Source organism: Pempheris klunzingeri, chromosome 1 (genome assembly GCF_042242105.1).
Source record: "Pempheris klunzingeri isolate RE-2024b chromosome 1, fPemKlu1.hap1, whole genome shotgun sequence".
Taxonomy (NCBI): Eukaryota; Metazoa; Chordata; class Actinopteri; order Acropomatiformes; family Pempheridae; genus Pempheris; species Pempheris klunzingeri.
In genome coordinates this window covers 34,255,910-34,372,845 of record NC_092012.1, presented here as the reverse complement: position 1 = coordinate 34,372,845, position 116,936 = coordinate 34,255,910, and the positions used below count along the sequence as shown (strand labels likewise).

At 46.2% G+C, this 116,936-nt stretch overlaps 7 protein-coding genes across 8 annotated transcripts; 2 read left to right on the top strand and 5 right to left on the bottom strand.

Moving 5' to 3' along the window:
• Positions 1–2,217: 2,217 nt before the first annotated feature.
• LOC139201710 (leucine-rich repeat-containing protein 49-like) lies at positions 2,218–31,683 on the bottom strand. Its single transcript, XM_070831108.1, has 13 exons — positions 31,573–31,683; positions 30,844–30,910; positions 26,121–26,264; positions 20,819–20,880; positions 18,415–18,562; positions 16,211–16,294; positions 14,764–14,939; positions 13,798–13,893; positions 7,453–7,687; positions 6,445–6,630; positions 6,066–6,175; positions 3,729–3,882; positions 2,218–3,056 (listed from the first exon to the last, which is right to left on the bottom strand). The coding sequence occupies exons 1-13, from the start codon at positions 31,626–31,628 to the stop codon at positions 2,841–2,843; spliced, it is 1,734 nt and encodes a 577-aa protein (XP_070687209.1). The 5' UTR covers positions 31,629–31,683; the 3' UTR covers positions 2,218–2,840.
• An 8,535-nt stretch (positions 31,684–40,218) lies between these two features.
• larp6a (La ribonucleoprotein 6, translational regulator a) lies at positions 40,219–45,627 on the top strand. The gene is made up of 3 exons (XM_070836240.1): positions 40,219–40,995; positions 42,737–42,935; positions 43,686–45,627. Exons 1-3 carry the CDS (start codon positions 40,223–40,225, stop codon positions 44,778–44,780), a joined length of 2,067 nt encoding a protein of 688 aa, XP_070692341.1. The 5' UTR covers positions 40,219–40,222; the 3' UTR covers positions 44,781–45,627.
• A 3,525-nt stretch (positions 45,628–49,152) lies between these two features.
• On the bottom strand, positions 49,153–52,966 carry tm2d3 (TM2 domain containing 3). The gene is made up of 6 exons (XM_070829082.1): positions 52,861–52,966; positions 52,208–52,309; positions 51,530–51,690; positions 51,134–51,308; positions 50,559–50,634; positions 49,153–50,421 (listed from the first exon to the last, which is right to left on the bottom strand). The coding sequence occupies exons 1-6, from the start codon at positions 52,964–52,966 to the stop codon at positions 50,256–50,258; spliced, it is 786 nt and encodes a 261-aa protein (XP_070685183.1). The 3' UTR covers positions 49,153–50,255.
• An 892-nt stretch (positions 52,967–53,858) lies between these two features.
• On the bottom strand, positions 53,859–64,968 carry tars3 (threonyl-tRNA synthetase 3). Of its 2 annotated transcripts, none has more exons than XM_070830628.1 (19): positions 64,639–64,968; positions 64,170–64,259; positions 63,794–63,981; positions 63,489–63,612; positions 63,157–63,281; positions 62,207–62,324; positions 61,957–62,021; positions 61,797–61,875; positions 61,489–61,635; positions 59,521–59,619; positions 57,947–58,113; positions 57,660–57,822; positions 57,411–57,548; positions 56,814–56,891; positions 56,620–56,720; positions 56,063–56,167; positions 55,683–55,755; positions 55,482–55,596; positions 53,859–54,771 (listed from the first exon to the last, which is right to left on the bottom strand). In XM_070830628.1, exons 1-19 carry the CDS (start codon positions 64,963–64,965, stop codon positions 54,623–54,625), a joined length of 2,451 nt encoding a protein of 816 aa, XP_070686729.1. In that variant the 5' UTR covers positions 64,966–64,968; the 3' UTR covers positions 53,859–54,622. The 2 variants fall into 2 exon arrangements, with proteins under 2 accessions (XP_070686729.1, XP_070686721.1); XM_070830620.1 differs by having other exon boundaries at positions 64,651–64,965.
• A 417-nt stretch (positions 64,969–65,385) lies between these two features.
• On the top strand, positions 65,386–78,967 carry ulk3 (unc-51 like kinase 3). Its single transcript, XM_070828442.1, has 17 exons — positions 65,386–65,521; positions 66,129–66,272; positions 66,448–66,588; positions 66,682–66,802; positions 67,039–67,134; positions 67,885–68,028; positions 68,696–68,778; positions 70,415–70,570; positions 70,814–70,919; positions 71,057–71,097; positions 71,286–71,388; positions 71,824–71,888; positions 72,222–72,300; positions 73,850–73,890; positions 76,166–76,213; positions 76,465–76,528; positions 77,847–78,967. The coding sequence occupies exons 2-17, from the start codon at positions 66,168–66,170 to the stop codon at positions 77,861–77,863; spliced, it is 1,410 nt and encodes a 469-aa protein (XP_070684543.1). The 5' UTR covers positions 65,386–65,521; positions 66,129–66,167; the 3' UTR covers positions 77,864–78,967.
• A 5,081-nt stretch (positions 78,968–84,048) lies between these two features.
• On the bottom strand, positions 84,049–84,885 carry LOC139205507 (growth arrest-specific protein 1). Its single transcript, XM_070835752.1, has one exon. The coding sequence runs from the start codon at positions 84,804–84,806 to the stop codon at positions 84,054–84,056; it is 753 nt and encodes a 250-aa protein (XP_070691853.1). The 5' UTR covers positions 84,807–84,885; the 3' UTR covers positions 84,049–84,053.
• A 5,349-nt stretch (positions 84,886–90,234) lies between these two features.
• On the bottom strand, positions 90,235–93,695 carry cplx3b (complexin 3b). Its single transcript, XM_070835035.1, has 3 exons — positions 93,456–93,695; positions 90,686–90,773; positions 90,235–90,510 (listed from the first exon to the last, which is right to left on the bottom strand). Exons 1-3 carry the CDS (start codon positions 93,611–93,613, stop codon positions 90,286–90,288), a joined length of 471 nt encoding a protein of 156 aa, XP_070691136.1. The 5' UTR covers positions 93,614–93,695; the 3' UTR covers positions 90,235–90,285.
• Between the last annotated feature and the right edge of the window lie 23,241 nt (positions 93,696–116,936).

The following is a 116,936-nucleotide window of genomic DNA, read 5'->3' as shown; positions in this document are numbered from 1 at the left end:
ATGGTGGACCTGCAGCCACTGCGTAACACTATCATGTCAATATGGACTAAAATCTCTGAGGAATGTTTCCAGCACCTCGCTGACTCTAAGCCATGAAGATTTAAGGCAGCTCTGAAGGCAGAAGGGAGTCCAGCCTGGCACTGGCAAGGTGTACCTAATAAAGTGACCAGTATGTGTATTCACACACTGATGAACTACCTTTCTCTCCAAAATGCACACAGAATTAAACATTTAAATAGATCAGTTTGTCCGGTCAGTTACTATAAATGGTTAATATTACGTAACAGGATTAAAACTTCACAGGACACTTAAATATGCCAACGTCCAAACTAAAATGGCTTGATTTTAGAAAGCAGTGAAGACTGGAGGAGCTACTTAAAGCTGGCAATAGCTCAGAAAACAAAAACCTAGAACTAGTAGAAAACAGTAAACAGGGGCTGACACATTGGCTTGTATAAATAGTATCGTACTTTATGTTCATAAACTAATTGTCAACAGTATACTGAGGATTTTACTCTTCTAGCAGGGTGAGGCTGTGGATTCCTTCAGATCAGAAGTGTTTTCTCCCCCAAGCGTGGACATCAGGTCATCATCTTATCTGATTTTGAGGTTTCTTGTATGAAAAGCTGAAGTTTGGCTTGAAGGCAGCACAAGGGGGAAGCTCACAGACCGTAAATATACATCGTTCCTCATGCACTGACAGTCACCCGGGCCTGCAGCTCTGGCTTCACTCTCTGCCAAATATGGGGAAAAAATGTAAACATGAAACACGAATGCCAATAAGAAGAAATGTAAAGCACAAATGTTATTTATAGCAGATTGATTGTGGGTTATTACTCACCCAGACATATGGACTTCATGTAAATGGGCTCAGCCTTTTTTAACTGTGGGGCCTCAGGAATTCCTGCACTGTCTGGACTTCTAAAGGTTTTCCTGACGATTGGATGCTGTTCCTACTCTCCGTCTCTGCATGTGCATGCTGTCACCAGTCACAGAGTTCCTTCAGTCCGCTGGGACTAGACTTCTCTCACAGCATTGACAGTCAGAGTCCCATAAAATGACAAAATGTGTCAGCACACAGCAATGTTGTTTATCAGAGCTGCTCAAAATAAACTCGCTGTAGCTTTTTGATGTTTGCACCGAGAGGTTTCTCCTCAAAGCAGAAAATCATGTTTGTGTGAGATCTTCAGGGGACAGGTACCCCATAAAGCCACACAGGAAGCTGTCATACTTCATGTACATTTGTAGGTACATATTCAAGGTAGGCATTTGTCTGTGGCTGCTAATTCAAATGAACCATTATTGTGATATTTAGGGAGACAAAAAAAACCTAAGCTGGTGGGAGTTAAATAAATATGAGGGAAATCTAGGCCACAAAATCTTGAGAAGATTAAACAATTAAGTTCTAATGTTAACAACTCACACCCCAAGTATATGTGTTTACTGTGTGTGTGTGTGTGTGTGTTTTAGTACTGAGCTAAAGATGCTCTTTTACACAACTGTTTAAAAATCTGGTTTGGATTCAGTGATGATGAACATTCACAGAAAACAACAACCCGGCACTGAGAGGACGCTCATTTAACACACACTGTGATGCTCTTCTTCAAGTCAAATAGTCAACAGCGAGGCGGTGATCTCCAGTGGAGCACATGACACCGGACAGCAGTGCCTGTCATATCCTTGGTGTGTGTGTGTGTGTGGAGGTGTCACTCCATCCATCTGCAGTTCCTCCTCCAGGTCACTGCTTTTTTCCGCTTCCACGCCTGATTAAATAAGGGTTCAGAATGATTCGGTCTGAGTGAGGGGAGCAGGAACAGGTGGTGAGAAACGGGTGAAGCCTCAGCGCCTTCAGGGACATTCCAGTGTGAGCTCACACTACCCACAGGACCCTTCGTGGCTTCTGGACCTCCAAACACACACACACACACAAGCATGCACACACACACACAGCGTCTGCCTCATGGGGGGCCAGTGTGCTATGAGGTGTTGATAATTCAAGTGTAAACTGCCTGAGAGAGCAGCCAGAAGAGTGGAACTTGAGCACTAACATACTTTAGAGGTGCTCCCTGAGGCAGATTTGTGATATTGGACTACATAAATAAAACTGTCATGACTTGACTTGACATGAATTCTTCATTCTTCCGTAGACAGTTTTCTAGGAAAAAACAATCATGCCAACCATGTACCCACAGTGAGTGTTAATACAGAATCGTTTAATACTAAGTACAATACAGAAAATCAGTGGTAAACAAAGAAAAGTTATTGTCCGTGTTTGTGCCCGTCTTTTCAGGTCAGGCAGGAGAAGGTGAGAGATCGATGCATGAAACAAGATTTAAGACACAGAAAAATCATTCTCGTCTCGACAAAAGAGACACCGGTCATTTTCAGCTGATGACAGTCACGGTGAAGACGGGTCATTCAGAAGGCGTTTAAAGTGCAGACGATGCTCTGTAGGGACCACAGCGCACCGCGAGTCAGTGAGTGAGTCTCTTTAACTTTCTTCATGTATGTTACAGGTCCAAACAGTGAGTTTTCAGTGAAAATCTACATTCAATCAAGATGCATTTGTCGTGATAGTTTCTTCATATATCTTTAAAACAGCCTACATCCGTTTAAAGAGAGAGCTTCCCACACAGCAGGGAGACACACCCTGCAGTCCCCAAAGACTTGAATAACTGAGAGTCAGTGATAAGCTACTAGGTGATGATGTGTTATAGATGGAGTCTGAGATGAGGCCCTGGAGGTGCCCAGCAAAGCTATGTCCACGTGTGTGTGTGTGTGTGTGTGTGTGTGTGTGTGTGTGTGTGTGTGTGGGCTGAGGAGTGAACCTTTGGTCCCCGTCACTTGGTCTCAGAGAGCTTTGCAAGGCTGGCTTGGCGAAAGGCTGCTCGGTCCCTCATCTCCAGCACACAGTCCCTCACCATCTCTGCGAACATGGAGGGCCAGAGCTTGTGGAGAGCCTCACCCTTCAGATTGGTGTCTGACGCCCTTTGGACCAACTCCTGGAGGTACTGCTCTATCATGGCAGCGCGCTCCGATGACTCCACAGTGCCCTCCTGTGAGGAAACCAAGGCTGAATCAGTTGTGTTGATTCAGCTGTTATAAGTACATAACACACAGCCACGCAGACATCACTTGTTCATAGCATAAATTCACTGTTGTTATTTTTTGTCGTGGAATAGTATAAAAAGCTGAAATAGTACTGGCCTAATGCATTCATCGAATTAAAAGTTGTACTTGGATGTGTCCAGCTCTCCACCAAAAACACATTGAGGCCGTAGTAGCTCAGCTATGCTGTGATACTATACTGTGTTCAATTCTTGGTATTGTAAGTTAATGGAATTTTTTTTTATTAACATAAAACTAGAATTACTAATCACAGTTGACATCCGTGTGCGTCCAGACAGACACGAGATTAAAGTCACTCACTATCCAACCAAGTGTGAAATATGGTCACCACCTCCTCTTCTGTTTCGGTGTTCAATAACGGCTGGAAACGTTTTTTAGCTGTTAAACGTGTTTTGTGAGGTCACAGTGATCTTTAACCTTTGACCACTAAAATCTAATCAGCTCGTCTGTGAGGCCACGTGGATGTTTGTGCCAAAACAGAAGAAATTCCATGGCGGTGCTCCTGAGATATTATGTTCATGAGAATGAGACCAACCAGAGAATGTAATGCTTTCAGCCACAGCTGTCGCCTGCGTGGGTGCATGAAAACCAGCACTGACCTCAGGGCTCTCTGCACTGCAGTCTCTGCTCGGGTAGTTGAACAGCGCTCTGCTCAGGCCTTCTCCCAGGAGCTTCCCGTTGTCTCGCAGCTCCTCTGGACTCAGCCCCGCCCGCCGGCCACGTCCCTCCAACAGGAACTGCAGCTGGCGCTTCCTTCAGAGGGAAGACAGACAGAGCGGGTTAGACACAGAGCGAAGACACCAGTGGCAGAAAGCTGTCCTCTGATTCCCATCCAACAACAGCCAGTGTATCGAGGAATACATATGAATGCATACTGGCGCTTTAAGTTCACTCTTATCTCTCAGCAGCAGGATGTGGACACGTATAAGAGCGGCAAAGGACTTAAAAAGTGATAAAGTAAACAACATCAAACGTTGCTGTCTGTCAGTATGAAATCTGATGTGATACACCACTGCACCGACATGTTCTACCGGCCGGTGCCAGGATGCTGAAATCGTCTTTTCAGAGGAGGCTGGAGGCAAATATTCCATACAAGAGAAGATAGTCTGCAAAGTGTGTGAGCGTGCATTCATGTGTGTGTCTGTGTGCCAGTCACACATCAGGCTGTGTGTGTGTGTGTGTGTGTGTGTGTGTGTGTGTGTGTGTGTGTGTGTGTGTTACTCAGGAACAAAATAAGTGTTGTGTACAAGTTCTATTTGTTAACATTTGTGCAATTGAGTGTAAACATCCCGGCAGTCTGATCAGATTGTAAGAGTCCAACTCAAATGGTTCATGTGCAAACGATAGCTAAGAATTCACTTTTCCATTTTGTGTTTGAGCCAAAAGTTAACACGATACTTTGGCTGCTGAATGAGATCCAATGAAATCTATTTATAGGTCTTGTGCAATACGGTTGTGTTTTGTAAGATACAAGGTTTTCATGCAACTATAGCATTAAAGGGATAGTTTGAGTTTTTCTGAAGTAGTGCTGTGTGAGGTGGAGCCTCCTAAAAATGCTCTCTTCAAACCCACCAGGCTCCATTGACAAAAACAGTCATTTTACCTAAAAGAACACAGGAGTTGCTGGTCTACCGCTGCCTCAGTCATTGTGTGACTTTGGTGTTTTAAATGGTTCGTTTGGTTAGTTCATAGTTCATAAAATTACTGTTTTGAAGAGAGCATGAAGCAATACAGTGATTCAGTCCCCCGTCAGAAAGGCTGTCTGACAGCGATGTGAGAGGTGAAAACACTCTAAATACATCGTAAACTTAAACTGATTTTCTTTTTCTGGTGTCTAAAATCCGTTTTAATGTACATCGCTTAGCGTCTGTGTCGGGACTCCTGCCGGCTTCTCCAAACTGGAGGCGTGCCAACCTCCATCTACTGTAGGAAATACACTGATTATAGAGAGGGACCTCAGGCAACCACACTTAAAAACATCTGAACTATCCTTTTAAGCATTATAGTGGGTGAGTTCGCTTCCACGGTAAACAGTAACAGCGTCCTCATCAGCTCAGCTGTGATGTCGCTAGCTCAGTGGTGCTAGGTGAGCGAGCAGTATCAAACTGGAAAATTTGCTGGAATATTATTGTTGTTGTTTACATCCAGCGGTGTGAGCAGCACAAGCCTCTCATCCCTGAGTAGATGTGTGGTGATGAAATATGAAACTGCTAATTTCCCTAATTATGTCCATCAAAATGGAAGTTATTTAGAGAACTACAGCGGGGTCAGAAAGTCTGAGAACACACTGAAAATCAGTTCAGTACTAGGAATAGTGCAGAATCTTCATTTTAAATGTTATAACGCTAGTGTTTTAAAAGTGTCCTCAAACTCTCTGATTATTTCCTGGTTTATGTGAAGATATTGGAGATCTTCAGACTTCTGGACCCCACTGGATGTGTGCTACAGATCTGGCGACTTTCCAGCCTTTAGAGAAACGGTAACACTGTGTGCAGCCTCACAATTTAGCCCTTAATGAAGCCACAAAGAGATATTCTTGTGCGTGACAAATTCAGCAGATTTTTGCTTCGCGAGGACATTTTTCTTTTACCAAGAGTGATAGTCCTAAAGAGCTTTTGGCTGAAGAGAGAGAGAGGAATGTTTGTGTCCAAGTGCCAAGTACCCACCCTTACCCTGAGACACATTCTCCTGGCTCCTCGGTGCCAGGCTCTGTCTCGCTGTCTCACACAAATGTGAACACGCACACACACAAACGTATACACGCTTCACACAGGCAAGCACATACATGTACTGCAGCCTACACACTCACAAGCTGTAACTCACATTCTTGGCATGTTAAAAAGAACAACATACACCGTCTTGGACACAGCGCACACCTCTTATTAAAATGTAGTTAATGTCATGTTGTGGTTAAGTGTCTGGCATCAAGTTCTCACCTGGACTCCTCTAGCAGCAGGAGGAGCCGGCAACGTGGAGTTTCGGTGGCTGCTATGTGACCCAGTGTTCCAAACACACGCTCTGCGGCGATCACATCATTCATGGTCACCTGAGGTGGACACACAAGCGAGAACTGACACACGACGCAGCCGACCAATCATCAATCAGTCATCAATCACCTTCTGCTGCATGTGTATCTCTACACCAACCACAGAGGTAAAGCTTCGCCATGGGTTGTGCAACTCTGTACTGTGTTTTATCTGAGTACATTTACCAGGTGCTGGTTGGGGTGAGACATCAAATAACAGCTGGCACAACATAAACAAGACATATGTTTATGTCTTACGAAGGCACCACCCTCATACAGCTGGTCCTCACCTCCTGGCCATTGATCCGCTGCAGGTTGAAGTGGTGGAGGCGGTAGATGACGAAGGAGCGCCACAGAGCCAGACTGACCACCGGGTTTCCCTGTGGGTGGACGGTCAGCTGGTCCAGACGCCTCACCTGAGCCAGGGCCGCCAGCTGGGGCAGACGGCTGATGTTGGTTTCCAAGAAGATCAGGTGCTGCAGACAAAGCAACAAGCTGGTTTCAGAAATGGTGGAACTCTATAGCTGCTGTACATTTGCTCGTGACAGGGGTGGAGTTTTATTTCTGCTTTCAAGACACTGTAAAGTGATTTGGATGAAAATATCTCATATTAAAATGTATATTTAATGTAAAGAATATTATTTGACTGTGTGACAGTTGGCTACTGTCCAAGAAATGAACATTGACAGGCTGACCAGAAAAACTTAACTTACTAAACCAATGTTTTCTCTTTATTTTTCTGTTTGGAGGCAAGAAGAGTTCCCTGCCAACATACACACCCTTCTCTCTCTCTCTCCGTCCCCAGGGAGACCTAAGGCTGAAGTTGTTTGTATGAGGTACTGTAGGCACTAGATTTAGTCCCCATCATGACCATTGGCCACTGCATGAACTCTTTTGTTTCCCTTAGAAATCGGTGCTGTCTTCACCACAGCACTCTGACAGTTTAGTTATGATGACAAATTAGGTTGGGAGTAGCTGTGCCACAAATATTTCTACTGAGGAGAAATGGATGTTTTAGTGCGGGAGGCTCAGAATTACCACGACTGGAGATCCAGCACCTCCAGCATTGTGCAGAGGTCATGTGATGTGTGACTAGTTTGGAAAAGAAACTGTACATCGTAGTAGTCTAGTCCCAAAAAGGTTGCCTTTGAAATGGTTAAATGGATCAAACAGTAATGACGAACAAAGGCTGTTTGGCTATGACCGGGAAAAATGTGAACTCTATTTCTTTTTCTTCTTGAGGAATTAATGTGAACGTTACCCCATGGCTCATTGTGGTATGTGGATAGTGGCCTCACCGATAGATTGGGGAACTTGACCCTTATTCGCGGCAGTGTTGGTACAATGGCGTCAAAGTTGATGTAGCGGAAGGTTATTACAGTGACAGCACCAGCAGTTTGAACTCCCCAGCCCCTCTCCAGGGCCTCCAGGGCTCCGAGTCCGAACAAACGCAGGGTGTCTCCATCCAGCTCCGCCAGGTGACTGTCAGAGAGGGACAAGCTCTGAACGCTGCCGCTCCCTGCCTCCACCAGCCTGCGTAGCATCCACACACACACACACACACACACACACAGACAAAAACACTCTTTGTTAATCAGTCCAGAAATGCTGAATGCACAGAATGTGTTGCCATGTGAAACCTGAAGAATATCTATGAGCCAAACGTGCTTGCAGTGATTACATTTGTTTGAAAAATCAGGCGTTGCTCCGACAGAAGGAAAGAGCAGCGTCGCTACAGAACACTCAGTGGTCTAGTCAATGTCCTATTTGTCTTTCCTAATTGCTCTCCATTCTCCTATACGACAGCTGAAGTGCCCTCCCCTGATAAGAGAGTCGTGAGAGTGGAGAATCTGGGCGAGTCTCAAGGAGACATAATCTCCCTGCCTGAACCCATGTGCTCAGCCCTCTGGGTCTGCTGACACTCAGGGGACTTTTCAGCATAGCAGGGCATCAGATGGCCACTGGCTGCACGCTACTCAGCACTGATCATTTTGGGTTCAGCCCGCCAACAAACTAATCACCCCTATTCATATTTCACACCCTCTCAATCTCGTCGCAAACAGAAAGCCATGGTGATTAGAAGACTAATCCTTTGATTACTGAACTCTAATCCAAGATTCTTGTCGAGACTGATTTTTAAAGAGTGCGTGTTTGAGAAGTGAAGTTAGACTCAGGGGCGGAAAAAGAAAAGGAGATGGAAAAAGGGCAGCGGACATAGTGGAGACAGAGAGGTGCATGCATAGGGAAACAAAATGAAGCTGTACTGTAACTGAAGCTTCTCTGAAAAGGCCTCCTTTGTTGTGGGCACAGTGAGACTGATCCCCCAGAGGCGGCTCCTCTCCAACCAGAGAGACAGTTTCCTCTCCTAACTGAGCAGCAAAGAGAATTTGGAGAATTAAACTGGATTATCAAAGGCCATCTGCAGAATGACAGGTATTCTGCAGTTGATTGGCCAAACACATGAGGAGGGCCGTTTAAAGGAAAAACCCACTGATGGAGACACAGATCTGCTTCTGCACAAACTGATGTTGACAGAGTTTGACTGTAAGTTTTCTCTCATTAATGTATTTTTTGTCCTAGATCCAGATGCAGTAGTAACTTGTCCTAGAGTATTTCTAACAGTTAACCCAATCATATTGAAATCAGTTAGTTGGCGGTGATATACTGTCAATCAGAACTGCAACAATTATTTATACTTTACTTTTATATAGATATTTGATCTTCTATCACATAAGACAAAGAAAGTCATCACGAGTGAGAGACAAGGGAGGAGAAAAGTGAAGACAGTGATGGTTGTCAGAGGAGGAACGAGACTCCACACTGACATCAGGTTCTTGGTGAGTGATACTTTGGCCTCGAGTCACTTTAACTGATTTATTCTTGTGTAAAAGACGGGTGAACGGTCAGGTGCCTCAGGAGACGGCAAAGTGCAGGACCAGTTTAGACCACAGCTGTTGGGCCTGTGGGAAATGTTCTGTGTGTGTGTGTGTGTGTGTGCGTGTCTATGTAAGTACACTGTGTGACGTAAGTCGTCTTTGAGGCTGTAGTTCAGTCAGTTTTAATACATTCAGTTAGTCTTAAATGCCCTTTGGGAGAGCTACGGCCTCACACAAAGGCCACAGAACACAACACGTGGATTAACGCTGTAATAATGGGTAATACAGCATAAACCATCATCAAATCTGATAAACCAGTGACTGGTGAATATCACACTGTATTTCTATCCAGACACATCACGTTTACATGATTCCTCAATGCACCCTGTCTGAAAGCCATTCTTGATGTCATGGGGGTGAGCCATATTATTTCTTATTATCATTATTAATTCATTTATTTTAAGAGATATGGTGTGGCAGTCACACTCCGACCACCAACTCCGACTGCAAAATCCCCTGAAAGAATAGAAAGCTTTTCCCCCATTGAAACTATTGCCAGAACTCCCAGAGCTGACGTGGGCAATCTGACAGATGTGAAAAGGCCTTAAAATAAATGGATCCTTGCGATGAGTGCCACTAAGATGACTGTATTCTTCCAGATAATGAAGTGGGTAGTCAAACAGAAGGAGCTGTGACTAAGTAGGTTTAATATTTATAAGTAGTTAAGAAATGTTAAAGTTGCAAAGTCTCAGAGTCAAAAGTCAAAGACGACAGACACCAACATTCATGCTGCTTCGGGACTGTTTTTGAACCAAAAGCCAGACAGAGGTGTTGACACCACTGACAGGGTGTGGACATTGGGTTGCTTCTCCACTAAAGACTAATTCTATTAAAGTGGAAGGACGGTGACCCAGGCTGCTTCTCTGGGGATTCAGATGGACTTACTGAACAAGGAACAGCAGCCTGCCTGTTAAAGGACTGTGATAAGGGGCCTGGAGGACCACATGTTACATGTTTGATCATGTAGTAAATAGTAACTTATTACATTTAAGGCTTGTTAATGTAATGCAACCCTTCTCCCCTTTCTTTTCTCGCTCTGCGTGGCCTGTAGGAACACTTATTCTCTGATGACTTTTTATGTCTCAGGAAGTTGCTTCCTCTTGAGAAGGCTTGTATAAAGATGCATACAGAGAGGAAAAACTGTCAATAGAAACTCTTAGAAACAAAAAATAAAGTCCAAATACGTCCTGTTGCGAGCACAGAAACATGGGACTTGGCCAGCAAAAGACGGGGCGGCTCCAGACACTGAAAGGCAGTTTAATCGTGGGGATACGCCACGCCTCCGAGATGTAGGATCGCCAAAGGCAGTAAATCAGGAGGAGTGGGAGATGGAGCGTAACATGTAGATAAGTCACATAAAGAATGAGAACAACTTCTGTGCACCTGGAAGTGAGCCACTAACACACACACTGCACTGCGCCACGTTTTGTTCCCCCATAACCACAGCTGAAAGGCTGCCAGGTGGCCCCGAATCCCCTTCTGACATGAACCCAGCGACTAACACCGGGGAGAAGAAGAAGAAGAAGAAGAGAACAAGGCGAGGAAGACTGAATAAAGAATCTGTCTCAGTTACATAGATCCTGCTCTGGTCTATTAGACTCTGGATCTAATTCAATTAGGCCCATCTCACTTAATCCTGCAGGAGTTTTAAAAGGAACATCAGTCATCTCTCAGCAATTTAATCCCCCCAAAGACATGTTTGTAAGATACACATGTCTCCAATTCACTACAGACTGGGTGGTGGTGACGCTGCGTATGAAACATCACTCTCTGAGCTGTCATTTCAAAAGAGCATTATCACCATTAAAAAGTGAAAACGAGTGGTTAAAGTGTCTCTGCGGTGCAGCTGGGAGGCTCACTGGGTGCTGCGGACCGTTGTGTTTCTACACACTTTCCATGTGGTGCTTCGGGATTTCAGGTTTCATTTCGTTAGTTTCTTTCTCACCATTGTGAAGATGACACATTGATCTATGTGCCTCAAAGACCACCTGTTCAGGAGCTCAGCACGACTCTTAATGAAACGAATGTATGAATATCACAAAGGCCTTTCCATCCAAAGGAACACTCCCTCCTCTCAAAGCGCTCACACTGGAACAAGCAGTGACAGTAACAGGGACACCATCGTGTTTAATGTGCTTTCAACATCCACTTCAACCTCGTTCTGATTTCTTACCAAACTTTAGCTGCTAATGACAACCAGAGACACGCCATCTTCATCATCATCTTCATCGTATCAATCTCACTTAAGTGTATTCTGAAGCAGTCTTTTTTTACCTGCTTTGTGATACATAACATTGATTAGTGGAAAATGTGTTTCTCTCTCAGTCTCTGAACAGTGGGGGCATCTTTGGCAACAATGCAAACAATTGCAGAGACAAACATGTTGTATTGAAGATAACATAGATCCCCACAGCAGATCCCTTCATAAGAAAAAGGTTCATTTGTGTCAAATAAAATCAGTTTTCCTTCTCAAATCGATCTTCATTTGAATGATCCCATAACGATTCATAAAATCTTGAGATCAATCTTTTAATATACATTTAATAAATAAAGCTTTAACCCTGTTGGTCTCACTTTACAATCCCTCAATAGATCAATCAGTCAATTAAATCAGGTGACCGACAGGCTGACAATATGACAAACTTAGACTATGATAATAATCAATAAGATATATAGAAGAGAGGATTTTACAACATAAACACAATAAAATAGTGAATAAAATAACCAATATATCGAATAAGAATGTTCATAAGCAGTTTTCTTGCAGTTTATACCAAAATCTACCAAAAAAAACTGAACTGAACACATTTTTTCTCCAATAGTCAGAAACATTGTTCTAATTAAAGATGTGTTCAAGTTGTCTCTCACACACATGCACACACACGCTGCCCAGACTGCCCCCTGAGCAGATCCAGATGTGTGGATGTGCCAGGTCCAGACCCTGACCTAAATGAGAAACCAAGAACCTGTCCTGGAGTAGCAGGATTATGGATGAGCTCTAATAAACCATGCAGCGTCTCGTCAGGGTGCAAGAGAATAAACCTCCTCCTGCTGTTTGGATTTCCTGGGAATTCACACCCCCGAGGACCCGATAGTCCGTGACGTCATGCACCAGTGAGGCAAGAGTGTTGATTCACAGGCCTCAAAAACAGTTCATCCATCATCTGCCGCTTCACGCTCTACACTGTGGAGGACGCTTTAATTTTTTTCAGCATCTAGTACTTCAGCAGCTATCCGAGGTCATCTGGGCTCCACTGTGCAGGCATTATAACTCTTCAATAAACCCACACACCAAACGACGTTTAAACTTCCCGCCTACTAAAGATGCACACAGGTACTTTGAGGATTCTCCCCTTTCACCCTCGAGCCACATATGTTGTTTCTCTGTCATGTTACTGGTGGTTTCAGGGTTGGTAAAGTTGTTGTTTTGTCATTCAGTGCAAGCAAAACGTCCACCTCAGAAGAGAGTGGCAGACTGAATGGAGTGAGTCCTGTTCGTCACCACAACCTGTTAAACCACATGACTGCAGCTATAATGGATCCTGTAAAGGAGAGCCATGGCTTTTGAGGGATTGCGCTTCGGGGCCATTTTCATATCCTGCAGCAGGAAGGAAAACGTTGCTTTGAAACATGTAATAATAGCCCTTGACACAGCCCCCACTTTTATCTCAGCCTCCCCCTCATAACTCATCCAGACCTGCACCTCAATCTGTGTAGGAGAGCATATGAGAGCAGCACGGTCTGTTGATTTAGAGCACGTCCAGCATCATGTCATAAACAGTGGAAGAAGAAAACTGTCCTCAGACATCTTAGACATGCAGGCACTGATTTTACCAGAGAGCTCACAGATCCCCCCTCCCACCCCCTCAGAGTAAGTAAAGGGGTCACTAAAGAATATTTCAGGAAGGGGTTGATGCACCAGCTGCTGCAGGGACCAAATCAGGACGGTCTCTCTGCACGTGTGTGTGTATGTGAGAGTGTCTGTCTGTCTGTCTGTCTGTCTGTACACCCTTTTTTAGTGTTACTTCATGTAAAATCGCCTTAGGGGAAATTCCATTCTTCTGATACAACAGAGGAGTTACAATGGTGGATATCTCAATCTGTTATCTGTTAAATGCTACGAGGGAAGAAGTTTATGCAATCTGTCTGAACTGGTCCTTTACTTAATCATCACTTTGGGTCTCACAAAGTTACTGATCAGTGTCAATGATGTCACTAATCTATTGACCAGGGGACCAATAATAAAATGTCCAGGTAATGTGACATGGTGATTCTGAATCAATAGATTATTTCAACACTTGGACAAACAGGATAAACGTCTTTATACAGGCTTTTAGGTCTTTAGAGTCACTGCCTCACATTACATGGAAGCTGTTGAAATAAAAGATGCATTTTCAATAAAAGTGTTTACAAATAATTAGTACAAAAATCCTATCTGCCCTGGGTAGTAATCATTTCTGGTATTGATCTGGAGTCACTGGGTTGCATTACATGGAAGCTGTTGAAAAATTATATCTTTTTAAATGATTATGTAAAACAAATTAATGACACAACAGCGATCAAGATAAGTGTTACAAGAAATCAATAATATATTTTTTTACTTTACAACAGGACGAATATACTGTGTGGCAGACTATTTTTAACACACACACACACACACACACACACACACACACACACACACACACACACACACGTTTGTCTTACTTTGGATCTCGTGGGCTGTTTGGACGGCTGTTGGTGCGGAGTCTGTTCTCCGTTCCCCCTGACGGTCGCTCTGGTCCTGAACCCGGGCTTACCCGTCTGATGACAGACAAAAAACACACAGAAGGTGGAGTTACTGCCTGAACGTCAACCAGTCAAGTTGGATTAGAGTCACCAACTCAGTATCCTAAAATGACCTTTGACCTTTTGGATGTAAAATGTCATAATCTTATCCTATTAGACTTAGATTTGTTTGACATGTTGACATAATTAGCGTCTGAGTTCTTGAGTTATGGCTAAAAAGGTCACAGTGACATTTGAACACCAAAAGCCTTCCTGAGATATCTCATTCAGTAGAATGGGACAGATGGACGTATGGATAACCATAATACCTCCATCCACATCTGCGGAGGGATAATAAAACTCATCATCAGAGCAAACACTTCTAGCAGAACCCTCCCAGATGAAGGAGTCAGGTTCAGATTAGAGAGGTTTACAGTCCAAATCAAGTTTGACTTCAGATGAATCACAAACATAAGAAGGAATTTCACAGACTCTCTGCTTACTAATTACAAACACACAGAACAGGATTAGAGACAACTGCATCATTCAAGAACAGCAATTATTAAGTTTATCATGCAAAAAAAATGAGATAACAACTGTGAGCACCTGGTGTTCCTTCTTTCTTTTTGCCTGTGTGAACCACAACATTTGAATTTAGGTTAATAATAGGTTAGGTCTAATGTTCCTGTGTACAATGTGGACACTAAACACACCTAGTGCAGTTTTTCAGATATTTGGGATCATTAAAAAGCCAGTAGGATTTATCATCTGGGGGCCATGAATGACTGTTGCACTACTGGAACCACAAGTCACACAAAGCACAAGTATCTCACCAGCCAGTGACTCTCTTAGCTCTACAGATGAGCCCTAAAAGGTGACCTCGTGTTCTGCCGACGTGGGCCGTACCTGGGTTCATCTGGAGAAGGCTCCTGAGCCAGGCCATTGGTCTGGGCGGGGCTGTGGGCGGGGCTGTTCTCTGGACTAACGTCTTCTTTAGCACCGTTGGTTGGTGGCAGCTCCAGGCAGGCCCTGACGCCCTCCCACTGCTGCGCTGCATTACGGATAGCCAGACGCCGCTTCTCCTTCGTTACCACACACACAAACAGAGGACAGAGACGGTTTCAAGTGACAGCTCTCTGGAGCAGCACACAGGGGGCGTACATCGAGCTAATGGAAGCGCTCTGTCTAACTTGATATAATCAGAGGCAAACTTAGATCTGAAACTGTAACCGTGCGTGTCGGTCCAGTTAATTTGTGTGTGTTGGTCCAGTTAATTTGCTTCTGTCACTGCAGCATTCTGATTTAAGTGCATCCGGCACTTCTCTGCAAGAGAGGAGATTTCTGCTCCTGTGCTGTGTCTCACTTGTTCTTCCCTGGCCAAGCTGGAGTTTCGATATGCTCAGTTATGGAATGTGCCACTCCCCGATGCAGGGGTGAGTCAGTATCAATTCACCGTGAATCCTTCACCCTCACGAACTCCTGGCTGCTGCATTCAATATAACATTTTCTCAACGCCGGGGATTAGCAGGAGTTAGGTTACTGAGAGACAATGTGTTCTGCACAGAGACCATCTCTCAGCAAGAGTCACCACTGCAGCGCAGACACAGCAGGAGCACATCGATATACACTTTCTCTCTCTCTCACACACACACACACACACACACACACTGAAAAACAGATTCCCCTGTAAGACCATTTCAAGGAATAAAGTCTGATTCACATGCAGTACCAAAGGGCACTTGCTGTGGTGTAGTACTGGTGTGGATACATTTGAAAAGTCCATGTAAGCATCCAAAAAGAGTTTTTATTGGTCTACTAAGCTATAAATAAACACTCACATGACGCATACGTTAGATGAGACGTAAAGGGAAGGAGAAAAGGTGGAGAAACCTTGCAGCATATCCTGAGCATGACCTAAATATATTGGAGCTTTTAATCGTCAAATATGTTTTGATGGGTAAGCTGATTAAAATGGAAAGAGGCCAAAGAGGGTGGTTATTGTCCAAATACACTTTAACCTGGATCCTGTAATTATAACGACCTGATGTGGGTTAATACTGTGTATAAGGTGGAACATTCAGCTGATGGATGATATACTGTTTATCACATCATATCAGGAATATAGACTGTGGTGGATTTAGAGCACTACAGTATGCAGCACTGTGAGCCCTTGTAGCTGATGATCTTCTACCTAACAAGAAAAACTGACCATACAACACCCAGCGTGTGAACCAGAGTGCTCAGAGGACACTTGTTAGTCTAGACGCAGGCCGTCATTATGTACTGCCTGTATGATTAAGCACTAAATCCAGGCAGACAAAGACAACAGGAGCAAATCAAATCAAAGTTGTACCTTATGAATGGTCTGCTTGTGACTCTCCCTCTTCTTCTCCTCCTCTTTTCGAGCCTGTACACCAGCCATGCGCCGATCCTCGTCCTGAAAAAGATAGCTTGTGCAATCAGAGTGCCGCTCCATTCATGAGTTCTGAATTATTCAAGAGAGAGGGGAAACACAAAAGACACCGGCAGAAAGACAGCTCTCTACGCCGGGACTGGACCACTGTGGAGGATGGCGGGGACTCTCACACCAGCCGGCTGCATCACCGGATTATCTGTCTGATTTTCAGTCTCGGATCAACTGAGCCCAGCTGTTGGGGAAAGCCAAAACTCCCAGAATGCAATGCTGCCAACACACTGTGCATGTGCCAGCCGGGAGCTGGGGGATATTCAGTTGTGTGTGACGCTGCCTCACTCTGATCAATAGAGGCAGAAAGCTAGCGTCACTGGTGTGAAGGCACAGACGTCAGTGGACACAGATCAGGACTCCCGGCCTATACGTCGCTGCTTTAAATTAATTCTGAGACCAACAGCGTCTTATGGGAAAAATGGCCAAAAGTGCATTAGCTATTCTGTGATATTCAATATCGTTATTGATTGTTTTTAGCTATATCAATGTCTTTATTTGGGCAGCAGCCACATCGTCTATCAGGTTGATTATTCAGTCAACTGCAATGTTTCCAGTTTAATCACATTTTAAAACATTTAGTTTAGTTATTTCCTGCAAATGTTCCCACACACACATAATAGCTGTCTGTATTTATAGGTAAATATTACAATCAGAACGGGATCAAACGTTTAATTAGTCAATAAAATATAATGACTCGTGGCCAAATGATAATATCTTTAGTCAGAGACAGCTCCAGCCTTCTGTCTGTTATTTAGTTTTTTTAAATAATCCCAACAGTTCTGGCACATTTATCCCCACAGGAAACAGAGAAGCAGCATTTATTAATTTAGCCCCAAGCAGAACAGTAGTACTGTATCTCCTCATTTGCAGTATAATGTAATAATCTGTCAGCAGTCAGGCATAGATTTCATCTCAGATAATCTGACTCCTACTGACAGCACAGTGCACTGGGGGCACGTTTATTTCCAAATCAGTCAGAGGAAAATCTAGATGTTCAGCGGCTACTACGAAGTTTGCCTCCAGCAGTATCATGACACTGTTTGAAAAGAAAGAAACTCCAGTGTCTAAGCTGATGTTGTTGTCAAATCAAAACTTTCCCAATAGTAAACTTTCTGGAGGTAAAGCCGAGTGCCTGTTTCTGATTGACAGCTGCAGACAGTAGTTAGTGGGAGGGGTTTAATGGGCCCTGGGGATCACGAAACCTGACAAACCTGTTAAGGACCACATCAACCTTAAAATTCAAGTGAAAACATGAAAATTGTTGAAAATGGAGGGTTTTTTTCAGCCTATCAGCAGTATGTTCTGAGGGCAAGGTGTGTGGTACTCACAGATTCCTTTAAAGTACATGCTCAGACCTGGGTGCTCCCTGCTTCACAGCCTCTAAAAGCAGGCTGATGTTTGACTGCAGCACATTGCTGGCATGCTATACAAACACAGTGACTTCATGGCCTATAATCATGAGAGTAATCATTGCTTTGTTAGACTGGATATACATTATGAGTATTATAAATGCTTAGCTTATAGTCCTGGCTCAGTCACTGATGCACATTGCCTCTGATACGTAGCTGAGAACATGATGAATGCTACACCAAAGTCAGAGAACAAAGCCTAATGGGCAAGGCATCGTCAGGACATACAGGAGCTTGGAGATGGCCCATTGACAGTGAATGGGAGGCCACCCATGTGGGTGCATCGTAAGTTTGTTTTCAACAGTGAAGTCATCAAGTTTATCATTAATCAAGTTCATGTCAAGTCAAGCTCAAGAATTAACATGTACAGTACCACCAAGAACATACGCTCAGCTAGATAAAGGTTTGGGCCACTAGCTCAACATGGATGTCTGATGGAAACATGACATCCTGCACAATTGTGAGCTGTCACGTGGCTTTACGTTTGTCAAAACCATCCTCTGTGCTGTTTAATATGTTTGATAATCGAAATATGGTATGATAAAAGCTGCCCCATGATGTTCTGAATGCGTCAGAATAAAGATTATCTGAATACAGTACGTTTCAAAAAGCTAATGACCACAGCTATGACTTCCACTCATAAACACACAGAGTGATCGGAGTTAAAGAGCTGGGCCTTACTGTGATGCGCTTCATGTCCAGCTGTCTCAGATGAAGCACACAGCGCAGGACGGCCTGCTTGTACCATGTCTCCAGGGCTACAGGATTCCCATCCAGCGTGAGCTCAGAAAGGGAGCGCGACTCTCCGAGGCAGGCTAGCTGATCGAAACTAGACACAAAGAAAGGACAACAGGGTTAAATGTACACAAACACTTGCTTTACAGTGATACAGAGGCATGATGGCCTAACTAAGTATTGGAAAACCTGAGTCATCCAGCGGGTAAGTCAAACAAGACAACTTCCCCCATCTGTGCTGTGAGTCTTTTTAATCTAGGCTTGTATTGACAGGATGGAGCCAAGCTAAAAAAAGAAAAAGACATGAAAAACGGGTAATTTAGCAGGCGCACTGGCAGCCTGACATTACTCAGGGGGCAATGAAGAGAGAGAAACCCGCTACACTGTTAATATCACCCTGTGGCGAAGGGAGACATGAGAAAGCCCAGTCATGCTATGTAAGGCAGTGGAGGTTCTATCATTGCTCAATCGTGATAATAACCTTGATGATTAATATGCCTGGAAATATTCATGAACCTACTACACCGCACTGTGCCTGATCCTGGCCAGAGGTGTCTTTGGATGCAAAACAGGGTCAAATAATTAACCTCTGATGAACTACTAAAGTAGAGTTGGTGCTCTGACCAAACGTCACCATTCATGTGGTCAGAGTATTACTTTCTCTCATGTCTGAGTGAAAGTGGGCACAGCTAGACCTCCTCTGCACTGGAACATAGAGTGGAGATACTATAGGTCTGACACTATCATCAGCCTAACACATGCAGTAACCAGTAACCAAGGGCATTTTATTGGTTATTAATTACCAATACTTTGCTTGATGTCATATAATTACCTATAATAGACACAGTTATATTCTAGAAATGATGAAGAGGACGTTTTTCACAGTGATTGTTGAGAGTTGAGAGTTCCCACTGCTGCTTGACTGCCACTCGTGCATCTTCTGTAATTGTTGCAATCATAATTACAATGACCAATGCCGGCCTCTTGGGTACTGTTACTATGATTAAACCGCTCAGTCACAGCAATGAAGCATCTACATGCACCTGTGCCTGGATGCTGTCAAAGGTTCAGTGAGAAGTGGGTACCAGATGTATTTGTGCGCTGTGCGTGCAGGGTGGGGTGTGGCTGAAAACTGTGTAGTTTCCAAATTGATCAAGCGCTACAATCCTTGCACCTTTTTCTTCTTTCTTTCTTCTTTACTCACTTCTCGTTATCAGGTCGGCTTTGCTCTGGTTTGATAAGGCGTCTAAGTTGAAGCTAAAGTAGCTAAAGTCAAAAAATGCAATATTATGATAAGAGAAATACTAATTGCAAAGACTAGTGTGGGATTTTTTTTTGCTCCAACATCCTCCACTGGGCAAACTCACTGCACCACATAGACGAGTGTGTGCTGTCTCTCTACCTAGCAACAGAGCACAACAGTTCTCCTATCAGCCCCAACAGTTTCAAAAGGTGCACACACCCAGCTCCTACACTGCCATGGTGACCATCCACTCAAAAGAGTAGTTTCAATTAAAAGGCTTTTACCAAAAGGTCATAATAGTAATAATAAGAATATCAAGAAGGATACATGTTATGGGAATTAGTTGAATAGCCACGCTGTGCTTAGAGTACAGTGTCAGTTCATGACACAATAGCAGTTTAACCTGATTATTTGCTGCCTATTTCTTCGTCACGATTCTGTCTGTGACAGCCTGTCAGTCTGATACAGACTCACACAGACACTAGAGCAGCGTGGCTGGCTTTAGACGTCAGGCCACATCCATCACAGCACAAGGTGACCACTGTGTAGTAAAGGAGGCCAACTGAACACTGTCCCACCCTGAACCCCACATACAGGCACCTCCTCCAGGCAAACAAAAAGAAGCATCCACAGTGAGGGGGCTGTGCTGCTTTTGATAAGTTAACTCTATGACAGGCTACAGATATTGGAAAAAAGTGTGTAAAGCAGGTTGACATTTGCACTAAGCAACGAAACACACCTCTCAGTCATTGTGCACACCTTTACCTAGCAATGCTGGATTCACTCAACCTTCAAATCTGTCATGAATTTTCCCCAGAGGTGAGTGAAATTCACTTCTGAATAACCTTAAAGTATTAGCTTAAATAACAGCATGCTAATTACTAACAAGAACAAATCCAGGTTGCTGTGTTCTAGGTTACGAAAACTGCCCACCACAGCAGACCTGTATTTGTGTGTGTGTGTGTGTGTGTGTGTGCATTCAGCCTGCAGCGTGTTGGCCAGGCCCTGCCAAGAGCCAAGGGAGTGGACGTGGAGCTGTCCAGCCGCTGTCCCTGTCCCTGTCCCTGCCCTGCGGGGAGGAGGGAGTTAAGCGGTACAAGCTCTTACCTGGTGATGTTGTTGCAGCTGAGAAAGAGGCGCTGCAAGCAGGGCAGGCGGTCCACCTCAGTCTAGAAAGAGAAAGAGAAAGAGAGAGAGGGAAGAGAGAGAGATGGAGGGATGTGAAGAGGAGAAGGTGCTCAGGAAGAGGCCACTGCATCGTCACTGCCGTCAGAGCTCTGTATCCCTCTCCATTCCCTCAGTCACCTTGCAGCTCTCGGCTCCAGCATACAGCATCCTCATCCACCCTGCGCATGCACACACACACACATACGCACACACATATACAGCACGCTGCCTTGTCTGCACATGGAGAGGAGGGGGAGGAGAGAGAGAGAGAGGGAGAGGGAGAGCATGAGGAGGAAAGGGGGAGGGGAGAGAGCGGAGTGTGTGCTGCGCTAATGCAGAGATCCCCTGCTGCAGGAAGCTAACTTGAAATGCTCACTGGAACACGTATACATCCTGTCACACACAGTCTGAGCAGCTGGCTGCTGTACCTCGTCACACAAGAACAATAGCTGCGGTAGATTCTGCGGAAACTGACCAAGATGGGGGTTGATTCTTCATCAGGCAGGAATCAGCATCAAAATCAATGCAGAATTTAGTGAGGGGGTGGGGTGAGGAGAAGCAGCTGGCCAGCTGGCAAGCAGAGGAGGACACACAGGGACGTAGGCAAAGTCACAACCACCGCGATTTAAGCTAATTAGATGGCAGTGTGGGAGGAAATCACAGTCAGTAGTGTCAGTGTCTGTGCTGTGTGTGTGAGAGGATGGCTGGCGCTGCACATGCTGGAAGCTGAGAGGACACTCCCAGCAGCAGTCTGACGAGCTGCGTCAGCATCCGCCCATATTGCAGCCACCGCCTCGCAGCCTCCTCCAGAACTGTTGCCAGTCTCTGCTCCAATGAGGGACCAGCCAAGCAGCGAGGCTGTGCTATCTCGCCTGCAGAGATCAGCACAGCAATGCAGCACACAGTCTCATCATTTAGAAAATTCCTGCAACTCCCATCTACACAGCCTTATAAATATAGCACACAGTTACTCGTCCTTGTTTCATTCTCACTACAGCACAGGACGCCACATCAGGAGCACTGCTAGAGAGAGCCTGCAGTGTCTGAGTGGCTGTTGTGTTGAATTGTTTGATGCTTTATCTATGGAGTCAATAGAATGAAATGATTTCAACCTGCAAATCTTCAGTGGATATTTAGCAGGCAGAACTCAGTAGCTTGGTATTATTACATCTGAGCCATTTGATGTAAGTATCTGTTCATATCAGGCGACACAGGTGTGTAATATAACTGAACCGGCCAATCACACGTCGCATTAAAACTTCAAAAAGGTATCAAGTTCCGACATCCAGCCCAAATCAAAACTCACACAAATAACCACCAGCAAAGCAAACATTGACTACACATGCCTCCACTTTCTCATGGTGAGAGTCATTTAAAGTAGTAGGCAACTGGTGTCCTATGAGCAAAGAAGCCACACAGCACCAAAAAGAGGCTAAGAAAAGGTGCTACCTGTGCGCTTAATAACTGATAAGGCTGGGGGGGGGGTTACTTTGCAATATTACAATGTGTTTTAATACAGGCATTAGTTGTTTTCCCAGCATAAAGCCACACCAGGTACATGAGTGACTGATTCTCAAGCATTTTCAAGGTGCATCTTCAAGCTTTTCCAGCATTTTAGGCCTAATCGAATTAATAAGGCTCTCTCCGACTTATTTTACTTCAAATCATCTAAAAAGCGAATGAGCCCTGGTTAAAGGCTCCCTGGTGGTAAAACAAAAACGCTTCTGATCTGCGGAGCCGCTAATTATGAGTTTTATGAGGACGTTATGAGGATGTATTCTGAATAAATACATTATTTGCATGAAGACAAGGAATGCTGGGATTTCTGTGATATTGGCTGTGTACTGCTCTACAGTGCTCCTCATGAATACAGGGGCGTGCTCTGTTCTTTACTGCTTTTAAAAAGCTGCAAGTCATGCTATCCAGTGCTAGCTCAGTCTGACCCTCCACCACACTCCCTGAGTCTCTGCCTGTGCCCGTCCCTCTGTGGATGCTGGCGAAGCGTCAGCCACTGCACGCCGTCTGAGACTAAATATAGCAGCCCTCTCTCAGACAGGATGATGTCATCACTGAGCTGATGTGGCGCATAACAATCGTCCACCAATGTGGTCTCTTTCAAGAAACCCGATTGACTAGAACCAATAGGGTGACAGGGTCTGATGTGAAGTTGGGTACAGCTGTGTTGCTGTCTGTGTGTGTGTGTGTGTGCACCAAAATGCCTGCGGGCGTGTATTTATGTGCCTGTGTGCCCGTGCCTTCACCTCATCGCGGCTCCACCCTCTCCTCACTGACAGTTTGCATGTCTTCAGTTTTCACACTCGTGCCGAGCTCTGGCAGAGGCGTTACTCCACAAACACAGAGCGACCTCTCATCACCGCTGTCTCTGCTGCACGCAAAAACACTCCACAGAGGAGCGTGAAAGCTGCTCAGACAAACACACAGGTGCACGTGGGTGCTGAGGGGGTTTCAAGCATTGTGAGCTGCTGGGTTTCGTGGCTGCTCTTTGAATAGCACGGACTTGAGGTGTGAGCTCTGCTGACACACAGCTGGCCTCAGGTATTGTGTGCTAGAGGACCAGACGATGTGAATTATACACCTGAACAGCACACCTACACACACTAAGGCTTTTTGCATTGTTACCTCAAAGAGGTGCAGTGAAAAAAGTTAGCTTGCTTTGCTTTACATTCTGAGGAGTTCAATTATTCACTGCACAGCCCTCTGAGGCAGCATGCCAATTTATTAGATCCTCTAAGTTGCAGATGTATAAAAGGTAAAATAGACTTATGTAATGTAATGAGCAGAGGGAAAATTGTGGATTGAAGAGATGTGATGAAGTTATGACCCCCCCACACACACACACACTCACACACACTGACTAAGGATGACTAATCTACGACAGAAACCAAACAGTATTGGAGATTTTTTACGTTTTCATCTGAAGTCATGCTTGACTCACTACTGGCCCCACAAGAAGACAAGAGCATTGGAAAAAACAACTCCTGCTAATCCATAAAGCCATTCTGCCTCTGGCTGATGCCTTTCTGCTGTCTGTTTTATCAGCGCTCATGACTACCCAGCTCTTCCAAACAAATCGCTGTTCCTTCTGCCAAAAATTTAAAATGCATCACTTACTGACAGTCGCAGGATCTCTCAGTGGAAAGACCCACCTGAGAGCAAGTGTCAACAGCAGAGGTTTTCTGAAATGGCTGCATGTTGAATCTGAGTTACCAGTTATTGAGGTTAAAGCTTTAGAGGGAAACAAAGTCTCACTTGTCATGGATTTATGCAGTTATTTTGTGGTTACAACTGTGAATAAAAAGGTGGATAACAACCGTTAGAGGGTATGAAAAACAACCACAGTAGAACTTACTGGAAGAGAACAGGTCAGGTCAAATACCCATGTGTTTAGATGCAGGGAAGGACAACCTAAATACTAATACAGTCTAGATGTGTCGAAGTGTAAGCCTACATTACATATCTATTTAAAGATAATACAGATAACAGATAAGGAAATATTAAACTAACTTATTATGAGTCTCTCGCAGCATTATTCCAGTCCAGAATTCCACTTTTCACCTGCCTTGAATGAAAGAGGAACCTGGACACCTGGAGGATGGTGATTTACTTGTTTCAAGCACTTGGCAGCAGCCGCTGCTAATGACAGAGGCTGGAGAATCTGCTGAGGGGAAGCATTTTTCCTCTCCGGTGTTATCAAATAAAAAATATTACATCCGATAATTAGGACTGGAAGTGGTTCTTGATCAGAACTTGCAGGCACAGGACTGCGAGAGTGACAGGAAACGGCTCAACACGACACAATGCAGGGTTCCGTATTTTCTACCCCAGAAAGCAGGAAAGGGTTTGGGGGATTTGCATAGAAATGAAGGGGCCTGTTTTGGCATGCACTGTTCTGTTTATCAGATTAAAACTATAGAAACCAAGGGGAGTGAATTTCCGTGTTTAGAATATCCAGTTTCTCTTTCATTGCGCCAGAAAGTCAGTGGGAGGTTGTGGGCAATGCGCTGCGTCTCCCTAGGTAACACCATTGAGATTCATTTCACCACAGACTTTCTTACAAAGATCCTATTGATGTAATTTCTGTTTGTTATTTTGTGACAGTAAAAACTGCTCCACGTGATCCCATAACAGAGGAAACAGTAACCATCCACAGGACCAGGTCCAAAGGAATGACATGAAGATGATAGATAAAGCACACCACAAGCACTTATACCCTGCGAGGAACATTTTTCTGAGGAACAGTTGACACGGTGCATGACTTTGTTTATTTGCTCACCAAAAGGCAGAAAAAATACTGTGAATGTATCGCCGGCAGCTGCCGGAGCTTCACCAGCTCACCTGAGCCGAGAGCCCTCCTTATAAACCACAAGGCAGCTGAAGCGTTAACAATCCGGGACCAGACCAGAACACTGAGCCACGACATGTGTGATGCATCGGTACAAAGTGATCAGATCAGACAGCTGCCTCCAAATAAATAATCAAATCCTGTCCGGCAGCAGCCAAAACCAAAGTCTGAAGTCCTCATCTGCTGTGTCCTGCACAGAGGTGTGAAGTAACAACAGTGCTAATACGTCCATTTAAGTAGCGTTTTCAGGTACCTGTACTTCACATGAGTGTATATTTTAGTGCTTTTTACTTTTTTCGCACACATTTGAACACAAACATCTGTGCTTTCGACTCCTCACATTTTCAAAACAGGCTTGTTGCTTTGTTTTTCATGCATTTGAGGGGAGTTATCAATCATTTATCGATTATTTTTTTATTTTGCATCGTTGCACACCTGCCCAAAATCAAAACTGATTTCCACCTGCATGTATTGGACAGTAACACACAGAAAAGATGGCCTCTTAGTGTGTCTGTCAGTGCAAATCACACACAGCAGACAAGACAAGGAGAGGGAGCCTCGGCCGCCAAGAGCACAGCATCTGCTGGATGTGACGTCCGTTCAGGGAGAACAAGCAGCGACATGGAAGAAAGTGAAGCAGCCAACATGGCCGACGGAGCAGATTCAGAGCAGCAAGAGATTCCCCATCTATGGCCTCATTTAAGGGAAGTGTAGTTTTTACGTGTATACTGTTACTTTACTTTGTGTTCTGTGTTCTACCCCACAGAGGGAGAGGGCAGACACTCGGTTGAAAATGGATATATATAAGAAGGAGTAGAAAAGTGAGCATGCAGTGAATAAAGAGAGAGAGAGAGAGAGAGAGAGAGAGAGGCCCCTCACCACAACAGAGATGCGGTTGTGTTGTAGGTTGAGTTCAGTCAAACAGGCCAGGCCCTGCAGCTTTTCCACTGTGGAGATGCTGTTTCCTGCCAGGTTCAACACTCGCAGCTCGCTCAGGTGAGACGTGTTTTCTATCCTGCAGATCTGGATGAACGACACAGTGAGACAAAGATTATTAAGACAATTATGTAAAACAGCAATTTAGATCATTCTACTGCAGAAAAGAAGGGGGGCAGGGTCAGCAGAGCTTAACACACAGGAACTGTATACATTCAGTGCTCACTCTCACATTCACATCATGAATTCACAGATCATCACAGGGTTTTAGTCTGCACACAGCTGAATGAGTTTGGGAAGCAAGAAAGCCAAAAGGCAGCGTGCTCCATTTTCTTCACAACGCCGGAGGCTTCTGCTAAATGGTACCAAACAGAAATGACATTTCCACTCTTCTCCTGCACCTCAGAGTGAACCGTTTCACAGCAACAATCTGTATCACTTGTGAACATCTGGAATGACTGATCCGCAGTCAGTCAAATCCAGCCATGACTCCTGTTTGACCCCCAAATCACAGCAACAAACAAGTAGTTGAGATGAAAAGATACCCAGTGCTCTCCTCTCGCCTCTCTGGGAGAGAATAGTTAGGGGCCCCTGTCATAATGACACTTAAAAGACACCCCCTGAGGTGCACACTGTACATGAGAGGATAAGGCCTGAAGGGTTCAAAGATTCTGTCAAGTATCTCATGATACTGTTGTTTTTGTAATAAAAGTTTGTAGGTGATGAATCATTTAATAATCAGATATTAAATGAAAAAGGTAACATCTTTAATTATGGTCTACAGTTCAGCTGCCAGCTAAAGACATAAAACCTTTGTCAGGTCTATTAGGTGTTACATTCATAATGAGTTGGCTTAAATAAAACTGTAAATTCCTTCATTTTTTGTCTTATTACAGAAAATACTTCAAATAAATAATCTTACTTCATATTCATGGTTTAAACAATCAGATAAAAACAATGAGTATTACAAAGATGATGATTTCTTTAAAACTGATTTAGTGTCTCAAACTTACAAAACTTAGAAGTAACAAATGTTTAGGGAAAACTAACCTCATGATGGGGTTGGTTTTCTTTGATGGTTAATAATTTGCTGTTAAAATAAGTAATAAGAATTAAAGAGAACCCCATTTTAACCAGAGACCTTCAGCTTCCCTCTGCTGTAGGAGCCACTGTTGTGAGATGTGTTGTTGACGAGGGATCCACATGAGAGTAAAAAGTGTGACAACAAACCCCGGACTCCCATCCCCAAGCATCACTGCACTTCAAATGTTAAATAGGTCAACTGGAAAAGAAATGCAGCCAAGAATTAAATAATGAAAAGCAGTTAAATTGGAACCATAAATAAAGGAGCAAGAGGGATTTTGAGCTCGTGTCTGAAAATAGACACTGTTGTCAAAGTAAGACCTGCAAAAGTTTCTACAGATCCAGTCCAACAGATCTCACAGGTTCTTATGTGTACAAATGATCACGGTTTTAAAATCAGTACACCAAAATGAGGGTTAATATGAACTTTCCTTATCAGTTAGAATCAGTAATCAGAGGGCAGACGGCAGGTTTCTCTACAGGTTTTTCCAGGTGTGCTCACGGTGTGTGTGCATATCCAGGTGGCAGCATTGTTGAAAGAAACGACAATAACCCGAGTGCATCAAGTTTAAACCCAAACACAAGCAGCCTGGTCTAATGGACACGACAGAGTGAGATCATCACGCTGCGTTCAAAGGCCTTCGTAGTAGTTGTCTTGTGGTGTCACAGCTGACGTGGATCAAACACTAACAGCACAATGACACCAGAGAGGAGCTGTGCTTGTGACAGGTGTCCCGTTCAAACATAAAGACGGAAAATGCATGAATGTAAAGCAGTGAGAGGATGGAAAACAGCTGCATGTTTCCTGGATAAATTCAAGTGAGGTTAGAGAGTTATCCAAACAGCAGACAGTCTGAGAACAGTTAACATTATCTCAGGCCCAGACTCAGGCATCCCTGACCTGAACAAGACAGGCGTCTGTATCAGACCTGTCAACACACACACACACACACACACAGTATCTGCACTCACACTGCAGCAGAGTTTAGCCTCAATATTTGAGCATCTTGTGTTACCAACCATGAATTAGGTGCTTTCCACTGGTGTAGATCAGGCATCCAGCATGCTAAAGGAATAGTCAGTATCATCTGTGAACGGGGGCAGCAGGACAATAGTTTAAGTGAGTGCTATATTTACAATATCTTCACCGCTTTACATTGCTATTGCATTGTCCCTTCTCCCTCTTCATGCTCTTCAAGCTACCACACTCCATTGATTGTCAATGAGTCGGAAAGCTTTGAAGAGAGCAAAGAGAAAGCTAGTGAGGCTTCAGTTCCATGTCATAAAGAGTACACTACACTGTCTAAAATACGTTATCCTGCTGCCCCCATTCACTGCGGTACATCACTGTCTGTGTCGGGACTCCTGCATGCTAATGTGGATAGCACACTGACTAAGGAGAAGGACCTCAGATAACCACACTTCAAATAATCTGAACTTCCAACATGGTAAACATGATGTGAGTGTAGAAGGTTTCTGTGGTGTCGACAGTATTTGTTAAACATTCGTAGAAAACCCTTTAAAATGTGAATAAGATGCTTCAGAGGCAGGACGGAGGCCTGTTGTTGTCTGGAGAGTTAACAGGGAGAAGGAGAGAGAGTAAAATCAGCTTTTGGCATGTTTCCTGTAAACTATACAGTAATCACCTCTTTAACATTTCATATAATAGCCTTGGGTTGTCAGAGAGGACACAAACACAGATAACTTTGTGTTAAAGTGGCATTAATGAGGATCCTCGTGGGGAGTTTCTGTCCTAGCCTCACTCTCAGTCAGAGTACGATGCTCACCACACATGACAGGTTTAGTCAAACTTTATCAAAATCATCATCTTGATGTGTAGGAGGAGTGTATTTCTCTCTAGGACATTATCTTAACCAGCCTCTCTGCTGCGCTTTTTCTTTCATTTACAGACCCTGTAGGGCATTCTCCATTGTCCTCTGACAATGCTCCAGTCAAATAGCTTGAGAGGAAAACATCACAGCCTGATTAAGGATTGCTTGTCAAACAATGTCAGGTCACATTGTAACCCAACACTTGGTCACTGAGAGCAATGTGGGTTGGATGCAGACTCCCAAAGAGAATATCTCCTTCAGAATATTTCCAGCACACTGGAAAGGAAACAGTATCCTGTTAGAGAAAGACGTGGGTAAAAAGATAGGTTGGAGTGATGTGAGACTCCCTGCTAGAGGATGGGAGGAAGGAAGGATGACAGTGATGCACTGCCTGTGGTTAAAGCACGCACACAAGAGGAGAGAGGACAAGCAGCTGGTGTTTTACAGCCAGACGTTACTAAACCAAACCTGACCGTGTAGAATAACCATCGCTTCAATTAATTCATCCAACAATTCCCTCACTGACTTTTCTCACTTCATCATCTCATATCATCATTGTGCAGCAATCCACTTTACATTTGGGTGGTTTGGAAAACGTTGAATAAAAGGTGACTCAGCAGTTATTTGGGTACACAGAACAGGAGGTTTTCAAGTCAGCGAGTGAAAAACAACCTTCGCCAGAATAATAGATTCATCATCTGCTCCTCAGTAGATGCCTGCCAACAAGGGCAGGACAAAAGACTTCATTTATTAAAGGGTAACTCCGGTATCTTTAAGCCTGGATCCATTTTGTTACATTTTGGTGCGTAAGTGGCTGCAACATAATTCTTTGACAAAACTCAAATCATCAAAGTAGGGCCACTAAAAGCGCTTGTTATAGCCACTGACTGTTATTCTGTTGAATTTCATTGAATAGTAATTGGGACGCCTGCTCGTGCAGAGAGGGAGCCAACATCAGAGAGGAAGCGAGTCCTACCAGGGCTCTGGAGCAGCTCTCTGAGGAGGCGAGTAGGCGGCATGTTGGCAAGACACTAATTCGACCAAGGGAAGCCTCTCTGTTCTACCGTCCTTTCCCAGGAGCTGCTAAAATCCTCGTCTGACATCAGCGTTACTTACATCATTTGATTTCTCAGGCTTTTAATATCAATGAGCGGCGCTCTATCGTGGAGGCTGAACAACAGCCCACATTAACAGATTCAGACTGAAATTAATTGGAGAGGGGAATAATGTGCTACAGATCATAACATTTCCCAGTGCCTGTTGAATAAATTATGCTCAGGTCCTGAGGAAGTGGATGTGGGAGGAGACCCTGGACAAGAGCTTGCGGGTTCTGATGGTTTTCAATCCTTTGTTGTCTAACAGTGCTGGGACCTAAAAACGGAGGTAACACCCACATAAGAGAGGGAGAGACAGAGGGAGAGAGAGCGAGACATGACTGATTTGTTCCTAATACTGTTTAGGACAAAACAGAGCAGCGCTGTTTGAAGGACGTCAGACGCTAACAGGTTTTAGAGGTCAGTGGGCTGAGGTGGAGAGTTTACAATGAGCACATGAATCTCCATGCTTGGCCTCCCGCTGCCACGTCTGTTCGACTCTAGCATTCACTGAGCTGCACCTTATAAAGCAGACCACTAGTTAGCCACAGTGTGGAGGAGGATCCACTTCTGCCAAACTTTTTTAGCTCTCAACTAAATGAGCAAGACTGAACACACACACACGCTGTAGGTGGGAGGGCGGTGAAGGAACGGTACCTGATTGTCATGCAAATCCAGGATATTCAGTTTGGACAGGCGCTCCAGGCAGCTTATCTTAAGGATTCTGAGAAGGAGCATAAAAATACATCATTGTCACAATGTATGTCAACAATAAATAACAAAATCGTGGCAATTCTAAATGTACCAGGTGTAGCTAACTACAAGTATTTCAGAAACTCAATGGGAGTATTAAGTATCTAAGAAAAAAAGTGGGACAGTGTGTTTGTAGGGTGGGGGCACCAAGTGGAGGGCAGCTGACAAGCGTATAAGGGGGTTACATTGCCTGAGGAAACCAAACATACAGAAGTGTACAGTCACTTATTGTTCAGGGCTGTCCGTATGGATTTAGATCAAATTACATGTGAGGATGAAAGGCTGGAGTCTGGTGAAAAATACCAACGGACACCTGAATGCGTGCTAGTCTGGATGGAGGTCGAGAAAGACAAATGTCGTGCTTTGCAGAAAGCGCAACAAATGCCAGAGTTTGTCTGTAAGATCCTGACGTCATTTACTGTGATTTGTGACCGTTTCAAACAAAAATGACCTTGAACCTCAAATTGAGTGGTTTTACAATAAAACACAACATGTTTTCCTGAACACACATAATCAGGATGTGGCGGACCACCTTGGAGTTTTTATGAAATGCTGTATTTCCCATTAAACCAGAGATCTCTGGATGTCACATTACTCTGTTGCTTCAACACCACAAATATGAAGACGGCTAACCTGTTTTTCCCCAGCATGAGGATCCTGAGGGAGCTCAGAGCTTCGATGCCAGTCATCTCAGAGATGTGATTGTCATACAAGTTCAGGAAAACAAGCCGTTGCAGATGTGAGAGATGCTGGATCGCTGTGATGAGGTTGTGCTGGAGGTTGAGAAGCTGTAGGTCTTCCATAAAGCCCAGCTGGGGGCATTCCTCCAGACAGTGCCTGGAAAATAAAAGAGCTTTTAGCACCATTTAGGCTTCATGTGGACAAATACAGATCAGAACTTCATCTTCATCTTCGAGCCGTGTAATCTAGTGATTAACATTAGTGATGTGGGGTTTCAGTTTGCTTATTCAGTGACTTTACTGACTTCTACTCTGTCACCACTGAAGTGGGTCTTTGTCAGCACACACACACACACACACACACACACACACACACACACACACACATATATCCTTGTGGACATGGGATGGGAACTTTTATTGAAGTTTGCTGCCCCCTGGTGGCAGCCTGGGGCACTTACCATTTTTGGCAAAAGTATTAAACACTGTGCAGACTGAGTTCATAAAACCAACAGAACTAGATGGCAAAAGAATAGGGATGATACTTGACATGTCAGACATATGTCCAGCTCACACATGTTAGTCTGTGAGCTCCGGTCTCTTTTTGATTTTCTACCTGTCCAAGTCGATGCGCTGAAAACTGGATGCAAAACCATCACAAGGCAGTCGAGTGAAGGGAAAACCAGGGCCTGTGCTGTGCTTATATCCTCCAGATCCACCTGACATAGACATTATAAGACACACAAACTATCGTTTAATAGTGTATTGCATAAGAATCTGGTCTGTGTATTTGTATAGTTTCCATGTGCTCTGCTGAGTGATGCTGTCGTATTTACCCGCTGGCTTGGGAAGGTTTAAGGCCCCTGCACTGTGGGCTGGTCTCCTCGATCTGTCTCTGGCTTCTTCTGCAGCATGTGAAACTGTACCCAAACCCCTCTGAGCACCTCTCTGAGCCAGCATTACTACATTATGTGCGGAGGAATCTGTAGAGTCAGCGGTAAATGATGGCACCGGAGGTGTCTGGGCATGTCCTCTCAGGCTGCATGCATGTAACCGGTTTTCTGAAGAGGGTATGGTATAGTGACACAGAGGGTGCAAACAAGATTATTTACACAACGCATGGCTGTAGAATACAATGCTGAGTCCCACAGAGGCCTCTGGGGCTGCTGGGTGAGGGGGAGAGCGGACTGGGTCAAGCTTACCTGGGTTAGAAAGATTAAATGCTCCGCCGGTATTCATCTTTTTTTCTTGTACATGATCTTGAGAGTCAGTCTGTAAAACAGCAGACATGTTAGAGCACCCACTCAGCACAGGCTGGTTTTTCCACTGGCTGCTGTTTGACACGGATGATCAATGATGGTGGATCGTGTTACATTCATTTCCATCTGCAGCTCAACTGTCACTGTTTAGGTTGGCCTTAGCTACCACTTGGTGGATGTTTGGACCATTTCTCCATGACTTTAGCTCAGCACTCATACTTGTTGAGTAGTTTTCTCTCTCAGCCACAGCATGGTGTCACAGCAGACTCAGCACTGGGGGGTCTGGGTATTTGTCCTTGAGTGTGTGCCCATTACTCACCTTCCTCTGGGCCACTGGTGATCTCACTGTTGTCAGGTGCAACTTGCAGCTGTTGACCTGCAAAAATAAGTTACCAGCTGTGTTGCATTGAATGAGGCACACACCCTTTGCTAGCATGGCGCTAGCTAGGCTATAAGTTCAGCTAAGCTGCAGGGCCTGAGGCTCAAACTCTTAAAGTTATAGCATCAGACTGTGAGTGTGTTTATTACCATGGGGGTGAGAATCGCCCATCTGCTGCTGACGCTGCTGTTGTGCTTGTGAGGTCTCATGGTTTTGCCCTCAGTCCGCTCCGGCTCCATGAAGCTAACCCACTAATGTTAGCAGCAGGTAAACAGTTAAAGCCGCGCCGGCTCCTCAGCAGCGGCCCTGAGGGTTCAACAGACGCTCAGGTGTTCGCACAGCTCCCACCTGCTCCCAGAGAAACACACCTTCATCCTGAACTGCGGGCGACACAAACTTCTACGGAGACGGGCGCTGTTGCCGTGGCAACGGTGGCGTTGCTTGGTTACGTTCACTTCCGGTGTCACTGGAAAAGCGCTCCGTAGGGAAACTAGTCCCAAACATGTGCTCCCACAAATGTTTCCTCCGCTACTGCTAATAAACTAGGGAAAGTATACCCGGTAAGGGGTTAGAAACTTTCTCAAAGAATTGGCTTAATGTCTCAATTTAGTGTTAAAGTCTCTAAATAATGACTTATATTGAATTTGTGTCTTAAAATGAGAAACTTTCTTAAAATAATGTCACTTAAAGTGTCAAAATAATGTCTTAGTGTCTCAAAATAATGACTTACTGTTTCAAAATAATGTCTTAGTGTCTCAAAATAATGTCTTAGTGTCTCAAAATAATGTCTTAGTATCTCAAAGTGACTTAATATCACAAGTCATTATTTTGAGATAAGTTATTGTTTTCAGATGGTTTCTCTTTATAATGATCAATCAATCAATCAGTTATCAGTTATCAGTTAATATTGTGGCTTTGCCTTGGAAAAGCGACCTGTGTCACAAGCTAGGTTAAAGGCCTGATTTATTTCAGTTTATGTGGCGTTCACATCCACATAAATCCCCTAAATGCGACACATGCAGTCTGCTGTGTGGACAGTGTCCATACATGATGTACAGGGGTCAGTGGGGGCCCCTGTCGGGTTAAACTGGCCGTGTTTATCAAGCCTTGTTGTCATTTTATCACATCACACAGAAGGTCATTCTCAGTTAAACAGGCCAATATGAACCAATCACACCGGCCTCCCAGAATACACCTACATGTCCTGCAGAGTAAATGTAGCAGAAGAACAAACGGTGGCCTCAGTAAACACCAGCAGACTCTGCCATGCTCACTCACATGCACCTTCTACATGTGGGTGCCGACTGCTTTATCCAGCGGCACAGAAGAACTACAGTAGTAGTTATATCACAGGTAGAAGAAGAGGTATGAAATGGTGTTTTATGCAGCTGTTCACTCAAACAGCATCCTCAGGAAGCCTGGACGAGTCAGTGTGGTAACAAAAAACCCGTCTTAGTATGTCCCAACAGTCACATGACACTGATGTAAGCTGTACGATGGACAAAACACCTCATTTACAGAGAAGAAAATTACACATGATTGTACTGTTGCACTTTTCTTCCATTATAATTGTAAACATAATTCACAAAGACAGAAATTACTTGTTCTTGTACCTGAGAACATTTCATTTTGACTTTGTTCTCTGCTCCCACTGTGCACTCCAGATAAAACGGACGCAGAGATTGCTATGATAATGACCACAACAACACTGAAAACAGACCTGGGAATAGTTTGTCATTAGAGGAAAAGGCATAGGTGCGATGAATGGCGTTAATGGCTCTTCAGACAGCCGTGGCAGTGAGTCAGGTGCATTTCTCAGATGTCTTGAATGATTCACACACTGCTTCGTTAGCTTCCTCTTCAATAGATCCGAACACCTTGTTTTGAGTGGAGGCTCATTCAAAGATCTCTTTCACAGATGTTAGGCTGCAGAGCAACAAATAAAGTGTGATTGCTTGACTGATCTTGCTCTTTCTTTGCTCTAGTTACAATAAAACCCTGGTGACGACCTGGTTAAGCTCACCACAGTTGCACCAGTGAACACCAAGCGTGATGAAATAGATTGCACTGTGTATTTTCAGCCTTTTTACTCTGGCAGTAATAAGCGGTTGCTCAGAAAACACAAGTCCAGATTCATCAAAGGGACAACCCACACACTGCCTGTCACAGTCTATTCAGGAAGCACAGGCTGACTCGGGCCGACTATGGGAGGTGATCATCACCACGGTGTGTGACAGGCCACACCGAGGACGAAAATACAAATGTATATCCAAGTTGTGTGTTTAAAGATCTTATGTAGCTTTGGCTTCGCTACGTAAGTAGATCAATCATACACGATTCCCAGGAGGACACAGAGCCAATAGAAGGTGTTGTTCCTGCATTTGGCACCATTTTTCTGTGTCTCCTGTGTCTGTGGTGTGTATTCTCTCATCATTTTAGCTTAGTTATAATCTCTGACTATAGAAAGACCCCTTGAAAGTGTGAGATTCAGCACATGATAACAGACTTTAAGGTAGACCCAGAGGTATGTGTCAGCACTGACGAAGATATTTGTTCTTAAAACTGGACAATTCAGACTGATGTACGGCACGACAAAAGGGAAATATACTGCACGCTGTTGCTCCTTAGAAAGATATCGACACTGGCTTCGTTATTGTAAGAAATGCAGAAATAAACATGGCGTAGGCCTGTTTGGAGCAGCAGTGCTGTGCTGTTGGCAGCAGCTGAGCGTGACCCCGGCGTCGGGGGTCAGAGGACATGTAGGTGTGGAAACAGGGACGCTATTTGTAAACATATTCTCACGCTAAAAATATGACAAGTTATGAAAAATATATGAATATGAAAAACGACTGTAGTAGGTGATGTATGTGGATGTGTTGCTTTCCACCATCTGGCACTGTGTGTGTGTGTGTGTGTGTGTGTGTGTGTGTGTGTGTTTGAGAGAGAGCGCGCCTGTCAGTCAGTCCATTTATGAAGCCTTTTTATGCTGAAAAGATTTGTTCTCAGTCGGAGGGAAAAACAGTTTCCTTGACAGCTCTGAGCGAATGATTTCAAGCTTCAGCTTATTGTTTCTGCTACATCCAGTGTGTGAGAGTGACTTTAACCAGGAGACACCAGGGTGAGTTAAGTCCCTACATTCACTACGTTCTCACCTGGAGAATAACAGGTTCAGCTTGTAGTTTTATTGTTCACTTGGCCCACCTTACATATCTATTTTTTATTCTGATAAGATACCCCTTTAGTTAACCCTTGTATGGTGTTCAGGTCTGTGGGACTTGTTTTCTTTTTTTTTTTTATCAAGAGCAAAATGATACGATTATTTATTTTTTCAGACTCAGTGGCCTTGGCTCATATTGATGAGTCTGAGTTTGAAAAAATGATTAATCATATAATCATATAACATAAAAACAGATGAAACTGGGTCCACAAACCTGAACACCACACAAGGGTTAAAATGGATCACATCTATGGTAATCATAAACTCACATGCCTAACCAGCGCTCTGTTTGCTGTGAGGGGGGTTGCAAACCATCCCCCATTTTTTCTTTTGCAGTATTCCTCAAACATGGATGTAAGAAACAGACAGGAAGGGAATACAGGCTGGTTGCTACGGTCCTGCCCATCTGCCACACGGTATCAATAATACGAAGAGCGGAGGGCTCCTGGAAAAAGAACAACTGACAACTGCTTCCACATTGCAGGGCTCGTAGAAGAATGTTTTATGAAACTGAACAAAAAGGACGTTTAGTGAAGCTTCAGAAGACCGACGGTGCAACAGAGAGAGTCTTACCGTCTCTTCTACTGAGCTACTCTCAGAGCAGTTTTTAGCAAAGACCAAGACACCTGAATGACACCAGACAGTGAACAGACAGACAGACAGACAGTACAGTCTGATTCAAGCCAGTGGCTCCAGGTTGTCCCTCTGGTTGAGTGGTACAGAGGCAGTGGCCTGTCAATCAGGGTAAAGTTACTTATCAGCGCAGAGCTTAATGTCACACAGGAAGAGGAAAGACAACATGAGGATAAAACAAACCTGTTCGATGTGAAGAATAATCTCCTGCAGGCTCATGTCAGAAACCCCCCCGTCGTTAAGTACTGCACGTCCTGCAAACAACAACAATTAGTGCGACTACATAAGTGGTTTTAAGAGTGGGACGTCAATAATTATGCTGTTCATCCATCGTGCAAATGTTGCAGTGAGGATCTACAGCTATGATGGCAGCTCTGCGAGGCTGAACTCAGGCCCAGAGATGCTTGGAGTTAAGTGCAAACATGCTGATGGTAAGCAAGTGTCATCTTTAGCATGCTAATTAGCACAAAGTGCAGCTGAGGCTGATGGGAATGTCGTTCATTTTATCATATATCATGTATCATATATTTCTATCTAACTTGACTGTGTTTGTCTTGTGTGTTTGTCCACTGCACAGCCACACACTAGGCCACATCTGAGTTATCACAGTCTCGTAAATTAACAGAAGTCTAGCTGCGTTTCTCATTTCACTGAGATTTAAGGGTCCACAGCAGCAGCCCAAGGCCTTCTGGCACCATTTGGAGGTGAAAAAAAAAACCTCAGAAAAGAATATAAGGCACAAGAGAGGCAGAGAGAGGAGTGGAGAGACGTTTCCTCTGGAGGGTTGGTGGCACAATAGGAGCCAGAAGTGGGAAAATGACAATTATGAAAGGTGCAAATTAAAACAGCCTGAACACCCAGAAGTCACTCCAGCGCCACAGCTCTGTCATACATCCTCCTTCTTTAGGGTCGTCTTTAGTTACTGTGTCAGTGAGGTGGTGATTCACCTCTATGGTCATTTTGGAGGCTTGTGCTTTATACTGAAAGGAGGCTGTCATACAAACCTTCAGTAAAGGTGAGACACTACTGGTGAACGGGGCAAATCATCTGATATCACCATCAAACCACCGCAGCTGATTACTTACATTAAGATTATCGTGTTTTCTCCAATGTTTAGATATGTAAATGGGGCATTATCTAATTAAACATCCACTGTTTGCACACATTAGACAGAAATCTGAACACTGGATGAAGCCAGCTTCAACATATTAGAGCCAAAGGTTTTTTCAGAGGAAATTATAGATATAATTTTTAATAATAAGTAAGAAAATACTGGCCAACAGCCATGAAAAACTATTTTCACTGTGTTTTTTTTGGAATAAAATGTTCTACAAACATCTCAGTAAAACCCCTCAGATTATAGAGAGAAAGAAAACTGGAGAGTCTGAGTGAGAAAAAAACTCATTTCAGGAACAGCCTGTAATAATGTGAATTCATAAAGAAATCTACACGCACAAACAGGCAAAGTGCAGTAAAATCAGCACCCAAATGTGGATTTTGGACATTTTCTTCCCACTCATATGAAAAAAAGAGATGTTTCGGAAGCAAAATTGCCCAAAATCTCATAATGGAGCCGTGCTAGAAAACAGTGTTTCTGCCTGAATGTCTCAGATTATTGGCAGCCAATCTCCTCCTTACCCCCACTCCTCCCTCTCTCTCTCTCTCTCTCTCTCTCCCACCCATCGGCCCCCTCCCCCTCCGTGTTGCATTGTACACAAACTGGAGCAGCGTATGGCATGTGGTGCAGAGAATGAGTCAGACTGCCCACCGGCTGTGAGCACGGCCTGCCAGTGGGGAGAAGTAAAGGGATTTCATGCAGGGCAGGCAGCAGCCAGCAGCACTGGTGTGGGTGATTTAAGGGGACATCAGGGTGGAGGCCAGCAATAGGCCACAGAAATGATCTGGAGGTGTAGCCTACACAGACATATTCAGATGACTGTAGCCTTAACGCTTATGGAGTGCACTATGACATCAGCTTTAACTCTAACCAAGTGTTGCCATGATTGCCAGAACCAAAGAGGATCAGAGGAGAGATTTCCCTAATTTCCCCTAATGGCAGACCGAACACCACCCGCCCACGGGTGGTGCAGGAAAGTGGTGCCATATAACGATGCTCCCCAGATGGACCTGTAATGTTTCCACTTTTCCAGCTGCATTGAGGAATTAAATGCACAAAAGTACATGTGGATTGATTAAAAACATGAATCATGACGGCCCACAAAGAGGCACAAGAGGTGCTCCTGATCTGGACGTATGCATCTGAAATAAAATGATGAATGATGAGCACGTGGCTTCAGATGAGTGACACCTGTGGCTTTGGCGGTGAACGCCTACTTCTGGAGGCCTCAGTGGATCCAAAAAAAGACCTGGACTTTTATTTTGGTGAGGTTCCACAGCTGCCATTAGGGACACTGAGGTCATGTCCTCAGAACACAGCTGAGCAAAAAAAGTGACACTTAGTGAGTTTCAATGGGTGATTTTGACATTCTTTTGTTTTATATAAGTTATTATTTATCTGTATCTCAGTCAAATAGATTAAAAGCTCCACGGGGGGAGAGGAGGACTCTGGAGCAGCATGCTGGGAGATTAACCTGACAGACAGAAAGATAGAATAGTTTAAATGATATATTCTTTGAACTATAGAAGAATTTATAATGTGGAAGATACAACATGTTGAAGAAATCTTTTCTTTTGGGGGGGGGTTCATGGCCTCAGTACCTTTTGAGCTCCTGGCTTTGGCCCTGCAGACTCACCACAGTCTGACCCACATTAAATGAGAGCATGGGTCTTATTTCTAACTAATAGACCTTATTAAGGGGGTCCTGCAACCTGTGATTTGACTTGCATGAGTATCTGCTGGTGATCTGAGCTCCTCTTCCTTCAGGCACACTCTCTGCTCGGATCTCGCGTGCAACCAGACGCTGACAGCATATTATCCAATTAGCGGCCTTAGAGAAGGGGTCGTCCTTGGCACGGCAATTTCCTAATTAAGGAGGAACACGTGAATTAGCTCCCCTACTTAGAGCCGTGAACGGGGCCTTCCTGCCTCCACAGAAAAGGAAAAAAAATAGACAGAAGTGACTGTGTGTAAAGACCCGTGTGTGGACAGAGAGACATGCACGCCTTGGTGAACGCCTTCCTGCGCTGCCTCTCCTTCCTCCTGCCTCCCTCTTGGCTTTGTGTCAGCTTGTGCTTGTGGGTTGGGAGTGAGTGCGAGGAGACGCTGGCGCGGCCCAATCCCAGAGCTCGTTTCAAAAGCAGAAAGCCTCTTACATATGAGGAAGTAGCAGCAGCAGCGGCGGCGGCAGCAGCAGCAGCAGAAGCCCACGGAGGCTCCAGCCCGTCGGTCTCTCCAGGTCCAGGCTGCGTCTCGCCGGCTGCTACAAGCCCCGCTGCTCCTCAGGGCCCTCCGTCGGGTCGGATCTGGATCGGGGGTCTCTGGCGAGCCGTGGAGCGCGTCTTCGGAGCCCCCTGGATCCTTCTCCGCCATCGCTGGTGCCCGAAGAAGCGTCGAGCAGCTTTACGCGCCCCGTATCCTGTCTGTGCCTTCGACTCGAGCGAGATTAAGAGCTTCCAGGGAGGCGCTGCTGCCGCTGCTGCCTCAACAACCGCGAGAGGGAAGGGAGCGGGCGGGGGCACCTTCACTCATCCCAGCAACATGAGCGGGTCCGTGGGGATCCCCGAGCCGAGCCCGGCGGAGTGCGTCCCGCAGGGCATCGATGAGGTAATCACCGTGGACCAGCACTCGCAGGAGATGGGGACGGTGACGATCACGGTGGCCATCCAGGCGGCGGAGGACGAGGAGCCCGAGGAGGTGTCAGCCAACAATATTGACTTCCTCGGGGGCAGCTGTAGTGAGGACGAGATCGGAAGACATGACAAATCAAGGTTTGACCCGCTGGCTGCTTTAATTGTCTTGGTAGCGCTGCTCGTGGTGACAACATGGGCAGTGAACTACACACTGAGGCCAGTCGGTGCATCAGCTGGTGAACTGACTGTTTTACTGGCCTTTTACAGTAAAGTGCAGGACAGACTGGGTGCACTGGGGTCTGAGGGTGAATGACTGGTTTTCCTCTTTATGTCAAGGTTATGAATCTGTTTGGTGTGTGTGTGTGTGGAGTGTGTGTGTGTGTGTGTGTGTGTGTGTGTGTGTGTGTGTGTGTGTGTGTGTGTGTGGCAGCACAGGAGCCGCGTGGGTACAGTCGTGGTGTTTTTGCTCCACTGGAAGAATGCGTGCAGAGAGTGTGTTCAAATGGAGCCGTAATCCCAGCTGGCAGGTGTAGCCTGTCACAGCGCCTACAGGAGACGGCAAATAACTGCACAGTGTGCGAGGGGGGCAATGGGGGCTCACAGCTGGGAGCAGAACTCCTCACAGGCGCACTGGAGGCTTATTTCTCATTCTTATTTTTATCCCCTGGGAAGTGTTGAACCACCTGTAGCAGCAGACACCTGAGACAGATAAAGGATGGCACCTTCACTTTAATCTAATTCCCCTGCGTCATCGCCTGCTATTTTTATCCTCTGGCCTATAAGTTCCCTCCTTGGACTGCGTGTGCAAAGAGTGAGTCAGTGGCAGAAAGGCCAAAGGGGAGAATAAATGGCTTTGTCTGTACCAAGTGTGTCAGTTTGCCTCTGGGTCACACCTTAATGGCTCTCTGGCAGGGAGAGCTCTGTGACACCTGTGCAGGCTGGAGCTCCGTGGCACGTTTTCCACGCAGGATGTATTTAAAGATCCCTAAACATCTGCTGGGAAGCGTGCGTGGAAGTGATGGAGGGAGGCGGCCGCCTGTGCATGTGGCTGTTTCACCTTTTCTCCTCTTGTTTTCTACATTCTTGCAGCATTCCTTCAGAGACCTGCAGTGCACTGCACCTCACAGCAACCCAAAGTGAACTTCATCAGAGAAACGCCTCTGCTGTGGTTACTGAAGTCTTATGTCTAAATCATGCTGACGGTGCTCTCTGCTAAAAGCTGAAATCGAGGCCGCCTTTATCTGAAGTCGTGGGGAAGCAGTGGGCTCCTGCCAGCTGTGCGGTCAGCGGGCTGGAAAGCTGTTGACTGTGTGTGTGTGAGGGAAGGGAGGAGGCTGGAGGAGGTGATGAGTCATCCACAAAATTTCATTCAGACCCTCACTCCAATCTGCAGGACTACCTGCCCGTGCTGCTGCTGCTGCTGCTGCTGCACAGCTCCGGCCAGGTGTCTGACTGAGATCAAAAGGTGCCTGAAGGCCTCAGCTATGCAGCGTTAGCACCAGTTTCAGTGTGAAGCGGATTGGTGAGCCACCATATTCTGTGTGGGAGGGAGAGCCTGTGACTCTGCACCCTTCAGATGGAGAGGTCTTGGCAGTTTCAGGATTGGTGGGACGCTGTGATGTCGAGGTCTGGCACCGAGGCCTGGTGCCTCTGGCTGGAGACGCAGCTTGTCAACTGAAGATTGCAGAGGGAAATGGCAGCACGGGGGTTGTCTTCCTGCCAACGACTTGTGAGCCTCTGGCTTATTGTATTAATGAAAGTGAAATGTGTAACAGTTGTAACGTTGGCTGTTCAGGATGTGAGGCATTCTGCTGTTTGAGTGGTGCACCACAGAGGAGGCTCTGCTGACCGTGATGCATGCTTGTCTTCCCACACACAGCGGCGCCGGGACCAGCGGAGGGGAGCTGGAGGAGGAGAGCTGGCAGCCCCCGGATCCAGATCTCATCCAGAAGCTGGTCACTCAGATCGAGTACTACCTGTCCGACGAGAACCTGGAGCACGATGCCTTCCTGCTCAAGCATGTCAGACGCAACAAACTCGGGTTTGTCAGCGTCAAGCTGCTCACGTCGTTCAAGAAGGTACTAACCACTGCTGCAAAGCACCTGGGCCGTAACAGGCCTTCTCTGTTCTGTTCTTAGTAGCTGATGGCTCATCGTGTGCTTGTGTAGATATTCCTGAGTCAGCTGAATGTAACGTTCAGCCATCTACATGCATGATACCTGAGCACTGACACAACCGGACAAATGAAGCTGAAGCAAAAAGCAGGTTTGAGATGATGAGTCTGGTTAAAGCCTCGGGCTGCTCTCAGTTTGTTTTTATGACTTGAGGCTGAGAAATGAAGAATTGAGTAGCAGTGAGTGAATGTTTCTAGTGCCAGCATGACGAGCTGTTACAGAAGCATCATATTCTCACTCTGATTCACAGCAACTGGTGATACTTGAGGCCCATGCATGCAGATTTATTGTGGGGGGGGGGGGGGGGGGGGGGGGGGGTGGGGGGGTGGGTATGTTTATGCCACAAATGATCTGAGCCCCCCCACACACACACACTCATTTTTAGTATAAACAAGGATTCAAACATGAGCTTGATGAGACTGAGGTGATGCATTTTAGACATGAGCACACTGGATTGTGATGAACTGAGTGATGAGCTCTGCTGCCATCAGAGCAGATACTGATACTGACCCCCCCCCCCCCCCCCCCCCCCGACAGGCTGAGGGCCCGTGCCATAATTCACACAGAGAAGCTGTTGCAGGGATCCTGTTAGTGAGGGCCTCTTTACGCACTTGGCAGCTCACCCATGTAACACAAGCATTGTCTCTGTTGCAGGTGAAACACTTGACTCGAGACTGGAGGACGACCGCTTATGCTCTCAGGCAATCAGACATCCTTGAGCTGAACGACGAGGGGCGCAAGGTGCGGCGTAAATCCGCAGTGCCGGTCTTTGCCAGCGAGTCGCTGCCCAGCCGCATGCTGCTCTTAAGTGATTTGCAGAGCTGGCCAGAGCTGGCCGCGCTCGCCAAGGATAATGGAGGCATCGAGGGGGGCGCCACTCAGCAGGAGCAGCTGATGAAGCTGCTGCTGAAGGCGTTCGGCACATACGGCGCCATCGCCTCTGTCCGCGTCCTGAAGCCCGGGAAGGACCTGCCGGCGGACCTGAAGAGGCTGAGCGGCCGCTACACCCAGCTCGGCACCGAGGAATGCGCCATCGTGGAGTTCGAGGAGGTGGAGGCCGCAGTCAAAGCCAACGAGGCGGTGGGGAGCGAGGACGGAGGGCCCGGCTCTCTGGGGCTGAAGGTGGTCCTGATTGGCACCAAGCCGCCCAAGAAGAAGGTGCCCAAGGAACGGCCGCGTGAGGAGGGGGGCATGCGCAAAAGTCGCTCGCTCAACAGCAGAGTGCGAGAGCTTCAGTACCACGGGGACGACTCGGCCTGCAGCTCCTCGGAGACCGAGAGCACCCCCACGTCCCCCAGGCTGGCCAGAAAGTCCCAGTCCTGCAATAAGCTCAGCCCCACCACCGCGGGCATCAACTTCCAGAACAATCACCTGAGTCCTGGGATGTCCCCGCGCAACAGCCCCTGGTCGAGCCCGCGCGCCAGCCCCTGTCCTCAGCGCAAATCTCCTCACTCCCACAAGTCCCCCCTGGCAGAGGGCAGGCTGAGCCCGGAGCCCGGCCGCCGCTGGGCAGACTACTCCTCGGACAGCAGCCTCACCCCGTCGGGCAGCCCGTGGGTTCAGCGGCGCAAGCAGGTGGCGTCTCAGGAGAGCAGCCCGGTGGGCAGCCCCATGATGGGCAGAAAGATCCAGAACGCAGACGGCCTGCCGCCGGGGGTCATGCGGCTGCCGAGGGGCCCCGACGGGACCCGCGGATTTCACTGTGTCGCCGTCGGAGAGCGGGGGAAGACGGCTGCCACTCAGACGTGAGATGTGGAGCCTCCCGGTGCGCCCCCCCCCCCCCCCTCCCTCTCCCTCCTTACTCCCTCCTCCTCCCCCCAGAAATAAAACGACAGATTGGAAATTTGAGCTGTCCTTGGCCGTCCCGCTCAGCCCCCCCACCCCCACATTGGAGACTGTGTAGATATATTTTTGTTGAGTGCATCAGTTTTCAGTCTTTGTTATATTTTTATACGACGTTTTTTGCGTTACCATGGTAACATTAGTGATGTACTAATGGAGATTTGAGTGAACGTAAACTTGATGACTGGACCGTGTCACCTCCACTCCTCGGGGCGGGTCGGAGAGGGAGCTCCACTTTTTTTGGTTTTAAGTTGAAAAAGTGTCCTCTGTCTCGTGCGTAAAAGCTCACAACGCGTCTGTGGATGGTGTGTAAATGTGCACGTGGCATGGGCACATGGGCCTGATGGAGATGTCACCATATGCCTTTTCTGTATCAGTCTACTGTGAGATCCGTTTTTACATGCTACCTAACCACTGCCATGAAGGTTGGACAGCTACACGTAGACAGGAGGTTTCTTCTTAGTTTTTATTTTGCCTTTTTTAATTTCAGTATGCTTTGGCACTTAGTTGGGAGGGGTGTTTCTAGCCCTGTACATGTTAATTTCTCCAGCAGGTTGCTGCTTTATTTATTTTTTAGCTTTATTTCCATTTTATTTCTTTCTCGCATATCTGTTTCCATCAGTCGAAGCTCACAGTGAGGTTTGAGGGATCAGGTCAGGCAGAATAAATGCTCTCATGTTCTTGCCTTTTACATCTGAGCTGGGGTATTTGTACAGTGCGATTCCTATTGTACAAATAAATCACTAAAATTGCATTTGGCCTGACTCTCTTTTGTTTGTGGCACACGCTGAGGTGGTCATGATGCTCTGAAGCAGCCCCCACCCAGTCTTATTTATTATTTCAATATGCAAGTGAGATTTAAGTGAGATTGTTGCTGTGCCAAGACTGGAGACGCTCTCCAGACTTGGAAAGCAGAGTTGGCTCGCTGGTGTGTGTGGTTTTTTTTAAATTTTATTTTAGATGGACTGCACAGATGGGAAGATAAGAGTTGATGGATTATATCAGCCCTCCGTGAGGAACAGAACACTGACAAAACGCTGTTTATTTAAATTTCCTCTTATCGCAACAATAAATGGTGCTCGTTACCCTCTGACTTCATGTTTTAGTCCTGCAGTGTTGATCATACACAAGTGTGTGTGTGAGAGAGGGATTTGGCTTTTCTGACAAACACCAAAGGGAAAACTAATGTCCACCCAGATTGGACTGAGTTACATAACACACAACACAAGTGGTTGCACAAGTTTTTCTCTCCTCCAGTCGTCGTGCAGCAGAGGCACATTTCTGGCTGCTTTACAGCTCCGAGTCCCATTTGCACATCAGGACGTTCATCCATCGTCCAAGCGAACAGGCAGTGTTCACCACAGAGTCCTGACTGGGCTGAGGTTTGGGTCGTGACCCGGACAGTGAACTCAGTATATTCCTGCCCTGCCTCGGCTTCGTGTTTGGGGTCGTTGTTTTCCCGGAGAAATAAACCATCTGCCTCGGCTCTCCTTGGGACTGCAGCCAACTTCCCTCACATTTCGTCTGCATTTTCCTCACATGTAAGTTAAGATCTCCTGACATCTGAGGGCCACGCTGCCACCACCGGGCTGCACGCTGGGGACGCTGTGTTTCTGCCCATGTTCAGTTGGCTTCTCAGTTCCACTCAGATGATCCAAAGATTCAACTAATTATGTGCCTATAAAACATTATTGGCAGCTGATTCTGTCGTAGCCAGTGGTGGAAGAAGCACTCTGGGTTTTTTTTTCCTAAACTAATAGTAGAAACTGTAGAAATACACTGTTACAAGTAAAGATGCTGCACTCAAGGTGTTACTGGAGTAAAGGTACAGAAGTACTAGCATCAAAATTGAAGTAATAAAGTACAAGAACTCATGATGCAAACAATACAATCTAAATGGGAAAAGTACTCATGCAGAATGTATATTTCCTTATATTTGATTATTGATGCATTCATGTGTTCATTGCTTTCATGCTGCAGATGGTAAAGGTGGAGCTCATTTTAATTTGATATATATTAATGATTGATAAAATACTGTAATGCATTTGATTATATTTTGTATCGTCTGTAAAATAACTAAATCTGGTTAAATGTAGTGGAGTATTAAAGTACAAGTTCCCCAAATTTGTACTGTACTTGAGTAAATGTACTTAGTTACTTTCCACCACTGGTTACAGCAAAGGCCGTGAGCTCTTATACGATCAGTCGCTCTGTGTTTTCTATTTGTTCTTGGGTCACGCTGGAAAAGCTTTGTTTCCACGCTGTAATTAAAACGTCCCCTCTGCCACATTACTCCATTGTGAAAAAAGCCCAGGGGGTGTGAGCACTTTTTATAGGCGCTGTGATTTCAGCCGCGTCCTCAGGTGGCTTCAGCTGCTCCTTAGCAACAGTCCAAGTGAGAGAGAGGAGCTCGGTGGGATGCTGACAGACTAGTTAGACATACGAATGCTTACAGCCGTCTGCTTCTCCTCTTTGTCGCTCACACCTCCTCCTGCAGGAGATGGGAGCATCATGGGAGGGTCAGGACCAGCATTCAGAGCTGAGTGGGATTGCATAAGAGGGGGATGAATAAACTTTTGTTCTCCTCTTCGCATGATTAGCAATTCAAAATCAGGAAGTCGTGATATCGTCTGTCTTTGACGAACAATATTGTGGCTCAACTCTGTAACGATGCTCATTCTAACAGAGCAAATAATGACTGCTGGGAGAAGTAGCACAACATTTAGCTGTTATTCTCATAACACTGAGCTCTGCATGATGCCCATTAAGGGTTGTTTCATACTCTCAGAAAATAGGAATAGCACAAAGAAAAATAATAGCAAAACCAGATACTGCTCTGGCAATTATTTGTAATTGGACTCCAGGCATTGATGTATGAATAAAATGTTACTAAGCGCAGTAATTTAGTAATTTACTCCAGAAATAATTAGGAAGATGCTTTGTGCTTTGAGTTTATTAGTGTGAGAGTTTAAGTCATGTCATAATGCATCAGATGTGTTATACTAAGCCACCATCATACTATTTGTCTCACAGAGTTTTACACGCATGCACCATTTACTCCTATTTACGTGCGTTTACACAGTCATATGTGCAAACACATCCATCCCTCAAAGCTACACCCACTGACAGATAACAGCAGTTCACCATGTAAGTAACTCTGCTCGCGCCAACACACACTCACTCAGGGTGAGTCAGACATAGTGAGGTCATGCTGGGCCGCTCACAAACACCGACAGTCACAGGGAGTCTCATGTGGATGAAGGGCTACGGAGCCTTTTGTCAATATTTAAATGACACGTTGCCCAATCACCGTTTTCCCTGCAGAGTTAAGGTAAAGGGGTTTCACGTCTCCCACTCAGCTCAGACTATATGACAAGAACTTGCATCAGTCAGTGGGAGGGAGGGAGGGAGGGAGGGAGGGAGGGAGGCGTGAGTGGGCGGTGTCACATTTGAGGAACTAGAATTAGGGAGGAGTATATTTACAACAGTTTCAACCAAGCAGCCAATTGGAGAAGTCGACACAAAAAGTTACAGCAGAGGAAATGATGTTTTCCCTCCTTGTGATATCATTTTTTTTTTAGCCGTCATATTATGCAACAGGAGCAGACAGATATCTGCGTCGGGCAGCTCTGTTGTAAAAAGGTATGTACTGAAATAAGCAATAACATGTTTTTATGCCCTGGTTCTGACAGCTCTGCTGCTTTGCTCAAAAGCCCTCAAACAGAGCTGGTTCAGGAGGTGATCCCCTGTGACCCCCTCCTTCTGTCACAGTCTGTGGGCATCACGGGCCTCTGGCACCACTCACAGAGATCAATGTGAGGAAAAACACACACGTGTGTGAAGATGACCTCGGTTAATAATAGAGCTCTGGATTCCTGCAGGAACAGCTTTCAGACAGAGAGCCTTCGGTCAGAGCGTCTGTCCTATAGATTCTACGCCATGATGCCATGAAGCCTCACAGAGAAAAATAATGAGCATGGATTCGTCAATGATGATTGACTAAGGGAACAAACATGAGCGAGCTCACTTTGCATCTTTAATGTCAGCTCATCTGACTTTTACAACTGATCTTAGCTTTCTGTAGCTGGTTCATCAGCACAGAGACAGAACTCAGTCTGCTCAGCTGGTGGTTTGTTCACTCTGTCTTTCCAGATTGTGCACTGGAGGCGCCGGGCCACAGCAAACTCTACTACAAACCCAGGAGTACGTGAAAACTGAAATACCCACCAGATGAATGAAGCATCCATCTGTCAGTGCTGCGAACACAATTAGACTAACGTGATATTTCACAATTTTATTTACATAACTTAAAAAATGTCATTTACAGTGTTCCAACAGACACTGGAAGCTGAAAACATATTTACATAAAGTGAGCAGTGAACCCTTTTGTGCCACACAGTCTCATGCAAAGATCGTACAGTGTTAGTAGACAGAGAAAGTCTTTAGCAATGTGAAGATAAATGAAGTAAATGATGACTGTACAGGATATCTCCAATGTTTCTACCATGGGAAACCACAAGTGACTGCAGTTTGCTAGTGCAATGCGTTTTAAGTGTTGCGATACTCATCATGTACATGTTAGAGATTATCATCTATGAGTTTCCAAGAAAAGACTACATGTGGTAATCAGTGATGACAGTAATTGTAGTTGTTGCTCCTCCTACCAGTTCCATTTCCAGCATCTCTTGTCATCTATTTCTACAACATGTGAACTTTATCATTTTCCAGCATCTGACTGGAGCTTTAGAGGAACCACTGTGTCATTTATTACTGCTGCTGTCTCAGTATAGGGAAGAAATAAATAAAGTACACGTAAAATAACCGTTGAATTCATCCAGAAGACCAAGTATTCACCTGAACGTGTTCCCTTCTGTGTATGCACGCTGTCTTCCAGGACATAAATATTACCTTTCGGCTCGTTCATTGTGTTTGGTGCCACCATTAAAGGCTCTGTAGCCATGGTTACCGTTTGTCCCCAGTGATGAGTTTACCTTTCAATAAGGGAGGAGCAGCACATGTCTCCAAAGTGGCAGGACGTCTGTGAAAGCACCGCTCCACAGGAAACCAGACCCATCTGTATATCAGAGACCAACCACGAGACAGAATCACCGGCTCCTCGTCTCCCTGCGCAGCATCTCAACAGGAGACGGACGCAGAACGGCTGGATTGATCTGGTGGTTGTGTGGGTAGAGTCATAGCTGGCGTAATGAGGGAAACGCTTCCTGCCTGGTAACAGATGGGGTGAGGACGTGTTGCACAGCGAGCTTGGGTAGGCAAACGTGCTAAGAACACAGCATCTCAGATCTTCAGTCTTTGAGTGAGTGAAGCGGCGCGAGGCAGAAGAGAGCACAAACCATCCAGACGTGTCTCCGGAGCTGCGCTTCAGATGTAGAGAGAACCGTCAGCAGGTCCCACATAACCGACCCCAATCAGAAGGACATCTATCAGGGTCCAAATGCCCAGGCCTCCAAAGCTGAACAGTTTGCCCAGACCCTCTCTCCACTGGCCCAGATAAAACCGATCTGCCCCAAAACCACCAAGCGTGATGCTAAAGAAAGACATGAGAGAAAACACAGAGGAAACAAAGTCAAAGATGCTACTAGGGCACACATCCTGATTCAAAAAGATGTTTTTTTACAAAGTTTCCAGCCTCTAAGCAGGTCGTAACACTCACGGCAGGTTTACCTGAGTGCTAATGCTGTTGACCACTTGTATCCACCAGTCCAGTTACAAAATAAACGTTTCTGAAAACGTCTTTTACCTGCAGAAGAAAAGAACATTTAGTGGACAGACAGCATCCTGATGATCATAACATTTCCCTAAAAAATTACAAGGTTAGTTCCAGTATTTTCAAACCTGGGTCCTATCTGTACGGATCATGATGTCTGAGTGACTGGTAGGTAGTAAAAGTGTTGGAACTGGTCCAGTAGATCACCTCAGCCAGCAGCCACCAAACGGGCTGCAACGGCTGCAACGTAATCCTTTGGGACAACTGCACCTGATCACAGTAGGTCCACTAAAAGAGCTTGTTTGATCCACTGACAGACTCACAGTGTTATTCTAAGTGTCTGTTAAATGTTGTACACATGCAGAGTGCCTGAACCTGCATAGAATACTTAGAAGAAAAAAGGTAATTTTGTAAACTTTAGCTGGATGAGAAAATCTTAAAATCACTTCTCTCCAAAACAACAACGTCTACAGTACCTAAGTCACCAAACTGACAGAAAGGAAGCAGAGCAGTATGACTGACTCTGTCATACCTAAACAGTGTACATGGTCTAACACGTCACAGGTGGCGTTGTAGCGCTTGCGTGGGCAGGACACCGTCATACAGTTGGTGGAGTTTGAGCAGCGGTACTGGGACGGTTCCAGCTGCCAGCAGAACTGGCAGGAGATGGAGAGGGAGAAGTTGGTTTGCTGCTGTCCTGACTCTCCCTACAAACACAGAAATAACAAACACTCAAATTGAAGCACCGCCGCAGTCGCTGAACATCACTAATTCTATCACCACGCACAAAGTATAATTTAATTGTCTTGGGGACTGTTGTCATGAAACATTTAGACAACTTCCTGTTATTACCGACAGGCTGACAGGATGCAGACCTTTACTCTACCTTCATGCAGCATAGATCTATCACAAATAAAGTGCTACTCACTACACAGTGAACCCCTTTTTTTGGTTTGCAAGTGAAGGAGGCTGGTTTCCTGTAGGAGCAGTTGTGATGGTAACTGCAGTGAATGCAATCAGCTGGCAGGCGATTACACGACCCCCCACTGGGACATTTGGAGGTGTAGCTCTCTTCATCTGCAGGGGACACTGCAAAACAGTCCACAAGAAATTACAGGTACTCTTTCATGTCTAGCTAGGATAACCACTTTACTGTGAGCAAGCTTTGGTGCAAATTAATTTGATGACGTTATGTCTGGGATCATCAATGAATGTGGCAATAGGCTTGTGACTACATCCCTTTGAATCTCCTGCCAAATAGGGAATTTGAGGCTGTGGGAGGTGAATGACTACCACTCTGTCCTCAACAAAGAAGCCATCAGAGAGTCCTTGGGCAAGCCCATTCATTCCTGATTGCTCCATTAAGGCTGGCCTGCAAAAGGAAATAGTTCCTGCTCTGTTCAAAAGGTGCAGCGGGCAGGTTTTAGTGGCATCAGCAGAGAGGACGCAGAGTGCAACCAACTGAATCAAGGCCAAATTCAAGGCGCCATATATACATATATATATATTATTTTGTGCCATGTGCTATACAGACACTCTCAGCCTGGACCCCTTCAGTGTTTACATGCAGTGACTGAGTCTACTGATGGCTGACTGATGGGTTTACCTGAGGCGGCGGAAGGGACCACTGGGCTGGTGATGACAGGCCCATGCTGGGCATCTCTGGTGTAGGGGGGCTCCTGGCCAACATGGGGAGAGCTCAAGTACCCTGACAAGAAACCAGACAATTGAGAAGATGTATGATCTGAGTCTAGCCCACTCACCTAGCATACTATAAAATACAGAGTACGTGTTGTGCTGAGTGTGGAAACTATACCATATAATAACCACTACTGTTTGCTGTATTTGAGTGTTACAGACGGACAGACAAATGAAGTGTGCTTACATATGAGCTACAGGTTTAGGACACGTGTTCGTAGTACTAAAATCCAAGATTTTATATTAATACATCTAAGCTAGCTGTGCAGCTGCTTCACGGAGGCGTTAGCATGCTAGTCATGCTAGTTAGCTAACAAGGGCAGTTGGCAAACGGCCGGTTCTTTAATATTGTACATTAAAATCTAAGTATGTAACAAACCAACATAGTTGTTGTATTAGACAAACAACTGTTCAATCACTCAGGGGTGCTAGCTGTTAGCTCGCTAGCTAACTCAGCGTAAGGAAGCTAACGTTCGTAACGGTAGGAAAACAACAAACAGGCCAAATGGGTGCTATGCTAGCCGGGCTGGTGTAAATCTGTCTCTGTTCCCTTCCACATACCGTTAACACACTGTAAGACCAGGTCCATGAACAGAACGATGACAATCCCGTATGTTTTGAGGCACCGTCCTCGGTCGGGTCTCCATGTCTGACAGGCAGCGGCCATTGTTACTGCAGAGCAAAGCGCTGCTGCGTTCAGGGAATCTAGGAAAACAACTGTCGGTGATGCTCTGCTCGTCGGAGGCCAGGGGAGGTGAGTGCTTATGAATATGACACCATTACCAAGGCTGTAAAGACACCACAGAATAAGCATCCAATGAGTCCACCAGTCAGGTACGCCTTAGATTTGGTCTAGAATAACATGTTGGAGTATAGGAGTGCTTTCTGCTATAGTAACGATACACATCATCTTCCTTCGTCCCTTTCTAAATTACAGTTGCTGATTTTATAATTCAAGACGTTTAGAAAGAGCACCGAACAGTGGCATGTCTAGACTAACTGAAAAGTTAAGGAAAAAGAGTCACAGTTTAGGTGTCCCATCTTTCCCAGTGGTGTGAATGCAGCATAACATGAAGCAAGACTTCCTGGTCCTCATCTGGCCACGCCCACCACATTCTGCCCAGGAAGCCCATTAGAAACTATTAGCTTTTTATTAAAGGTTTTCTTTCAATGTCACCTTTTAGTTAGTGCTTGTATCCACCATTGTCCTCTCAGAGCACTAATATGGAAAGAGGAACCAAGGGAAGGATAAATTCCCCTTCATGACAGTTATATTGGTCATTAGATAGCTGCTGTAAACAGTAAAGCCAAGCACGGCCACTGTTGAAGGTTGTCTTTTCACTGGTGACAACTGCAAATGTTTGACCTTCGTTGAATATTACTGGCTGAAAACATCTTCTCAGTTTCATGATGCCATGTTGGAACAGAGAGACCAACTGAGCATGACACATTTCTGCATGCCTCTACGGAGCAAATCCTCCTGATGTTGACCATCACATCAGCTTCTTGTAAAAACATTCATCCCGTTTGTGGTGAAAGTAAAAGAAGAACCACTTACATTCAGTAGATTCATTTTATTTCTGGGGCTCCCCATGGGGGCAGACCTTTGTGAGAAATCAGTGCCAAAAATCACAGAACCTTCATCATGACAACGATCACATTGTTTCCATAAATTATCCTGTAGCTTCCCTTTAGACAGACTCAAACTACTTTGACATACCCTAATACTAGAGCTGAAATGATGAGTCGATTGATTGACTGGCCGAAAATTGACTGAAAAGTAAATCAAACGATTATTTCAGAATAGTTGCCAAACAGAAATGCCAAAAAAAATCTCCTTAAATGTGACGGTTTGCTGCTTTTCTCTGTTTTATATCACTGTAAATTGAAAATCTTTGGCTTTTTGACTGTTGATCGAACAGTGAAGACATCTGGGGACGTCACCATAAGCTCTGGGACACTGAGACGGACATTTTATAGACCAAACGAACCAATCGATTACTCAAAGAAATAATCGGCAGCTTAAACTGATAAAGATCATCATTAGTTGCAGCTCTACTCGACACCCACCCCAGGGGCAAAAACACATCCTTTTCTATCCTTCACATTTGATCACGTGGGCTTTTCAAAGTCGTCTTGCAGCCTCTTTCATTACATTTACATGCAGAGCGTCAGCTCATCAGTTCCTCCGTCTGATTTCTGCTCTACGTTCTCCACTTTCACTGAACCATCTTCACACGTGCCATCGTTTGTCCCTTCACTGCTTGTCCGACTGTAGCCGAGGTATTCAGATGCAAGAGCTCTGGACCGTTCTTCGTGTTGCTCAGAACTCCTCCTCTGCGTTTTGACAGCGGGATTGTTTGAGCAGGGTCAGGCGGGCCAGCACCTCGGCCAGCGACAGCTCTCCGTGGACTTTGTTGTCCCTCGTGCGCACATTGACGCCGTTAGTCATCTTCTCCTTCTCTCCGACCACTGCCAAGACATGAGAACACACAACAGCTTGACATGGGCCAAGTCACACACACACACAGCTACCCTAACACGTTCCCCGCTTTGTGCCGCTGAATTCAACAACTGTGGGTGGTTCGCCAGCTCTGAGGTCCATTTGCTTTATATACTCAACCAACTGACACTCACTGTAATTCTAACAGTAAGAAGAACCACACCACAATATTCACACTTTTTTTTTTAATATATATATTATTTTTATATATCTGAACATTTATTTTCTAATCTACAGTTGTAAGTGAGGATACATTTTAAAAGTCTGCAGTGCTTCTAAAGCAACAATACAAGTAAAAGCAGCGTAAAACAACTAACTGGTACTTTTAAACTTGTTTTAGTTGCCTAATCTTCACTGATGCGGTTTTGCTAAACCCTAAGTTCTGGTGTGGTGTGCTCCTTTAGATCTACAGCCACTGACGCCATACATACAGCACATCTCCTCTGTCTATCAATCAGATCACTGATCACATAAAAAACATTGCTTAGCCAATCAGCATTACAGAGGAAAACCTATTTCTTAAATATCTTAAATAATGCTCCTTTAAAATAGAATGTGAATGCTGTGAAAGTCTCTCATTAAATGCACTTCTACAGTGACGGCAGGCAGCAGCAATGGGCTGAAAGGCCTCTTGATTCAGTGGTCAGTCAAATGTACACGGGGCAGGAAATTGTCTCACCAAGAATGAAGTTATATTGGGCCAACTGAGCGTTACGGATCTTCTTGTTTAGAAGGCAGCTGGAGTCTAGGTCAGCGTCTGCCATGAAACCAGCTTCTGTAAACTGCTTACACACCTGAAACATACACCACAGGTAGTTATTGTCGGTGTGCATGTGATGGTTAAACATGGTGGAAGTGGAAGTGGAAGTGGAAGGCACACCTTCTTGGCGTAGTCCTCACAGGAGGGGTTGACAGGCACTAACATCACCTGACGTGGAGAGAGCCACAGAGGCCTGGTGGGAGCACAGACAGACCGTAGTGAGGCAATCTTCACTGGTGCAAAGACAACAACATTACCAGGACGGAGAGGAACTAGTGGGTGAAATCTTTATGGTACGGGGATGTTGAAAAAGGACATTGTGGTTAAAATGTTACAAACAATAAAGTGGTTAGTTTGGTCTTCCAACAAGAGGACACTAAGGACACTTCTGTATCTGCTGAAGCATCACCCAACAGGAGGCCATGTCAGCACTGCGGTCGACATAATAACATGTTATAAGTGAAACTCTCACATGCAAGAGCAACCAGAAGGCGCCTCACCATTTCCCTGCATAGTTCTCTGTGAGAATGGCAATCATCCTCTCCACGGAGCCCAAGATCGCACGATGGATGATGACCGGTCGGGCTTTGTCATCCCCATCCTTCCTGCAAGACGCGGCAGCAGAGAGAATATTAAGGCTTCCTGTGAAGGGTGTCGCTGTGACTGTAAACTAGACTTATTCTTGGCCTTTCATTTTTATTCCTCTGTACTGTTCTGCCTACACAGCCACCCGTTCCCTCTCCATATGAAATTCTAGGCCGATAGGAGTAATGCACAAGACATAAATACTGTTCACTGCCTGCTGTGTGTTGCTGTAAAGGCCATGCATTGTTTTCCCATGCTGAGTAAACTAATTGAAGTTCCTGGTGAGGTGATAAATCAACCTGTCACCTACTCAATGAAACCAAATTTGCATACAAGTCTTCTCCTGCTAAACAGAGGACTCTGTGGAGCACAGGCTGAGGCGGGTTATTCAGGAGGGGATTAACATATAATCCTTGGTGCAGTAGAGCCCACAGATGGAGCAGTGTGTCAATGTTTTGATTAGGTGACTCACCCCACAAAGGTCAGGTTGAAGCGGATGGGCAGCTGGAAGTCCAGCTGAATGGTTGCACACTGGTGGTAACGTCCAATTGCATCTTTGATCTTAATGTCAATCTGCAACAGCGGCACAGAGAGAGTTATAGAGCTTCCCAGACGTCAGCGTTAAATTGATTTTATGTTTGCAAGGAAATAAAGAAATGATCTCACCTTGGGTCCATAAAAAGCGCCGTCTCCCGGGTTGAGTTTCCATGGCTCCCCAAACTCATTCAGGCTGTTCTCCAGTTGCTGCAACACACACGAGGCACAATTTACATGGAAACAAAGACAAGCAATTACAGGGAAGCAGACCAACCACGCTGCGGGACACAATTAAGGACAGAACACGGAGTTCACGCCTAATGCTCCTCTACATTTACATGGTAAGGGATGCCCTTATGCAGCTCACAACTCGCCAAGTTGCTAACAGCAATCAAGTAGAGCAAATGAGCAGCGTCTCTATTGGAGACATGCTTCCTTCAGAAATTCAAGGAGATTCACAGTGACTCACTGATCTGATACTACTGGATGATCACACAGCAGGGAGCCGCTCTTTCATCAACAGTGCCAACTCAGTGTCAACACGAGCACTTTGCTAAAAACGAAGGTGTGCAGTCGTCCCTGCATTTCATTCTGTAAGGCACCAAAAGCAGTTTCTCATGTGGAGGACAGAGTCAGATCTTACGCTGGATATTCAGCGAAATTCAGCTGATGATTGATAGTAAATTTCCACCATAAATTCTGCCTACGACGCCTGATGCAGTTTACCTTCTCAGCCTGGTCCCACACAGCGATGTCGCCCAGATACTTCTCCGGACGAGTGGAGAGGTGGAGCTGGAAGGAGAATCCAAACACGCGGTAAACACAGCGGAGGAAGTCCAGACAGCCCTTCATCTCTGACTCGATCTGTCGGAAACAAACAAACAAACAAAAAAAACATCATTCAAAATGCAGGAAATGACTCATAATAAGCAGCTACTTGTTTTTCACATGTTCATAAACTACTGCTGTGGTCACCTGATCCATGGTGCAGAAAATGTGAGCATCATCCTGCTGGAAGCGGCGCACTCTGGTCAGCCCGGTTAGTGTTCCTGACAGCTCGTTTCTGTGGAGGACCCCGAAGTCTGCCAGCCTCAGAGGAAGCTCCCTCCACGAGCGAGGCCTGTGGCTGAACATCAGACTACGGGACGCCCAGAGAGCAGGAAATCGAATGACTGACATGCATTAAATACTGTTTGCACCGTTTGATTTACAGTATTTGGGAAACACTTTAAATATTTACTCGCAGAGTGCTCTAAACTTACCAGTGCCCGGGGCAGTTCATGGGCTTGAGTGCAAAGATGTCATCTTCCACAGTGAAGGAGAACATGTTTTCACTGTAGTGCTGCCAGTGGCCAGAGGTCTCCCACAGTTTGCTGTTGTAGATGTTGGGGGAGGCTACTTCCTGAAAGCCTCTTCTCCAGTACTCCTCCTGGAAAAACAACAAAACCACATAAACAAGCTAAACCCTGCCAGATGGACGGCACAGGTACTTTTACTGGGCCGAGCTGAATCATGACCTCTGGCACAAATCTCGAGCTACTGCAGTGGAAATCAGGTCCAGTGGGTTTTATTTATCTGCTCGTTTTCCTTAAGCAAAACACTCAATTTCCAGTTTAGCAGCCAACAGCAGGACAACCGGTGTCACTGGAAAGATTTCAACCGAGAATATGTGGAACTGTGAATGTGAAACAAGAAGGAGCTTAAAAACACATCACGCTGCTCAGTCAAAAGCTGAATGTCATGTATGTGCATGTATGAAGACTCCTGTGTCTCCGAGTGTCAGCAGGGTTGTCTGCACTTTTAGCTTTAGATAACTCGTTTCTGGTGGTTTTACACAGTGATAACACATGGCAGTGATGCGATAATGATCTTGCACCGTTTCTGTGTAAGTGTGTGAGGTCCTCTTGGCTTGGCCCGGTGTGTGATGTGAAAGTCTTGTAGACGTCAACACCACGTCACAGAGACGAGTTCCTGTACAGTCACTCTGAACTCTGCTCTGCTTTAGACACGACTGCGATCTGCTCTTAGCCGAGAACTTCTGCCCACGCTAGCCATCAGTCAACCTCTTTACCACATGGTGCTGCGCCGCTAACGAGCTCATTAAGAACACGGCCTGGAAACCCTCCAACTTAATGCAGTTCAGTTCGTCACGCATTTGGTGAAAAGCTCGAGCCAGAAATCAGCCTTCCTACGGCAGTCAGGCCCGCCCAGAGCCGTTCTGGGGCTCTGAGCAGAATCTGAATGGACTAAACTATTCAGCTCACTGTTGAACTCGTGGTTTATCTTCCAGCTCCTTGGTGATTGCATGTTTTCCAACAGTTTATGGTTAGTGGTCTGCATGTCAATGAGCTGCTAATCACTTCAAGTACGCTCCAAGTGTTCAGACTAGCGCGAGCCTCATGGGCTCAACAGTTTTTTCAGCATGTCTGGAGTAAAGTGTATTCAAAAACAATCAACACACTATAGATGCTGATTATACTTTTTCAAAGGAGACCCCCCAGGAGAATTATTTTAAAATGAAATCAAAGTCAGTCAACAGAGCTCAAGTGTGACCAACCAAAGCCTATTACGACAAACAAATGTTACTTCAGGAATGTAAGATGGGAGACGTAGAAATATACGATGAGATAAAACACTTGTTGAGCTTCACCTGCTCATTCTGTCTGTTTCAGTCATATTAGAATACATGAAAATGATATTAATAGATTCATTTTAGGTTACAGTGAAGACACAACATTATTTTCAAAAGAAACAGCCTCTAACGGGACACACGAGGAGAGAATGAACGTTGTCACATATGCTGTGAATGGAAGAGTCATCTGGCCACCACTCCTACCCTGATGAACTCTGTGAGCGTGTTGTAGATGTGAGCTCCACGTGGCATGAAGAAGCAACTGCCGGGGCTGAGATCATGGAAGAAGAACAGCTCCTGATCCTGTGAAGCAGACACAAACAACGTCCTTATTACCTGCAGGTACAAGCAACTATTTGAAAGTAAATGTTGGATGTGATGCAGTAGAAGCAGGGCTTATTGTGAAAAGGAGCCTGATAAACAGAAACAGAATGAAAGTCTGACTCAAGACCAGAGTTTGAGTCACCGGAACTTATCCCATCGATTCACTCTGCAGACAAACCGACGTGCAAAGACAACTATCAGGTGGAGTCGATTACTTGGTTGGACATGAACACACAGGAGCTCAGATACGTGTACGATGTGATAAATGTGCCGTGGAGACTGAGCGACGTTCACAATGCAGGAGTAAAGAGGAAACTTCTGGGAGAGACAGTGTGCTTCCATCTGACAGGCCTGATTATAACACCAGTTAAGCCTGAGATTAAGGCCCAATTCCAATCCGGCCCCAGCACCTTCCCCCTCCCCCAACCTCCGTCCATGTTGTGTGGAGGGTCCGCCACGCAAAGTGTCACTCCGAGCCAATGAGCCTTCAGTGGGAGAGGGTTATAAAGCCCTCCAACACGAGTCGGGTTAACAAACCACGCTGCTCTCAAGCATCCTCCAAAGGATAAGTCATAAATTGCCAAATTACTGGCGGCTGTACATATCTGCAGGCAAAATACGTGGAGTAATGGCTGCTCTGTTGCACTCAGTGCAATAACTATAAAGACATGTATTTTTGCCAGAGAACAGGAAGGAGGGGGTTTAATCTTCTGCTGTAGCCCTGATAGTTCTGTAGCTTCTATAGTCTGTAAGTCACTGCACACGTTTAACACACAGCAACAGCAGTTCATCAAAATAAAACACTGAGTGTGAGCCGTCACAGAGTGCTAAAATATACATACACTAATAAAACAAGAACTGGAACTGGGCCCAAGCGAAGCCTTAAAACTAACCTGACCGGACCAGGCTAGTCTGGAGGGATGGTTTCCATGGTAACCCAGGTCTGACTTATCCAGACCTCCTTCATGAGACAGAATCTCTTATAAATGAGCCACGTTTACTGAAATAAGGCTGTTGTTGCCAACAGTCTCGCTGTATGAGCACTGAGGAGCCTTTTATTTCCTCTAAACACGTGTCAGCGCCGGTGTGGTACAACATGTTTAATCAGAGCCGGATCCCTGCTGCTGGGCCTGATGGGATACGCTTTTATTTCCCTGATGGATATTTAAATGAGTCTGCATTAGAGGCTTTCACATGTTGTGCCGTCATTATCGTTCACTGTGTAAATGAGGAGGGTCGGCTTGGGATCGCGCCACAGAGCACCATCTTTAAAACAACATGTCACTTTTGTCACCTCCCTCCGACCGGCCCCAGCAGCTATATCTTGACTCCGGCGTTTAATATGGAACTGTGTTGTTATCAGCGCTGACTGAGGTGCCGCCGTCTGCGTCTCCCATGCTGGGAAACCAGCTGGGGTGCTCAGATGACTCACAGCCGCCCAGAATGTGCCAGTATGAAGAAACACAGTGCCCCCAGGTGGTGAGGAGCAGCAACAGTGGATTCATGGCTAAACTACAGGATTTTCTACCAAGCTGGTTTAGCTCAGAGGCGTTTTTGGTCACACTAGACAGAGAATACCGTTAGCTTGGGTAAGTTGTATTTTCTTTGTAGGTCTCTTTACACTAGACACCCGTGTTCTTGGTCCAGGTTTGTGTCAGAGTTTCACCACATCTAGAAAACCACAAAGCCAGACTCTTAACGAGGAAAAACTCCGACAGAAACCTCAAAGGAGATCTGTCAGCCATCACACGATACAATTTCAAATCAGAATTCACTTTGTGCTGCGTTTCAGTCTCCACCCCGTCAGCTGGGTGGGCTTGGACGCCTCGACTGCCTGCGGTGACTCACTTTGCCGATTTTGCGATGGTCTCTGTTCTTGGCCTCCTCCTGAAAGCGGTCCCACTCCTTCAGCATCTTTGAGTCTGGGAAGGAGATCCCATAGATCCTCTGCAGCGTCTCCATGTCGGAGCGGCCCTCCCAGTAGGTTGACGAGTTCTGGTGGCAGAAGTAGAAGAGAGTGAAAACACTGACATCTTTAATTTTTACACACGTCAGCAGTCGGCTGCCTTCCTGGAAAATATTCATCGACAAGATCAGGAGCTACGAGCTGGTAAATCTGCTCTGGAGGAGATTTCCTGTGTGTATTTTCCACATACCTTGTAGATCTTCATGGCCTTGATCTTTCCCGTATGCCTGACGTGGGGACCTCTGCACAAGTCAATCAAAGGCCCACATCTAGACAGGATCCATCACACAGCAGTTAGCTCAGACATGCTCTCAGTATAGAAAGACCCAGGGAATATTTCCCCTTCTCACCTGTAGACTGTGGTAGTGGGGGTGGTGACCTTCTCATTCAGAATGCGGCACTTGAACTTGTTGTACTGGAAGATACAAAAACATCAGGGTTAGTCTTGATTTAAAGACTTAACTGTGTTTTTTTTTTGTGGCAAAGTCATAAATATTAATAATCATAATAAGAGCAGGTAAGACTGTAAATCTGGAGAACATTTTTTATCATGGGAGCGCTCTCACTCATTCTCTCTCACTCTCTCTCTCACTCTCTCACCTTGAACATCTTCAGCAGCGTCTCCTTGCTGATCTCCAGCCTCTCAAAAGGCTGTTTCTCCTTCACCACAGCCTTACACAGAGTCTCCAGGTCCCCAAACTCAGAGCTGGACACGCCCCTGGAAACAGCAGACAGGCTCCGTTCATCATCACCGCTCACAGTCCGAGAATCATCATCATCCTCATCATCATCATCACTGCACCTTTGGCACTGTGAACACTGTGTTATTGCACCTGATTGTTCAACTAGTTTATGGCTGTGTGTTTGGTTCTTGCACCTTAACGATATTCTTTTACTCTTTTGGAGTGTTTATACGTCTCCATCTGTCTGTGGACAGATTTTTGCCACTGCGATAGAGTTACAGCTGTGGCGGACGCAGTCAGGAACCTTTAGATGGAGATGGATGTGGGGGGGGCACTTTACGCCTCTGGTCCACAACTGTTTAAAGACTGGGACCACTGTGTCCCAGTTTCAAGCATCATTCCTGTCCACTGATCCAGAACAATCAACAATAATAATTTGATCCATGTGACAGAGTCGACACATACTAACATCTGCTGACAGCGACCATCACATCCTTAGTAAATAAAACATGTTATTTAAGGAGGAGGAGTGTTACACCTTTACCTGGATGTCCCTCCATGCCAGGGTGATTAGACATGTGATCCAATCGCAGGATGGTCTCCACTTTGGTGCACTATATTTTCATTTTTTTACTGCATGTGCTGCACAGTAATTCCCTCTGGATAAATAACATCAAGTATCTTATGATGGTCCTGGGTTTTAAATTAGCACACTTTACAGGAAGGGTCCACATTTTCTGCTGTCTTTAATGAATGGGACTTTTTTTTTTTAGACTACAATCTGAAGATGATAAGATATTCCAGAAAGCCTCACATAGTCGAGGAGAGAGAGCAGAGAGGGGAGCGACAGTGTGAATACTTGCTCACTTTGGTCCATCCAGGAACATGTCGTAGTAGAAACCATTCTCGATGGGGGGTCCATAACACAAACAACCTCCATAAAAGCGCTCCATCGCCTCCCCGAGGATGTGAGCACTGGAGTGCCAATACACCTGGGACACAAAACAAGACGCTTGGACCTTTTTAACACACTAAACATAATATCAGAAAGAGACGTAGTAACTAAATATAGTAAATCAAATCATTTACCGACAGAGAACCAGGTCAGAACACAGATGTGTGCAGGTGAGAGGTTTCCCCCTGAAGCCATGTGTGAAAATGTTTGCTTATTAATTCATGCTGAAGTTCAATGCACTCACAGCCTGAGCATCGTCATTGTCAAAGCGCAAGATCTCAAGAGAGCAGTCCCGCTCGAGGGGTCGGTCCAGGTCCCAGAGCTCGCCGTTTACCCGGGAAATCACAGCGCTGTCGGCCAGGCCCTGGCTGGAAGAGCAAGAGCGAGAAAGCTGCCTCAGAAATTAAACCATTATAAAGAAAAAAAAAAGATTAAGAATAATATGGGAAACGTCAAAGGAGTCTGCGCGTTAGATGTTTTAGATTTTATGGGTAAATAAGTCATTACATTGGTCACATTAGCAGAGTTTTAGGCTGTTTAAGCACCGACCTGATATCACAGGCCAGCCTGTATGGGGTGGTGAGCCAAGCCTTGCCCTCCACCTTCCGTCCGTCTGGCAGCTCCACACTAATGGGCTTGCTGTCTGCAGCCCTCTTTGCCAGCAGGGCATCGCTCTCCTTCTTCAGCTCCTCGTACAAACTGAGGCGCTCTCCGACGTACGCGGGCCAGGGCTGCAGCTACAGCCGAGGACATAACACAGTCAGAGTCCTCCCACTGGACACACTCTGGGGGTGCATTTAGGAACATTCAAGCATAATAGGACGTTTGCATGTTTTGTCGTCAGAGTTTTTTGGGAGTGTGGTGAAAACCTGTGTAGTTGTTTGTGACACACTGAAATATAGATGGTCATGTGGTCAAAGCTCACCTCTTTCACACCTCCTCCACCTCCTCCTCCCTTATCCTGCTTCTTCTCCTTCTTGTTCTTGTCACCTGGTTTGGTATCCGGGGTTACCGCCTGTTCACAAACACAGAAGTGTGTGATGTGTGTTTAGTCCCACAATAGGATCTTATCACCATTCCCCTCTGAGTCACTGCCTGCTAATACTGTCAGTGAGCATGTGCAGTATTAACAGTGTACACACACACACACACACACACACACACACACACACACACACACACACACACACACACACACACACACACACACACACACACACACACACACACACACACACACACACACACACACACACACACACACACACACAGGGGCAGCTATTTCTGGAGGGGGTGGTGCAGTAAGACATTTGGCTTCACTGGACAGAGGCCTTGCCCCCCCCCAGAGGTCCTGATCACCCCCTCCTCGTGCCACAAACGAAGCCTTGTCATACCTTTATCACTACCTTATTATCAGCCTGGTTGTTTGTCTGCCGCTCTTTGCTGGTGTTTTTCTGCGGAGCTCTGCCACCCTGCACCCCTGGCTGCCTCTCTCCCTGCTCCAGCTGCAGCTCCGCCTGCAGACCCCGCCGGAGGTGCAGCAGCCGGTACCTGAGCTTCTCATTCTCGGCCCGCAGTCTCTCCAGCTCCGGGGAGACCTCCGGGACACCGGCGGCATCCACACCTCGGCATAGCCCATCCCGCAGAGAGGAGATCTCCTTACTGAGGAGGAAGATTTGCTCCTCCTGAGCGGCCAAACGTGCAGCCAGACACTCCGCCATCTTTAAATCACAGCTGACTTCCGGTGCTTCCAAAATAAAACACCTACAATAAGAATCCTCTTGATTCAACATGAAATAATGTGAATACGCTTCACCCACACGTTTACACATTTACCTATTGGCTGTGTTATGAGTTTCAACATCAAATAAAGGAAAATCACAGTTCAAATGTCTGTGGACGGGCGGACAAAAGTGAGAAAATGAAGTCACAATTATTAACCACTGCTCTGTTATAAATCCTGTCTTACTTGGGCCATTATGAGGTGATAACGTGGCTCTTGTGATTAATCTAATTTTTAGATTTTTGTCTTTAGTTTTTAATTGACATTTCCTCCCGGAAGTCGTAGTGACGCAGCGCCGCCGCTGGGGGGCAGTAACACATTTTCTGATTCATTTTAATGTCAGCTGACCACAGCGCTGCGGCGTGCGACCGAACCAACGACAGCGATGTAAACATTTGGATTCACCGGCCCGCAGGTGAGCCTCCGCTGTCTGCACATCTGTTTGAACACCTGTAAAGGCCTCGCTGCTTCTCTGGACCAACACTACGCCTACAGTAGGTAGCACATGCTAGCTAACTCCACAGCGCCAGCACAGCAAGTGCTACATTAGCTGTTATATACGTTAGCTAAACTGATGTACACCAAATTCAGTTCAATCTACGTGCACTTTAGTGTTTCCGTGTCCAACTAGAGGACTCGTTCATGTCAAAATACGGTTTAGGACTTCTAACGAGCCTGCTTGAAAAATCGGCATGTATCCGGGATCCATTCAACGTTAGTAAATCAATAATTGATCAATAATTAACATTACATGGAGAAGCACGCAACAATAAAGACTGTAAATGATCGACTAACAATAACTAGAACTGTCTATCTGTACATTATGAAGCACCCCCTGCATGTGCAAGATAATAAAGCCTTAGTGTCCCAGCATGGATGGATTTGTCCCTTCCAGGTTAAAGGATAGATAGCAGCACTAGCAGCTGACTCTGACCTCTGACCTCTGACCTTTCTGTATTAGGGTGAACATCAGGCTGTTTATTAGGTGGCTTATGTATTTATTTAGTCTTTTGAGCTTTAAATATTTTGTTGTAAAATAGAGCACTGTTAAAATCAGACAAGGGACCACACTGTAAATGACATACTGATCTTAAATTCCAGCCCAGACCTGCTTGGGACTTTGATGTTGCTGTCGTCAGCATGGCGTCGACCTCCAGCTTCGCCCCTCCAAAACTGGCTGACTTCATCCTCACAGAGCGGCTTGGCAGTGGCACCTATGCTACAGTCTACAAAGCCTACAGAAAGGTGAGTTTGTGGAGGAGTCAGGGGAACCTGATCACAGTAGGTCCACTAAAAGAGCTTGTTTGATCCACTGACAGGCTCAGATTGTTATTCTAAGTGTGTGACAGCATCATGGAAAGGATCCTTACAGTGTCAAAAGAGAAAATGAAAGCTGAAGTTTGACGCTGTGATGGTGCAGGGTGACAGTCGAGAGGTGGTGGCGGTGAAGGTGGTCGGGAAGAAGACTCTAAACAGGGCTTCTACAGAAAACCTGCTCACAGAGATTGAAATCCTCAAGACTATGCGTCACCCTCATATAGTCCAGCTTAAAGACTTTCAGGTAAGCTCATGCGTGGCTTTTACATTTGTTGTGGTAAAGCGGCCGTCCTGGTCGTACTTTGAGTCGTCTCTCTGAATTCCTCTCTTTCTTCAGTGGGACGCTGAGAATATTTATCTCATCCTGGAGTGGTGCTCTGGTGGAGATCTCTCCCGCTTCATTCGCAGCCGCAGGATTTTACCTGAGAGGGAGGCCCGGCGCTTCCTGCAACAGATTGGTGAGTCCTGGGCCGACTGGGTTACAAGTGTTTGAAAATTACATTTCTTGTGTATTTTGACCTTAGTAGATAAAAGAAATCACCACATTGGTCACCAGACAAAAGCTTCTGTGTGTACCAGTTCTTATTGTTTTGTTTTTTATATATTTGAGGGGGGGGGGTCATCTATATTCATGTTTAAAGCGTGACTGAATGATGTGGGCTGAGTCTCTCTCACTGTGTATTTGTACAAACAGCCTGTGCACTCCAGTTCCTTAATGAGCGAAACATCTCACACCTGGACTTGAAACCCCAGAATATTCTGCTCAGCGGCTCCTTCCTCAAGCTAGCAGGTGATCTGACAGCACAGTCACACAGTCACGTAAACAAGTCCTGATTTACATGTGATGGAGATCATCACAGCAACGTGCCAGAAACCACAAGAACTGAATTGTTGTCGTGTTATTGTGCTGTTGTGTTTGCACAGTTATTACAGTTTACTGTCTACTTTTACTAACAGCAAAACAACATAAAACAAAACTTCCAGCTTCAGGATCCATCCTGGATCCTGGATCGTTAACGACCCATGTTATGAAAGTCCCATAAATATAATGTTACACACACACACACACAATAATCATGTTTTGCAGACATTGCAAGGACATCTCTATCACCTTTCCATCCAAAGCTCCTTTGCTCACACCTCCGTCATCTTATTAGCAGAGCAGCGTTAACCAGGAAACAACAAGGGCTGAATGAGGTCACATGGTCAACAGATCCCTGCATGTGATGTCACTAGAGGGGCTAAATCTAAACGGCGTATTTTCACACACATTCAGTGAAAGATGGAGCAGAAACAGAAAGAAGAGTCTCCAGGCACACTAGAGACACATATTTAGGCTGAAAAGGCATTAAAAGGTACATTTTGCATAATACGTCCCATCACCAACATCATATCAGGGAGACCTTCAAAAAACACCCCTTTGTGCATTTTGTATTGTAAACTCACTGCTTCTCAAGCTACACGGGAGCTAAAGACAGTTTTAGGGCGGTTGTATCTCAGGCTGGAATCTCACGTCGTTTCCTCTCTGATTTGCTCCCAGATTTTGGCTTCGCTCAGTACATGTCACCATGGGACGAGCAGAGCGTCCTGAGAGGCTCCCCCCTTTACATGGCTCCTGAGATGGTGTGTCGACGGCAGTATGACTCCAGAGTGGATCTCTGGTCAGTGGGAGTCATTCTTTATGGTGAGTGCTTTGTGTTCGCCTTTGAGTGCAGAGTGCTCTCAATGTGAATGACACATTGACAATAATATAATCTGCTCACTGTAATTCTACTTCATTACATATTCTGGTGACCAAAACATACTCGCTTGCACAGAATCTGGTGTCTTTTGCTGTGAGCAATGATGATAATAATAATTATAATGATGATAATGATTCCAACATTGAAACAGCACTTCTTTTTCAGTGGTAAAAGGCCAATCAGTCGTCTGGCCCCGCAGGCTTTAAAGAGCAAATGGACCAGCAAAATTGGGTCATTAATCATAAAGTGGCCGCTTGGTTTGCCCCCTTTTTACAGTAATTGTGCAATAATAGTGCAACAGCACGCTACAGTGATTGCACTGTGTGGAGTGACAATGTGGAATACATAATGGGAGGAGTTGTTGTCACTGTCAGTCATTTGAGCCAAATAGAATAGCGTGTCATTTACAGGCTGTAAATTCATGTCGATGGTAAGTTAAATGCAGTAAATAACTAAGGTGGCTGATCTGAGATCGCTTTTAAAGGCAGTCTGAGCATCTGGAGCATGTATGCAGTTACTTAATGCACAGTGGGTGCATCAGTTTTGTTTGATAAGCACTGCAGACGATCCTTCCTTTAGGAGAACTCAGAGCTGTTTGTTTGCGTTTAGAGGCGCTGTTTGGGCGAGCACCGTTCGCATCGAGGTCATACGCTGAACTGGAGGAGAAGATCCGGAGTAACCAGCCTATTGAGGTAAACACTGAGCAACAAAATGAGTTCCTCATTAGCGGGTAGTTGGACTGAGAGAACTCACTACCACCGCTCAGTGCAGTGGAACATGGTTTTAAAATCGAATTAGACTCACTTATCCAAATGTATGTTCACCATCACATCACAGGGAATAAGAGAACTTAAGCTATTTTAATATTTTATCTATTTGAAGTGTGGTTGTGTGAGGTCCTGGCACAGACGCTAGCTGCTGTACTAGCTCCTTGTTATTGAGTCTAGTATACAGTCTAGTACACAGTCTAGTACACAGTCTAGTACACAGTGTAGTATACAGTGTAGCATACAGTGTAGCATACAGTGTAGTATACAGTGTAGTATACAGTGTAGTATACAGTGTAGTATACAGTGTAGCATACAGTGTAGCATACAGTGTAGTATACAGTGTAGTATACAGTGTAGTATACAGTGTAGTATACAGTGTAGCATACAGTGTAGCATACAGTGTAGTATACAGTGTAGTACACAGTGTAGTATACAGTCTAGTACACAGTCTAGTACACAGTCTAGTATACAGTGTAGTATACAGTGTAGCATACAGTGTAGCATACAGTGTAGTACACAGTGTAGTATACAGTGTAGTATACAGTGTAGCATACAGTGTAGCATACAGTGTAGTATACAGTGTAGTACACAGTGTAGTATACAGTGTAGTATACAGTGTAGTATACAGTGTAGTATACAGTGTAGTACACAGTGTAGTACACAGTGTAGTATACAGTGTAGTATACAGTCTAGTATACAGTCTAGTATACAGTGTAGCATACAGTGTAGCATACAGTCTAGTATACAGTGTAGCATACAGTGTAGTATACAGTGTAGTATACAGTGTAGTATACAGTGTAGTATACAGTATACCATATGTTCCACTGAGCACTGGGGGTTTTTCTCCCCGTGTTTATGAGTTTTCACCGTCTAACCACTAGAGGGCTTACTTTCACGCTCTTATCTCACAGAAGGGGAAGTGACAGCGGAGGTGCTCAGCTGAAACAAGGATTCACTGCTCCTCTCCTGTAATCTCTAATTAAAAGCATCGCTCTGGGATACACTTAAAGTACAGTATGTTACATTTCTGTGAGCAGGGCTGTAGAATATGTTCATTCACGACACTTTACGAAACACCAAATGCTGATGCCTCAACTCAAAGCCAAACGATGTAGTGACGTGTGTCTAAAAACACCTGCGTTTGATATGGTTTAAATGAATAATTAGACGTTTTAAGATGTCAAACAAAGAGTTGAATGAAACAATAACTGATTGCTGGCGATTAGAAGTCATAGTTGTGTCTGTGTCCTGATTTGCCCGCTGGGTGCACAAACCAAATGTTAATCACCATGCGACAATTACGGATAACAGTACATTTAATGATGGAGGGCTTTGAAAACACTTGAATTCTTGTGTCAAACATTAGGCTCGAGCTCAATGGATTGCATTAGCACATGGTCCATTACCCAGCGATTCACATAGAGAGTTTTAAGGTCATCCTTTGAAAAAAAGTAGCGATGTGAGACTAGAAGGTCTCTGGCAACAATCTGCTGTCCTTTTCCCCTGGATTGTCCTGTGGATTGAGTGCAACATAATAAGGTCGTGTTTTGTGCATCAGCTCCCTCCCGGGGCCAGGGTATCCAAGGACTGCAGAGACCTTCTGTTGCGGCTGCTAGAGAGAAATCCAGATGCCCGGATCACCTTTGCAGAGTTCTTCAGCCACCCCTTTGTGGATTTGGAGCACATGGCGAGTGCAGAGAGCCTCGTGAAAGCGGTAAGAGAGAATAAGAAGAAAGGGCAAAAGGGTATGTGCTGGGCATGTGTGTGTCTGCTCAGGATGACCATGAATAATGTGTGTGTGATTGACTGGATGCATGCACACATGTGTTAGTAGATCTGTGCTCATACGTGCCCCACATGTGCCTTCACGCATGATGATTGCATGCATGCGTGAGCAACAACGCAGAGTCGTAGCAGTTTGCGTTCAGTGACGTCAGCTTGTGCTTCCTCCTTTCAGAAAGAGCTGGTCCTGCGGGCCGTTCAGAAGGACCAGGAGGGGGAGAAGTCCGCTGCTCTCTGCCTTTACTGCAGTGCCCTTGAGCACTTTGTCCCTGCTATTCACTGTAAGAGCAGAAACCACTCTCATATCCTGTCTGTGGCTTAAGCCCTTCAACAATGCACCGCCTTTGTTCCACCACAATAAACTGGCAAAGTAAACTGAATGTAAAACCAAAACATCTCTTCTGTCCGCCCTCCCCAGATGAGACGGACCGCCAACGTAAAGATGCCCTCAGGCAGAAGGTGGGCCTGGAAACACTCCCTGCATTCACATTGGGATTACTGTCTATTTTCAATAGGTCTTTTTTTTGCCGTCCGATGGCTTTCACTTGGAATGAGTTCTCCTCTATGAATACCACATGGTGTGGATGCAGAGCATATGGCATGGTTGATATGATTACGTTGATTCAGTGTAAGAGGACTTCCTGCAGGTGAGCCAGTATGTGTCCAGAGCCGAGGAGCTGAAAGCCCTGGTGGCCTCGGACAACAGGCTGAGCTTTGAGGAGGCCCGGACCTCCAGGGATGTCCTCCGAGGTAATGAACACACAGCTCGGTACGTCGGCAGCAGCCTGTCGACGGGACAACTTGAGTAATGCATTGTGTGTTTTCGTTCATGCTTTTCGTCAAAGGGTTTTATGGGGGCTAGGTTGTTTTTTCCGCTGTGTGATTATTATTCTTGTAATAAAAAAGTGCTATTTTAGTAATGGAAAATTTAATGAATTTTGGAAGGAAAAATTCATTTTTCATCCTGCCCCACTAGTTAAGGTCAGCTCTTAGCCTCTTAGGGATTTAGTGCTTCGCTCTGGGACACTGTGGCCCTAAAATCAATAATACTGGAGTCTTCGGATGCTGCACAGGATATGCCAAGCATTGCAGATGCAGATTTTCTAGCAGAATACATTGATGGTGCGTTTAGACTGACGTACAGGAGGACTCAAAGTAGTGTTCTCTGTTTTCTTTCCACTCCAGAAATGTCCCGAGATCAACCACGACTGCTGGCCGCTCTGGAGATGGCCTCTGCTGCCATTGCTAAGGTTAGAAGGGGGTTCTGCCGGGTGATGCTGCTGCTATAGAGATATACACAAAGGCAGGCTGAAGCAGAATTAATACAACAGAAGAAAAAAAAACACATCAGCAGGGTACAACAATCTCCAGACCACATCTTTTAAGATCACTGCGGAACCAAAAACATCTATTTTGTGATTGTGCCGGCCCTCACAGACGTTTTTTTACTCTGCTGTTTACAGCCTAAACATTTTAAAGTGAATAATAGCAAATAAACACATTTTTTTGCAATGCTAACAGACTGACATGGCTGAACTATGATTAAACCAATGTTTTACCTCATTTTCAACCTTCCATTGTAGGAGGAGAGTGGACTGGATGATCCTGAGGCTTTGGATGTTTACCAGCAGTGCTTAGGAGAGCTACTGTTGGCGCTAGCAGGTAGATCAACTCCTTGTTTTCCATAGAAAGCATTAGCTTTACTAAAATAGGCTGTCATTTACTGCTCTTACCTACTGATCGACGCCTCTGGAGCCCCAAACTTAAAAGACAACCTTTTGTATTTTTTTTGGGACAACTGCACCTGATCACAGTAGGTCCACTAAAAGAGCTTGTTTGATCTACTGACAGGCTCAGAGTGTTATTCTAAGTGTGTGACAGCATCATGGAAAGGATCCCTACAGAGAGAGACCTGGAAGATCCTTTTGGTTTAACCACAAACAGCACACACACCAGACTACATTCACTAAAACAGGGATTTTAGAGAACAGAACACAGGAGCTGCTGATAAAAGGTGATCTACTGGACCAATTCCAAAACTGTTTGTACCTACCAATGTTTTTTAACCCAAACTATGTAAATAATAAGGCCCAGGTTGAAAAGTTAAGCTCTAAGTGCTTTGCTCAAGAGCAGCAGTCTGTGACTACAACAACTTCTTCACAAGAGACTTAACTGGAAACAAAGAGACTCTAAAGAGACATCGGGAGATGGATATTAAAGGACTCTGAGAAAGTCTCAAAGAAATGGAAAATAACTTCATGAAAGTGATTTAGAAAGAGTAAAAGACAGAGATGGAGTGAAGCAACAGACTTGGAGGGAGACGAGGACACTTAATAAGCGACAGACAGACAGACAGACGGAGGATCTACAGAGGAGACTCTCTCTGTGGCCTGGCGTCTATTACGCCGGGCTCATGAGCTCATCTGGAAGATCAGCCTAATGGAAGAGGTGGGATAGAGCGATCCAGATGTGGCTTAGAGCCGGGATGAGACCCGGTGCCAGCGCCCTGTGTGTGGTATACGAGCACTGCCATCTGCTTCCCATTCAGACAGCACACTTGATTTTTGTGTTATTCCACACTGGAAACAAATAAAAACTATTATCTTTCTAATAAACAAGAGCTCTAATTGCCCAGCCAGTGCTGCTGAAGGTTCATCCAGTAGACGTCTAAAGACTGACCCTTTTTGACTTGAGGTGATAGATTGTAGGTGTTACACTCGTCGCTGAAACAGCGGAGCGTCGTGCTCTCTGTGGATCAGAGAGTTATGGTCCATCTAATCCCATGCCATCCTAACCAGCCTGCCTCTCCGGTGTCAGGGGAGCCTCGCTGTGTGGCACAGCAAATGCCACCAGGGGGATTGTGGGAAGAAAACATTGGTTCTTTGTTTGGCTAAGAGCTCTTTGTTGCACAGCTTCCCAACATGCCTTGCCACCAGAGAGCTCTCCTCCTCCTCCTCCTCCTCCTCCTCCTCCTCCTCCCCTCTCTGTCCTCCCTCTCTGTCGCTCTACCCTCCAGGATGACTGACTGTTAAAACACTGGCCTACATTTGGACCATTTCCACCCCTGAGCCTCCAGTCGACACACTAGCGAAATTCAATCTAGTAGTTGACCTCTTCTTGAACAAACAAGGTGATTAGGTAGCGGACTCTCTCCTTCCTTCCTCTCCTCATTATTCTCTGTGTCGTTTTCTTTTTCCCTCTTGGTTTGTAGCCGAGCCCCAGGGCCGCAGAAGAGAGCTGCTCCACGGCGAGGTGAGTAGGCGAGGAAGGGCTTCTGGTTGAGTGCTCACAGTAGGAACGACTATCCGTCACCACCAACCAGCCCTCGGCTGATACCCCAGCACTGTGGATGCTCCATCACATGACCCATGAGCCTTTTTCCAGCAGTCGCATGTGCAGGTTTTTTGTGGTAAATTGTAAATAACATAATCCATCATCTGTATTATCATCTAGATCACTGTCCGCTTTCTAATGGGGCCCCTAAAGGAGCTATAATAATTTTTTTTATATATATCAAAAATGATCACATGACCACTTGGATGTGAAAAGACTGCAGTCAGTCCTACCCGGCTCATTGGTGTGGTTTCACAACCACTCATTAGCGCTATTTTCAGCCGCAGCAGGCACCATTATTCAGCGACATACCTCTACAAAGAGACTGGACCTACCTACCTAATGACAGACAGACAGACAGACAGCATTAGCATTTAGCTGCTAAGTAGGTAGACATTTTACTCAGGAGCACCTGAATGTTACATTCATCAGGTGACCACACACATGACTCCATATGAAACATAATGTTGCTCTAGTTACTAATTTACAGAGTTTTTGAGTCACACAATAATACTAACTAGCTGGCTGCTGGCTGAGGTGATCTGCTGGACCAGTTCCAACACTTTTACTAGCTACCAGTCATTCAGACACCAGGATGTGTGAAAAAAACTTCAACTTCTCCTGTCTTGCTGCACAAATAAGACCTTTGCTGTAGACTAAATACAACCATTTGGACTCCAACCCGAACATACTTTGGGAAAAAACCCTAAATTTTGATGGTCCAGTAAATTTGCTGGCTGTAACTTTTGGAATCGAGATCCTGAACACCAGCATTGATTTTGTACTTTGACAAACACGTGCTAAGTCTGCCATTAATGCTCCAAACACTCTTGTTTTTGTGCATTATTTAGCCGACAACTGAGCCACCAACAGACAACAGTATTTCACCAGCAAACCCCAGAAGGGGGAAGGCGGTTTGAGTGGGCCTCATAGACCTCCCTATTTGAAGTTTTATGGGTGCTTGTCTTAAGTAAATTCAGATGCGGCTGTAATAATCTAACACAGCATCGGGGAGGCGGGGCTCGGGGGTCCAATCGAAAGCATGTGTGGATGTGAGAACCCAAAAGAGCCAACACGTGCTGCCATGACTGGCCTCCATGTGCGCTCCTATCTACTGTAGAGCACACTTCAGCCTTTCAAAGCTGTAATTCAGTATCCTGTCCTCTCATTGGTGAGCCACGGCTTGGATATATCAGTCTATGTTGGTATAGCGTCGTCGTGGCTGAACATATGCGAGGTCATGTCGTCCTGTGTGTCAGCAAACCGTTTGTACCTTTAAGACTCTTCGAGTTATCGGTACGTCCCATGAACTACACTCGCCCATGAAGATGTCTTCCACATTTATTCTGCTTGGTGATTAAAGGGGCTGTGATTAAAGTGCTGCGGCTACATAAGGTTGGGGTCAGGGCTGAAAACGAAAAACCTGTGGTCAGAATGATTATTTACTGCACCAGATTGGTGTTTTAAAAGGACATCATGGAAACCATCAGCTTAGGTCTCCCACGATTATGACCCTCAGATGTTACTGCAGTAATACCCCAGAGGACTTACTTTATGCTGTGACATCGTGGCGACACAGTGCAGCTAGGTACGAGTGCAGCCAAGCAGCCTCGTGATCACCAGAGGACTGATTACCACAGCAAAGAGCATCCTCAAAGCGTGTGATCGCAGCCGTCACTGCGAGCACATGTGCACCATATGAAATGGTTTCGAAAAATAACAGTAGGAGCGAGAGTCACATGGGCTCAGCTGATCAGTTTAATCTGATTTTGACCTGATTTTTATGTCTCAATGCATCATAAAGTTATAGCGTAGCCGTATGTAGTAAACACGCACCACTCGGAAAACACATCTGCTAATTAAAAGATTTTAAAAAGGGGACATTTTGGAGAAAATCATCCTCTGATTATTCACAGGAGGCTCTGGAAGTCATTAGAAAAATAACGTGTGATATTTACTTTGTTTAAAACGTAAAATGACTGAATGCACAACGTCGACAATCACACGTCGATTGAAGTGACAACACTAGCATGCTGATGTGTAGCAGGTATCATCTCAGCTCAGGTGTGTCAGCACTGAACACAGAGTCCAGCTGAGGCTCATGGGAATGTCTACATGTCTACATTGGTCATAAATTAAAGTATTGGACGCATTAAAAAAAGTCAGGTGATGAATTTCATGTGTCTCTCACCAGATTAAAAGCCTCATGACCAGAGCTGAATACCTCAAGAAGCATATCAAGGTAAGCAGACACTCCTCTCAGACATTTGACGGAAGGATTAAACGCCGTAAGTGTACCTGGGAGAACAAAAAGTGATTGGGGACAAGGTGAAGACTTATTTTGGGTGCTACTGAGTTTCTTGAACTTAAAACGTTGATGATGGTGTTCAGTTGAGATGGATACGTCCTCTGAAAACCTCCATCTGTTTTTAATATCCACGTTTTGTTTGTGTGTTAGCTTTGGCTGATCACAGGTATGTGTTTATCCTTCAGATGCAGGAGACTCAGAGGGACGTCTCTCTGGATCGAGAACCTCTTGCCGACTCTGTGAGAAGCTGTGAGTTTCCCTGCTGTGTTGCATAAACTGCCTCTTTAGTAACGAGAGTGTGTCTTTGAGAACCTCGCAGCCGGTCTGATAAGCGACTACATGGAGGTTTGCTCCAGGAAGGTGGTGGGGGTGAAGTGAGAAATGGCCGCCTCCAGTTGTAATGAAATGTCCTTTCATTAAAGGGTTTTCCACTTGTAAAATATGAGCCATTCTCTTGCTGTGCTGGCCACCCCGCAGGACTGTCTGGCTCTTTGATTTCATCTCAGTGCAGCCGCTCTGTCCTCTGCCCTCTTGTAAAGTCTCCCTTGTGAAAGTGGGACTTGGTGCTAGCAGAGAGCTGCCCTCCTAACACACAAACACACACACACACATTTGCTTTATATGTATTTTAAGATTGTATGTATCAAATCCAAGCTGCAGTATAAAGAGCAGTGTCTCAATAATCTAACATTTAATATACTGGAACAAGCCACTATATAAACAACATGCTAAACTATAGAAGGACCAATGTATTATCAATATGAGTTACATTTTAATATACTTGAACTTCCCGGACTGTAACATATATACATGCAGCCTAATTCCTGGTATTTTCTGGGCTCAGCTCCTTGATGGATAGAAGATACCTAAAGCTCAGACAATATCCTGTTCTCAGCAAGAAATTCCTGGGGAATTATGAAAAAAAAAAAAAAAAAAGGGGGGGATGGGGGAAGGGCACCTACGACTCTAGAGACCGCTCAAGTTTCATGAGGAACGTGGTTTCTTATTCTGCTGCTGTTATTTTAACAAAACCGCGCCACCGTCAGGCATACTAGCTGGCACCGGTCCAACAGCAGCTGTGCTGGAGAGGGTCGCAGCAACGCCCAAGTCTGTCTGGTGACCCTCGACTGCACCAAAACAGGATTTACATCACCTGATGGTCGATGTGCGGGCCAGACAGGGAGAGCACTGCCAACTCTGGGCAGTTTTTTTTTTCATAGCTGGTAAAGTGAATTCTCAATAATCTGCTCAGATGCTCAGTTTGTGAAGCGACTCTCCTCCGGGGTCTGAATTTATACTTCTATAGTGAGCGCTGTGCTCATTGAGACATGCAGAGGATTATGGTCTGGTTTCAGTATGGCAGCATTAAGCTTCACTGGTGACACTGAACACAAGGGGACGCGACTTAGAGGGACGCCAGTGAACACGTAACAATACCGTACTTATTATACTGAAAAAGGTTCTGATTATTATGTGACTGTCACTGATCCCATGGAGCCAAGAGAAATATGTGTTCATCTTGAACAAGTGAAGGCTAACACGCGTCCATCACTCCTGTGTTTCTCAGCTTGCTGTTTGCAGTGAGCCTGCCGGGCCACCGTGGGACCAGGCTGGGACGCCCCGCAGAGCCTCAGCTCAGACACGGAGACTTCACCTGACCAGGTGTCTGCTGGGGCCAAATCCAACCTGCACCACGCCTCTCATAACCAAGTCGGAGCGCTGACCTGGTGGGACACTGCAGCTGCCAGCCGAAGAGGTCACTGCTTTGGTTGTTGCTTGAAAGTTTGATGAAGAACTTGTTTGTATTGTCTTTTTCTGAGGAGGAAAAGAACAGGTTTGGCTGGCAAAATGCTGAACGTGGCTGATAAAACAGCTTTCTACGCTGTGCTGCTGCTGCTGCTGCATTACTTCGCCTCAAACCCCCTCCTCCCGACACACTATTGATATGTAAATGCTGGACAGCTTGTGTGACAATACCACACTGTCATGGTAAACGAGTTAAACTGACACTGTTGCATTCATTTCAGCTGCAAACATTCAACAGTATTAGAAGCACACCTAAAAACTGTGAAAAGCTGACAATACAATCAAAAGGGAGCTGTGACGTTAGGCAGCAGTCATCAGTTTTGAGCCGTAGCATTAAGTATATTCTGCAAACATGCACATACTCCCCCGCCTCCCCCTCCCCACTGCCTTTACTGTGGGTCAACCACAGGCTCACCATGCTCTCCCCGCTGATGGAGCCCACTCCACCACGATGAGGGGAAAACTGGAGAGGTGCGGCCTCTGCCTTATTTACACTAGACTCGCATTTTCTTAGGTTTGGCACCGGCCGGGTATTTGAGGGATACACTGAGTTGTGGCGCTGAAGCAGAGCCTTCATAACGAGGCCTCTGTGAAAGGCTGAAAAGCTGGACAGGCGTTGGCAGGCCGATAATCCTCGCTGTTGTAGGTCTTCACAGATTGTTTTGATTTCAGATAGGTAACACGCTTGAATATTTCAAAAGCCAGCTTTACGTTGGGAATATGATTTTTAGGGCAGCTGGAGAAAATACAGGAGGCAAAAGTCTGAATATACTGTCACGGTTTCCACACTGCTGTCTTGTTTTATTTTCTATTTGGATGTTTATACAGCTGTGATTTTATATTTCATGTATTTATTAAATGAGGAAATCAGTGGAAAAATAAAGTTGCAATCTCTGAAGTGTGTGTAGTCTGGGCATTTTGTCATCAGTACAAAGCCGACGCTCGTCTTTCAGGGCCTATGGAAAGATTTATGTGCCGTCGTGGGAGCAACGCTGCCGTCGTCCTCATCTGGAAGGCCGCTCTGCACAAACAGCTGGCTGCCGTCCACAAAGGGAGGAGAGAGGAGGGCAGGCATGGGAAAGTAAGGACCTACACTGATTACATGTTTCATATCGAAGTCTGCAAAACTATGGAAACTGAATTTGAAAATGTTAAGGTTTTGGGAATTACATAATGAATTCATTCCAAGTAGATTATCTTTTTTCCCTTTATTGCCAGTGTCTCCTCTGCCATGGACAATAAATCACTACGTCTTTACAGCGCTACTTTACTGCTACTCACTGTTTTGTTTCTTCGACGAGAGAAGAGCAACCTGAAGTGGAAATTAAGTTGTTCAAAAAACTGAATTGCAAAAAAGTGAGCCATTTTGAAAAGGTGAAGGAACACTGGATCAGTGCCACCTGTGAAAACAGCTCTGGAGGAGTGGGTCTACAGAAAGATGACATTGAGTTGCATTATGGGAAATAGGGGAGCCAGATTTTTTTATTTTTTTGGCCATATAAGGAACTACAAATCAGGATATCTCAGCCTCTGCTGCTGAGACTCACCAGTTTTATCTTAAATGTGCAGGAGGAAGACCATTCTGCATGGTGACAGAAACAAAGCATCAGACTTATGATTCAGCACGAGGAAACGCAAAGGGAGCGTGAATCCTTGTCGCCCACCATAGGTTCTCCTACAATCTGCACCTTCACTGCTACATGCCGCCAAGTCCTACAGACTGGTCCTTTTAAATCTGTTTTTGTGTGAGTCCCACAACTTTAAGCACGTGCAATGACACAACTGTCTGGAGGACCCTTTTAGAATAATGACTTAGTGACCTAGTAATGTTTGTTTTCCACCCCACCACCTGCTTAATCACATTCACCTGGCGTGAATCTCTCCCAGACGGTACGGTTAGAGCAGAGAGCAGCACGGCCCAGAGTCCTGGACCTGGAGAACCATCGGGGTTCTGCATTTGTGGCTGCGCTGCGGAGCGGGCTCTAATCGGCTAATGGTGCCCATGATGTTGGCTCAGCTTCATTGCTTTAATCATGACATGAGCATGTTGCCGCCAGGAAAACTTTGGATGCAATTTTGACCCTTGTGCTTGCTTTGTTGCTCTTTTGTGGGAATTCTGCCAATCTACATTGCCCCCATGTATGATACCCTTAAAGTAATGCAGCCCAGAAAGGCCGGCTCTGACATGGAAACCTTAACCCACCACCCTCATCCTCCGAGAGTCTCCTTCCCCTGCCCACAACCTACGGCGCTGTGGCTTTAATTGGCCTCCATCTCGCTGCAGCTCCAACGACACCACTTATTGCCCTTTCCCCCTCCAGGCTCCCCCTCTCCCGCCCTCTGTCTCTCTCTCTGTCTGTTGAAACTGTTAATGGGACAGCAGTCAAGTCTTATTGGCATCAACGTCACCCATAAAGAGGAGCCTCTGTGTCGTACACCTGAGGGAACTGGGTGCCCCTGACTCCAGCACCCTCTGCACTGAGAGCAGCCAGCAGGTCGGCCATTCACAGCGGCTCGATGGCTATCATGAATGGAACATTGTACCTACGAGAGAGACAAGAGCCTCCTAAATCCCCGGGTCACTCCCACTCTGGAGCGGGGAAGAGAGAGCGGGGGTTGGGAGGGGGAGGGGGTTTGTTTCAGAGAAATGTTGAATAAAGATAATTTAGAAAATGGGCTCCAGCACAGTGCTGCCTCTGTATCCCCCTGTTCCCTCCACACACTCAACTCCCCAAGGCTGCTCTGCTCGTGTTTGTTTTGATTTTGCTCCCAGAATCGGGGAGGGGGGTGTTTGAGGGGGAGGAGGGGAGTTATGTTGGAGGACTTTAAGATACATGGCGATGGTTAAGACAGATTGGACCAAAGACAATCCAGCTAAACTAGAGGGAGCCGTGCTACACTGTAGCTGCAGGCCGCTTTGTTTCCCCGTCTCCCTGTTTTTACGAGGCAGCAGACAGTTTGGAAGTGCCCCAGGATTCCTGCGGTTAATGAAAAATCAGGAGAAGCTGTGCAGAAGTTCTCTCCAGGCTTGGAGATGTTGAAATCTGCCACCTGTAACTCAAGTAATAAACGTCTAGTGACATGTAGGTCTAGTCACGCACCCTGACAGACACAGACGTGCAAACAAGTTGGTGCAGAAATGTGTTACTGTACTAATTAATTACACGGTGATATAAAGGTTGTTTTTTACTGCACAGAATAGAAAAGAGCTAGACTAACAAGTCTGGTTTAACTAAATCTGCTCCTCCCTTCCTCTCAGAAAGTTTTCTCTCTGTGGCCGCTGCTGCACTTTTGGACGTGACTGAAGTTACATTTGCAGAGCAGGTGTTCTCCTCACACCTCGCTGTAACGCTAAATGACCCTTTTACAATTTGTTAATGACTTGTAAATACCAAAGTAAGTGTGGAACAAACCCCAGATGGTTGCTTTTTCTGAAACCGTTTGGTTTATTAGTGTTTTGGTCATTAGCGGGGATTGTGAATATCCTGAAACGTGCACAAGTCCCTCTGAAGCCAGCCCAGTTGGATCAGTCGACATGTTTCATTAAAAATCACGGCGGCTTAATTACAACTTGAGACTAAAGCTTTGTATTCTTTGCTCCAATTAAGGCTGCATTTCGTAACGACTAGACACTAGAGCAGGTTTCAGTTACACTGACCTAATCCCTTAGATATTAGACAGGGAAACAAAGCCACATGCAGGGCTCACTCTGCAGTCACAGGGCTGACTTGGGAATTACATATTCAAACAATTACCTCCAGCTCTTTTGGCTTTCAGTAGCACCTTCTTAAAAGGGCAACATAAATGTTTTATAAAGTAAATCTAATGTGGGGAACTGCTGTCAGATGAAGCTTTAAGCAGGTACAGCATGTGAAGCACGTGAAGCACGTACCTCTCTCGGCTTATCATCAAACGTATTCAGAAGGCCGTGAAAGTTCCCACGAACCAAAAGACTTTCGGTTCATGTACAGGAGAGTCCTGCGCTCACAGTGACGCAAAATCAAGCTTGTTGGGCCTTTAAAGGCTCGTTAGAGACGCTTTCTTGATCTCTGTGGACAAATGACATGATTGCACAGCTTTAGCTCATAAACATTTTATTATAAAACTCACCCTTTCACATGGAGGACACTGCTCTCATGTGCTTACTGCCATGTTCCCACAGGATGAGACACCAAACACTGAACACTCTAAATCACGTGTCAGGCTTTGTGGACAGTATCTGAGCTACATGTGTTTGTTTTCTATCGTATTAACTGCACGTAAGTGACTGTAGGCAGACGTTGGCTTATTTTTACTGCATATAATTGTAAAATATATACACATTCTTCATACTCTAGCTTCATAATTTAACATTTAACAACATTTGTCAAGACTTCATAACAAAACGAGAAAGGTTAGTTTTGACACAATTTCAAGTGGCAAAGACACAAATTGGCAGCTTCATTACAAGTGATGGATGCTAACAAAAACTACACTTCCCTTTTTGCTGAACAGGAGCAGCGGGACAGCGAGCTGAGAACGAGCGACCGCCGGCATCAGCGTGGACCTTGTGACAGGTAACACCGGCCTCAGAGCGTCTCCTCATGTAACTGTGTGCAACTACAAAAATAACATGATGCATTTTAAAGAAAAGCCTTCAGAATGCACTGATGGGTTTGTGAACACATCTCAGTCTCTTGTTTTGATTATATTTTGTGTGTTTCTTTAGAGAGCACTTAGTGACAATCCTGCGTGTTCGAAGCACTCTACTCTGCTCATGTTGCTCTTCCTGCTCTCACCCTCTTCTCTTTGTTGATTTATTGTGTTGTCGCTGAATTGTTGTTGCACTAATGAGGCAAAGCGTGGCCTGCTGTTTGGTCCGGTAATCCTAAATATCCATAAAATAACCTTTCTTTGTTTGATTAGCTCGTGAAAACTTATTGCAACAACTTCCATTACAATCACACCGTTTGTTTAGAAATGGCATCCACCCCCCCAAGACAAAGCCGAGCCGTGGGGGCAGCTAAAGGTCCTGTCCTGAGCAGCACTGTGGACAAACTGCAGCCTCAGTCTGCTCCTCCTGGGCTGCTGCTGCTGCTGCTTCAGTGTGAAAGCAGAAATAAAGACAGGGGTCTTTTAAAGGCGTGAAAGGGGGCAGGCAGCAGAGAGGACGAAGGGAGAGAGAGAGGGGGGGGGTCTCAGGAAAAGTTCAATAAAACAATCTGAGATGGGGGGAGGGGCCCCAGACAGAGTGCTGGAGAGGCGCTTCAGTTAATTTCAGTGCTTGATCCCACACCCTGGCCTGTCCTTTGACTGTTCCCACAAATATTTGAAGTGTGGTTGCTGCAACAATGCAGAGGCCCCCGAAATGGAGAGCAGAGCAAACAGAGGCTGGATGGGTCCAATGTTTGTCCAAGGTCTTAATAAAGCCACACTCCAAGTACCATTGAAACCAAACAAACAGGAGCTGTTAAAGGCACACGGAATGGCAATGCCCTGCGACTGAAGTCTGACGTGCTTCACTTCCTCTCATCATCATCACCTGAAGGTATTTTTGACAACAGGCTTCCCTTCAGCTTAGCAACCGGGGAGCAGTTCACTCAGAGCGCCGGGAGGCCAGCGGGGTGAGGGTTTGAAAGAGGAGTCAGAAAAAGGCCGTTTTCCTGAGTGAGATGTGCACCGAGAAGGATTACTATGCAAATTGTATGGTTGTGGAGAGCCCACACAAATCACTGCTGTGCTCACTGTCACCCTGCAGCTGAAATGGCAGGGAGGACTGGTGGTGAAAATAGCTCTCCTCATCCAGCAGACCTGGGCTTTGAGTCCTGCGATCCACTGCTGAGGCGTCTCTGACCCAGTCTCTGATTCTGTAACTACTCCAGCTGGACTCTTGCACCCCCCCCCCCCAGCCCCCGGAGGGCTCACATGAGCACAGATCTGGTCACACTGTCCTTCATAAATCCAAGGAGTGTTTCTGGTGGCCAACATCTCAGTACAATATCCGTGCTAGAGGGAGAAACAGGAGCGTGATGCAGCTGGACCGCCTCTGGGAAGCAGAGTTGTGGTCAGCATACACCTCCTCTCTGTCACTTTTAGGGTCATAGTCCTCATCCTCATACATGTCATCCACATCAGGCTGGTCTGAAATGACACTGTGGTCTCCTATGGAGCAAAGCTTCCTCATGTTCTCCTTGACCACCTCACAGAAAGGCCTCTCCACCCCGTCACAAACACAGCGGTTGAGCAGCATGCCATTTGGGATGAACAGCATCTGCTGAATGGTGGCTTTACACTTGGAGGAGCACTTCCTGCCGTTGAACAGCTGCCCGCAGTATGACAAGTAGGCCGTGAGGGAGGTGTGGCAGCTGCTGTCCTCCTCGCAGCGCTGCCGGGCCTCCATGCAGCCTATGCCCCCGGCGTCGCTCGGGTGCCTGCGGGGGAGGCACGGCTCTATGGCACGCTTGGCGCCGAGGCACTCCACGTCCTGCGCGCAGTCGCAGGTCTCCAGGTCGGGCCCGCTGCGGGTGTGATTGAGCCTGATGAGCGCGTTGATGCAGTGGCTCGGGCACTGCCTCCTCGTCCCTCTGAGGTTACCTTCACAAGCTGCTATGTACTGATTGTAGGCGAGGTCGCACTCGGGCTCGTCGTGGCACCGGAGGAGCGCCTGCCAGCAGATTAGCTGGGCATCTAAGGCCAGCAGCACCCATGGGAGAAGGGCCAGGGCGCTGCACCAGCATTTCATGCTTGGATAGACTTCTAGCTGGGTGACGTGCACTTTCTCCACCAGCGCATTAGGATCAGGACAACTTCCACACTGAACCTCACAGGCTGGAGTTCAGGAGTACTCCATACATGCGTGTTACCAACAGCCTGCTACCACCAGCAAAACACACTCGGTCCCTTTCTCTAAGTTATCCACAAACTTGCACGTCGGTTAAGTTTGCCTCCTCCCGGTGGGCTCTGCAGCGGTGGAGCACAGGATCTGACTCAGGGAAATCACCACGCGTGGCTGCAAAAAGCGAAAAGCAGCACAGGAGCGGTCATTCCGGGAAGCGTGTCCGTCCAAAAGTGGGAGATCCTGCTCCAGAGAGCAGCCCGTGTTCGCCCCACGCCACCGGCGCAGATCTGAGGTGGACACCGGAACGCGCCGCGCGGCTATCCAAAGTTAACGCGCACTCTAACCGCAGTTACTGTCCTCAACTCACTTTGTACACTTGAACTCATCTTTCTTGCCATTGTTGGAGTCGAGCCCTCTTCCCAGCTCTTCAACTTTTAACGTCCATCCACGCATTCCGCTGTTTTTTTTAGTTGGAGGAGGTTTCTATCTGTCGCATTTTGTCCCGCTATGTGCGTCTTTGTCCCTCTTTTTGCTGTTACGCTTCACGGTCCGCCGAGCATTTCCCCACAACACCCCTCCCTCTGTCGAAAAAAAGAAAGAAAGAGCCCCCCCCCCGCCCCTTCTCCCCTCTCTCTGTCTCTCATTTACAATCCTGGCCACCGATTGGTCGTCATGAGGAGTCAGCCGTGGGACCCATCTCCAGGCCTGCAGCAGCGCAGCTCTGCGCACAAATCCTCTCAGTACAGGACGAGATAGGCTGCATGAAAATGTTTATGATTTTCCTTGCATGAAGCCCAGGATCTGTGTGGTCCCCTCTTCTCTTGTAGAAAAACACGTGAAAGGGGGGGGGGGGGAGGCAAGGGGGGGAGGGGGTGCCTGCAAAACGCATTCCTTTGCAAGAAGCTCACATCTGCAACTTCACTGCTCCACTTTTCAGCGCGGACAAACAAATCTGTTCCCTTTTAGCCGTAAGAGCGAGGAAACCTCGGCGATAACCGCCTCGCCGCTGAGGGTTTTCACTTAAAGGTTGTCGCTAATTGTCGCTCTTTCCCCCTCTCCCCGTCCTGCCTCTCATTCTGCAGAGTTTGTAAGCCCCGATTGACAGAGGAGAATGGGAGAGAATAGTATTTTCTGGCCCGTTTCACCCCAATTGTGTCAGATTGGCCATGCAGCGGCCCAGTGTCTGTCCGGGCTGCAGATTGTCCACGCACTGCGGCCTATCAATGGAGAGGGGTTTCAGCATCAATATATTTTACAGCCATCCCCTTTCACACCACACTTGAAAACTACCAATAGCCCAGGCTTTTCTGCCTTTCAAATGGTAATAACTTGTTTTTTTTTCTCTCCTGCAGGTCTGCCCCCACTGAGAGGCTGTGCCAGTTCTGCACAAGCTCCACAAAACCAGATGGATGCCCGACCTTTGTCCATCCTCTGCATATCCAACTACATACACATGCATATGCATGTATATGTAGGCACTCCTCCCAGTAGCCACTTTATTATAATGTTATCTACAGTTATTTACTGCCACAGCCTTGCCACCAGTTGTACCTCTGCACAGTTTATGCTTGTGTTGCAGGAATCTGTGACTTGAATCAGATGTTAATTACTGAGGTCATAGTGGATGGAGCAACAACAACAACAACAACAACAGTGATCATATTAGCACTCGCCAAAATGAGTTACAAATGACTTTACACACAACAAAAAGACAATAAGCAAACATGAATGAAGTATTCTGGTGAACTAGAACCAAAGATGATCAGACAAACGGTAAACTCGACTGAAAGCCAGACTGAGACAGTAACATAACAGGAGATCCTGTGTTTGCTTCTCTGATCTCCTCCGACTTGTGGTTACACATGTGGCCACCTCAGGTGTTTAGGTTTGATGGAAGAATGGCCACGAATTACCTCTCAGAGGATCTCTGTAGGAGGCCATGACTATATTATCTGGAGTTAATCGACATGAGCCTTAAGAGAGAAGATCAAAGTTTGATCATCTCCTCCAAGACGTGAGTGTTGTGCTGGACTACATTATAATCAGAAGAGTCGCACACACATGAATATGAGAACCACCTCTCGTTGTCCTGCAGCCTCAGTGCTGAATGAACACCGTGAGTGTTGAGGTGCACTGAGTGTCTATACAAACACACACATGCTCTGTGGGCTCTGGGTGCACCCTGCTACCCAGTATGTGGGTTATTTGACTAATCCACTGCCCCGCTGCCACAGACTGAGGATGCTCTCCATGTGAAATGCTAAATGTGTCATTCACGTTATAATACTAACCCACCACAACATCCCATTACTGACACGTCGATCTTAATAAATCAGCCTTCTGTAGCCGTGGGTGTATTTTTGTCTCCACCTGGTGTTCTGGCCGCTGCAAATGTAAGATCACAGGCGAATCACCACAAACCGTGCAGGAGCAGCCCTGTGCAGAAGAACCACGCTAAACAGAAGGGAAGTTCGTTATCCTAAAAATCAGTTTATTGCAGTTAAAACTCAAAAAGCACTTAAATAGAGACAGAATGGCAGAGATACTGTGAAACAAAGAAACAGCCAAAGAACAAGAAGAAACTGCGTGTCATAGCAGCCGTTTCCTGAAAAATCAGTTCCACAAAATGACACAAACACAAAAATACGTTTGTATATTGTTATTGATACTATTATTATTGACTTATTATTGTTTCAAGTCACACACACACACTCACAGAGAGCAAACAGTTTGCTTTATGGCTTCTGTTCCATCCATTAATATTGTCTCATGATCAGCCATGGCGGACTCCACTGCAGTAGCAGCAAATCAAAGAACTTATTGCAACCTTTCCTCTGCTTTGTATTATTGAAACATTACAAACACACTGTTCATCTATCACACGACAATAACCACTGCACCACAAATGTTTAAGGGGATAGTTCGGATTATCTGAAGTGTGGCTGTCTGAGGTCAGTGTATTACCTACAGTAGATGGCAGGAGGCAGGAGGCCCTACGCCAATCTGCCAGACTCCATTGACAAAAACAGTCGTTTTACCTTGCAGAACACAGGAGCTGCTGGTTTGGTGTTTTAAATGTATAGTTTGGATCTGAACTGACATGTTAGTGGTTCCAGCGGTGGAACAGCGAACTCAGTTCCCTGTTGGAAAGGGCTGTCTGACAGCACGGTAGAGCAGGTGTTTTAGGTGTCCACAGCACTACATTGCTTAGCGTCTGTGCCAAGACTCCAGCCTGCTTCTCCAAACTGGGAGCGTGCCGACCTCAGACAACCACACTTCAAATGAAACGGACTGTCCCTTTATGCGTTGCCTCAATTTTCATTCAGTAGTGGGCACCCACAGTGTGGACACTGCCAGTTGCCTAAGAGAAAAGAGTCGATATCCTTTTAACCACAGTTTTCCTCTAAGATGAAATGTGCACTCTCAGTACGTAAGACTTTTTCTAATTACGAAGAACCCAAAGAAACAGGAACAGATGTGAGATCAAAGCTGACATCAGCCTCAGCATCACTGCTACAGGAACGCAAACACCGGCAAAATGTAGCGTATATGGATTTAACACAACATCAACAACATCCCCCCCTCCGTCCGCCCACGCCTGCACTTACGCCTGGCTAGAAAACAACACAGACTGAATACCGAGTTACGCAGTGAGTCCACAGTGACTGAGTGCCGTGTGACACGACCAACAGCACTCTCAGCCACAGGACCGGGTTTTTTGGGGTTTTTTTGTTTTGTTTTGTTTTTTTCTTACAAGGACACCACTTGACATATCACATCGGCTAAATGACACGAGTCCACCGGCACAAAACGGCACCACTGAGAGACGGGGGGGTCAATGAGATGGAGGACAGGTCAAAGGTCATGTGACAGTCGACGACACTACATGATGAAGACAGAGTGAAGGAGGACCTGCTGTTGACAGTGCAGGCAAACAGCAGATACATTTACATCTTATACAACATAAATATTAGCATGGGGGTTTATACGCCCGCCGCGGTTACACACTTTGACACACGTGTGCCGTTTCCTTTATGTTGGTGGAAGTGTTTCAACAGAGGCTTTGCCACACAACTTCTGAAGCATTTACAACGGTCTCATCTGAGCAGCTTTCCTCTTTTAACCTCTGGATGCAGCACAAACACAGATTTACTCCCTATGTGGTTCATATTAGGTTAAATTTGGGAGCACAGTTATCGCACACACTTTACTGTCAATTCTTACGACACACGAAAAGCAGCGAATCTATCCTGCTATCAAGTGAGACGTGATTCTTGTCGGCTCACTAACTATTTGTTTCTTTATATAAAACTAAAAGTAAGAAATCTCCAACAAACAAGAAAAAAAAAGCAGCTTACAGATGTTGGAGCTCTGGAGAAGACAACCTTGTACGGACGTCCAAGGCACACTGAAGTACGGACAGGGCTTAAAAAAAAAAAAAAGCTTTACCATGATATGTCTGGGAAAAGATTAAAACTAAGATTACTGCAGCTCACAGGGAGCTGCCATGGGGGCACCAGGGGGCCAACATTAGTAAGCTCCTTCTGACAAAAATCAGCCTCATTTGATGCTCTACATGAATATTGCCCACTTTTTTTGTTTGTTTTTTTAAGGGGTTTGTGCTTCTTAGTGTGGGATATAAACAATCCCACAAACCTTGATTTTTTATTTGTCCTAGAATAAATAGATACACGGCCTCCTCTGTCGAGCCAGTGTCAGCCTCGTGCACGTGTGTTTCCCTTCCAACCAGGCAGCTGATTCAGGAGTTAAATCGTCTGCTGCGTGTTTGGAAGCAACGAAAACCTGCACACACACACACACACACACACACCTGAGGCCTCTGCTGCAGAATGTCACGGGGTGAGCACTGGTCAGGTGAGGTTCGGACAGCGAGGGAGGTTCGGGACTAAAGGGAGGAAAGGATTTGATAGACGAGTGTTTCTCAGAGGAGGAGCTGCTCCGAAGGCAGAAATAGCCTCATTGGATAGATTTCAGTGGGAGGAACCACAGCCTGTCAGAGTGCAAGTCAGCTCATTTCAATAAACATATGAATGACATTCATGGCTTTAAGGAAAACTGAAGGTCAACAGGGAAGCTAACAAACCTAGTTTGGAGACAGATGATAGCTATGATGGCTCTTTTTTTTTTTTTTTAGTAAGACGAGCCCCAGGTTTCATAATATCAGCTTCCTCATGTTTTTTACGTGGTCAGACACGCAGGGCCTGTCTGACTTTGCACAGCTAGAAAAACTGTTATTATGTGGCTCTGCCAGCTGACATTCCACTCAAGCAATAAGAAGATTTCTACCTCCAGAGCAGCTCTGCCTTTGAAAAATATTTGTACAAGTAAAACTCTACTCCTCAGGGACTTAGAGTGGGCCAAATCACATGAGACTGCAGTTCTCCGTCTGCTTTTTCAGGTCTTCCAGTGTGGCCTGGGCTTTGTCTTTCAGCTGGTCGATGTCCACGTTCTGGATGTTGGACAGCTGGCCCAGCACAGACTGCTTGTGCGTTTCCTCCTGGTTGTCCTCAGCAATCATCTTTGCCAGCTCTGTGGGCAGCACCACGTCATCCCCCGCCTGCTGGATCTGGGTCTCATCGATCTCGTTCTGGGGTAGACACACACACACACACACATCCATATTGACACACCCAACAGGACAGGAGGAAGAAGGACAACATATTTAGACTGCACTTTAAAGAAATCTAATACTCGGCCGTCCTGACGTGTACAGACCTTTCGTCTTTACTTTCCGTGACAAAAGCAGAGCAGGATTAGTTTACCTTTGGTAGCCTGTACTTGTCCCGGAAATGACTTCTAACTGTGGCTCTCTCAGCTTTCTTCTGGGCAAAATTCGCTTCTCGTTCTTGTCTGCAGGAAAGAAGGAAAATGTGTTTTCTCAGTGTCACTGAACAGTCAGAACTGAACTCAGTTAGAACTCAGTTAGTTTCCAACCAAAGCCCAGAGGCTAGGAAATGTCTTTTGTAATCAGCTGTGCTGGACGGGGAACATCCCCCACACGTAACAAACAAACCACACCATGTCTGAAAATGAAGGAAATCAGAGTCTGATTTTTGCCACGTGCAGTGTCATCTCTGCTTTAGGAGCATCATACGGCTCCCTCTGGATCTGGACCTTGGAGCTTATCATTACCCGTCTCCTCTTAACTCTGACCGCAGAGTGCAGAGCCAACAGAAGGTGGAGCAGCAGCAGCAGCTGCCGTGGGGGGAAAACAGCAGGAAGAGACGTTCTGCTCATGTTCACGAGCCCCAGATGCAGCATCCTGCCCGTCCAGTGCTCCCCTGAGGGCCTTTAGTCCTCATAGGATGTGAACTACTAGAGGTAACCCGCTAGCTGCAGACTCACTCCCACTCCTCCACCTCCACAGCTGTCAGTCCATCTCACACACATCCTGGATTCAACCCATTTAGCCGCGCAGCGCCTCAGTCTGCCTCACTGTCCTCGGAAAACAAACCATTAAAGACATGAAGGATCCACTTCAGCAGTGTTCCTGACGAGCACACGCAGTAAGCGATGCCTCCAGCAGAGGGCAGGCAACAGGCTGCTGGAGATGCCAGCAGGAATATCTATGGCTTCAGTGTACTTCATAATTGTCCCTTGTAAATTGCAAAATTTGCTGAAGGCCTCTAATGCTGTGAGTCACCAACATGACGTAGTGCGTAACAATCGTGCTTGTGTGGCCTGAAGCCAGACAGAGCATGAAAAAGACCACATTTTACTACATTTGAGGGGAATACAGTTGGTGCTTGTAACTAAATGGGTGATGTTGTTCAAAGCTACGGTGGCAGAGGTTGTGTTAATGTGTTGCTGCCTAGAAGGATCAAGTCTGCAGCATAATCTAAAGGCAGGGGGGAGGAAGGGGGTGCACCGTGGGCAAGCTCTGTGTTTGTACCCAGCGTGTCAGGGGAAGGTCGTTTTATCTGGAGATGCAGAATTCATGGTGCTGTCCGTGTGAGCCGAGTTCACTCTGTATTAACATGAGAGGGCCAAACACAAAATGGCACACGGGCCATGCGGCGCTCACTTGCAGCCAATGAGCAGAGCTTCGTGTCTTCCACTCTCAAGGGCATCAGATGACCAGGGTTGTCACTGTGGCCCGGGTGCTGAGGGTGATGAAATGTCTACATGTGGCATGTCAGTGAGAACCCCCCCCACACACACACACTCCCTCTCTTCCTCCCTCCCTCCCCCAACCTTATTCTGCTCTAATCTGAGCAGGATGGCCGTCCCAGTGATCTATGCTCCTGTTTAGCACCTCTGACTAATAACTCACTTCCACTGAAGGTCACGTTATGATGGCGGAGCGTTGAGCACGTCGCCGTGCCTCCTGTAGCTCTCAGTGGGCTGAGCTGAGTGTTAATGCTGCCAGAGTTTGGACTTCACTTCCCACCTCCGCTTCAAATGTCTGCACATGGTGCTGAGAGTCACTTTGGATAAAAGGGTTCATCAGACGGTGGGAATGAGCCACACACTGGAAACAGCTGGACAGTTCTGTCTTTATGATATCAGCTCCTGCCCACAGCAAGCACAAGTACCCAGAATTGTTCTCCACAAAGCTGCTCTGACTTCTTTCCTCCACATTATCATCTCCAGTAACTTATTCTACCAGCAGCACATCTGACGTGGGCACACGTGTGGTCCTGCTCCAAGGGAGGCATCACACTAATCAATAGTGAGTTATTGTCTGCTGGTGAACTCCAAATGACAAATGACCTTGTTGTTACCTTTTATTGTCCTCCAGTGGCTCAGCAGACAAACACCATAACAACATGGTGTACACCCCCCCACCCACCCCACAGGACTGATAGAGGAATATCTCATCTTCATATGCAAATTAGGAGGAAAAATTACATTTAAAGAATTCACTTTAGCAGGTGAGCAAAGATGTAGCATGACTAAATAACTAGAGGAGGCCATCAGCTGTAAATGTATATATATATGTGCATTAGAGACATGATGGAAGCCATTCTTCATTCAATTTATCCACTTTTTCAGGCTTCAGCAGCTTTTACTGATACAAACGCTTTGCAACCACCTCGAGCAGTAACTTCTGTATGAACGAGGAGAGTCGGCGTAGAAATTAAAAGCCAACATGAATTAATATCAGTGTGTGCTGTTGTGTGTCTGCAGCCTGATTGTACCCAAATAGAGGTCTGACTTTACGCACTTTATTTACAGACATTTGGCGCACAGTCTGACTCATTACTCATCCGCACGCGCAGTAATAGGAACATGTTTCGCCTCAGGCATGAATCCCCGCGGACGTTTCCGTGGAAGAATGATTCCAGGAATCCCAAATTAAAAACGCAATTTGCTGAAGCTAAGAGACAGAGAGCTCCCTGGGCGAGAGGAGCAGCTGTGTGTGGAGCGCTCGTGTTATTGCACTGATGCGTAAAGAAGCGCGCGGCGCACAGGGAGCGCTCTGCTCCTCACCCACAAAGACGCACAGTTTCAACATGGCACGCGTTCCCCGACACACAGCGTCGGTTTGCAATACAACTTCACACTCACAAGCTTCAATCAATGCCTTACTTTTCCTCCTCCAACTGTTGCTGGTACTGCTCAAATTCCTCTTGAGTCATCCCCTGCGCGGCCGCGTCTGATTTCTCCCCCTCGGGTTTCTCCTCCGTCAGTCCGCCCGTCAGGTTCTTCAGCTGTCCTCCCACCATGTGTTTCACCATGAAAGCCATGGCTGCGCCTCGGAGACTCCGCTGGCTGATCGGCTGAGAAGTTGAAGGCTCGATGCGCTCTTGGACAGAGCGGTGACGGCGGAGAGGTATCCGTCAAGAGACGCCTAGAAACAAACGCCTGGAAGTGTTGCACAAGAGCAGATAACTTTCAGAGAGGCTCGCTGAGAGCGATCACAGCGGGAAAACCAGACGGGATTATTCCAGCGACGCGTGGGAAGCTGACTGTTTCAGCACCAGTGGCCGTGGACAGCTCCGCGCCGTGAAGGATGGAGAGGAGCTGCTCGGTTATGAGTCAACAAGTTGGGCGCTGAACTCTACCAATCCCGTGACTCCGTCCGCAGCCCCCACTCCCTCCACCCAATCCCAGGCACCGCCGGACTGGGTGTGCGCTTGCACGGCGCGCGTCGGCGTCGCGGGCTGCTCCCGTGATTCGCCGTCTGATTTTAACTCGCGATGGGGTCGGGCAGGGCTCCGGGAGGGGCAAACAACACGTGACCGGCCCCAGTGTCTCCTGGCTGTTTTGGTGGCTCTGTCTCTCTCGGGGTCATCCACACACAGTTTGTCAACACACAAAGAGCCTCCTAATTGCAAATTAGTCAAATGTCCGTCTGTTAACCCACGGCGCGAGGCCGGTCTGTTGGCCTGGTCTCTTAGACGTGACGAGCTGCTGACTCTTCTCTCGTGGGCTTCATTTCATGAGCCCCCCCCCCCCCCAAAAAAAAACATTCACCAACAGGAGGTGACATCCTAAAATGAGACCCTGTCTGCGGTCCTGAGGTGACTCCTGTTTGGTGCCTTCTTTGGGGGGTTTCTGAGCCTCTTCTTGGGTCTGATGGGTGAATAGTTCACCTTCCATCACCAGAACAGATGATTTATTAAAACTGTGGGTGCCTCTGGGTGCCTCTGTGTGATGCAGCTTCTAAAAATATGACCCACATATGTGTGTGTGTGTGTGAGAGAGAGAGAGAGAGAGAGGGAAGGGGGGGGGGTATTTTAAATCTAACTCTCTCCGTGAGATTCTTGACATCCAAAGTGTGAAAAGGAACTTTGATTACAAGTCAACAACTTGAGCGTCCTGATCCTCGCAGCAGTGACACCGAGCCTGTCCTACTTTCCGCGTCCCTGTGGATCAGGAGCGGCGGAGCGCGGCTCCGCGTCTTTTTGTCACCGGCTTAGCGGGGCCCTGGTAGCCTGTACCTGGCTCCCTCTGAAATCTCTCTCCAACTTCAAAGCTGCCACCCCTGAATAGATTGAAACGCAACGCAGTGAATGAGATCAAAACTGTAATCTCTGTGAAATTTAATAAAAAGAAAGAATTTGCCTAACCAGCGTGTTTCAACATGAAATTATATCTTTCTTCAGCTTTTGATATTCACAGCTATAGGATCTGCTCCCAGCCCAGGTCTCACTCACGTTTCTCTGGATTATCACCGTGAGCTCTGACTACAGGTGATCGAGCAGGTTCACAGCAGGAGCTTTTAATCCCACATGATGTAAAATTACACACACACACTCTTAAATTTCACATCTTGTGACACACACCCATCATCTGTCAGGCCAGGATGTTCACAGTCACACTCTGCTTCTTACTCTTTCTTTTTTTTTTACCCTTTTTTGTAAGACAGGTCCAGTTTGCTAACTAGTGGAGCTGTGAACTACAGAGGGGGACAAATAAAAGGAAACAGCAACATCAAGTGTCTCAGTGTGGAGCCTGTTGGAGCCTGTTGGAGATATAAACAGCATTCCTCCACATGACGTCCCCTCAGTTATGTATCCAGCCATTATCTTATCAGATCGTCCTTATGGAGATGATAAATGTCTCATACGTTGGTCCTAAACATCTCCACTCTTTTACTCAGGTTTTCCCTTCATTTGTCGCCCGTCTGCAGATACTGAGAAACTGAGCACCCCTTGTGCTTCATGTGCCATACGAGCTTCTCTTCACAGTAACACGGGCTCTGTTTTTCACTAATAATGCTTCTATTCTTAACATTTGTGCCTTTAGTGCCTGTCCAGATGAATCTAACTCTGGCATATTGTCAGAAATGGTATTAATATGTAATATCCCTGTCAAAATAAAGTAAAAAAAACTAAACTAAAGAGATGAAACTGTCAATCAAGCCGGTTGGACCAGCTGGTGTAGCTTAGTCTAAGCAGATATAACGTCGATACGACATATGATATATCTACTGTTTGCTGAGATTCAGAGTCAGTTCGATGGTAAATGAGGTCAGAATTATGTGGAAAACTTTCCATTCACAAGACCAGAAGAGCCAGAGGAGCAGGATGGGCGGCTGAGTGGTCCCTGGCATCCACCCACTGCAGAGTGATGGATGAAAACATTATCACACATCAGCACTGGGAACATTCTGCAGAAATTATGATTCAACAAAGACAAATATATATATATTCACCACATATTGAGCCTGAGGGACACCTGAACTATGCCGTCACTGCTGATTTAGTACAGAGTGAGTACAAGTCAAGTGAATATAAAGGAATATTCCACATGAAGTGAGCAGCCAGTGAACGCCCCAGCAGACCTTTAGGTGATGCAGCTCCGTCATCACATGATAACTAAAATATGAGGCACAGATCCATCAGTGTCTGCTTGAAATGAGACTTTCCACTCGTGTGTTTGCTGGCTGTCTCTAGAGAAGATGTCCTGATGAGGGGAAATTGTTCGACATTACAGGATATTTCTGAGTGTAAATGTGGACACAATCAGCTGTTTGTTAAATAAGACCTTGGAATGAAACCTTCACGGTCAGATACAGAACACAACATCATTACTCACTGTACCTGAGCTAAAAGTGGGCTCATGTTAACGCTGCCTGGCTCCTGCTTGTTCTCAGTTAATTTGGCTGCCCACTCAGCTTTGACTGATGTCTCACTGTACTGGGAACGATAACCGTTTGGCTCTATATAAAGCATATATGTGTGCGTGCAGAGCCTTCACACAGATGTTTGCTGTGAGCCATGCATGATTGCGTGTGAACCTGACATGTTACTTTCCCTTTCTGCATAAACATCTGTGTTGGGTGAAAAATAAGTCACACATCATGTAGAGGAGCAATGCTGATGTGGAATAGTGGTGAAAAACGCAGATTGTGCACATATGATCATTAATGTTTGGCCTCTGCATAGAAATCAGAGGAATGTTTGAGTCACGATGAAGGAGAAGGATGGAGAAGCGCGGCGTGCTGTGGCTGTTGTGAGGCAGCAGTGATCACAGTGGGAGTCAACACAACGGAAAGCATCACGCTGGCTCCCGCCCAGCCACACGTCCAGCCTGGTTACACTTGATCTTCCAGGATTAGGAGCCTGTGTGGGATTGGGAGAGATGGGTTTATGTGCTCCATCACAAACACACACACACACACTCGCTGATCCCCAGCAGCCGAGTGTTGCACCTTTGTTTCTTTAGACATCGGGTGACAAGGGATTAGACTCATCAAACAAATGTGCCCTGCAGCAAACAATATGCACATTCAGGGAGTTTTAAATTCACACAGGCGGAGATGACGCCATTAGCAAGTCACTGGGATGTCTGTCTCAAGGAGAGCAGCGTGAGTGGCACCCCCCGCATGAGGTGACAAAATATCACGCTAATCCCATTAGAAGTGAAAAGTGCTCTGTGCGCTCCATGACAAAACTAGTGTTTGTATCAAGAAAGCATCTGAGGCCGTTTGGATGGGCGGATGATTTCTTCCTGCGTCAGGTGACCTGACCAGACATCGAACAGACAGGTGGGGTCGCAGCAGCGTGGCACCATATGGTGGCGAGCGAGTCACCCCAGCAGAGGTGGTTTGATGCCCAGCAGGCTGCCCTGCATGTCAGCATGGCAACTGTCCCCCCGGCTAACATCAGCCACGATCCCATGAGCTGAATATCGTGGCCTTTCTGAGCTCCATATTTAAAGCTGCGTTAAACCGGAGTGTAAACCTGGTTTGTGTGAATGTTAATGACATGGATCTGAAGCACGTCTCCCCAGAGTCAGAGCCCCTGTTTGGAAACGCTCACTCACAATACTCTAATGCAATCAGTACATTCACACACCGATGGCAGGGGTTACCATGCAAGGTGCCAACCTGCTCATCAGTCGTAGATTAACTAGTCACACAGTCGAGAATCGACCTGCTGTACCACTGAGCAGCTGTACAAAAGCAGCGAAACAGCTTCTGGTGCTCAAAGCACCAAAAAATACATGTTCTCTTTAACTCAGCAGTGAAGCCTCTGTCCAGGAATCAGGACCCGGTTACTCAAAATAACCCCCACAACACGGCCGCCATCTGTTGCCGTCTGCAGGTCTGTTGTGTTGGAGACGAATCTACAGCCGATGTCTCCAAAACTCTCCAACGCACCCCAAAACCTTTTAGATGGAAACATATTTTGACACTGTTTCTGCAATATTTTGGATTTTGACTATTCGTTCTAAAGGAGGAGACGTTCCTTTGGGACAATATAAAGATTTCTTTGTGATATCTCCCTGGAATCTAACTGACATGATATCACACTGGGTTGATATGTGGATGGAGATGTGAAAGGCAGAGACAGTGTCGCATTGTGTGGGTGTGAATGAAATCAAACCCAAAGAAATTATCTGTTCTCTTATATTTTTGTATTTTTTCTTTAGTATGTGTTCTGTGATTTCCCTCAGATTTAAAATGTGCACTTTCCCGGGGGGGCAGGGGGGGTGCAGTGGCCTCTAAATGAGTCTTTCAACAAAGAATAAAAAAAACATTCTCTAGAAAAGTGGTAAATGAAAACAGGAACCCAGACTGGGATTCAAATTACACGTTGGCTTGGATGAAAGTGTGAAAAGGAGCTGCTGAGAGACACACTCGGCGACAGAATTCACAGCAGACGAATGTGCAGATCAAAAGTGAGAAAGATGAAACACAAACGCTCAGAGAATTGTCTGAAATAGGTTGTGAAATAGAGTGTGAGCGGGAAACAATGCTCCGAAACATTACAGAGCAGCTGCCTCCAAAATTGCAGTCGGATGCTGTGGGACTGGAATACATAAAGATACGTGGATAGAGATAGAGATAGAGATACGTGGAGAGTCTAAACTGTTGATGAGCTATAAACCAAGAACCTCCACAAATCCCACTGAGTCAGCACACAGGGAAGCTCCAGCAGTGGTGGACTCCTGTTTCACCAAGGCAATGCCCCGAAGGACACGGTGAGGCTAACAAAGACGTGGTTTTCCTAGTTTGGTGTGGAAGACGTTGACCGGCCCTGAACTCAACCCCATCCAACACTTTTGACAAGAAGTGGAGCTGCAAACCTTTTCCAGAGCGGACTGAGCTAGCCTCCTATCAGCACTCCTAAGCTTCTTTGGTGGCTTTTCTTTCTCTCTGATGCGTCTAAGCTGTTTGGTTTTTGCAACAGTCCCAGTGAATACACAAAACTTCACAATCAAATGAGAGCATCTACTTTTTCCAGACTAGCGATGGGGACAATGCACCTTTCTGTTGTTAACGTCAGTAAAGGTCTTAGTTGGAGCTGGTTACATTTCTACTGATGGACACAACACGCCGTTGCACGTCCGCTACGCTTCAAGTGGGCAGCGAGGGGTGGGGTGGTTTGAGAGAGGCCCCTTAGGTCGGCATCATTGACACTGGTCCTTTAATTAATGGTTCATTAACCCCAAATATTTGCCTGTCCACACACGTAGGATATTTCACTACAAAATCTTTAAATCCCGACTGACAGTCTTATCTTGTGTGCCACCCTCAGCCATTCATTTAATTAGTTTGCTTTACTCACCCACAATCCTTACACTTACACTTTCTGCAAACACGGGCGCCGTTTTAATGCCCTCATTTCCACACACATCTCATTTACAGAGCCTCCGACTCTCTCCCTCCCGTAATATTTCAGCGCATGCTTTAACAAGTGTTGTTTAATCCACATACGATGCATTTAAGGTTTCTTTATTTTCTGTCAAACTGCTGCCAACCTGTTAAAACTGCTTAAAAGAAACCAGCCAACATCAAATGCAGCCCCTATCTCCATGTATGCACGGACTAGTGTTAATATTAGCATGCTCCACTTCTGTGCATTCAAATGCATGAACTTGTATTAGTGTAAGTAGCTCTGGTGGGTTTAAACCTTATAAGCGTTGCAGCTTTACTGCCATGCTGTACCCGCAGGGCTCCGTAGTGGGCTAAGTCACTGCACAGTGAGACAGTCTGTGATATCATCTGTGTGCTGGATGTCACATGATAAAAAAAAAAAAAGAGGGGATTTTTATCCACATTTAATGAAGTGGTTAAAACCACCACAAGGCTGCAGCTCTCATCCAGCAGAAGAATTACCAGCAACTAGTAGTACGCAATGAAAATGAAATGTGATGAGAGATATTAGTAGATTATATAAGGAAAAGTGTCATTTCACAGGAGCTGGTTTTACTCTCAGGAGGGAGGGAGGGAGGGAGGGAGGGAGGGAGAGCAGGACAGGTCATGGGTCAGATCTGAGGCCATGTTCTGAGCATATGGCTGACTGCTGTAATGTCTCTGCTTATTTCACGTTTCTTTCCCCTCGTGCCTCTGCTACACCTCTCCCTCACTGCTCTCACACATGCTTCGCTCTCTGCTTTTACCCTCTTCTAACCCTTCCCTCTTATCCTCCCCCAACCCTCCTCAAATCCCTACCATCCTCCCTCCCTCCCTCCCTCCCTCCCCCGTCTTCCCTGCCTGATTTAGACCTCTTGCCTGAGAGGAACATCAGAGCACAATGGGTTAGTGCTGGCTGAGCTTAAATGGAATGAGAAAACCGGAAAATTCTCTTTCATGAATAGATGCAAACAATCGGCAGCGTGAGGGTGAGCGGAGGAGAGGAGGACGAGACGGAGCAGGCTGGGAAGTGAGAGGACAGAGGCAAGGGAGGAGAAAAATGGCTGCTGAGATGGCTGGATATGGGGTGAAGGTCAGCGGAGAGGGGGAGTGACAGAGAATGATGAAGGCTTTTAATTCCAAAAGCCATTTTGAAAACAAATTGCTTGGTGACATTTGTGGCTTAATAATATACTGTAGATAATCCCAGGCTGGAGTTTTCAGGAAAGGTCCATCTGCAAATACTTTAAATAACACTCTTTACTCTTTCCAAGGATTTTCTGTCATTTCTCTACAGCTGGTTTCAATTTTAAGAGTACATACATGAGTATATTTTATGAAATAAATGAGCCAACTTAACGAGGCTGCAGTGCATAGACTGCATAAAGAAGGTGGCCACAGTGGTTTGAAGCCTCCAGTTCGGCATTGTGCCCGTCGCCATCTTGTTTTTTAGAGCAAGAAGTGATGCTTGATTATTGTCTGTCCTGCACTGAAAGAGACTGTAAACTAGCAGCTGAGACCATAGACTCATTAGGAAAATGTCTGCTGAGCTAATTAATCACGTGAAAGGTCAGTTCAGTCTGTCATCTCGTCTCCGGTTGATTCTACGATGTTTGGATCTCACACCTCCACGACTATCGAGGAGGAAAATCAGAGCCCAAATCAGCCCAGAGATCGTGTAGTGGGGGGGCAGGATGAGACACAAAGTGGAATCCAGTTAAACACACTAATGATCGAGTGTCCAGCCTGACGTGGTTCATTCATTCATTCAACCTTCACTTAAATCTCAAAGACTCATTGAGGGCCTGCCTTCTGTCGGCAGTACACTGAAACAGAATGAGCACTCGCCAAAAATATTGAACCACAAGAGACGGTTTGTTCTAATGGTGTTAAACCAAACCTCACACCTACTCTTGTGTTCCAGAAAACTAAAACTAAAACTTCCCACTCCCCCTAGTGTCTCCACTCAAGACTCTGAGCGTCACTTAAACCAGCAGAATAATGACTGCACATGACGGCAAGCTGCTTTAGAAATAAATGGAACCTAACAGCTGTCACGTCTTACTGTTTCCATACAACATGCAGTGATGAGCGGGGTAACTGTCAGTGGTAATAAATCTTAGAGAGGAGGGATGAACTGAATCTGGCGGTTTAAGGGTGGAGGCCTGTCTATTGATAATATCACCATAATCCATAATCAGTTTCCTTCTGAACTTAGGAAAACCACTTCTGTTTCTGTACAAGTACCCAGTTTATGATCGTATCTGACAAGAGGGTCACTGTGACTCACACAGTTAGCTCATGCTAGCAGACTTTAGGTCGGTACTGCTGAGTAACTGAGACTGCTCAGGTGTTCTGAGGTGTCCTTACACTGCATTTTATTATTGATCTGTAAATGTGACCTGTGGCCAGTATGGTGTCTGTTCAGCAAAGGTTACGTGGACATCCTGAAGTTTGACCTCTGTAGAAGTGCGTCTCGTTGTTCTGTTGTAACCTACAAGGCTGAACTGATCACATGACTCCTGAACCGTCAGCACAATGGAATGGACCGTATACACTCCGTATTTCCCATGATGCAGTGTGCCATATCTCCTCTATACATCTTGTTATCTTGTCATGACCCTGAGGTCTGCCTGAAGACTCTCCATCTGTTTCTTGTGTGTTGGAAAGTTACATCTCACACACACACACACACACACACACACACACACACACACACACACACACATATATGCTCACACACATACATGCACGCTTGCTATATGTCTCAAAAACATCTTCTGGCAACTTGCTACGTTAGTAATGGCAGCTACTATAGTTGTGTTGGTATTCAGAGGACACTGACGTCTTCATCTGCTGCAAACACACACACACACACACACACACACACACACACACACACAGATTTCCCTATCTCCCCACATGCGCAGCCATGCCAACAACATGCATCCTTTTCTCCTGGTTATATAACTCCTCCCCTCCCCCACCAGCACAATGAGAAGTTATGACAGAAGCTATGACCCCAAGTCAGTAGCATGCTCCTCAGTCCTGCTTCTCCTGCAAACACACACACACACACACACACACACACACACATATATGCTCACACACATACATGCACGCTTGCTGTCACTGAAACGGTGACGTTTCCCAGCGCAGAGTCACATGTGGTTTAGTCACAGCTGAGCTCGGCTTGTTTTTACATTCAAATAAACACAGTCTTGGTGTGTTTACACTACGAGCACCGACTCCCACAGTCTGACCTCAGAAGACCTGGACTCTGGCCGGCTCTCCTCAGACGAATTCTAGGATTCAAAGCATACAAGAGGGGAGAAGGCAGAAGAAGAGGCCGTCTGCCTCAGGAATGAGAGCGATTCTCTGGATTTTTGAGACCCTTATGGCAAAGATGTTCCGCCCTCCGCCACACTGACCCAACTCCCGCCAAAATACCCTCACTGACCGTGTGTGTGTGTGTGTGTGTGTGTGTGTGTGTGTGTTGGCCTTTACGTGCAGCCTCTCTGTCTGTCCATTCACTGGAAGTCTGTGAGCACTGATGTTTACATGGTCCCAGAGGACACGACCAATCAGAGAACAGCTGAACCGCCGCACACACGAGGCCTCACGTGCTATAAATAGGTGTCCGACATTTGTTTACACTCGTGCAAATGGTGCTTTGCGATGTCACTACCGGCAGCTGCGTGTTTTAACTCTAATTCTTTACGGTCTGAAGCACGCACACTTTCATATCCTGTCACAGGCAGGCGAGACCTCATCTCCACCCTCTCAAACAGCCATTTAATACTTTCTGTGTTTCTGATCCGGAGCATCTATTTTTGACAAATGTTGATGCCTCTGCTGTCAACAGACACCAAAATGTCAACATCCTGACATATGCTGTAACTAAGAGCATCCTCTCACCTTCCCTCCCTCCTCCTCCTCCTCCTCCTCCCTTCCTCAGAGAGCCGCGGCTCCTCTCAGCTCGCCGTGCCTGATGACCTCATCTGATCTCGGCCCTCACACATCACTGCCTCTGAATCCCAGTTATCCTCAGAGGCCTCATATCTGTAAACACTAAATATATGCACACACACACACACACACACACAGATTTAGTGGGGGGGCTGCGCTGCTCTCCATGTGAGGAGGGAGTATGAGTCAGTGTGTGTCTGTGTGCACGTGCAGCAGGGCGGGTGGAGGTGGGGCTAGTCGTCCTCATCCTGTCACTTCCTCTGTTCCCATGTCTGCTCAGGTCCTGAGACGACTGTGCAGATAAACAACAGACTACAGACACAGAGGAGGTTACAGGCCGACTGACAAACGCATCGGCTTCTTCTTCACCTCCTAAAAAGTCTTTGCTTTTTCCCCCCCCAAAAAAAAGGACATTTGTTAGATGCGTCAAAACAGCAGACGCACAGGGAGCAGAGCATCAGAGAGGGCCTCATGTCTCTGAGCAGTGGGCCAACACACAGAAACACACAGAGAGCCGCAAAGTGTTCGTTAGTAATCATCATGAACGATAAACTGATTACTGGAAGTATCAGGTGTGTGGTAACTCATTATAGGGCCAGGACGTACGCCTCCAGAGATGTTTAGCCAGGCAGATACAGTGGTGTTCATCAAATCACAACAATCAGCATGAACAAGATTTCATTTATGGAGCACGAGGCGTCAAAAAACCTCAGTGAGAAGAGACCACAGAGTGACTGTGGGCGATCCACAGGCCAGCAGCTTTCAGGAGAGAGTGGCTTTGTGTTGGATCACCAAAGTGTGCAGCTGTCCAGGGGATCTCAGGATGTCAGAGTGACAATCATGCAGTGGTAATTTGATGAGTTGTAAATTAGTCTGGAAATATGCACCACTAAACCATAACCAAAAGCTGGAATAATAAGGCTTTAATGAGCTTCTGCAGTTTTACAGAATCTTCATGTTCTCTCTTGTAGTTTTAATGAATTAAATTGAATCAAACTTTCCAGTTTCAGTATTATAATATTTGATGCACGTTGGTTGGTTGGCTGCAGCTGGTGCAGGCACATTTCCAGTGCAGATGTCCCGCTTGGTTTCTGGGCAAAATGGGTTGGAGAAATGTGTGCGTTTAGGTGTTAAACAAGACGTTGCTTTTGAATTTCACCTGCATCTTATTGGGATGGACCAGTAAAAGCAGTAGATGACATGGGCCTTTAAAGACTTGGCTACAGGAAAACAAATGTGATAACAGTGAAGTTTGCTTTCCTCTAACATTGGAGCCAGGTTTCCTCACAGCCCCCAGTGTGGCACAGGGAGAGCTTACATAAGATCCTGTGTATTGGTGAATGTCTCTGCCCAACCTCACGCGCCCCCACCCAGCGCAGACAACACGAGGCCGGCTCTGATGAAACCCACTGAAAACGGCTCATATGCTCTACTGAATCAAGCCCTCACCCCAAAGGCAAACTCATCATCTTCATCCCTGCTGGAGCGCTAACGTCCCCTCCTCTCCTCCCTCTTCCCCAAAGTCAGACCTCTGCTCACCAAATTCAATTAACTGCGGCTCAATCAGAGCGTCTCTGCGCGCGTCACGGCTGAAGGTGAAGGTAAGGTGAGCTCCCAAAGTAGGCCGCCGTCATCTGAGAAGTCAGGGCCGAATGCTGCAGCCATCAAACTTCCGGAGGCTGGACAGGATGTGGGATTTATGTGACAGGCTGCCTAAAGACGTTAGCATTCCTCGGCGTCATGGACCTCGCCAAGGCGATGGCCTCCTCGCCACGTGACACACGCCTGCTTAGACGTTTCCCCCCCAGCCAGGAGAGAGTGTCCATCACGGCTTGTCCCCGCTAAACATGTGACCTGTCACAGTCCGACACGGCACACCTGGCTGACACAGCACAGGAAACACAGCACTCTCATAAACATCAGAACAGGACAAAACAGTGGTTAAGTTATCAGAAAGAGCTCGATACTCTAAACTTCCTCTTCATGTCATTAACTGTTCAATGATCATTTTACCAAGAGATGCATATATCTACTTTCTTACTCTCTCTCCCATTATTCATCTCATGACCCCTCAGATTTATCTTGTGGCCCTTTGGAGGGGCCACACCCCTAGGTTGGACACCACTGGACAAAACTACCTGTATCTGTGCAGCAGATGACCTCGCACCAGTTACAACAGTAAAGCACCACTTACACACCAGTATTAGAAACCAGCAATGTCATTTAATACATCAGTCACAGTAGAACTTAACTTTAAAACTCAAAGGATAACTGTTTACCTGTTTTTTCACATCCTGGTGTGTGAGTGACTGGTAGGTAGTGAAAGTGTTGGAACTGGTCCAGTACCTCAGCCAGCAGCCACCAAACGGGCTGCAATGGCTGCAACGTGATCCTTTGGGACAACTGCACCTGATCACAGTAGGTCCACTAAAAGAGCTTGTTTGATCCACTGACAGGCTCAGAGTGTTATTCTAAGTGTGTGACAGCATCATGGAAAGGATCCCTACAGAGAGAGACCTGGAAGATCCTTTTGGTTTAACCACAAACAGCACACACACCAGACTACATTCACTACAACAGGGATTTAACAGGTCCAGAACAATATTTGTGTAACACACAATAACAGAAACAAACTAACCAATTGAGGACATGATAGACCAGCCACTCCAGTGTTCTGCAAGGTAAAATTGATGTTTTTTTCCAATGGAGTCTGGTGGGTTTGAATAGCGTGATACAACGGCTGTTTGTGGTTAAACAAAAATAGTAATACTACTAGTAATAGGATTTGTACTTATAATGGATCACTGCTTTCATATTACGTACTAAATGATGCAGAACAGTATTTAGATATATATATATATATATATATATATATCCAAATGGAGTATTTTTTGTGAAGTTAAGGGAAAAGCAGACAGAAGTGTGTGTGCGACAGCTGCTGTATGTGATGTGACCGACAGCAGCACTTTCACAGCTCATCTCGTCACATGTTGACTGAGATGATGGACATTCTCTCGCTTTCTCTCTTTCTTGCCATTTTACTCTCAAGTCTTCCTCGGGTCTCGGGCTGAACATTCGACCCTCCTCCTGTCACCCTCCTCCAGGACACAACTTGTTCTCATTTCAAAAGGCATAAGGAATAACACGGCTTGACGGCTGAAGTGATAACCTGCAACTGTTTCATATGAATACAGATCTGTTTTGTCTAGTGATGGGCCAGAATGGTGATTCAGCCCATGGCCGGTGGTTATACAGTAAGCTTTTACATGCATCGTAGTAAACATAGCAGGGAACTGTACCATGAAGAAGACGTGGTGCGTTTAAAGGCACTAAAAGTAACCGTTTGTTTGGAATAAGTAGAGAACACATTAAAGATGACGTCCCAGAAAGTCATCACACTTCTGAACGCTGGTTTAAATCCCAGGACCTGCTGGAACGGGTTAAGGGTTAAAACCTGGACGACATAAGTGTCATTTTAAATCACTTGTGTGATTTAAGGTGCTCTTGAACAAGGCCACAGCCCCCGAGTGCCCCAGCGGTGCTGTTAAATGGCCAAGGAGGCGTGAAGTGGACACACATATTGGATATCGATCACTGTGTGGTTACCAGTGAGAATCGTTCAAGGTCAAAGTAAATTGTAGGCCGACTGGTGATTCATGGGCATCCAGATGTGGTCGCTCTCACAGGGAGGGACTCACTTTGAATGCAGGTAAAGTGCACCATCGTGAAATATCTACAAGAGCCCCTCAGGAGTCCTTTGTGTGCCACTAATATCTTAATCTTCCGCCAAGTTTTTCACCGTGGCCACAACCTAATCACCTCCTCTCGCCGGTGCAGAGTTGAAATGAACATTCTTGGGAGCCACGTGAGTCACGCGTGGCGTCGCTGCCCACGTCCGTGTGTGGGGGCTGATGAGTAATCCAGCTTGGACTGAAGCAGGAGGAGAGCCTTTGAAGCCGACTCTCAGCACAGGGGGGGGAATATTAAAGCACAGACCAGGCTAAACCCGCCGCTAATGCCACTGAAGGCACCGACAGGCGCGTTGCGTTAGTCACCTCGGTCAGAATTGGACTGTATGATGTACATTTCATCCCGTTTGGGGTTTTCACACCTCAGTTGAATAATAGGATCGTAGTTCATTAATACAGCCAGCTGAGCAGGAGCACACTCCTGACTCTTGACTCACTTAATGTCACCAAAATGTCACCGCTGTGGCGGAATAATCCGCAGCAGAGCAGCTGCAAGAGCACGACCGTGGTGATGTAAACCTGACCTCAGGCTGCACGAACAGCAAAGGTCCAGAGTCATTTTATAGTTTACTTTATAGTATCAGCGGGCTGAGGTCACTACTGTCAGCTGAACCAGGGCTCTCAACCAATCACACAGACACAGACATCAGCAGGAAGCCATCAGTTATCATTGATCACAGAGTTGACAAGGATGAGTAGAGCCGAAACAGTCAGTTAGTGAATTACCGGGAAATGTTTCTGTAAATATAAAGTCAATCTGTCAGACCAAAAGCAGCCTGTATGGCTACGTCTGGAACACTTACATGGTGTTTAAATGATGTCCCTTCTGAAACAAACTAACACAAATCATCTGCAAATACTTCATCTCAGTAGTTACTTTTCAAGCAAGAAGAGAAGAACTTACTTGTTTGAGCCGGTCCAAGAGAAGAGCTGCCGATTGGCCCCAAACCATGAAGTCAGTCCTGTGAGAACTGGACCGATGTGGTCTGTCCTGGCCTTAGTGAGGACCCTGATGGACATAAACAGACATAAAGGTTTTCCTAAATCCTGCACATGAGGCGATAGCTGTCTTCTCTTACGTTAACATTTAGCTCCCAAACAAAGATGGCTGAGCTTCTTTAACTATTTCTGTTTCATCCCTAACTGGAGGCCCTTCCTCAGGGACTGTATGGACTGTATGGACTGTATGGACTGTATGGACGCCACCTGGATCAAACTGAGTTGGATCTGAGAGGATAACACAGACCTGATACCTGATGTGGAGGATCTGACCGCTGATTTTCTGAATTTTGTCATTCATAGCATGATTTAAGGGCTAAAGGTTCTTGGGTACGGACATTAAACATTGAATGCAAACTGAATTTGACTGTATTTTTCGTTGCCTGTGTTCAGGCTTTTGGACGCTCCCTTTTTTCTAGACTTTTAACAGTGTAGCACCTTTACCTTAGCAGCTGCAACAGAATCAATAACCCACATGATCACTGAGTGGGTGTGGAGGAAAAACCTTGAATGAATCATTTACTGGTGTTTTCAGTTTGCCAGTTAACTCCGAGCAGCATCAGTCATCACAACATTAAAAGCAGTCAGACCCTCGGAGATGATTGAGGCCAGAGTGAGGGGGCACACTGTGTGTGGCGCCATCACATGCTGAGTCCGCCAATAGTTACCCAGAATACACCACGGTTCTTCAGTGCCGCTGTCAACACGGATGTTAATAACTGCGCAGTCAAAGTCAGGGCAGCTGAAGCACTGAGTCATCAAGTCATCAAAAATGTTCTCACCGTGTCGTCCACAAGAGGAAATCACCTGAAGAACAACACATTAGAGAAAGAACTCATTTCCCAGAAGACATCTGCTGCTACTGGACAGAATCATTTAGCCAAACAGCAGCTCCACCTCCTTTCTAACGCTCTCTAGCTTTGACTGTAAAGATGGACTCACTAAGACCTGCTGCGCTGTTGTCTTGGTCAAGTTTCACTTAATCTATTCATTGCTTATTGCTTAGTTGAGTCATTCTAAAAGTTAAACTACAGAAGCATGAAGTCCTTCAGGGTGTCGGTGGGGGCCACTGGACGAGGCAGTAGGTCACAGAGTACGGTGGGTTGGGGTGGAGGCAGACGACCTGGCTGTGAACGAGGGGTGAATTAAATGGCATCACTGAATCCCCTCAAAGGGTGAGGCAGGGGAGGGGTGAGGAGCTGGTTGTCGTCACCCTGACTGTGATGTTAACTCCACACTTGCTCGGGTGGAGGCCATCAGCCCTTAAAAGCCTCCCCAGAAGCGGTAGAAGTCGTCAGAGAAGTCGATCCCTTTTGGAGAGCAGGTTTTTGAGCCGTGTGTGTTGAGTCCCAACAGTCAGCCGAACCCGTTGACTTGTTCTGATCCACTAATGAAAACCATCGAGTTTGTCGATTAAACAGTTCAATGAAATCCTTCTTTAGTGCTTTTGGCTGCTCTCTGCAAACATCATCGGCGCCCACATGTAGAACAATATGATAATTTATTCATCAGACCATAACATCTGGGAAGCAGCATGTTCTATTTCTTCATTGGCGCCACATGACCAGACTCACAGCAGCCATCTCCACCTCTGTGTCGCTGACATTTACTCAAGGCTGTTTTCTGGTTGTAAGGTCGGGGCTGACTGCGGTCTGTGTTCATGGCCACCTCTGGCTGCTGGACAGACGTCCGTGGTCTGCGCTGGCTGAGCTGACTCTCCTCTGTGGGAGCACAGTCCTGCCTTCTTCTTCATAATATCCCAGCAGGACCAACTCCCAGTCACAGCACAACTTCGCTGGTTTTATTTACGAGAGCATTGGGAAAGTTTTGGTGTCATTCAGAGATTGTTGGCCATTTATATCCTGTTGAGTTGAATTCTGATGAGCTGACTCACCGGCAGAAGAGGAGCTTTCTACTGCAAATCTCCATGTTTCGAGTGTGGAAATGTGTCATGATTTACGTGACCCAGCACTAACCACCGGGTTAGTGCTGGGTCACGTTGTGGGAGGCAGAGGGCAGTTCAGAGAAGACAATCACACCCTCGAGCTGACACCACTTATCCTCCCACTGATTTAGTTTTTATGTGTGTGTTTTGTTTTGTGTAGTTTGAGTTTAGAAAAAAAAAAAAAGCAGCAAAAATAACAGCAAACAGAGAGCAGAGTGTCGGCGCTGTTGCAAAGCAGGAAGGACATATCGGTGACACACTAAGGTATTTTATTACATTAATATAGCTGACGCTTTTATCCACAGCGGCCTACAGTAAGTGCATCCAACCACGTGCAAGCAACCCGAAACCTGCAAGAACCATGCGAGCACACCAGGCTCATCAAACATGCTGTACTGTAACGGAGGAAGAGGTTCTTTTATGGCCGCGCTGAACAGATGAGTTTCTGCCACCTGGATGTCAGAGGGGATCTCGTTCCACCACCGTGGAGCCGGGACAGTGGTACTTACATTTACTCTAATAACTACATTCAGTGGTCATTGTTATTCATAAAGTAATGAGGATACACACACACAAGGCAGTGGTGGTAGCATGATGGTGGACCAACAAGATGATTTTACACATATTGGCTGCTTTTTAGTGATCACAGTTTCCTCTACAGGCCCAGGAACACATCACCGCTGAAGCAGTGATCCATGAAGCTCGAACACAAAGGGACAAAGTGAAAGGGTCAAGCTCTGCGCCGAGCGTGCTGCACGTTAGGCCTGCAGAGCACGGCAGCCATCCACGATAACACAAGCCTTCGTACGGTCCTCAGCAGACAGCTACTGTACACGGCCTTCTGTGTGGCCATGGTGGAGGACGTGAACTCGCTAACAGCTTGCTTTGCTGCGGCTATGTGATTATACATGTCCGTTCACATGTGAGTTGCCACGATGCATCAACTTAATTAATGTGAATGTGCTGGGAGCAGCCTGGAGTCATTCCTGCCCACGGTACAGAGGCTGTTACATCATTCACACACAGAGCAGGCAGCACACACACACACACACACACACACACACACACACACACACGGCTATCTGGACACATTTAAACATGGAATAATGTCTCTTTGTATATCAAAAACAAATCCCTGTTCGTTTGTTGTACTTGTTCAGCCCTTCCTGCCTCTTTTTCCTTTCTTTTTCTCGCTCGGAGCAGCTTCAGTGGGGTCGTCTGTGCTGTGGAGCTGCAGCTGCTGAGCCACACACTGACTTCTGGCTGCATTCATTAGCTCCTGTGTTCCTACGAGGGTCTGGCTAACAACCCTGCGCAGGCTTTCAGTCCTCATCTGTGTCTCTCCTCCCCCTGCCCTGCGTGCCAGGCTGCAGGAGTAAAGCTCAGACGGTGTGTGTGGTCCCCCCCTTGGGTGCACGGGGGCACTGGGGAGGCACAGGAAGGGGGTCTGGGTGCTCACGGAGCCAGCGGCCCCTTCTTTCAAATGTTGTTTTGCACATATTTGCCCTCACAAGCAAGGAGAAATCAATCGGAGTGCCAAAGTTAGGTTTTTCCTGAAAACGAATGCCCAGATTTTTCCTTTTTTTTTTTTTTTTTTTAATAAATGCTGCTGCAGGAGGGAGTTGATGTGCTCTCTGACCTTCCTTAAATTATTAACATCCCCACGAAAACAATCAGAGAATGTAGCTGTGAACGTACAGTTGTGACAAGCCCTTGACTACACGGTTTTATTTGCAGTCTCGAAGGCATTCCATGAACCTTAACATTACTCGCGGTTGGCTGCAGTTCCTCATGTGTCACAACAGTTTATAGTCTGTCCTCCGTGGACGCTCGCTAAGTCTCTGACACAAAGCCTGGGTCATTTGTGAGGGTGAAAACCCCGAAAGAGGGAACATTCATTCTCATTCATGAGACACGAAGGCGTCTTCTCCTCTTCAGTTTGTCGTTCCGTCTCCGCTCCTGTCACAGCATGCAGATCAGCGTGGCTCTGTGGCTGCAGTCACTCTCTGGTTGTGACTGTGATCACATTCAGGAGGTGAACGCTAACAAACCTGAATGTAATCACTGGTTTCTAGGAGGTCCTGTCTGCTGCTACCAGGCTCTGGGATGGTGAGGTGGAGTGTGAAGTTTAGCACCCTGCTATAAATGATACACAAAGACGCTGTCTGCTCAGGCAGCCTGCCACCAAGCCTGCTGCTCATCTATAAAAAGCAAAAACAAACTCCTACTCCTGTATGACAGCGAGCATGACGAGCCTTCAGTGTCAGACTGTTGCTGTGACTCACACAGCGAGGATTCATCAAACCTCACATCATCTGCCAGGCCTGTCAGGAGAGAACTTTCTGTCAAGCTGAACCAACAAACTTAACACTCGACACACTAGCGTCTCCAAATGGCTGCGAGACGTCCCTGAAATCTATTTGAACTTCAAAACCCAGAAATCCTGTGAGGTGAAGTCAGTAAGCTGCAGTCGGCCTGTTCCCGTTCTCCAGCACGTGTTTTATTCCACAGGATGCATCCTAAAGATGGAGGTCCAACGTTGGCAAAGCGTCTTGGACCAGCGTCACTGGACACCCTCTGAGGCACATTCAGGATCATTCCCATCATGCACCTCTTCACAGACGGGCTAACACTGAAAACTTGCATTGGTTGGTTCAAATGACCGCCGGCAGCACCGGAGAGGCGACCGTCAACATTCAGATTCAAAAGTGTCATCAGGTGAGTGTGATGATGGGAGCCGCTCCACATCAGACGGTCTTCACCCTTTACATCCTCACTCCTGCTTTCATTCACCACAAAACCCTGACATGTGATTTAGGAGGGACTATAGTAGTAATAATGTTTTCAGTGGTGTACAAACACCTGATTCATTAGCTCAGAATGAGCCCTTTATATCTGCATGGGGAGCAGGTCCTCTTTGTAGGTAATAAAGGACAGGAGACATGTTCAGGTTCATACTTCCCATTAGAGTATGTTTACACGCTGTAATGTCCATCCCATCATACAGCATACTGCTCTATTGGCCCTCTGTCTGAACGCTCCGTTTTAGCCTCCACCACTCTGCTGCGATGGCTCGGCTCTCTGACCAGCCGCAGCCCAACACCTCCTGCAGCAGTTCTGCCGTGTTTCCAAGGGGGAAACACATTAGCAACATGCCAACGCTGACCAAGGTCATATGTTCATATGATCCCTGTGTGTGACGTCACAAGCGGGGCCAAAACTAAACAGAGCATTAGAAATAACTAACTTAATCTTATCTTATCTCGTAGTTTGAGGGTTTGTAGACACTGCAGGTACATATATCTACATTAAAAAGAGCATGTGTCGTGGTCTGTTATTTGTAATCTTAAGATTTTTATGTTCAAGTCTTTTTTGTGCCACTTGAATGTTTGTATCTCTCTTCTGTTGCCATGGCTGGCGTTGTTAACACAGTCGGGAGGATCCTGTAGGTAGGACAGTTACTACGTGGAGAGGAGTGGGATCATAATGGTGGCTCCCAGAGGCCACGGGGCCCTTCACCCTCTCTTTATTGGGATGTGTGTTGGCACGATTTCCCTCCGCTGGCAACCAGCAGGCCAGGGGCCCGGGGCGGGGGGAGGTGAAATGTCAAGAGCAAAATGCAAATTCATGCTGACAAGCGGCGCAGAAAACATGTTCTCTGCGACTCGGGGAACCTTGATATTTCACAAAGTCAAATGAACATGTCAGCCAACACTGCAGGGCAACTATTGGGTTATTTAAAGAGGAGGTTCAGAAAGCAGGCCGGTGTTACATCACAGGCAGCAGAGACTGTTTACGTGCAGCTCAGCAGACAAGGCTCGCCTTTGTTGGTGTTGTTATCCTCCTCCTCCAGCCTCCCTCTGTCTGTGAGCCATCACCGACGCTCAGAGTGACACACAGTGAGGGTGGGCCGGTAGAGGAGACACACACCGATGCACATTAGTCTGTCATTACATCACTGCTGCACCTTCGGTCCACCGTCGGACCAGGACCCAGCGTGCCGTCTGTCTCCAGCACCGAGCTCCCAGAAGCACCATGTGCTTCAGCTTTGGTGGGCAGCAGGACACCGTCAAGACTTAGGAGGCAGATTCAGCCTCTAACTCGATTAAGTCAGGCTGCTGTTGGAAATCACAGCGTGAAGATGCTCCTATTGTGCAGCTATCGAGGCTACGGCCAGTGTTAGCATGACAACAGGCCGTTAGGAGCGTCACTGTGGGCTCGTTATCGTGCTGCTGATGGAAGCGTTCGGCTTAAAGCACTGTGGCTGTGTAGTATTAGTCCTGTTACATATTCAGCAGCATGAGGTATCATCATGTGTGCTACACAAGGGAAGCACATCACTAACAGGACAGGTTCACACTTTCTCAGCTCTGTCTTTTAATAAAACCCACGTGCCTGCATGCACTCTGAAAGGGTTGTTGCTACATGAGCCCTTCCTCCTGGGATCTTAGAGATGTGGGACTAAATCCACGGCTGATGAATAGTAAGATAATATAAAAGGGAAGCCTGTGTGAGCCAGGAGTTCATTATGTCTGCATTTAATTCATATGTGAGGATCAGTTCCTTCACTGCAGGACGATGACTGTGGCGTCTGGGGTCGTGCTCCCGTCTGTCTTGAAGTCCACGGATCATCGCCGTGCTGAGAGGCTGTTTGGATCAGACGTGAGAAACACACGAGCTGTCGGCGCAGCTGAGAACCAAAATGTGGCCATAAGACGTCAATATTTATGTGACGGACACGACTAATGCTGCGTCACAGTAAACAGAGCATGTAGTAGAATATGTTCCTATATGTCTGTATGCTGCGTATGGCCGACAGGGGAGTGATTCAGGCTGCTAAAACTGCCAACGCCACTAGACCCCTGTGACACGGCACGAGGGCCTGACTGCAGTGTCCCCCACAAGGACAGAAAAAGTGGCACCCGTGTCTGAAAGGCTAACATCCCCGTCTGTGCGGATGTCCCCAAATAGCAGCTAATTGCAACAGGAGACGGCACATTTTTAGGCGGTTCGGCAGAGAGAGGACGGCGTGTGAACAGCTCTCTGTCACTGAGGCTGTGTGTGCATTTGATACAGCCAGCTGCATGTTGGCCTGATAATGTCAATATCTTTCCCTTCATCTGCTGTCAGCCTGACGCCCGCTCCTCGTCGCTGAGACGGGCAGGAAGTGGAGAACTCCCACACTCAGCGCCGGAGCTGTATAATCAACCCTTAGTGTGACTAATTCAGGGGTTTCCAGACCTGCAATCTCCTGCATCCCTGACCTGTCTGTAAAGGAACAGTTCAACCTTTTTGGGCACAGAATCTTATTGGCTTTCTTACTGAGAGTTATAGGAGAGGATCAGGCACCGTAAACATGACGCCAGCAGCCAAGTTAGTGTAGCTCCGCATTAAGACTGGAAACAGCTGACAAAATCTGCTCAGCAGCATCTAAACCTCAGGAAGTGCTCCGGGCTTCGAAGCAAAGATGGCGTCCATCACGTGATGCCGTTGGGCCCAAGAAGACTTTTTTCCACTGCGAATCAGCAGATGCATTTTTTTTGAGCATCACAAGCTGCGAAATGATGGTTTCATCTTTAGAGTTTGATCCATTCAGTCGGATAACATTTGGAAAAGCTGCATGATTAAATCATTTCATCCACATTCAGGTTAGTGGACGGCTAACGATACGTTTGCTGGTACACCAGCTTACACTGGCTTAATGGAGCAAAAGATCCAGGTATTTTCATGCCCAGGAAGTCGGTGGCCAGGTGAGCTGTCCAACCAGCTCACCTGGTCTGAGTGAAATTACTGGACGGGCTTGATGGAGACCTGTGGCAGCCACAGATACCACTATTAAATCTCTCTTTGTCAAACCAATTCAAATGCACTGATTAATGATTACTCATGTATCAGGCTTGAGAAAACAGGGGAAGTGTTGCACTGACTCCCTCCTGTCACTGTGTGCTGAGGAGCCTTTGATCATTTTGTGCAACCTCCAGCTGCTCCAGTGTAAGTAACTGGTTTTAGTGGTCAGATGAAAGTGGTTGACTTAAAACAATATAAAGCAGGGTTGTGCTGCAAAGACGGTGACGGTGGAACACTGTGAATGCTGAGTGATCTGGGACAGACGCAGCAGCACCACCACATATTCATGCGTCTTCCCGGTGAGTCATGTAACTCAGCAACAGCACGCGAAGCCAAGGCTGACTGGAAGCTGAAAATAAATAAACAAATAAAAATCACATGACCTGAAACCTCCCACCTCGCCACCTCACCCTCATTCTGTCACACATGTAAATCTGTCAGGTCCAGCCTGATGCACAATGCACACGCCAACTCCATAAAAACATGTGCAGCCCTCAGCATCTTCCTCGGACTCGCCCCAAAAAACAGTGTTGGCGTAATCAGATTAATTCAGGAGCTAATTTGTTGCCGCCGAGCTGCCTGGCTGCAGTCAGTAGCACAGATCCATAACTTATCGAAAGCTGATTAACACATCAATCCTCCTGCTTGCGCCTGCTAAGACCGCGGAGCTGTGTGGTTGTCAGGATTACTTAAGTGTGAACGAAAGACCAAGGCATCCAGACGTGAGAGCTGAGCATTAAATCTCACTCCTGTCACCACAAGCTCTCGTCACAGTGATACCTCAAGTTGGGCTTTACATTTTAAAATGATTAGAATTCAGAAAACGCTCTGCTGTGCTGTGAATGTAAAAATGAAGGATGGGATATGACGACACAGAGGCAGATGGTCTGGAGCATCCAGGGAATCACGAGGCTGCGTCTCCACCGTGTATTCTGTGGCCAGCCTTCACAAATTGACCTTGAACACAACAC

Excerpts from the sequence above, each read along its gene's own strand:
- LOC139201710 (XM_070831108.1), bottom strand. The coding sequence starts at position 31,628 with ATGACTGGCATCGAAGCTCTGAGCTCCCTCAGGATCCTCATGCTGGGG. Across the intron at positions 6,176-6,444 it reads AGCGGATCAATGGCCAGGAG|GTGACCATGAATGATGTGAT; the intron begins GTGAGGACCAGC and ends TGTCCACCTCAG. Across the intron at positions 3,883-6,065 it reads CTGCTGCTAGAGGAGTCCAG|GAAGCGCCAGCTGCAGTTCC; the intron begins GTGAGAACTTGA and ends TTCCCTCTGAAG.
- larp6a (XM_070836240.1), top strand. The coding sequence starts at position 40,223 with ATGCACGCCTTGGTGAACGCCTTCCTGCGCTGCCTCTCCTTCCTCCTG. Across the intron at positions 40,996-42,736 it reads GGAAGACATGACAAATCAAG|CGGCGCCGGGACCAGCGGAG; the intron begins GTTTGACCCGCT and ends TCCCACACACAG. Across the intron at positions 42,936-43,685 it reads TGCTCACGTCGTTCAAGAAG|GTGAAACACTTGACTCGAGA; the intron begins GTACTAACCACT and ends TCTCTGTTGCAG.
- tm2d3 (XM_070829082.1), bottom strand. The coding sequence starts at position 52,966 with ATGGCCGCTGCCTGTCAGACATGGAGACCCGACCGAGGACGGTGCCTC. Across the intron at positions 51,309-51,529 it reads AAAAAGGGGTTCACTGTGTA|GGAGAGTCAGGACAGCAGCA; the intron begins GTGAGTAGCACT and ends CTGTGTTTGTAG. Across the intron at positions 50,422-50,558 it reads TCAACAGCATTAGCACTCAG|CATCACGCTTGGTGGTTTTG; the intron begins GTAAACCTGCCG and ends GTCTTTCTTTAG.
- tars3 (XM_070830628.1), bottom strand. The coding sequence starts at position 64,965 with ATGGCGGAGTGTCTGGCTGCACGTTTGGCCGCTCAGGAGGAGCAAATC. Across the intron at positions 57,549-57,659 it reads TTTTCTGCACCATGGATCAG|ATCGAGTCAGAGATGAAGGG; the intron begins GTGACCACAGCA and ends TGTTTCCGACAG. Across the intron at positions 56,721-56,813 it reads GCGCTTTTTATGGACCCAAG|ATTGACATTAAGATCAAAGA; the intron begins GTGAGATCATTT and ends CCGCTGTTGCAG.
- ulk3 (XM_070828442.1), top strand. The coding sequence starts at position 66,168 with ATGGCGTCGACCTCCAGCTTCGCCCCTCCAAAACTGGCTGACTTCATC. Across the intron at positions 68,779-70,414 it reads GGAGTAACCAGCCTATTGAG|CTCCCTCCCGGGGCCAGGGT; the intron begins GTAAACACTGAG and ends TTTGTGCATCAG. Across the intron at positions 72,301-73,849 it reads GCTACTGTTGGCGCTAGCAG|CCGAGCCCCAGGGCCGCAGA; the intron begins GTAGATCAACTC and ends CTTGGTTTGTAG.
- LOC139205507 (XM_070835752.1), bottom strand. The coding sequence starts at position 84,806 with ATGAAATGCTGGTGCAGCGCCCTGGCCCTTCTCCCATGGGTGCTGCTG.
- cplx3b (XM_070835035.1), bottom strand. The coding sequence starts at position 93,613 with ATGGCTTTCATGGTGAAACACATGGTGGGAGGACAGCTGAAGAACCTG. Across the intron at positions 90,774-93,455 it reads CAACAGTTGGAGGAGGAAAA|ACAAGAACGAGAAGCGAATT; the intron begins GTAAGGCATTGA and ends TCTTTCCTGCAG. Across the intron at positions 90,511-90,685 it reads ACAAGTACAGGCTACCAAAG|AACGAGATCGATGAGACCCA; the intron begins GTAAACTAATCC and ends TGTCTACCCCAG.